Source organism: Emys orbicularis, chromosome 20, assembly GCF_028017835.1.
Source record: "Emys orbicularis isolate rEmyOrb1 chromosome 20, rEmyOrb1.hap1, whole genome shotgun sequence".
NCBI lineage: Eukaryota > Metazoa > Chordata > Testudines > Emydidae > Emys > Emys orbicularis.
The window spans coordinates 18,777,908-18,916,789 of NC_088702.1; the positions used below are offsets into that span (position 1 = coordinate 18,777,908).

The following is a 138,882-nucleotide window of genomic DNA, read 5'->3' on the forward strand; positions in this document are numbered from 1 at the left end:
GGGCAGGAGAGGAACCTGGTCTGTGGGTTTAAAGAAGGGGAAGTGAAAGGCGAGTTAGATGGTGTGGGGCACGTGAGGGGAAGGCGCTGAAAGGGCTGTGAAATGTAGCTGCCAGGCGGAGTTTCACAGCTTCTCAACCTTTTTGCTACCAGGCACCGGCTTGCTGCCTTCCTAGACTGTCAGGGAGATCTCAGGGACTGGTCATTGAGAAAGACTGGGCTACCTGGCTGTAGGAGGGGGCAGGCAGCTCCTGTTAAATACATGGCACAGGTGGTGGTGGTGGGGGTTGTGTTATGGGTGAAGGGGGCATGGCACAAAAAGGCAGCGTGAAGGTGGCACACGGGCGTGGACCCAAGTGCTGTATTTCCTGGTCTGCAGAGGTTGGTTGATCTTGGTGTTTGGGAAGGGCCCAAGATCCCCCCCGGGCAGCCTTAGCTCTGCGTCAGAAAACTGTTTTGAGGCTGAATCAGGCTAATTGCAGGTTCTCTCCATCCATGGTCTGGGTGGGATCTCGCTAGGGTCGCCCCCCCGCCCCCCCCGCTCCGGGACTGTCCCGGCATCTCCAGGAATAACGAACCTTGAATGAACTATTCAGGGCCGGCTCTAGGTTTTTTGCCGCCCCAAGCAAAGAATTTTTTGGCTGCCCCCCACCCCAGCCCTGGGCTCCCCCCGCATCCCCCTGCCGCCCCAGCCCTGGGCTCTCCCCCCCCATCCGCACCCCCTGCTGCCCCAGCGCTGGGCTCTCCCCCCCCCACCCCACCCACACCTCCTGCCGCCCCAGCCCTGGGCTTCCCCCCACCAGTGCTGACTCCGCCCGCTCCCCCCTCGCTTCCAGCCGGTCCGGCGCTGGCAGGGTCGGGGTAAGTAGGAGGGCTCCCGGGCCGCGCCTCAGCTCAGGGTCCCTCCAGCCGGGGCTCCCACCTCCAGGACCGGCCGGGACCCGGGAGGGCAGAGCCGGGGGACCGCCCAGCAGGGGGCTGAGGAGCCAGGGCAGGGCAGCCCCAGAGAGAGCGGAGCCCCGGAGTGCGGGATGCGGGCCCCACACGGCAGCGCCCCGGGCACCGGTCCCCACTATGGCCCCGCTGCTGCTGCTCCTGGCTGCCCTACCACAGTCCCTGGGTGGCTCGGGCCACTTCGCCCAGCCCCGGCTGCGGCGCTGGGGGGCAGCCGCCCTGCGACACCTGCAGGTGGCTCCGTCCACCCCGCGGGGTGCCCCCCAGCCCGAGTGTCCCGCGCTCAGAGCCCGCCCGGGCATAAGGTGCGGGCGCTGCTCCCCGACGCAAATCGCAGCGGCCCCAGGGCACCCCCCGCGCAGGACGCGCTGCTGCTGCCAGGGCCGGCTCTAGGCTTTTGCCACCCCAAGCGCAAAAAAAAAGGCTGGCTGGAATGCCGCCCCTGAAAATGTGCCGCCCCAAGCACGTGCTTGGTTTGCAGGTGCCTGGAGCCGGCCCTGGAACTATTGTGTCATGTGATGAAACCTCCAGGTACACGTCCCAGCCAAACTGGCAAGCCTAGATCTCGCTCTCTTTCCATCCCAGGTTTCCCTTCACTGCAGCCCCTTATTCGTACCTTGCCCACCCCCGCCCCGGCCAGTGTGAAGGGACAGCTGGGGTCATGGCCCCCTCCCCATCTTTCATTTCCTCCCTCTCGCTCTCGTCGGTCCCTCACCTTCTCCCCTACCTGGGACGGGGAGGCTGGTCTGTGACCATCCCTATTTCCCATCTGGCTTCCCAGCAGCTCCCTCCCCCCTGAGGATCAGGCCCCAGGGACCCCCCAGCGATGGCGCTTATCCGGATCGCAAGCGTCATCCTGGCTCTGCTCAGCCTGGTGCTGCTGGTGGAGGCCCTGGTCTCAGACAACTGGGTGAAGGTTACTGAAGCAGAGGGGAGGCATTTTGGGCTGTGGAAGAGATGTGTGTCGCAGATTTGCATCTTGCATCTAACCAGAGTACCAGGTAAGGAAGCTGTGGGTCCTGTCCCCAGCTCTGGGAGGGGAGTAGGGTCTAGTGGTTAGAGCGGGGTGGAGGCTGGGAACCAGGACTCCTGGGTTTTCTCCCCAGCTCCAGGAGGGGAGCGGGGTCTAGTGGGTAAAACCGGGGGGCGGTAGTGGTGGTGGTAACCAGGACTCCTGGGTTCTTTCCCCAGCTCGGGGGGGAGGGGAGAGACAGGGGAGTGGGGTCTAGTGGATTAGAGCAGAGGGGCTGGGAGTCAGGTTCTCTTCCCAGCTCTCGGAGAGGACAGGGGAGTGGGGTCTAGTGGCTTAGAGGGCTGGGAGTCAGGACTCCTGGGTTCTGTGCAGTTATTGATTTAACCCCTTCCCCGCTCCACAGGTTTCTTCCACACCATCAGGTTTTTCATGATCCTGGCCATGTTCGCCGGGTTTCTCTCCTTCTTCGCTCTCATCGCCTCCTTCTTTTGTTCCCACTTTCGCTCCGTGTCCCTGATCCTGGTCTCCACCGTGGGCAGCTTCAGTGCAGGTACCGCACCCACAGGGCCCCCACCTCGCCGGCCAGTCCCGGCCCACGGGTCCCACAGCATTATGGATACTGTGGATCCCCCCCCCAGCCAGCCCTGGGGAGATGCCCCTCTCCCCTGGGATCCTGCCCTGGGCTCTGGCAGCTCCCCCTGGTGGTGGGCCGGGGCAGGGACTGGGACTGAGCGTGGGCCGCACTAAGGGGTGTCCATGCTGTTCACTTTGCCCCAGGACTCTGTGCCATGATCGCGCTGGTCGTGTTCGCCAATACTGATTGCCAGCTTGTCATGCCAGGAATGCTCTCCTACAGTTGGTCCTACGGCCTGGGCTGGCTGTCCTTCTTCCTGTATCTTGGAACTGGTGAGCGTATCTAGGGCTCTGTGGGCTGAGATGCAGCCATCTCTGGGGTGGGGCAGCTGGGGAACAGCCACACATAACATCACGTGGGGATGGCTTGCCCACCACTGAGATGCAGCCACCTCTGGGGCGGGGCAGCTGGGGACCAGCGGATGATGCTTCCATTGGTTCCGTCACGGTCCTGAGCCCATTTCTCTCCTCTGCCCCAGGTGCGGTAATGCTGCTCACCCCGGGATCCTCCTACAGCCGAGTGTGAGGCCCACACTGCCCCCTAGGGATGGAGCTGGGAGGGCTGGATGGAGCTTGCAGCGTCGTGGGGACGAACCCCGAGCAGGGTGTGTGAACTTGTGTGTGTCTGTCCGTCTGTCCTACTGCCCTCTGCTGGAGGGGATGAGCCCTGCTGTGTGTATATGTCACTCTGGGCTCCCACAACCCCCCATCACAGCGATTGCCCTCCCCTCCACACAGCCCCCCTGCCCTCCTCTCTCCTTCCCAGGGCCCCCAGCTGAACCCCATTTCTTCCATGGAGATTAAAGGGCCTGTCCTCTAAACCTTCTGTCTGGTGATTTCTGGCCCCTCAACAACACCCCTATCCCTCCCACTCCCCTGGGGTGAGTGTCAAAGACAGGCAGGACGCCTAGGTTCTCTCCCCAGCTCAGGGAAGGGAGTGGGGTCTAGTGGGTCAGAGCAGGGAAGTGGGGTCAGGACTCCTGGGTTCTATTCCTAGTGCTGGGAGGAGCGGGGAGACGACCAATGAGAGCAGGGGAGTCGGTTCTGATCACATCAGCTCTGGGAGCTCACGCTCGGTTTCTGGGGGTGTTGGGGCTGCAATGTTATAAAACACTCCCTGTCCAAAGTTGCTTCGTCGCTGACCCTGACCAGGCTCCAGCGGGCTGAGGCCGTTCAGTCGCTGACATCTGCAGTGTCAGAGACGGAAGGGGTGGGCAGGGGGGTGACTCAAACAGGGGGAGGCCGGGGAAAGAGATGGGCGGGTAGCCAGGGTAAATCAGGGACTGAGTAGATGGAGGGGTTTTTCCTTTCTTAGATGCTAGTTTTTGAAATGATGTGGAAAATATCCCCCCAAATTCTTGCTTTTACATCTAGATCCATCTTTCAGTCATTCCCAAATTCACCGCAGAGATTTCACAGGGGTGGAGAAAGGTGACAGGCTGGCAAAAGAATTAATATTGGGAGATCAATAACTGCTAGCAGTTGGTAAATGTGAGCGGGAGCAGAGATTCCTCTTGAAAAACCCTGCTGTGGAGAGCAGTTTAGAGCTAAGCACGGAAGATTAGATTTTTATTGGTAAATGTCAGTAAAGTTTTATCTAATCCTTTCACGCCGCGCTGTAAGCTGCTTTCAACAACAGGGTTTTAATGCTGATTTCACAGTTTACACACAAACGGACGAGAAAGTATTTCCTCATTGGTATTAATCAAAGTTTACAGCCAGGCAAAGGAAGAAAAATGCTGACGAAGAATTTCTTTGAGTCAAAATCCAGCGATCTGGACTTTTGAACTAGGCCTGTTACAAATATATATTATATATAAATGGAACAGGTCTGATTTGTTGCTTGATGGCTGTGTCTTTTGTGTATTTTGCCACGTGATGTATGTTGACAATGGGTGTGTAAAGAGTTATAAAACTGTAGCTTCTTGAGCCCCAAGATCGACTGCCTTCAAATAAAACCACCGACTAACCGCCCCGCAACGTCACGTGACTGCACGGTAATAGAGAGACATTTTAAAAAATGCTTAAAGAAAAACATTGTAAATTGTCCGGGGAAATTTTTTAAAAAGTAAACATGGAGTTCTGCCGAACACGTCTATATCTAGGCTTGGCAGAGAGGCATTTTTATCGGTGAACGTCGATTTCAAGGGGCGGAAAAATATCTCCCTTGATAATAATCGACATTTACAGAGTAAGAAGAACGCTGCTTGAGAACGTCTCGGCGTTTGATTTCAGGATATTGACTTTGCATATGTGCACCAGCGACATTTGTGTTTTAAGGGTTAGAAAGCCTTAACTTTTAGCATCTCAACCGCGGCGGTCAGGAAGTAATTCTTGGCCGACCCCGCTGTTCTCTGCTTCCCCCCGGGAAATCGATAAAAATCAGGAAAGAATTGTGAAAATTTCCAGGGATGAGAATTGAAAAAAAAACAACGCTTGAAAATAAACATTGATCTTGTCTGTTGAAATGATCAAGAAACAAACACTGAATCCTACAGACCCTGGCTGTGATTCTATCCCTGCCCATATGGGGGGACATAGACGCAGGGCAAGAGAAGGACGGGGCCGAGGGCACTGCAGTTAGAGGTGTGATCATATAGTCCATCCCGCCACCATGCCCAGGGCGTGATCGCCCCCTACTGTCCGTGCCCCAGGTTTATTGCAGGTCTGGACTGAGATATCCTGAGCAATTAGTGACCTTTCTATTCCCCTGTGGCAGGGGTGGCACCCCCCACCCCCTGCAGCACAGCACCCCCTAGTGCCACCTGGGGCATCGGGGCCAGCCCTGACTGCCAAGGGAGAGCCCCCACCCTGCCCCCCTGCAGCACAGCGCCCCCTAGTGCCTCCCTGGGGCATTGGGACCAGCCCTGACTGCCAAGGGAGAGCCCCCACCCTGCCCCCCGGAAGCACAGCGCCCCCTAGTGCCTCCCTGGGGCATTGAGACCAGCCCTGACTGCCAAGGGAGAGCCCCCACCCTGCCCCCCGGAAGCACAGCGCCCCCTAGTGCCTCCCTGGGGCATTGGGACCAGCCCTGACTGCCATGGGAGAGCCCCCCACCCCCTCCCTTCTTGTCTCCCACCCATGCCCAGATTGTGCCTGCCCCTGCTTAGCCAGAGAGAGGAAAGTGAACGGACTCGGACGCTGCTAAACAACCCCCTGCACCTGCAGCGAAAGGGGGAAGTTTGGAGCCACCCTTTGAGGCGCTCTGGGGCCCGGCCCCCCCAGCTTGCCCCCAGGGGGACCCACAGAAATCTCACCCCCTCCTCACTCCACCCAGTGACACTTCCCCTTTCGCCCTCCAAAGCCGCCGGACTGATTGCTCAGCTCCCCCCGGGCCAGATCGGCTGCTGGAGCCGCGGCTGCAGGACGCGCTATAAGGTAATTGCACCTTCTCCTGCCGGCGGGAGTGGGGGCTAGTGGCTAGAGCAGGGGGGGCTGGGAGCCAGGACTCCTGGGTTCTATCCATGCTTTGGGAGGGAACTGGGGTCTAGTGGTAATGGTGGGGGGCTGGGAGCTGGAGCTGGTGCAGGCTGGCTCTCCAGTGCTAAGCGGGAAGAAAAGGGCCTGTGTAGTGCTTGGAGGGGAGATCTCCAGGGAAAAACGTACAGTGCTTTAAGGGGCATGGTGGAGGCACTAGGGGGTGCTGGGTTGCAGGGGGCGGGGTGGGGGCACTAGGGGGCGCTGTGCTGCAGGGGACGGGGTAGGGGCAGTCAATGCCGGTTCTCACCCCCTGAGGCCACTCTCCCACGTCCTCCCCCTCAACTTGGTTTGCTCAACACCCAGAGGAAGTGGCAGCACCTCTGTGACAAAAATACCCCGGGCCGAGGCCCAGCCAGCGGCCCTTGACGCGGGGGAAACAGCTGCTCTGGTGCCCTGCGCTGCTCGGAAATGGGGGGGGGCATTCTCAGGAGTCTTCAACCCCCATCACCCAAGTGGGGGATTAGACGTGAGGAGCAGCCGGGGCCTTTGACTCTGGACTCCACCGTGCCCGGCCTGCGGTGAGGCACACAGCCTGACAGCTGCTGCACAGCTGGGGAAACTGAGGCACGGGGGGGGTGACTTGGAGAACCTCACACACAAGTGGGCTCAGAGTTCTGGGCTCTTCTGCTGCTCTAACCACTAGATTCCGCTCCCCACCCAGAGCCACGGATAGAACCCAGGAGTCCTGGCTTCCAGCCCCCACCCCCTAACCAATTAGAGGCATCCGGTGTGAGCTCCCGGGGGGTGTGGGTGGGGTTGTACCAACCTGTAATAACAGAACCCTGCCCAGCGGGGTGTGTAACGGTCCCCATGCGTTTAGCTGCCTTCCCTATGTAAACGTGACGTCCTTTGCACCGCGCCATGTGTGACAAACCCATCCGGCAGCTAGTGAGTTAGAGCAGGGGGGTTGGCAGCCAGGATGCCTGGGTTCTCTCCCCAGCCCTGGGAGGGGAGCGGGGTCTAGTGGTTAGACCGGGTAGCAGGTTCCCTGCAGTCTCCCCTCTAGCTGGTCTCTCTCTGCTCTGGGTGGTTGATGTTGCTCTGGGTCACTGCAGGAACCAACCAGCCCTTCACTCTTTCTTCTGCTCCCCGGCGCCGCGGCTGCCCAGGGGTCACCATGAGGCGTCTCGTCTGGTTGCTGTTCCTCCCAGGTAAGGCCCCTTCCCCTCGCCCTGAAGCTCTGGCTGCTTCAGACCCACAGAGCCCTGGGGGCCGGGGAGAAGGGAGGGGATACCCAGCTGGGGGGGGGGTCACAAGCTCAGAGGAAGGTTTTCCTCTGTGAGATTCACTCCATTTGCATCAGACTAATGTGATCCAGTGATTGGCGGTGGGGGGTGGGCTGGGATTCAGGACTCCTGGGTTCTATCCCAGCTCTGGGAGGGGAGTGGGGTCTAGTGGTTTAGAGGTGGGAATCAGGAATCTTGGGTTGTTCCCAGTGTGCTGATGGGGAAACTGAGGCACAGAGCCAAAACATGAGCTGAACAGGGAGTTTAGTGCTGGGAATCAGACCCCGATCTCCTGAGTCCCAGTTCGGCACTGGAAGCGCCCGGCCAGCCTGCCCCTCACTGCCATCTCTGTCACTCTGCTGCTTCCAGGCTTCCTCTGTCAATGTGAGCCACCTGTCGAGGTCCCCGAGTCCCTGATCGCTTGGACGGGGGCCTGTCTGTCCATCCCGTGCCTCTATCAATCCTGTGTCCTGAACCCCATAAGGACAAAGAAATTGACCATCAGCTCCCTGACCTGGTACCTGAACCCTGTGTATGATGATGAGAAGAAAGAGTTCAGTGGCACCGTCCTGTATAAACACAGCGCCGCCATCAGCCCGGCCTTCGCAGGGCGCGTGAGGTTCCTGGGGGACCTGGAGAGAGATTGCAGCCTGCAGCTGTCTGACCTGCGGGCCAGCGAGAACGGCTCCTATGGGCTGAGACTGATCGTCTTGACCACCGCGCAGAAGCCGGAGGAGAAGAAGTGGATGACTAAGATCAGTGTGAACGTGACGGGTAAGAGGGAAAGTCCTGGGCTTCCTTGTAGGAACAGATTAAAGACTCATAGCCCACCCCACTCCCTGCTCTAACCACTCGACCCCACTCCCCTCCCAGAGCTGGGGAGAGAACCCAGGAGTCCTGGCTCCCAGCCCCCCCAAACACTAGACCCCGCTCTGGTAGCAGCCATCACTGGGGACGCAGCTCAATGTGCCTGGGATCACATCCAGGCCAGCTGTTCCTATTTTCTCCACCTCTGTCCCATCCCTTTAATGAGGTAACGACTCTCGCTAAAGTCTGGGGCTACAGCCAGCCTTGAACTCCCCGTCTGCACGAGAACAGCACCGACCTCTGCCAGTCGAGCTAAAGGAGATGGATCCTTACCTAGCAGAAGCAGTAGGTTGTTATCCTCCGTGCTGCTCAGCAGAGACTCTAGCAAAACGGAACAACAGTTTGGATAGAAAACTTCAAAGTTGTTTCCGTTTTACGTTTTACGTTTTACGATGTTTTTCCACATTTCTCCTGAAATATTTTACTCACAAACTTTGAATTTTTGAATTTAATTTTTCCACTTGCTTTTTGTTCCCTTTTCACCCCAAGTGCAGCACAAGGAAGGATGGCGGGGGTTGGGTTTTGTTATTTCATGTTTTCCCTTTTCCTCCGGCTGCCCCAGGGGAAGTCATTTTCGGTGCCTCAGTTTCCCCACCTGAAAATCAGGGAGAATAATCCTTTGCCTATTTCCACTGTGGTCTCTTTGGGGCAGGGACTGTCTCTCGCTGTGTCTGGGCAGCGCCCGGCACAACAGGGCCCTGATGTCACCTGGGGCAGGGACTCTACCTAATGCAGTAGGAAGAGAGCCTGAGACGTGATCCCTTGTATCAGAGGCCTGGTATGAGGCAGGCCCTGCTCACAGACTGTGGCAAGCACAGGGCTGATCTTGCAGAAATACACATTGCTAAGAAGTGCTAGGCACAGAGCACTCCCGCAAACACCGCCCGATATTAAGTGGTACCAAGGAAGGTACAAAAACCTTCCCCCAGGATAACGGGAACACACTGACCCCTTCTAACAGATAAGATCAGGCTGACAGTACGGAACTTGTTTATAGCAGGGTATAAAGATGTACCCAAGGCTTTGTCTACACTAAGCACCTTTCAGCGACACAGTTGTGCCGCTACAGCCCTGCCGCTAAGAGGCGCGCAGTGTAGCTGCTGTTTGTCGGCAGGAGAGAGCTCTCCTGCCGACAAAAAAATTCCACCCCCAGTGAGCGGCAGCAGCTTTGTCGGCGGGATAGCACTCCTGCCCACAAAGCACTGTTCACACCACCACTTTTCGTTGGTAAAACTTTTGTTGTTCAGGGCGTGTGTGTTTTTTAACATCCCTGAATGACAAAAGTTTTGCCGATGAAGTTCCAGTGTAGACACAGCCTCAGAGGGAGACTCTTTGGCCAGCCGAGGGGGCAGTGGAAAATCCCGCCACAGACTGAGCTGCGTCCATTGTCACAGGCAGACATGTCTTAGTGTCCTCGTAGAGTCCGCCGGGTGCTACTATCATGCTTTGTCGCCAATAAACCTGGTCCGGTGCCTTCGTACCTTAATGGATCTTGTGGTCATTGGGTGGTTCGCTTGAGGTGTCTATGCAGAGCTGGGGCAGCACACAGAGAACACACACACGCAGCCAAACATCTAACACCACCTAATAATAAAGTGTTCTCCTTAATAACTTTCCCCTTTGTCCCCCTGACACAGATTCACCTCCAGCTCCTCAAATCCAAGCACCCAGTGAGTTCAGGGAGTCAATCGCGGCCCAGGCAGTTTGCTCCGTAGCCTATCACTGCCCCGACTACCCCATAACCCTGACGTGGGTCGGTTTGGGGCATAGGACCCCTGAGCCCACCATGAGGACAGGGAGCAGAAGGACTGAGAGCACACTGACTTTCACGCCCACCTGGCAGGACCATGGGACAAATTTAACCTGCCGGCTCAGCACCCCGGCTGGGACACCGAGCTCGGAGAGCAGCGTGGTGCTGGACGTGAAATGTGAGTGGGGGGATTTGAACTGGGTGCCCCTGGGTCTGACAGCACCAGCCCCACCAGCAGCTCTGGCGCTGACCCATAAAGCGCTGTATGGGCTGCAGTTCTTGGAGGGCACCAGGAGGTGGACTGGGGCCCAGGTAGGTGGAAGCAGATTGGCCAATGGGGCGGGAGCTGGCAGTATTTTGAAGGAAGAGTGGGGCTGTCCCACTGGGCAGGGATGGGCACGAGGGTCAGAGCCAGCACCCCCTAGAGGGGAAAGGCCCAATGCCCCATTCCCCGTCCCCCTGAGCCAGCCAGTCCCCTGCCCTGGATGGGAGCTGGCGCCTCCTAGAGGGGAAAGGCCCAGTGTCCCATTCCCTGCCCCACGTCTGGACAGTGTCCATATCTCAGCTGTTCACCCGCGTGTTGGTTTGCTCCAGATGCCCCTAAGGGAGTCCAGTTGAACGCGACACCCGGAGAGACCATCCGAGAGGGGGACAGACTCGTGCTGATGTGCATGACCGAGGGCAGCAACCCCCCCGTCTTCACGTACAACTGGTATAAGGACACACAGTGGCTGCACCAGGGGCAGGAGCAGAGGCTGGAGTTTGAAGCCAAGGGGGATGAGCATTCCGGCTCCTATCTCTGCCAAGCCACCAATGAAATACAGACGGTCCCATCCCCAGCGCTGCGGATAGACGTCCAGTGTGAGTGTGGGGGCTGGGGCCAGACGGGAAGGCAGGGTCTGCGGAACTGCCCGAGACTAGATACCTCTGCTGAGCACAAGGAGAGGATGTTATTGGGCTTCCCTAGACACTTGTGATGTGGACATCAGAGGAGGTGAAATAGACAGGGCTTGTGGCATCAGAAAAGACAGGAACTGAAGTTAAAGGGGAATCTCCATTAGCTCTTAGCAGTACAAGGCCTCTGACACACAGCATGGCAGTTCGGGTTCCAGCCAGCAGAGGGCAATGTGCCTAATCTCACACACACAGAGGCGGATCTGACCCATTCCCTCCAGCAGGGGGAGTGCTTACACGCGCAGAGCAGGATTCAACCCCTCCAGCAGGGGGCAGCAGGAGACGTATGTACACACACACACACAGAGTTGGGAGAAAAAGACAAACAAACCCGCAAACACTGGAACAATTTATTTTATTGCACTCAAGGGCAAAAAGGAGAAAAACAGAAAATTTGTCATTTCAAAACTGACATTTTCCCCGCCCCCAAATCGGCCCATTTTGAAGCAGAAGCGACTCGGCTGTTTCAAACATTTGAAAGTTTTTTCAACCCGTCACCTCTCGGGAGAGCCAGAGAGCGTCTTGCGCCTGAATGAATTCGGCGGGTCACTCTTGGTCCATGGCACATGCAGAAAACAACGTGTGATGCAAAAGGAACATTCGCTTTTGGGGTGAAATGTCCCAGATTTTGCTAAAAAACCCACAGACCAAAAAGCACTTTCCCTCCCCCCGCCCCCGCAGCTTTTGGAGGTTTTGCCACAGACAGATAATTCGTTTCACTGGACAATTGGTTTGGTTTTGTGGGGTGGGTGCGGGGGCGCGGCCCGTTGAAAATCCAAACATATTTTTAGTTTTTTGTTTTTGATAAAAATCCCCAAAATATACTCAGGGTTTTGAACTTTTCCTGAGACCGTGTGACGGGTTCACTCACTAGAGCGGCGCCTCCTGCTGGCCGTCTGGGGGATTAGTCCCCTCCTGGTGGTGTGTCGCCGTCATCGTCACCACCTGCAGACCTGCTGCGCCTCTAACCTCTGTCTCTGCTGCTTGAGTTCCCTGGGCCACCTCCCCATGGCCCCAGCATCTCCTTCGCCCTCTTCTCAGGGCCTCCCAGCCTGCTAGGAACCCCGTCCTCTCTCCTTGGGCACCCTGCAGACACCCACTGCCTCTGCCGCTGCCCCTGCAGCTCCTTTTATGTGAGCCCTCTGGGTCCTGATTGGCTGCTCCGTTCAGCCGCTCTCCAATTGGCTGCTCCCTGCGCAGCCTCCCGAGGCTGCTTTTAACCCCTTGCTTTCCGGTGTGGGGTGAACACTCCATCACAGACCAGAAAATGATTTTTTTCATGGGAAATGTCTGGGGAGTTTTCGTTGAAAACACAAACATTTCAGGTGTAACCCTCCAGAACTTCCTGAGAGAAATAATGGCCATTTCCCCAAATCAGGCAGGGCTCTGCAGTGACACTGCCTCAGTTTCCCCACCCTACCTCTAGAGAAAGGATTGGCCCGTGTGACAGGTGTTCACCGGGGAACTAAGTTCAGTTTGTTCTCTGCCACTGGACTCCCGGAATGACCTTGGTTCATTCATTTAGGGTTTCCCATGGAATAGTCCATTTAAATCAGGGCCGTTTTATTCCCCAGATGCCCCAAAGGACGCGCGTGTTGAACTGGTGACAGGCTCTCAGATCCAGGAAGGGACCACGGTTGTGCTCAGCTGCTCCTGCAGGGCTCATCCGCCCGTCAGCAGCTACAGCTGGTACAGAAACGGGCAGCACCTCCCAGCACAAACCCAGCAGGAGCTGCGGTTTGACAAGATCCATCCCGACCAGTCCGGTTCCTACCACTGCGAGCCTCGGAACAGAGTCGGGATGTCAGAATCGCCGGCCATTACAGTCGACGTACAGTGTGAGTAGCCAGGGGACCAGCAGGGGGCGCTGCAGCTGGGTGGGGTATCCAGGATCTGCACTCCAGCTTGGCGTGGCAGAGCCTGCATGAATCCCGGAGGGGCAGGAGCCATAGCCTCCCCCTAGGACCTCCTTCCTGCCTCTGAAGAGGCATTGGTGTGAGAGGTGGGATCCCGGTATGTACCTCAGCATCCAGGGTATCTGTGCACGGGTGGGGTGCTCTCCTCCTCCTGCTTCACAGAGTCCCCGATTGGGCACAGGGCCTCAGCACAGCAGGGCTGAGAGTTAGCACCCCTTTGGGGTGGCTCCCCCCTCTCCAAGCAACAGGCTCAGGCTCTCTGCAGACTCAGTCACACTCAGGGCAGCTCCCTCCTCTCCAAGCGACAGGCTCAGACTCTCTGCAGACCCAAGAAGCGTTGCTCTGTCAGTCGCACTTGGGGTAGCTCCCTCTGTGACGGGCTCCCCCCGGGGTGCCACTTGGAACTGGGGTACCACTGAGCCCATCTGACCCACCAGCCTGGGCGCCCTGTCACACTGTGGTGCTGTGATCAGCTGCCAAGCTCCCCAAGCCTGCTCTTTCAGCAGCACACACCCAGAGAGGGACACACCCAGCTGCAGCTTCACACACAGATGCTGAGATCAGCTCTGCATGGGAAGGCTCCGCTAAGGCACCTCTCAGTTGCTAAGGCACGCACCCCCCTCTGGAGTGTAAACCCCAAATGATACCGTCTTGCACTGCACAGGGAACTGTACAGCGCAAGCTCAGACAAGTCGCCCCCTCCCTCAATGTGGAGAGAGGGATGCAACAGCTTTCTGCCCCCAGTTATAATTCCCACACACTGGTTTTAGACAAAACCAACACAAGTTTGTTAACTACAAAAGATAGATGTTAAGTGATGATAAGTGATAGCAAACAGATCAAAGCAGATTATCTAGTAAATAAACAAAACCACAAACTGAGCTGAACACACTAGCTAGGTAGGATATGAATTAGCAAATTCTCACCCTGAGTGATAAACAGGCTGGCAGATTCTTAAGGCACAAGTTGCCTTGGCTTTCCCAGGTTTTCATACACAGCTAAAAATCCTTCCAGCCTGGGACCATCACTTCCCACAGTTCAGTCCTTGCCCCTCAGGTGTTTCCAGGTGTGTTGTTGTCGGGAGAGTGAGGTACCATCATTTCCCCACTTGTATATCTTCTTCCCTCTTGCTGGAAAGCTCTTTTGCTGTGACCTGGGTCAAACGGTTCCCATTGTGCAGTGCTCTCTCTGAGAGGTTTCTATTGCACACAGTTCCTGGGGTAACCCTGGTGATTGTCTGCATTTCCTCAATGAGCCATTAACATTGTTTGGCCTGTATACTGTTGTACCTGAAAGGCTGCTTGTGGGCGTTTTCAACCTCACAACATGTTTCAGTAACACATACATAGCCAAACTTCATAACTCCACATACGACGATAGCACGTACAATCCAACGAGATATTAATGCCTAGCAGATCAAGACTTTTAACATGATACCTCACAAGGAATACTTTGTACAAAACATATCCTAATTACATGACAGTGGTGACTATTGGCGTGCCAGGGTGTCACACCCTCCTCTCCCAGCAATGAGCTCAGGCTCTCTGCAGACTCAGGCAGGCGTCGGCTACACTCAGGCAGCTCCCTCCTTTTTATTTCCTGCCTATAACCCTCCCCCCCGAACACTGAGACACACCCTGATCTCGATTATTTTCCAGACCCCCCCAAGGAGGTACAAATCACCCTTGAAAACCCCCAGCGCATCCAGGAAGGCGACGCAGTGATGCTGAACTGCTCCGTGGGCAGCAGTAACCCCCCGGTGACTAAGTACATGTGGTACAAGGATAACAGCCAGTATCAGGAGACCCAAGAGAGCGTCTTGACCTTCCCTGCCACAAAGGAGCGGTCCGGTAGCTACAGCTGTGAGGCTCAGAACGTGATCAGCTATAAACAGTCTTCGTCTGTCTCAGTGGATGTGCAGTGTAAGTCATCGCTTCCTGGCTTCTCAGGCAAAGTCGTCTTGGAATTTTCCACTGCAAAATTTTGACGAAAAAAATCGTTTTGTTCTTCCGGCTCGACATTTTTATTCCATTGGTGCTTTTCGAAGACCAAAAAAATTCAGTTTTCTCCCCTTAGAACAATAGTCTTTGTCTCTCATGATTTAGCCTTTTACATTTTGTTCATGCTTTTCTAATGAGAAAAGTGACTTAACCCCCCTCCTCCCCCCCTTTTATTTTCTAACAGAAAAGTAGGGGTGAAAAGCAATACAAATTGTGCTTTGGTTGCATTGTGCAGCCTTTTCTCATTGTTGTTATTATTATTATTATTATTATTATTATTATTAAAAAGTCTTTTTCACATTTTCCAATGGGAAAGTGACTTTTTAAAAAAAATTCTGCTTGATTATCCACTGGAAAAGGGAGAAAAAATGTTTGAAAAGCTGTGTTTTTCTCTCACCACCTAGCCTTTACAAAAACAGAAAATCATTTTTTCATGCTTTTTCCTGGCTTTTTCCATTTTATCGTGACTGAAAAAGCATGCAAAAAAGTTTTTAAAAGTGTTATTTACACTCACGATTTAAAAAATATTTTTTTCATGGCTTAATTCACTTTATTTTTCACTGGAACAGTATCAGAAAAGTTTTTAAAAATGTTATTTTGTCTCACCATATAGTGGGTTTTATTAAAAAACAACAACCCCTTTTTATACTTTCCAGGGAGGAAAGTGACTTTTTGGACTTTGTTCCACTGAAAAAATAGAGAAAAAAAGTTTTGTTTAATGTTTAGAAACGACCAGAAAGTGTTTCCCCCATAATTTCTCCCCCTCTTTTACCCCTTCGCAGCTTTTTCCAGTAAATAACAATGGTGAGAACTTCACCACAATCTCCAACCAAAATTTGTCCAAAATCATAAAAGAAATGATTTCCCCTCTCCCCCAAAAACGTTACATATTTTTTTCCAACCAATTTTTTGTGGTCAGAAATGACTGTTGTTCCCTTTGAGACAAATCTTTTGGGGGTGAGTCCCCCTGTTTTCTGGCAAAAATAGATCTGCTGAAAAAGCCCCAGGCAGGTCTGGTTGCCATCTCAGGGGCTTTGGGGGCAGCCCTAGACACGCCTGGGTCACGGAGGGGAGTCCGCTGTGGGAAGCGCTTACAAGCAGAGCGCCAGAAGGAGCCCAGCCGGATTGGACTCTCGTCCCGTCGGCCTTAGGGTCGCACAGTGCGTGGATACGAGGCCTTCCGGGGTGATGGAGACGGAGAACTGAAGGAGCAGAGCGCTGGAACTTGTCCCACCTGTGAAGCTAAGCAAGGAGAGGCTGGCCCAAGAGGTCATGTGATCTCTGGGTCACTAGGCTCCTGTTCTACCTCTGAAGCTAAGCAGGGAGAGGTGGGGCCAGTGGCTGGAAGGGAACCCAGGAGGGAAAAACCCTGCTTTCTATTGAAATAGATTAACCAGAGGAGTGGTATGGGAGGCTGTAATGGTCTGGCCTTTAAAATCTAGCTAGTGTCAGACCCCAGCCATGGGCCGTAGCTCCATTGGGGTCAATGGGCCGGCTGCCTGGGGCTCTCAGGGTGCTTTGTGTCTCTCTGCAGACGCGCCCCAGCACGTTGCCGTGGTGCGGCAGCCGTCGGGGTCCATCAAGGAGGGCGAGGCCGTGACCCTGGAGTGCTCCGTGGGCAGCGCCAACCCCTCTGCCCTGCACTACGCCTGGTACAAGGACGAGGCGCGGCAGGGTGAGAACTCCAACAGGCTGAAGCTGGCGGCCGTGGTGTCGGCTGATTCGGGCCAGTACCGGTGTGAGGCTAAGAATGACGTGGGCACCACCCATGCTGAGCCCATCCCGCTGGACGTCTGGTGTAAGTAACCAACCCCCAGAGCTGGGGAGAGAACCCAGGAGTCCTGGCTCCCAGCCCCCCACTCTAACCACTGGCACTGGCTCTCTCCCCAGATGCCCCCCGGGATGTACAGCTGTCCGTGGCCCCACAGGGGCCGATTGTGGAGGGGATGGAGGTGACGCTGCGGTGCTGGGCCGATGCCCTCCCGCCCGTGCTGGGCTACGACTGGTACCGGGACGGCCAACTGCAGGAGCGGCAGACCCAGGACATGCTGAGCATCCTGGCTGTGAAGGTTGGGGCGTCCGGGCACTACCACTGTCGGGCCAGAAACCAGATCTCCTACGGGGACTCCTCGCCCATCCGCCTCACCGTCTACTGTAAGGGGCCTGTGTGCTGGTGCCCCTCAATCCCGACCCGCAGCCCCTGCTAGCCCAGCACTGGGATCACCCTACCCCCAGCTCTGCTGGTGCCCCTCAATCCTGAGCTGCTCTAACCACTGGCCCCCACTCCTGTGCCCCCCATTCCTTGCTCTCTGTTGTTTTGCAGTCAGCTCCATGACTATAGCCAAGAACTCGGCTCTAGGGGTCGGCGTGGTCGTAGTGTTTATCCCCCTGCTGGTGGCGCTGGTCTTTGCCCTTAAGCGATGGTAAGCAGAAACCTTTCCTCACCCCCAACCCAGGCATCCCCAATCCCCAGGGATCAGCACCCACGGAGCCGGGCAGCCTGACCTCTGCAACAGGCTCGTGCAGCCGGGAAACTCCGCTCCTCCCCCACCCTAACCACTAGACCCCACTCCCCTCCCAGAGCCAGAGGTAGAACCCAGGAGTCCTGGCTCTTGACCCTGCTCCTCATTGTCATTGCAGGAGGAAGCGGCGTCTTCCCGAGCTGGTTGTGGAGCCTCTGGGCAGGCGAAGGAGATCGTTCTTTGTGAGAGATTTTTCATAGGGGGCGCTGTGCTGCAGGGGGCAGGGTGGGGGACTCTCCCCTGGCAGGCAGGGCTGGCCCCGATGCCCCAGGGCAGCGCTAGGGGGCGCTGTGCTGCAGGGGGCAGGGTGGGGGACTCTCCCCTGGCAGGCAGGGCTGGCCCCGATGCCCCAGGGCGGTGCTAGGGGGTGCTGTGCTGCAGGGCATTGCCCTATAGCAGATCAGAGTTGAATTTCTAGTCCTGAGCCCTTGGGGTCATTAAAGATTCCCTAGACCACTCCCTAAACTTCAGGACATCAAACCCAGCGTGTGGGCGAAACCCCAGCGTGGGAAATTCTGTCCTCCCTCCGCCAAGCCCTCTCAGACATTACAAGAAGAAAGAGGATTTTTCTTCACTTCCTGTCCTAAACTTGTGGCATCACTGAGCGGCTGTTCCTCAGCTGCCCCTCCCTAGAGGTGGCTGCATCTCAGTGCTGGGCGAGCCATCCCCATGCGGCGTTATGTGCAGCTGTTCCCCAGATGCCCTACCCCAGAGGTGGCTGCATCTCAGTGCTGGGCGAGCCATCCCCATGCGGCGTTATGTGCAGCTGTTCCCCAGATGCCCTACCCCAGAGGTGGCTGCATCTCAGTGCTGGGCGAGCCATCCCCATGCGGCGTTATGTGCAGCTGTTCGCCAGATGCCCTACCCCAGAGGTGGCTGCATCTCAGTGCTGGGCGAGCCATCCCCATGCGGCGTTATGTGCAGCTGTTCCCCAGATGCCCTACCCCAGAGGTGGCTGCATCTCAGTGTTGGGCGAGCCATCCCCATGCGGCGTTATGTGCAGCTGTTCCCCAGATGCCCTACCCCAGAGGTGGCTGCATCTCAGTGCTGGGCGAGCCATCCCTGTGCACTCAATGGATGTTTTGTCTCTCTCTCAGCCTAGGAGACGGGAACCTTTGAAAGCCCAGCAGCCCGCCAGCTCGGTGGGATGCCTGAATGGAGTATCCGGAGATGCTGTCAATTATGCTACACTCCAGTTCCCACCCAGCCACGCCCAGGGGCTGACTGCCCCTTCCAGGTACAAAGGAAAGGAACTGGGGGAGCAGAAATGAGTTCCCCTCCCCCCAGTATGGAGTCCTGGCTCCTCCCAGAGCTGGGGAGAGAACCCATGATTCCTGGCTTCTCTCAGGGGTGGGGAGGGAACCCAGGAGTCCTGGCTTCTCCCAGGGGTGGGGAGGGAACCCAGGAGTCCTGGCTTCTCCCAGAGCCAGGGAGGGAACCCAGGAGTCTGGGTTACGTCTCATCAGAGCTGTCGATTTCCTCCCAGGGTGCCAGGAAACTCGAGGCAGCGAGTGAAGCCAGGGGGCCTGGATGAAACCGTTATTTACAGTGTGGTGAAGAAACCCAACCTGCCGCCCAAGGTACCAGCCTGGGGTTACCCTGAGTCCCCCCAGAGCCCCGTCACGTCAGAGCCTGTGTCCTCCAGGCCCTTTAACTGTGATGCTTGGGCAATGCCCGTCTGTCACTGAGTGAGGGGCACCGGCGGGGCTGGGGGTGGGGAGGGGGAGCCCAGAGCTGGGATCGCAGGGGGCTGTGGGTTGGGAGTGAAGGGCACTGGCAGGGCTGGGGGGGGGGGAGGGGCCCAGGGCTGGGCTAGCAGGGGCTGTGGGTCGGGAGTGAGGGGCACGGCAGACCTGTGGGGGAGGGATCCCAGGGCTGGGATCACAGGGGCTGTGGGTCAGGAGTGAGGGGCACTGGCAGGGCTAGGGGGGAGGGGCCCAGGGCTGGGCTCGCAGGGGCTGTGGGTCAGGAGTGAGGGGCACCGGCAGGGCTGTGGGGGAGCCCAGGGCTGGGATAGCAGGGGCTGTGGGTCGGGAGTGAAGGGCACTGGCAGGGCTGGGGGGGAGGGAGCCCAGGGCTGGGATCGCAGGGGCTGTGGGTCGGCAGTGAGGGGCACCGGCAGGGCTGTGGGGGAGAGGCCCAGGGCTGGGCTAGCAGGGGCTGTGGGTCAGGAGTGAGGGGCACTGGCAGGGCTGTGAGGGAGCCCAGGGCTGGGCTAGCAGTGGCTGTGGGTCGGGAGTGAGGGGCACTGGCAGGGCTGTGGGGGAGCCCAGGGCTGGGCTAGCAGGGGCTGTGGGTCGGGAGTGAGGGGCACGGCAGACCTGTGGGGGAAGGAGCCCAGGGCTGGGATCGCAGGGGCTGTGGGTCGGCAGTGAGGGGCACTGGCAGGGCTGGGGAGGAGGGGCCCAGGGCTGGGCTAGCAGGGGCTGTGGGTCGGGAGTGAGGGGCACTGGCAGGGCTGGGGGGAAGCCCAAGGCTGGGATCGCAGGGGCTGTGGGTCAGGAGTGAGGGGCACCGGCAGGGCTGGGGGGGAGAGGCCCGGGGCTGGGCTAGCAGGGGCTGTGGGTCGGGAGTGAGGAGCACGGCAGACCTGTGGGGGAGGGAGCCCAGGGCTGGGATCACAGGGGCTGTGGGTCAGGAGTGAGGGGCACCGGCAGGGCTGGGGGGGAGGGGCCCAGGGCTGGGATCGCAGGGGCTGTGGGTCAGGAGTGAGGGGCACCGGCAGGGCTGTGGGGGAGCCCAGGGCTGGGATCGCAGGGGCTGTGGGTTGGGAGTGAGGGACATGGCAGACCTGTGGGGGAGGGAGCCCAGGGCTGGGATCGCAGGGGCTGTGGGTCGGGAGTGAGGGGCACCGGCAGGGCTGTGGGGGAGGGAGCCCAGGGCTGGGATCACAGGGGCTGTGGGTCGGGAGTGAGGGGCACTGGCAGGGCTGTGGGGGAGCCCAGGGCTGGGCTAGCAGGAGCTGTGGGTCAGGAGTGAGGGGCACCGGCAGGGCTGTGAGGGAGCCCAGGGCTGGGATCACAGGGGCTGTGGGTCAGGAGTGAGGGGCACCGGCAGGGCTGGGGGGGAGCCCAGGGCTGGGATCGCAGGGGTGATGGGACTGTATCATACTAGCTGTACAGCTAAGACACCCAGGCATAGCAGGCTGGGCAGGTTGTTTTTCTGCCTCTAGTTCCCCTTTTCGTGTCTCTCACGTGACTTAGGATAAACTTTTGCTCTCAAAATAAAATCATTTGTCGAGATAAGATAAAAATACGCTGCCCTTCCCCTGAGCAGCTGGAATCTAAACCAGCCATGAACACCCTGGGGAGCCTGCCACGTACCTATTATGTCTTGATGCATCTTCATTTAACATCAGACCTCTGGCAGCGCGGGTTGGGGGGCAGGGCTGGGCTGGCAGGGGGCTGTGGGTCGGGCGTGAGGGGCACTGGCAGAGCTGGGGGTTGGGAGGAGCCCAGGGCTGGGGTAGCAGGGGGCTGTGGGTCGGGAGTGAGGGGCACCAGCTGGGCTGTGGGGGAGGGAGCCCAGGGCTGGGATCACAGGGGTTGTGGGTCGGGAGTGAGGGGCACTGGCAGAGCTGGGGGTTGGGAGGAGCCCAGGGCAGGGCTGGCAGGAGTTGTGGGTCGGGAGTGAGGGGCACCGGCAGAGCTGGGGGGTGGGGAGCCCAGGGCTGGGCTGGCAGGGGGCTGTGGGCTGGGAGCTGGGGGGGTCTCAGCAGGTGGAGCTGGGGGCTGGCGTCTGTAGCTGTCTCTCTCTGATCCCCGCCTGCCTCCCCAGGGCGAAGTGAAGGGCGACTATGAGAATGTGGGGGCCCGGCCGGAGGAGGAGGAGGAGCTAAACTACTGCACCCTGGTGCTGCCCCCGCGCACCCGGGCCTTACGTGGCCGCTGGGAGTGTGAGTCGGACTCGGAGTCGGAGGCGAGCGTGCAGTACGCGGCCCTGAGGCACTGAGCCCTCCCCAGATGGGGCCGGCTCCCCGCTGGCCATGGAGCCCAGCCACGGACCCACGGAGCCCTGGAGCCCGGCCACGGACCCACGGAGCCCTGGAGCCCGGCCACGGACCCACGGAGCCCTGGAGCCCAGCCACGGAGCCCTGGAGCCCGGCCACGGACCCACGGAGCCTGGCCACAGACCCACGGACCCCCAGAGCCTGGCCATAGACCCATAGAGCCGGGCCACGGACACACGGAGCCCGGCCATGGACCCACGGAGCCTGGCCCCGAGCCACTCTGGACTCTCAGCCCCAGCTGAGCTCTGGACGTTGGGCCCCACCTAGAGACCCAGACCCTGTGGGGGGTGGGGGAGGGTCAGTGGCTCTAGCGCTGGATCTGGACAGGGGAGCAGAGCGGGGGCAGGGCGGGCAGAGTCTCTGCAGCTAGAGCTAAACACAGGAGATGTGATGCAGGGGCAAGGGATGGGGTGTTCCAGCCAGCAGGGGGCAGCAGGGACACACACACACACACACACACACACACACACACACACATGCACACATACAGGGCAAGAGATGGGGTGTTCCAGCCAGCAGGGGGCAGCAGGGACACACACACACACACACACACACACACACACACACACACACACACTTGCCCAGCTGGCTGTAGGACACACCTGTCTGCAGCAGGGGGCGCTTTCCCTGGTTACCGCCCCATCCCAGCTATCCCCGAGACTCTCCAGGTGCTGCCCCCTGAGGTTTAGCCCCCCAGCACGGCGACCCTCCTGAGGCCCACAGGCTCTGGGTGATTCCCCTACAAGCTGAGCCTGGTTTGGCGAAGTCCCCCGCCCCCGGGTGATAGGGGACCCCACAACTATCACTCAAGAGCCGGATCAACCTGCTGTAGCTTTTCTAGCGCGCTATAGGTTGGAGTGCGGGGGCTGGGAGCCAGGACTCCTGGGTTCCAGCCCCAGCTCTGGGAGGGGAGTGAGATCTAATTGCAGGGGGAGGCGGGGATTTGCAATGCTCACTGAAATGTTTATGAGTAGTGTCTGTTTAACAGCAACGCTGCACGGGGACGGCTCATCCGGTGCTGGGATGCAGCCAGCTCTGGGGTGGGACAGCCAGGGAACAGCCGCATGCAGTCACTCAGTGCTTTCCTTTCTGATTAACGAGTGCCTGGGCCAGCACGCGCCTGGCACGAGGAACCAGGGATGTAATTGGCATCTCTTCCCGCCATAGGATCAGCAATAAAAATACTTTACAGGCTATTAACTGCAGCAGGAACTGGTCAAATAGCAAGTTCTGTAAACAGCTCTCAGCTTGAAAGCACCGGAGCGTTCGGCCCCCGCTGCCAAGAGAAACCGGCGCAGCTGCCACAGCAGGAAAAGAAATAAATTGATCTATGAGCATTTGCCTGTGCGTCCTGTACGAGGGGATGCAATGCCAGAGCGTGGCACAGGGGGCGCTGTGCTGCAGGGGGTGGGATGGGGGCTCTCCCCTGGCAGTCGGGGCTGGCCCCAAAGGCCCAGGGTGGCACTAGGGGGTGCCGTGCTGCAGGGTGTGTGTGTGGGGGGCGGGGGGCGGGGGCTCTTCCCTGGCAGTCAGGGCTGGCCCCAAGGCCCCAGGGCAGCACTAGGGGGCGCTGTGCTGCAGGGGGCGGGGTGGGGGCTCTCCCCTGGCAGTCAGGGCTGGCCCTGGTGCCCCAGCACAATGCAAGCTTGCTGGGTTAAAAGCAGGGGAGGCTGGGAATCCAGACTCTTGGGTTCTCCTCCATTCTGTCCTTCTCTAACCTGTGCCTCAGTTTCCTGCTATAGTGTGGGTGTGAGTGACTTAATGCCTGTAAGGGGTGGGGCAGCTGGGAATGCCGTGACGGACTCTGAGATGCAGGTGGGGCAGTTGGGGAACAGCTGCACACAACACTGCAAGGGGAGGCCTAGCTTGGTGCTGAGATGCAGCCACTTCTGGGTCAGGGCAGCCAGGGAACAGCCACACATAACGCCACATGGGGACACCTTGACCGACTACAAGATGCAGCCACCACTGGGGTGGGGAAGTTGGGGAACAGCTGCACATAACATCGTATGGGGATGGCTCACCCAGCGCTGAGATGCAGCCACCTCTGGGGCAGGGCAGCTGGGGAACAGCTGCACACAACACTGCATGGGGACAGCCCGCCGGGCCTGAGATGCAGCCAGCTCTGTCATGAGATCAGGCTGGGAGTTTCCTGCAGCAGCACTTCAGAGGGAGCAATTCACTCTAGTGAGTTGACCTTGCCTTCCTGTGTGTCTCTAAAACCACGTTATCTCTCCCAGCGGAAATAGCACAGAATCACGGAAACAAGCAGAGCGATATGGATCTCGGGGGAGTTCGCTCATTGAGCTTTGTATCAGCCATCAAAATAACAGGCCCTGACAACTGATCGGCTGACAGCAGCGGGGCTGGGAGCCAGGACTCCTGGGTTCTAGCCTCGGCTCTGGCGATAGGAGAAACCACTACGTTGGCAGTTGGGTAGAAAGCATCTGTAGCACACATGAATGCCATGCTATGCTGCTTTTCACTAACAAGGGGGGGATCCAGTTGCTTTTAAAGGAGTCCCCAAGAAATGCGTCTAGCTCTGGGGCGGAGCAGCTGGGGAAGAGCCGCACAGCGACTCTGCACGGGGATGGATCACCCAGCACCGAGATGCAGCCACCTCTGGTGCGGGGCAGCTAGGAAACCGCCACGCAGGGATCGATGAGCGGCAGCTGCCTCTGAAGTGGGGAAAATCTCTTCCCAGGATGAGGGGGCGAGTCCCATTTATCGGGTCACATTGCGGGGCTGGGTGTCTGTCCTACTTCAGGGTCCCAGCTCCGGGTCCACACAGAGGGATCCATTCCCCGTGGGGGATAATCCAGCCGTGCCCCCGTCTCGGCGGCCGTTCTCTTCCTCTCAGTCGCTCCAGCTGGGGGGCACGAGGCAGAAGGGCCCGTGGGGCAGGGCGGCCCCCTGCGCCTCCCTGGGTTTTTATGGCTTTATGGCCCAGCCACGTAGCCGGGGGATGAAGCTGCCCTGGTTGAACAATTCCTTCTGGGCAATTTCATCCCACCTGGGAGCAGGCAGATCCACGCCCCCAGCGACTGCTGGCACAGCAGCTCGCCACGTCCCCGGAGCCAGGCCGGGCGGGAGCACAGGTGTGGGGAGCTGAGCCAGAGAGGTAGGAGCTAGGGGATGTGGCCATAGGGCAGGGATGAGGGGGTGGATTTAGGGGATGCAGTGATGGGGCAGGGATGGGGGGTGGATCTAGGGGACACGGCCGTGGGACAAAGATCATGGTGGATCGAGGGGACACAGCCGTGGGGCAGGAATCTGGGGGTGGATCTAGGAGATGCAGCCGTAGGGCAGGTATGAGGAGGTGGATCTAGGGGACGCGGCCGTGGGACAGGAATGGGAGTGGATCGAGGGGACATGGTCATGGGGCAGGGATCTGGGGGTGGATCTATGGGACGCGGCTATGGGGCGGGGATGGGAGTGGATCGAGGGGACATGGTCATGGGACAGGGATCGGGGTGGATCTAGGGGACGTGGCCATGAGGCAGAGACTGGGGGTAGATCCAGGGTGTGTGGTCATGGGGCAGGAAAGTGGAGGTGGATCTAGGGGACGCAGCCGTAGGGCGGGGATGGGGGGTGGATCTAGGAGATGTGGCCATGGGGCAGGGATGGGAGTGGATCGAAGGGACATGATCATGGGGCAGGGATGGGGGGCGTGGATCTAGGGGATGTAATGATGAGGCAGGGATGAGGAGGTGGATCTAGGGGGTGTGGTCGTGGGGCAGGGATGTGGAGATGGATCTAGGCGACGCGGTCGTGGGACAGGGATCTGGGGTGTGGCTCTAGGGAACGTGGGGCAGGGATGGGGGGTGGATCTAGGGGATGCGGCTGTGGGGCAGGGATGTGGAGGTGGATCTAGGGGATGGGCCGTGGGGCAGGGATCTGGGGTGTGGATCTAGGGGATGTGGGGCAGGGATGGGGGGCTGGATCTAGGGTACACGGTGGAGGAGGCTCATCCTTGTTATCATTCCAGCCCCAGCTGAGATGCCTCCCTCCTCCACCCCCCGCTGAGCCGGCACCATGGACCCGCTGGACACCCTGGCCCTGGCCGTCTACTCCATCACCATCCTGCTGGGCTTGCCTGCCAACGCCTTGGTGCTGTACATCTTCTACCGTCGCGCCCGCACCCGCCTCACCCCCAACCTCATCTACATGATCAACCTCTGCCTCTCGGACCTGGCCTTCGTCCTCATCCTGCCGCTCAAGATCCTGGAGGTGGTTCCGCCAGGCTGGTCCCCACCAAGCTTCCTCTGCCCCCTCTACAGCCTGGCCCACTTCGGCACGCTCTACGCCAGCACCTGCTTCCTGACGGCGGTCAGTGCCGGGCGCTACCTGGGCGCCGCCTTCCCCATCCGCTACCAGCTCTACAAGAAGCCCCTTTACTCCTGCCTGGTCTGCGTGGCCATCTGGACCCTGGTGGCCTTTCACGGCATCCTGTTGCTCATCCTGGAGACTTCGCTGGGCGCCAACGCCACCCTCTTTATAGGCAACGGCACCGCCTGCTACCAGGAATTCAGTCCAGAGCAGCTGGCCCTGCTGGCTCCTGTCCGCTTGGAGCTGTCCGTGGCCCTGTTTTTCCTGCCCTTGGTGATCACGGTCTTCTGCTATGCCGGCTGCATCCACGTCCTCGTCAAGTCCCGTCTCCACGAGCAGAAGAAGCGCCGGGCGGTGCGGCTGGCCTTGGCCACGCTCTCCGTCTTTGTGCTCTGCTTCGGGCCCTATAACCTGTCCCACGTGGTGGGCTATGCCCGCGGCGAGGACGTCTGGTGGCGCAGGGTGGCACTGCTGCCCGGTGCCTGCAACGCCTTCCTGGACCCGCTCATCTTCTACTTCCTCTCCTCGGCCAAGGACCACGGCCTGGCCTGGGTGTGGCGCTCGGTGGGGCAGCGTTGCAGCTCCTTCCGGCAGAAGATGACCATGGGTCACAGGGAGGCAGGCAAGGGGCAGCCTGAGAAGGGGGCTGCATCGCAGGGAAGTACAGGCCCCGGGGTGGGGAGCTCCAAGTGACCATGGGACAAGGAGACACCAAACGCTGTTGGGACAGGATTCGGGGAGATTGGCAATCTTGGATGGGCTGTGGGACCCGGCTGCTCATGAACCTTAAAAATTCCCCATGGGGCTGGGAGCCTCCAATCTTGGATAGGACGCAGGACCAAGGACCAGGAAATTCATGACCATTACAGATTCCCTGTGGCACCCGGAACCTCCGATCTTGGATAGGACGTAAGACAAAGGACCGGGAAATTCATGGTCTTTACAGATTCCCCATGGCACTAGTAGTCTCCGACCTTGGATGGCACGTGAGTCCAAGAACCTGGCCTATCCATGGGTCAGTACATATCCCCCTTAGGACAAGGAGGTGTCTGGTTTTGACAGGACTAGTGGGTGAGGTAGCCGTTTTCCACTGAGACATGAGTGCATGGTCATGACCTTGACCATTGGTGGTCTTGAAAGACCCCTTAGGATGGGGACATCCCTGACTGGGCTGGGACGGGGGGTGAAGAGATGCCAGGCGGGGTGTGATGGCAGGGTCCAGATTTCTTGTGCTCATTTCATACCCCCATGGGACCGATCCTGCCGTGGGAGAATTGGATATAGAGGATGATCCAGACCCCCTCACCCCCATAGGGCGAATTAGAATGTACGGCTAACTCTGCTACTGGGGGAATAGACTAAACTCCGTCCTGTTGGTCTGCATTGGGTGAGCCAGTCTATGAGGTTCACTGTGCAGTTATTCCCCAGCTGCCCTGACCCAGAGGTGGCTGCATCTCAGCACCAGGTGAGCCATCCCCGTGTGGCTGCTCCCCAACTGCCCCGCCCCAGAGGTGGCTGCATTTTGGCACTGAGGCCATGATTCCTACCCATTGTGTATGGAAGGTGCTAGAGATATGTCCGAGGTAACTGGGAGGTCTGTGTAACTTGGACGTAGAAATATTCCAAACCACAATCAGTGGGAATCCTAAATCTCCTGTCAATGAAATCCCAGCTCCTGCAAGAATGTCCCAGGACTGATCAATGAGTTAGTAGGAACAGAGGCAATGGGGCCGGATCCCAGCTGGTGTCAATGGGCTATAGCTCCATGGGAGTCAATGGGGCCAGAGCCCCCAGCTGGGGCCAATCGGGATCACCCAGGGGTCTCACCACTCCACCCTAGCGCTGACTCTTTTGCCCAGTGGCTGTAAATTGCATTCCACTAACGGATCCGTGCTGATTTAATCAATAAAGTTTTCCCAGCTCCAGTGGGGTCGTTATTATTAATATAGTTATTGTAGGTGTCATTCGACTGAGACCAGGCCCCCGCTGAAATGGGTGTGCTGCACTCACAGCACAGTGCAGGGGGTGGGAGCCAGGACTCCTGGGTTCTATTCCCAGATCTGGGAGGGGAGTGGGGTCTAGTGGTTAGAGCAGGGGGGCTGGGAGCCAGGACTCCAGGGTTCTATTTCCAGCTATAAGGGGGGAGTGGGGTCTAGTGGTTAGAGTGGGGGAGCTGGGACACCTGGGTTCTATTTCCAGCTATAAAAGGGGAGTGGGGCCTAGTGGTTAGAGCGGAGGGCCTGGGAGCCACGACTCCTGGGTCCTATTGCCAGCTGCCAGTGTGACCCTGGGCAAGTCCCTGCCTCGCTCTGTGCCTCAGGTTCCCTCTGTCTAAATGGGGAGAAGGGCCCAGCGGGAGGTGCAGCCGATGCAGCCTCTCCCTTCCTAGTTACGATTGCCCTGTTCGGTCTCTGAGCCTGACCCAGCTGCCCCTCGGCCTGGGTTCAGCGCTGCCCATCCAACACGCCCTGGCAGGCGAGAATCAATGACCAGACACCCGCCAGTCTCCCCTCTGCCCACTAGGTGGCAGCAGATGAGAACTGTATTGTCCAACCCCTTGGGCCTAGACTAAGTTTTGCAGCTTGCTGGGAGGGGACGGTGTGACGTTCCCCTGGTGTTATCTGTACCGGTGATCTGCTAGGTCACTCCAATCCTTGCCTCTGGGCGCCAGCCTTACCCTGCTCTGCTGTGAGAACCCCCACTCCTGGGCTGTTCACGCACAGCCTCTGCCATGTAAGCTGCTCCTTGGATTGTGCAACCGAATGACACTAACCAATATCTCCGGTCCCAGACACAACCCTAGGAACCTCCGTCTTGCAGTGTCCAGTTATGCCTGCTGGACGCCAATGTAACAAATAAATTGATATGTACCAGGCTTGTTATCCCCAGGGGAGTCTCTGACACGCTTCAAACCAAACGCACGGCTTCAGGTAGAACAAACAAGTAGATTTAAGTCATTATAAGTCAAAGCACAAGTCAGATTTGCTCAAATGAAATAAAAGCAAAACGCATTCTAAGCTGATCTTAACACTTTCACTGCCCTTACAAACTTAGATGCTTCTCACCACAGGCTGGCTGGTTGCTCTTCAGCCAGGCTCTCCCCTTTGATCAGCGCTTCAGTCGCTTGGTGGTGGTGGTGTCTGTAGATGGAGGTGGAAGAGAGAGGATGGCAAAATGTCTCTCCCTTTTATCATGTCCTTTCTTCCCTCTTGGCTTTGCGCCCCCCCCTTCAGAGTCAGGTGAGCATTACCCCATCGCAGTCCCAAACTGACCAAAGGAAGGGGGGTGACGCCCTCGAGGGTCTAACAAATTCTTTTGTCGCTGCCTAGGCCAGTGTCCTTTGTTCCTGTGAGGCTGGGCTGGGTTTGTCCCATGCCTGCCCTGATGAGGTGTGAACTGCCTCTCTGCTTTTGAAGAGTTTTTGCCTGGGCTTGCTTTAAGTTATGAGGATACATTTTCAGCCTCATAACTATATACATTAAATTATAACCTATAACACCACTATAACGTTACTGTAACAACTATTACTACAACATCACTATAACAACAATGCTCAGTGCGTCATGAGCCTTCCGAAGAAACCCGACATGACAAACTTTGCACTGGATATCACACAATCATTTTATAAAGATGAACATGGGGGTGTAAGGTGTTCCCACGAGCTACAGAGCGTCACAGGAGGATCTGGACCAATCCACCCCCCCTTCATCCTTCTCCCTCCCCCCCCCCTTTGGTTCCACTTTAGGGCTCTGCAAAAGCAGAAGTTGCTTGAAACCGCCAGGCGTCCCTGTGGTTTGGAGGCGCGGTTGGAAATTTCTGCAGGCCCGGGGGGGGGGGGGGGTGGTTGGGTACCTAGAAACTGTCCAGAGCAGGAACTGGGGTTCTTAGGAACTCTAGGAGGGGAAGCAGGGCTGGGTTCCTAGAAATTACGTGGTTGAGCCCTGGGCTTCCCTGAAATCACCACAGGGATGATTGGGCTCCCTCAACACAATCATGGGCGGCTCGGGACTCCCTCAAAACTATCGGTTCTAGGCTCCAGGCTCCCTACAAACATTGGTTATCTCTAGGGTCTCTAGAAACTGTCAAGGGAGCTCAGGGCTCCCTCGAAACTATTGTGGGTGGGCTCTGGGCTCCTTGAAACTGTCGCAGCTCCCCTGTAACTACCGGCTTGCCCCACCCACAATTTCCCTCTTTGCCTAAGCTTTGTAGCCAGCTGCAGTTGACAAGGGGTCAGAGTTTGGGGAGGAGGGAAGGGGGATAGGGTGTCTGGGGAGGGGAGCCCTGCACTGGGGACTCTGGGGCCAGTAACCCCAACTCTGCCCTGGTTGCTCAGGTCTTGCCTAGTGCCTCACCCGTTGCTGTCTCTCCAGTTCAGCCAGCAAGCGCGGAGGGCGGTTTCCGAGGGCCCAGCGATGCTTTGTGATCCGGGACACTGGCAGGGGGAGGGAGAGTTGGTCTCTGAGTCACTAGAGGGGAAAGGCCCCATGCGCCATTCCCTGCCCCTCCCCCTCAAAAAACCTGCCAGTTCCCGGCCCTGGGGCCAGATCGAAGCTGGCACCCCCTAAAGGGGAAAGGCCCCGTGCCCCATTGCCTGCCCCCGCAAACCTGCCAGTCCACCGGTGTGGGGCCGGATGGGAGGCAGCACCCCCTGGAAGGGAAAGGCCCTGTGCCCCATACCCAGGGCCGGCTCTGGCTTTTTTGCCGCCCCAGGCAAAAAAGCCTCCGCCGCCCCCCCCACCCCCGCGGGGGGGGCGGCACTCTCCCGCCGGGGGGAGGGAGGCCGGAGCCCCGGGGCGAGGGTGGCGAGCCCCGGTGGGGGCTCCGCTCTCCCCCCGGCGGCCGGGGGGAGGGCGCCAGAGGGGAGGGCGGCCGGAGCCCTGGGAGGAGGGCGGCGAGCCCCGGCGGGGGCTCGGCTCTCTCCCCCCCCGGCGGCCAGAGCGCCGGGGGCAGGGCGGCGAGAGGGCGGCGAGCCCCGGCTGGGGCTCGGCTCTCCCCCCGGTGGCCAGAGTGGAGGGCGGCGAGCCCCAGCAGGGGCTCGCCGCTCTCCCCCCGGCAGCCGGGGGGAGGGCACGGGGGGGAGGGCGGCCAGAGCGCCGGGGGGAGGGCGGCGAGCCCGGCTGTGGCCCCGCTCTCCCCGGCGGCCCGAGCGCCGCGCCGCCCCCCTCCAGGTGCCGCCCCAAGCACCAGCTTGGTTGCCTGGTGCCTGGAGCCGGCCCTGCCCATACCCCACCACCTCTAAGCCTTCCAAGTTTGGGGTGCTCATCTCTTAGATGCTTGCTGGGTGTCTGTGTAGTGCCTGGCAGTAGGCCCCAGTTCTGGTCCATGCAGTGCCCAGGGAGGGGGTCCATGCAGTGTCCAGAGCTTGGCTCCCAGCCGTCTGTCCTGTGCCCACTGGCTGGCCAGGCAGGGATACCGGTCTAGGGGCTGATCCAGATCAGGACAGCTGAGGGTGCGAGATACTGCTCCAGTGAATAGGAAAAGGAACCAGGAAAAGGAGACCTGACTTTGGTTCCTACAGCTCAGGGGAAGTGCCTTTTGTTAGAAAGGAGCGGGGACTGGGCGACAGGACTCCTGGGTTCTATCTCCAACTCTGGCAGGTGAGTGGGGTCTAGTGGTTAGAGCAGGGAGGCTGGGAGTCAGGACTCCTGGGTCCTATCCCTGACACTGGCAGAAGAGGGGGGTCTAGGGATTAGAGCAGTGGGGACTGCATGCCTGGTCTCCTGGGTCCTTTCCTCAGTTCTGGGAGGGGAGTGGGGTCTAGTGGTTGAACAGGCAAATTCTCCCCTCTCAGGGGGCTGGGGAGTTTCCCAGTGCAGATGTCAGTGGCAGCTACAGAAAACAGGGTGTCTATTTTGGTGCTCTGGTCACCTCTTCCTGCTTGAAGCACCCACACCTAGGTTTATTTTGGGCTCCAAAGTGTTTTCTCTATCAGCTGTCACATCAACCCTGCCCCGGACTGGAGGCTGAGTTACCCAGCCAGGGCAAGAGGAGAGATCCACTGTGCTCCGAGAACTGGTCCGGTAGAGAATCAGAGCTGGACATGGGGTAAGGGACTGCACTGAGGTTATCTATCTGTCTGTCTATACCCAAACACCCCCCTCTATCCATCCATCCATCTATTCCCATACACCCCCTCTACCTATCCATCCCCATACACCCTATCTATATATCTCTCCTGAGGAGCTGGGCCCTGGTAAATCAGGGAGAGAGCTGTGACTGCTCAGAGGAGAAATGGGTGGGAATGGGACACGGGGCCTTTCCCCCTCTAGGGGGCACCCGCTCTGATCTGGCCCCAGGGTGGGGGATGGGCTGGTTCCGGGTATGTTCTCCCCCCAGGGCTCCATTCCTCATAACCCAGGGGCCATCTCAGTGGTGTGGTTTCTCTGAGAACTCAGGAGCTTTGTTTTCTCAATCCATCTGGGTGGCCGCTCCTGGCCTTGTGGTCACATTGCATCTGTCTACCCTCGTTCCTCTGTCTGGCCTCAACCACTAAGCCCCACAGCCCCACGGGGCTCCCCGGCCACCGCCCCGGGAGCATGGTGCTCACTCGGCCCACACGCAATGCTGGGAGCCCCTGCCCATTGCTCTTTGTCTGGCAGGGCCATTACCCCGGGCACAGGTGTGGCTGCCGTGGAGTCCTGGTTCCCAGCCTCCCCTGCTCTAACCACTAAACCCCCTTCCCCTCCGCTCCCAGCACTGGGGAGAGAACCCAGGAGTCCTGGTTCCCAGCCTCCCCTGCTCTAACCACTAAACCCCCCTCCCCTCCGCTCCCAGCACTGGGGAGAGAACCCAGGAGTCCTGGCTCCCAGCCTCCCCTGCTCTAACCACTAAACCCCCCTCCCCTCCGCTCCCAGCACTGGGGAGAGAACCCAGGAGTCCTGGCTCCCAGCCTCCCCTGCTCTAACCACTAAACCCCCCTCCCCTCCGCTCCCAGCACTGGGGAGAGAACCCAGGAGTCCTGGTTCCCAGCCTCCCCTGCTCTAACCACTAGACCCCCCCCTCCGCTCCCAGCACTGGGGAGAGAACCCAGGAGTCCTGGTTCCCAGCCTCCCCTGCTCTAACCACTAAACCCCCCTCCTCTCCCAGAGCTAGGGAGAGAACCCAGGAGTCCTGGCTCCCAGCCCCTCTGCTTTAACCACTAAACCCCCCTCCTCTCCCAGAGCTAGGGAGAGAACCCAGGAGTCCTGGCTCCCAGCCCCTCTGCTTTAACCACTAAACCCCACTCCTCTCCCAGAGCTGGGGAGAGAACCCAGGAGTCCTTGTTCCCAGCCCTCTGCTTTAACCACTAAACCCCACTCTTCTCCCAGCGTTGGGAGAGAACCCAGGAGTCCTGGTTCCCAGCCTCCCCTGCTCTAACCACTAGACCCCCCTCCACTCCCAGCACTGGGGAGAGAACCCAGGAGTCCTGGTTCCCAGCCTCTTTGCTCTAACCATTAGACCCCCCTCCCCGAGCTAGGGAGAGAACCCAGGAGTCCTGGTTCCCAGCCTCCCCTGCTCTAACCACTAGACTCCATTCCCCTCAGAGAGCTGGGGCTAGACCCCAGGGGTCCTGAGTAACCAGAGCCCCCTAGAGGTGAGACGTAGGAAGGTGGAACACTCGGCGTTCCTGCCATAATGCGGTGGGGAGAGATGTCAAGCTGTTGGCCGGGAGGATTTATAGCAGTTCTTGGGGAAAACTAACAGTTTCGCTCCAGGCCGGGAAAAATGTAAACATCTTAGAGTGCTGGAGTGGAGATGAAAGGCGGGGTCACGACGGGATGAGGCGCCGTGGGGTGCTGGGCCCAGGGGCTCGCTGCCTTAGAGAGGTAGTGATCCGTGACCGATGGCCGGACCCCCAGCGTGGGGTCCTGGATCGGGCGCTGGTCAGAGTGGGACTGGATGACCGTAATGGTCCCTTTGGGCCTTGGAATCCACGAATCTGCAATTTTCTCCCCAGTGACATAAAAGTGGGCGGGGGAGTGAAAATGTTTTTATTTCCCCACTTTCACTCACTGTTGTAATTTTTCCACTCTCTTTTTTGAGGTGGGGGAATAAAAAGGAAAGGGTGGCGGCAGAGACTGAGACAAAGTGTGGGGGCGGTTTGGGGTTTTTTTTCTCCAAATTCTTGGAAAAAACTTTCAAAACAGTCACTTGGAAAACAAAGTTCTGAGTGGAAGGGGGCGGGGTCAGTGCTTTTGAAAGTTTCCTACAAATGGAATGATGAGTAATATTCTTCTCTGTACTGTGGTAGGATCGAGGGGCCGCCAGCCCTGGCCCAGGACCCCCCATGCGCCAGGCGCTGTACGTTATTAGTGCTATTTAGATGCGTTACAGTATCACCCAGGTGCCCCGGGACCCTGCTGCACCAGGAGCCGCACAGACAGAGCCAAGAGCTGCCCCCCGGCTCCAGGGAGTTTGTCTAAGGCAGGGGTTCTCAAACTGGGGGTCGGGACCCCTCAGGGGGTCACGAGGTTATTACATGGGGGGTCGTGAGCTGTCAACCTCCACCCCAAACCCCGCTTTGCCTCCAGCATTTATAATGGTGTTAAATATATAAAAGAGTGCTATTAATTTGTAAGGCGGGGGGTCACACTGAGACGCTTGCTATGTGAAAGTGATCACCAGTAAAAATGTTTGAGAACCACGGGTCTAAGGACTGATCTCGAAGGGGGCTCGCTAACCCCACCTGTCTCTCCTTTCTCTGCAGTGAATGAGCCTTGCGGGAACCCCGCCTCCAGCCCTACCCCAAGGCCTGGTGGGTCCCCCGTTGCTATTGGTAACCCATCTCCATCTCCATTCTCATTCCAAGGCCTAGTGGATCCCTGGTTGCTATTGTCCACCCAGCCCCTGCCACCCCCTTCTTCCCACCATGCCTTCCATCAGCAGCCCCCAGCTCTCCCTGGCCGTCTACATGGTGACCTTTGTGACAGGCCTGCCCCTCAACCTGCTGGCCTTCTGCGTCTTCGTGGTGAAGGCCCGCCGGCGCCTGCTGCCAGCCGACGTCCTGCTCCTCAACCTGACGGTATCCGACCTGGTGCTGCTGGCCTTCCTGCCCATCCGCATTGCCGAGGCCTCCTGGGACATGAACTGGAAGATGCCAGATTTCCTCTGCCCCCTCTCCGGCCTCCTCTTCTTCAGCAGCATCTACCTTACCACCCTCTCGCTCACTGGCGTCAGCGTTGACCGTTACCTCAGTGTGGCCTTCCCCCTCCGCTACAAGGCGGGGCGCCGGCTGTCCTACGCCATGGTGGCCGTGGCCTTGTTCTGGGTGGCTGCTTTCTCCCACTGCAGCGTGATCTACGTGGTCCAGTACCAGGCCAGGGGCAATGACACAGCGGGCAACCTCACCCGCTGCTACGCCACCTTCACCGACCACCAGCTGGCGGTCCTGCTGCCTGTCCGCCTGGAGATGTTCTTAGTCCTCTTCTGCCTTCCGCTGGGCATCACCACCTTCTGCTACACCAGATTCATCGCCATCATACGCTCCCTGCCACTGGTGAACCCCAGGAGGAAGCGCCGGGCCATCGGGCTGGTGGCAGCTACATTTCTCCTCTTCCTGGTCTGCTTCACCCCGTTCAACATCTCCCACGTGGTGGGCTACATGGAGAATAAGAGCCCAGAGTGGAGAGTCTACGTCCTGCTCCTCAGCACTTTCAATGCCAGCTTAGACCCCATCATCTTCTACTTCTCCTCCTCGTCTTTCCAGAAGATATGCCTGGAGTGTCTGCAGGCCGCCTGGGAGAAGCTTCAGCTCGGCCGGCTCTGCCCTGGGGTCTGGCTGGAGGCCACGGAGAACGTGGCCACAGAGGATTCGCAGATGGTGCAGTGAGATGGATGGGGTGGGGACCACAGTTCCACCTCCACCAGGTCTAGGACGTGTTATGGTTCCTGCCAGTCCTGAACTGAAGTCTGGGAAGGAATATTCCCAAATGAGGGTTTGTCTACACTTGCAGGTTATTTCAGGTTTGGTGTTTCCACTTTAATCAGGGATAACTCTCCCAAAGCTACGTGTGAACACCAGCTTAAGCAACTTCCCTTTTGAATCATTGCATCCACACAGCCCCGCGGGACACGCGCTTACCAAATAACCACACAGCCTTCCAGGAAAGCGTCTCTTGCTGCAACCTCCCACCACTCGCCTCTACGCATCCTGGGATTTCGCGTGTTGTGGGATGCCCCTGGAATTCTGGGACCGACGGGTCCTCTGGCTTGGCTTTGGCAAGCCAGCCCCACTTCCAAACCTCTGGCTATGGGGCAGCGTGCTGGGCACCAGTAGCCTGGTGGTCAGTAATACAAACTGGCAGATGCACGCGTATTGCCCATCACAGAGCCGGATGGCGCTGGAGTCAGCCACAATGATACGGATGGGAGAGGAAATCAAGGAGCTAGTTGTGTCCATGGATTCCCGGGAGCGACTTCACTTGGTGGGGCACCACAACTAGCGCTGACCGGTGGGACAGGGCCACCCATCCTGGGGTGAGCAGCAGTGTGGTGGCAGCACTTCAGGGCGACAGGCCAGGCCCCTAGAGATCTGTGCAGAGCTCACCCCGGAGCTGCAGGGGTAGAATAGCAACAGCAGAGCTCCCCTCAGCACGGAGAAGCGCGCGGCTGTCGCCATCTGGAAATTCGTCACCCACAATTGCTGCTGGTCAGGATCTAGCTCATTCGGGGTTGGTAGATAAACCCTGGGGTGGTTGTCATGGAGGTGTGTGCTGCTACTAGGAGGGTGACACTCAGGAGGTTGTTGGTGGAGGGGCACATTGAGGGTTCCCGAAATGGGGGCATTGATGGGACCCATCTGCCTGTTCTTTGCTCTCCACGCCAGGCCTTGGAATTCATCAACAAGACGGGGTCTCTCCATGGCCAGGGCCGGCTCCAGGCACCAGCCTGGCAAGCAGGTGCTTGGGGCGGCCACTCCGGAGAGGGGCGGCACGTCCAGCTATTTGGCGGACGGTCCCTCACTCCCGCTCGGAGCGAAGGACCTCCCGCCGAATTGCCGCCGCAGATCGCGATCGTGATCGCAGCTTTTTTTGTTTGTTTGTTTGTTTGTTTTGGGCTGCTTGGGGCGGCCAAAACCCTGGAGCCGGCCCTGTCCATGGTGCTCCAAGACCCAGCTGACCTCCACGGTTGGCTCACCCATATTGGGGTGGGCTGGAGGCAGGAGATTTAGAAACTCAGCCCAGCTTCCTGCAATGAGCAATGGACCACGGCCAGGAAGGGTGGTGTGACTTCTCCTGTCCTTCCAGGAGACCAGCTTCTCCGCTCCCCCGGCTGATGGGACCTGTCACTGGAGAGCCCTGACTGCAGAAAGGAGTCCACCCCGTGTAGCTGCAGCGCGCCAGCGGAGCGCGCACCGGGAAGGTGGAGGCATCTCGTGGCGGCTGAGCAAGATCTGCCTCGTGTCCCAGCCGCTTGGCTGTGTTTAGCACAACAGCTGAGGGCTTCGCCCGTGGAACGTTACGAGTGGCCCCAGAGACGCCCTCTGCTCAGGGGCCTTGGTCTCGGTCTCTCCCCGGGGCACAAGGTTAGTCTAGTCCAACTGGAGTCTTTGGGCTTCTCACAGGGGTGGGGCCCTTTCAAGGAAGACGGGGCCCAGCCCCACCAGTGACACAGCCTATCTGCCTCCCGAGATGGTGGAGAGAAACCTCACCCAACGGGGCCCTTTGCTCACGAGGAATTTTATGACCTTTGTGCAATGTTATGAGATTTTCCCCAGCCATCTCGTAAAGAAATAATAAACCCCGGTGTCATTAACAAAAAATCCCATTGATGGAACATAATCCCAGCCGGGCGGATGTCCAGCATGAGGTGCCAGGGGCGCCCGTGGCCGTGCCAATGAGGCCACCGCCCTGCGTGAGGTGGAACCAGTTCTCTGTGTCTTGGGGCAGGGAGGGAGGCTCTGTTTCTTGGAACTGGGCAAGGGAAGGGGGACCATGGCGAGCTCAGCATTGGGGTCCATACATGTAGCCCCCGCTATGTCCCCCAGCGGGGCTGCCTTGCCTCCGCCTCATGGCAACTAGCTGGGCACTGGGCGCCCGCCGCAGCCTCCCGGGGTCATGGCGAAGGCAGGGAGAGACATGAGAGCCCGGGAGTCAGGACTGCTGGGTTCTACTGGGAGTGGGGCCTAGCAGGTTGGAGCAGAGGGGCTGGGAGCCAGGACTCCTGGGTTCTACCCCCAGCTCCAGGAGAAGATTGAGGCCTAGTGCGTTAGAGCAGGTGGGGATGGGAGTCGGGATAGGCAAGGGGAAAGGAGGGGGCTCTCAGGGTTAGCCCCTCCCTCTGGCACCAGCTGGCTAAATGCTCCCCATTCCACCCCTCATGATTCCCCCTCCCCTTGTCCCATTCCCCACTCCCCCGAGCCAGCCAGTCCCCATCCAGGGGCAAGATAGGACCTAGCGCCCCCTAGGGGAAATCGGTGGAAATGTTGTGGGCAGAAGCTTGTTGCTCCGTGTGATTTTCCAGAAGTCTGGGTGCTGAGGGTTGTACAAAGGCCCCATATCAGGGGCCCTGCACCGGGTGCAGCACGAGCCCTGGCAGCTGCTGTGGGCAGCCATTTCCTCCTGCCTCGCCGAGGGCAGAGCCGGCCCGGCCCAACCTCCCTGCAGCTAATGGGGCAACCGACCACCACGGGACAGGCAGGATTCAGCTCCTCTGCTTGGGGTCTATTGGTTGGAGCTGCTGGGGGGTGGGGTGGACTCCTGGGTTTTCTCCCCAGCTCTGGGAAGGGAGTAGGCTCTAGTGGTTAGAGCAGGGGGCTGGGAGCCAGGACTCCTCGGCCAAGGGTTATCATGGCAAAAGAGCACAGGGTGGGTCCATAGATGCCAAGCACGAACCCTACAGTGAAAAATGCCCCCATTTGAAACCCATCTCCCCTCTGGAAGGACGGGGGAGCCAGCCTGTGGCACTCCCACATGAATGTCCGTCTGTCTGTCTGTGCACGCGCCAGGAGGATGGGTGCCTGGGACGTCACCTTTGTCTCACAGCACCGACGCTATCAGAACTATGCAAATAGTAACTGATGTGTCTCCACTGTGGGGGGCTGGAGAGAGAGAGTAGGCAGAGCCCACCTGGATGCAGAGAGACTGGGATGTGCTGGGCTGAGGGAGGCCAGGCCGGAGGCCTTGAGAGTTTCCTGTGCTGTGTTCAACTCTCAATAAATCCTCCTGTTTTATGCTGGCTGAGAATCACTCCGGTCTAGAGAACAGGGTTGCATCAACCCCTTTGGGGGTGGAGGCCCCAGGGGTCCAGAGCGAGTGGACTCCCTGAGGGGGCCCACGGAAGAGACAGACGTGCTAAGGCTCAGAGAGGTGCGGCTCCAGGAGGTGGAGGGGCCTGACCCCGAGAGAGAGTGCACCCCCGAGAAGGGCTGTCTCACTAAAAGGGGCACCCCCCATGGACCGCATGGGGCCAAGAGTGGGCACGATCTGTGAGTCTATGACAGGGAGGGACAGAACTCTGGACCCAGAGCCCTGCATGAGGCCGGGGGTGAGGATCTGCATTCTTGGGGCTCATTCATCCCTCCCCAAAGGAACGCCATGGGGATGGGGGACTGAGGTTGGGGGGTCAGGATGTGGGGTGTGCTCATTCCATCCCCCACAGAATGGGTCCCCCACTCGAAGAAAGAGACTCGAGGGGACGATTCCTCCCCGGCAGTGGCTGCATTACCAAGTATCAGGGGGTAGCCGTGTTAGTCTGTATCTACAAAAACAACAAGGAGTCTGGTGGCACCTTAAAGACTAACAGATTTATTTGGGCATAAGATTTCGTGGGTAAAAACCTCACTTCTTCAGATGCATTACCAAGGGTTTTGGGAACAGAACCATCAGGTCCGATCCGCTTGCGGTTCCATATCCTGCCACCACATCTCAGCAGCGAGACAAGCTGGGAGGGAAAGTGGGTTTCCCTCCGTTACGGAGAGTGGAGGGACTGACGGTTTCTAACTGCAGGAGGGCACGACACTTGGAGAGATGTGATGGCTGGTGCATACACCCAGCCCTGTTCCTAGAATCATAGAATCATAGAATATCAGGGTTGGAAGAGACCTCAGGAGGTCATCTAGTCTAGTCCAATCCCCTGCTCAAAGCAGGACCAATCCCCAAATAAATCATCCCAGCCAGGGCTTTGTCGAGCCGGGCCTTAAAAACCTCTAAGGAAGGAGATTCGACCACCTCCCTAGATAACCCATTCCAGTGCTTCACCACCCTCCTAGTGAAATAGTGTTTCCTAATATCCAATGTAGACCTCCCCCACTGCAACTTGAGACCATTGCACCTTGTTCTGTCATCTGCCACCACTGATCTCAGACTAGCTCCATCCTCTTTGGAACCCTTCTTTAGGTAGCTGAAGGCTGCTTTCAAATCCCCCCTCACTCTTCTGTTCTGCAGACTAAACAAGCCCAGTTCCCTCAGCCTCTCCTTGTAAGTCATGTGCCCCAGCACCCTAATAATTTTTGTTGCCCTCCGCTGGACTCTCTCCAATTTGTCCACATCCTTTCTGTAGTGGGGGGACCAAAACTGGACGCAAAACTCCAGATTGGGCCTCACCAGTGTCGAATAGAGGGGAATAATCGCTTCCCTTGATCTGCTGGTAATGCTCCTACTAATACAGCCCAATATGCTGTTGACCTTCTTGGCAACGAGATCACACTGTTGACTCATATCCAGCTTATCGTCCACTATAATCCCCGGGTCCTTTTCTGCAGAACTGCTACTTAGCCAGTCTGTCTCCAGCCTGTAGCAGTGCGTGGGATTCTTCCTTCTTAAGTGCAGGACTCTGCACTTGTCCTTGTTGAACTTCATCAGATTTCTTTTGGCCCAATCCTCCAATTTGTCTAGGTCCCTCTGGACCCTATCCCTACCCTCCAGCATATCTACCTCTGCCCCCAGATTAGTGTCATTTGCGAACATGCCGAGGGTGCAATTAATACAATCATCTAGCTCATTAATGAAGATGTTGAACAAAACCATCCCCAGGACCGACCCTTGGGGCACTCCACTTGATACCGGCTGTGAACTAGACATCGAGCTGTTGATCACTACCTGCTGAGCCCGACAATCTAGCCAGTTTTCTATCCACTTTATAGTCCATGAGAACCCAGGAACCCTGGCTCCCAGCCCCCTGCTCTGATCACTAGACCCCACTCCCCACCCAGAGCTAAGGATAGAACCCAGGAGTCCTGGCTCCCAGCCCCCTGCTCTAACCCACTAGCCCCCTCGTGATTGGTAGAGGAGTGAGGGACCGGCCGGGCTCAGACAATGGTTTACTTTATGGGAGAAGCTTATTAACTTCTCCTATTCCAAGCTCTGGGCGGGGAGTAGAGTCTAGTGATTACAGCAGGGGGCTGGGAGCCAGGGCTCCTGGGCCAAGGGCTATCATGGCAAAAGAGCACAGGGTGGGTCCATAGATGCCAAGCATGAACCCTGCAGTGAGAAACGCCCCCATCTGAAACCTGCCTCCCCTCTGGAAGGACAGGGGAGCCAGCCCGTGGCACTCCCACATGAACGTCCGTCTGTCTGTGCACGCGCCAGGAGGACGGGTGCCCGGGACGTCACTTTTGTCTCACAGCACCGACGCTATCAGCACTATGCAAATAGTAACTGATGCTGCTTCTCCGTGGGGGAGGGACAGGACACTGGACCCATTGATTCCTCCCCAAAGCAAGGCCATGGGGTGGGGGGCTGAGGCTGGGGACCCCATCCCCTCACCCAGCCCCCCTGGCCAGGATGCCTTGGGACATCTCATTGTTTTCCTGGCACTGGCTCATCAATGTCAGTGTCCCCTCCCCCGGCCACCTGGGGACCCATCGCCTCTGGTATCCTGGCTACGGCTCCGATGGAGCCGATTTTCCCCAAGGGGGATCTGGCCCCATTGACTCCAATGGAGCTACGGCGATTGACCCCAGCTGGGAACTAGCCCCATTCACACCAAGGGAGCGATGGCCGATTGACCCCAGCTGGGATCTGGCCCCATTGCCGCTCTCTTTGGCAGTCAGTCAGGATTCCCTCCCACTCAGCTGCGGCTACTGTGCGTGTCCTGGTGCTCTGGGCAGGGTTTTTATGTGCCCCGGAGCCCGAGCGAAGAAATATGAACTCGGATTTGTTTGTTTGTTTACTTAATATCGCGCTTCGGAAAGATGCTGCAGCCCGGGAGATCAAAGAACCATAAATCCAGCGCAGCCTCTCCTCTGTGCCCTGTGGTAGAACCGCTAGACCCCACTCCCCAGAGACAACCCAGAAATCCTGGCTCCCAGCCTCCCTCCTCCCCCGCTTTAATCATTAGACCCCCCTCCCCTGCTTGAGCTGAGGATACAACCCAGGAGTCCTGGCTCCCAGCCTGCACTGCTCTAACTGCTAGATTCCACTCCCCTTCCCAGGAATATAACCCAGGAGTCCTCGCCCACAGCAGGCTGCAGTAGCCAGGTGCGGGGACGGACACCACACCCTCTCAAGGAAGTGCCAAGTCACACCTCCCGCAAGGCACGAGGAAGTAACGATCGCATCTCTCATCCTTTCTGCGTGGATTCCCAAGGAGAGGGACCAGTGGAGTTTCCTGGGGCGCAGCCACAGACACAACATAACCAGCCACCTGGGCTTCAGAAAACCCACTCCCCAGCTGGGACGCAGGAGACCAGCCACCAGCTCATCCCTGACACATCGCTTGGGGTGGCTCCCAGCCTGGACACCTGGGTTCCAGCCCTTCAGCAGGCTCCCAGCGCACTGGCTGCTGGAAAGGAGGTGAGGATGGGCTCTCTAGCTGCCTGGGTTAGGGCTTGTAAGGAGGTCTAGAGGTTAGAGTAGGGGTTGTGGCTGGGATTCAGGACTCCTGGGTTCTATCACTGACCCTGGATGAAGACTGGGTTAGAGTAGAGAGACCGAGAAAGGACTGGAGAGCTGGATTCCTTTCCCAGCTCTGGGAGGTGAGTGGGGTCTATTGGTTAAAGCGAGGGGGGTGCGAATCAGGACGCCTGGGTTCTGCTCCCAGCCTCATGGGTGTGTATTTGCCTTTACCAGGCATGCCCAGGCCTCTGTGCAAAGTTTAATTTTGCTTTTGCAAAATCAAAAAACAAACAAGCAACAAAGTAAAAGGGAGATTGCTGGCTCAGCTGACCCCGGGGTTCCAGCTCCAATGTGGGAGAGGAGTGGGGTGTAGTGGTTAGAACAGTGGGGGCTGGAAGTCGGGACTCCTGGGTTCTAGCCACAGCTCTGCAGGGAATGGGGTCTAGTCATTAGAGTAGGGGACAGGGAGTTTGGACTCCTGGCTTCTTTCCCCAGTATGGCCATCTCCTCTCCCTGCTCTGACTGTCTGTTCTTCCACTGGTAAAATGGGGGTGAAGGTTTGTGACTTACTTTTTCAACACGCTCGCCCATCACTGGGCGATCAGGGCTGAGCGAAGCTGGCCAGGGGGCCGGGGAGATGGAAATTTGTCTAGCTCAGCTGAGTGAGGGCATGATGGAGACAGGGAGAGGGGAACCCCGAGACAGGAGAACACAACAGTCCACGTACGGGGGGCACCCAGCACTGGGATGGGGAGGTGCCAGTCAGGATGTGGGGCATGGTCATTCCATCCCCCACAGAATGGGTCCCCACTCGGAGAAAGAGACTAAAGGGAACGATTCCTTCCCCCACCCCACCCCGGCAGTGGCTCCATTACCAAGGGTTTTGGGAACAGAACCATCAGGTCCGATCCGCCACATCTGAGCAGCGAGACAAGCTGGGAGGGAAAGTGGGTTTCCCACCGTTAGGGAGAGCAGAGGGACTGACGGTTTCTAACTGCAGGAGGGCATGACTCTTGGAGAGATGTGCTGGCTAGCGCATACACCCAGCCCTGTTCCTAGAATCCTAGAATCATAGAATATCAGGGTTGGAAGGGACCTCAGGAGGTCATCTAGTCCAACCCCCTGCTGAAAGCAGGACCAATCCCCAACTAAATCATCCCAGCCAGGGCTTTGTCAAGCCGGGCCTTAAAAGCCTCTAAGGAAGGAGATTCCACCACCTCCCTAGGGAACCCATCCCAGTGCTTCACCACCCTCCTAGTGAAATAGTGTTTCCTAATATCCAACCTAGACCTCCCTCACTGCAACTTGAGACCATTGCTCCTTGTTCTGTCATCTGCTACCACTGAGAACAGCCGAGCTCCATCCCCTTTGGACCCCCCTTCAGATAGTTGAAGGCTGCTTTCAAATCCCCCCTCATTCTTCTCTTCTGCAGACTAAATAACCCCACTTCCCTCAGCCTCTCCTCATAAGTCATGTGTCCCAGCCCCCTGGTCATTTTCGTTGCCCTCCGCTGGACTCTCTCCAATTTGTCCACATCCTTTCTGTAGTGGGGGGACCAAAACTGGATGCAATACCCCAGATTTGGCCTCACCAGTGTCGAATAGAGGGGAATAATCCCTTCCCTTGATCTGCTGGCAATGCTCCTACTAATACAGCCCAATATGCCATTGGCCTTCTTGGCAACGAGGGCACACTGCTGACTCATATCCAGCTTATCGTCCACTGTAATCGCCAGGTCCTTTTCTGCAGAACTGCTGCTTAGCCAGTCAGTCCCCAGCCTGTAGCAGTGCGTGGGATTCTTCCGTCCTAAATGCAGGACTCTGCACTTGTTCTTGTTGAACCTCATCAGATTTCTTTTGGCCCAATTCTCCAATTTGTCTAGGTCACTCCGGACCCTATCCCTACCCTCCAGCATATCTACCTCTCCCCCAGCTTAGTGTCATCCGCAAACTTGCTGAGGGTGCAATCCATCCCATCATCCAGATCATTAATGAAGATGTTGAACAAAACCGGCCCCAGGACCGACCCTTGGGGCACTCCGCTTGATACCGGCTGCCAACTAGACATCGAGCTGTTGATCACTACCTGCTGAGCCCGACAGTCTAGCCAGCTTTCTATCCACTTTATAGTCCAGGAGAACCCAGGAACCCTGGCTCCCAGCCCCCTGCTCTGATCACTAGGCCCCACTCCCCACCCAGAGCCAAGGATAGAACTCAGGAGTTCTGGCTCCCAGCCCCCTGCTCTAACCCACTAGCCCCCCCGTGATTGGTAGAGGAGTGAGGGACTGGCCGGGCTCAGACAATGGTTTACCTTACGGGAGAGGCTTATTAAATTCTCCTATTCCAAGCTCTGGGAGGGGAGTGTGGCTAGTGATTAGAGCAGTGAGGAGCTGGGAGCCAGGATTCCTGGGTTCTCTCCCCAGCTCTGGGAGAGGAGTGGGGTCTAGTGGAGCTAAAAGGTCAAGAATCCTGGGTTGTATTTCCTAGTTCTGTGCATTGACTCCTTATTTCCTATTTTTCTCACAAAATCACTCCCTGAGAATCAGGGATTGAACCCAGGAGTCCTGGCTCCCAGTCCCCCACCCTCTAACCACTAGACCTCGTTTGATGATATTTATGAAAATTTCCCTCTGAGTAACAACCACTTCCCTGTTGTTCAGGGTGCCTGCTCGGCCCACTCCCTGCAGCCCATCCCTGTGTGTTTGCTCACAAGATCTCATGCATCCCAGGCTCTCCGTTCTCTCTCTGGCGCTGCCCCCACCCCCCCGCCCCGTCCGTGCCTGCCGTTGGCTAAACAGGAAACTGAGCTAAATAAATACAGGAGCCGGCTACATAAATTCCAGCCATATGTCTAGTGTCAGCTAATGGAATGGGAGCCCTGAGCTTGCTCACATGGCTATGGGTAAGGAGGGCTGGGAGCCAGGACTCCTGGGTTCTGTCCACACGACTGGGGGGGAGGGGCATCTAAGAGTTAGAGCGGAGGGTCTAGGAGGAGGACTCCTGGTACTCTCCCAGCTCAGGGAGGGAAGTGGGATCTAGTGGATTAGGACAGGGGGCCTGGAGCCAGGACTCCTTTGTTCTATCTGCAGGCCTGGGAGGGTGTGACAGGATCCCTGGGGTGCAACCTGGAACTCAGATACCCCTGAGTCCTCTGCCCCACCAGTCTGGACTCCCACTCACGCTGTGATGCTGTGACAAGCAACAAACGTCTGGCAGGTACTGGACTTACACAGCCATCCCCAGGCAGAGACACACCCAGCCGAGTTACATGAAATGCTGCCCTCAGCCACTCATGAACCAAAAAGCCAATTCTCCCCAACCTAGGACCCCGGAGATGTACCATCCTGCATTGGTCAGAAGCCTGAGCAGTGTAAGTTCTTTGCCCAGCCCGTCCCCCTCGCCCCGGGCCTCTCGATGTGGGGAGGACATGCACACACCTTTTGTTAACTGAGCTAAGATTTCCAAGCATTTCAAGCAAAATTCATTGTTTTAGATAAAGTATAACACAGATTTATTAACTACAGATAGAGACAGTTTAAGTGATTATAAGTGGTAGGCATAAAAGTTAGAGATAGTTACCAAAGAAAAGAAACTAAGCGTGCAGTCTAAAACTTCAACCTCTAAGACACTAGGCAGTATTTAGATCTAGCAGTTTTCTCCACTCAATGGATGTTACAATTCACAATACACAGGTTTCTCCCTTGTCTCCTCTGCTGAAGTTCTCTCTCTTCTCAGAGTCCTTGTGGCTTGCAGCGTAGGTGGGGGAGGAGAAAAGGCCAAGCCATGCAGCCTCTGTCCCTTAATACCAAGGTCTGGTCCTGGTGGGCTTTGCTGAGTCACAGTGATCAAGTAAATCCCCCATTGTGTGGTGCTTGTGCAACTGTCATTGAATTGTAAATCCCTTGATTGCAACTCCCCTGTTGATGAATGGCCGGTGAATGCCCACATGGGCGGGGGTCACCGCCCTTGTAGGAAGGACTCTCAAACTTACAACATATTTCACTGACAACCATACAGCAAAATCTTATAACTTCATACACACTAACGATACACATATTTGGACAGAACAATGGGTTTCAGCAGATCATGACCTTTCATATGATATCTCACATGCATTCTTTGTATCACACATAACATAATCATGTGACATTGGTGAATACGGGGTTCCAAGGTGTTGCTTTGGGGTACAGAGTGCCACAGAGGGGAGTGGGATCTAGTGGGTTGGAGGGAGAGGGGGCTGGAGCCAGGACTCCCGGGTTCTATCCCCAGTGCTAGGAGGGGAGTGGGATCTAGTGGGTTGGAGGGAGAGGGGGCTGGAGCCAGGACTCCCGGGTTCTATCCCCAGTGCTGGGAGGAGAGTGGGATCTAGTGGGTTGGAGGAGGAGGGGGCTGGCTACTAGGACTCCTGGGTTCCTTTGGCAGCTGATGAGCCTGTTCTCCTTTGAAGGAGCTGAGAAGATGAGTTCAAATGTTTACATCCCGCTGGTTCTCACTGTCTACATTGTCACCTTCCTGACCGGCCTCCCGTCCAACCTTCTGGCCTTCTACACCTTCCTGGTGAAGGTCCGCCAGAAACCCACCCCCGTCGACATCCTTCTCCTCAACCTCACCGTCTCCGACATCTTCCTCCTCATCTTCCTCCCCTTCAAGATGGTGGAGGCTGCCTCAGGCATGGTGTGGCCCTTGCCCGCTTTCCTCTGCCCACTCACCAACTACTTTTACTACAATAGCATCTACATCAGCTCCCTCCTTCTCATGGCCGTCAGCGTTGATCGCTACCTGGGGGTGGCCTTTCCCATCAAGTACAAGCTCCGGCGCCGTCCAGCTTATGCTGTTGCCACCTCCGTGGTCTTCTGGTTGATCACATGCGGCCACTGCAGCATCGTCTACATTGTCGAATACGAGGTCCTGAGCCCCAATGGGACCGCGACTTCCAATAACGTGTCCAACTGCTATGAACATTTCTCCCCTACGCAGCGCCAGATCCTGCTCCCTGTCCGGCTGGAGTTCTTCGTCGTCCTCTTCTGCCTCCCCTTCACCATCACCATCTTCTGCTACGTCAACCTTGTCCGCATCCTGGTGGCCTTGCCCAACATCCCGGCCCGGAGGAAGCAGCGGGCCGTGGGCCTGGCTCTGGCCACCTTGTTCAACTTCATAGTCTGCTTCGCCCCCTACAACCTGTCCCACGTGGTGGGCTTTGTCCAGAACGAGAGCCCCTCCTGGAGGGTGTACGCTCTTCTCCCCAGCACCCTCAATGCCGCCTTGGACCCCGCCATCTTCTACTTCTCCTCCACTGCTGTCCAACGGGCCTTCGCCAACTGCCTGGCCGCCCTGTGGCATAACCTCAGCACCATCATGTCCCGGTGCCATCTCCCCTGCTTGACTCGCTGCGGAGAAGGGGGCAGCGAGTTGAAGGCAGCCAGTGGGAACGTGGTTGAGGAGTCAACGACTTGACCCCCAGGATGAGACCAACTCTCTGCTTCCTCCGCAGAGCCTTCCTTGTCCTATACTCCGCAGGAGCAAGAGATCCTGCACTTGGCCAGGGACGGCATCTTCTGTCCTTCCCTGCACCTCCCGAGAGGGCTGTAGGCCTCCTTAGACAGCTGCGTGCAGCGGGGCTCGGAGTTGGTGCCCAACTTCCACAAGGCTTTGGCCTACTTGAGCTTCAGTGTGGTTGGCCAAACTTGCACAGGGGTTTGGCCGACCTCCAGTTGGGGTCAAGGTCCTTCCTTTTCCGCTGCCGGGCCATGAGCAGTACCGGGTTTACAATGGTGCCAACGGGAGCGGGCCCACACTTAGAAGGGGCCCTGGTGCTGGGACTGTGGCCCCACCCCCCTGCTGGAGCCTGAGCCCCCCCGCGCCCCACTGAGCCTGTTCCTCCAGAGCCGCTGCTCACTGTTGGCTCCTCTCCACCCCCTCCCCAGCTTCCTCCCGCTTCAGTCCTCTCCGCCCCTGACAGCCGGTGCGAATGGCGGGCGGGGCCTCAGGGGAGAAGAGGCTGAGCAGGGGCTGGGCCTTGGGGCAGAGCGAGGGGTGGGGCCACAGTCCATCCTTGGCCCTGGCCACGAGTGGTTGGCCAAGCGCCCCCCAGACTTTGGCCTACTTCAGCTTTGGAGTGAGTGGCCCAACTTCCTCAAAGATCCAGCCTCTCTCAGTGTCAGGGTCGCCATGGCGTCAAGGGCCTTCCTTTGCCACTGCTGGCACATGAGTGGTTGGCCTATGTCATCACCGTCCACCCACTCCAGGTCTTTCCTTCTCCATGGTTGGGCCCACGGGCAAACAAGCTACTATGGGCTGTAACTGCAAGGGGGGAACCAAGTGGGGGTTGCTTGAGGGAGGGCAAACAGGCTGAGCTGAGCGGGTCCCATTTCAGGGGAACTATTTAGTGGCAGATGAACAAGGACCAGGCTCCATGAAGGGCCCGTGGGCCCCGAGTTTGCCCTTGTTGAGCTATGGAGAGCTCCTCCTCCTTGGCCACTAGTATTAGTGTGTGTTGTCCTCTGTGGAAATGTAGTTACCGCCTTGGTGGGACTGGAACTCAAGAGGCTACAGCCCAGCACGCTACTGCTTGAGCTAAAGGAGCAGTGCCGTGTGTTGGCGGCAGTAGTAAGGCTGTTATCTGCCATGTGGATGGGAAGGATTTGGACTCTGGACCTTCACCATCAACGCACGGTGCAAGCAGAAGGGCCGGCGCCGCTTGGTAACAGCAGTGGGAACAGGCTGTTATTAACTAGGATTTGAATGCAGGACTTCCAGCACCACAGTGACGGGCTCACGTGATCTAAAGGCGGAGTGCCTTTTTCAGCGGTAGTAGGGCTGTTATCCTCCAGGTTGGTGGGGGATGGGCATTTAGCAGGCACACGTACAATGGACGCTGGTCCCTGCGGGTCTGTTCCAGGTCCGGACGTAGAGCTGAGATCTCCCTTGCGCAAGGTCCTGCACCTCCTCCCTTCACTGGCGGATCTGGCGCCCCCCAGGGGCAGTGGCTTTAGCTACGTATTAAATAAAATAATCTATTTATTATCCAACGGAGATTATTTTCTTATCCTTCAGGTCTGGGGTGAGGTCTAGTGAGTTAGTGTCGGGGAGTGGGGGTTGGGAGCCAGGACTTATGGGTTCTATCCCCAGTTTTGGGAAGGGAGTGGGGTCTATGGGTTAGAGTTGTTGGGGGTAGGACTCCTGGATTCTATCCATGGGAAGGGACCATGGCTAGGAAGAAGTAGGCCTCACACGTATTGTCACTGGCGACTTTCAATTAATTGCAGGGCGTGAATCTGGTACCCAGGTGAGCAAATAGTATCTCTGTAGTGCTGATATTAACCGGGGTTAATGGATAACTGGCCTGGGCAGAGCCTGGGGCAGCCAGGGGATTTCACATGAACCACCAGGTCCCAGGCCGTGGGACGCTGCCACGGACCTGACACCCCCACCCCCGGGGCTTCCCCAGAGCAGGAGCCCACCCACTAGGGTTGCCAACTTTCTAATTGCAGAAAACCGAACACCCTTGCCTTGCGCCCTGCCCTGCACCTTCTCCAAGGCCCTGACCCCGCTCACGCAATCCCCCCACCTTTGCTCACTTGCTCATTTTCACTGGGCTGTGGGAGGGGGTTGGGGTGTGGGAGTGGGTGAGGGCTCCAGCTCGGGGTGCGGGCTCTGGGGTGGGTCTGGGTATGAGGGGCTTGGGGTACAGGAGGGGGCTCCATGCTGGAGCTGAGGGGTTCAGAATGCAGGAGGGGGCTCAGGGCTGAGGCAGGGGATTGGGGTGCAGGAGGGGCTGAGGGCTCCAGCTCGGGTGGTGAGCTCTGGGGTGGGGCTGGTGATGAGGGGTTTAGGGAGCAGGAGGGGGCTCCGGGCTGGGGCTGAGGGGTTTGGAGTGCGGGGGGATGGGGGACTCAGGGCTGGAGCAGGGGGTTGGGGCATGGGAGAGGGTTCGGGGTGCGGGCTCCAGTGACCTCAGGCGGCCCCGGCATTTCCCGAGAACAAAGGAAGTCCGCGCAGCTTCTGGTAAGCAGCCGGCATATCCGGCCGGCTCCTAGGTGGAGGGGCGGCCATGGGGGCCACAGGGGCTCCGCACGTTGCCTCAACTGCAGCTCCCATTGGCTGGTGAGTGGTGCTGACCGGAGCCGCCAGGATCCCTTTTCTGCTGGGCGTTCTGATACAAAAACCAGACGCCTGGCAACCCTACCACCACACAGAGCCCCCTGTATCACACATGCAGCCCCCTCTCCTGGGCTCAGTCACCGTGGCCTGGCCAGCTCCTCGGGGGGTCGGCGGGGGGGGGGGGGGGAGCTGGGTGCAGGTCAGCTCCTCTCCGAATGGGGCTGAGACCCAGCAAACCTCATTGCACAGCGAGCTCCCCAGAGCAGCTGTTAGCAGATAAACAAACGAGCGGGGTGCAGACATGCACAGGGAGCGCCCCTCCCCCACGCTGCATTGCAAACACCCCCCCACCCACACAGGGGCTCCCAACCCCTCACGCACATGGGCAGCGGGGAGGGAATCTGTGTGTGGAGGCGGGGGGATCCCAGGGCTGGGCTAGCAGGGGGCTGCAGGTTGGGAGTGAGGGGCACCAGCAGAGCTGTGTGGGGGAGGGGGAGCCCAGGGCTGGGCTAGCAGGGGGCTGCGGCCTGTGGGTTGGCATTGAGGGGCACCGGTAGAGCTGGGGGGAGTGTCAGGCTGACCACAATGGTTTATATCAGGGGCTGTCTCTCCCTTGGACGCCTGTTCCCATCTTGGCACTCGGAGGATGTGGGGAGAGGGGGTGCGGTGCAGCTGGCTGTGTGGTTGTGTCTCTGTGTCCTGTCGGGGTGTGTGTGTGTGTAATGGGCTCCCGCACGCCCCTGGCAGGTATTGCTGGGACCAGTGGAATTTGGGGGTGGGGGTGGGAAGGGGTGTGTGGGGAGGGATGGCTGGGAGGGAGGTGTGTCTGTTTATACACACACAGTGCAGGGCTCGTCCCCTCCAGCAGGGAGCAGCAGGTACACACACACACAGCTGCACAAAATCTCACCACACAAACACTCCCATAGGACATGCACACACCACATGCTCACAACAGCCATATGGGACAGTGTGTGCGCGCTCTGTGGGGTGAACTCTCTGCAGACCCCAGGATGGCGCTAGGGGGCGCTGTGCTGCAGTGGGCGGGGTGGGGGCTCTCCCCTGGCCGTCAGTGCTGGCCCCGATGTCCCAGGTGGCGCTGGGGGGGCTGTATAGTGGGGGGGGGGGGAGTGTTGCCGAGTCTCACAAGAGGAAAAAGCGGCACTGCCTTTCAAGCCGAGCCCTGCCCCTTTCAGAGGGAGGGGACTGGGGGGGTTCATACAAATTCCCTAATTTTGTTTTATTAGTTCTAGTTTTGCTGCCTACAACATCCAGTGACAAAGTAAAAATATGACAATAGGAAATGTGTGTGTACTTGCATTATAGGCTGAGTCAAGTGGGCGGGCCAGAAAGTTCATGAATTTGCCCCCCCCCAACCCCACTGTAAGGAGCTTGGGGGAGGGGAGTGGGGCTTGCATGCAGTGTTTGCCCCCACACACACTGCAAGGAGCTGGAGGGGGAGGGGGGCTTTCCCGCACTATGTCCCTGCCAGCGCTGCAGCATCCCACGTCCAACGGAGCTCACAATGGGGTGTGTATGTGTGTGTGTGTCTGCAGCGGTTCCCCTCTCTGGGCCTGGGGCGCAAGGACTTGCACTCAGCACCTCACTCGGCCGGTAGGGTTGTCATCTTTCTAATTGCACAAAACTGAACACCCTTGCCCCACCCCCGAGGCCTGGCCCCTTCCCCACTCCTTCTCTGAGGCCTCACCCCCCGCTCACTCCAGACCCCCTCCCTTCGTCGCTCGCTCTCCCCCACCCTCATTCACTTTCACTGGGCTGGAGCAGGAGGTGGTGTGGGCTCAAGCGGGAGGTGTGGGCTCTGGGGTGGGGCCAGGGATGAGGGGTTTGGAGACTGGGTGGGGGCTCAGGGCTGGGGCAGGGGGTTGAGGGTTCGGGCTCCGGCTGGGCGGCGCTTACCTCTGGCGGTTCCCTGCCTGCCCTGGCTCCGCACTGCTCCCGGAAGTGACTGGCATGTGCGGCCCCTAAGCGGAGGCGCAGCCAGGTGGCTCTGCGCAGTGCGCGCTGCCGTGTCCACAGGCACCGCCCCCGCCGCTCCCATTGGCCGCCGCTCCCAGCCAATATGAGCTGCAGAGCTGGCGCTGGGGACGGGGGCAGCATGTGGAGCTTCCCTGATCACCCCTGTGCCTAGGGGCTGGACATGCCAGCCACTTCCAGGAGCCGCACGGAGCCTGAGCGGGCAGGAAACCTGCCTTAGCAGCAGATCCTGCCTCCCCCGGCACCGCCCGGACCCTGCACAGGGTGCAAGCAGAGCGTCGAGACCTTGGAGGGGAGGCAGCCCAGCCCAGCCGACTTTCAAGGCCAAATCAGCCACCTCCAAATCAAACAAAGCCCAAACCCCCAACGCTCCAAAAATGAAAGCAACTTTAACAAAAACAAGCCCAATTCTGCTTGCAGCCCCCTGTTCTCCCAGCCTGCCCCCCCCCCCCGCACTCTGCTGGTGCCCCTCACTCCCGTGGCAGTGTCCCATGGCCTGGAAGCCAGTTGTTCCTCCAGCTGCCCATGCGAGATCACCAAGCTGCCCCAGGCCCTCCCCGGCCCAGTTATCCATTAACCCCTGGTTAATATCGGCGCCACGGAGATGCTATTTGCTCACCTGCGGTGCTAGATTCACGCCCTGCAGTTCATTAAAAGTCGCCAGTGACAATGTGTGTGTGTCCTACTTCCTAGCCATGGTCCCCTCCCATGGATAGAACCCAGGAGTCCTGGTCCCCAGCGCCCCCGACTCTAACCCATAGACTCCACTCCACTAGCCCTGAAGAAAAATAAGAATATAATCTCAATTGGGTAATAAATCAATAAATCAATAACTTTATTTAATACATAGCTAAAGCCACTGCCCCTGGGGGGCGCCAGATCCGCCAGCGAAGGGAGGACATGCAGGACTTTGCGCGAGGGAGATCTCAGCTCTACGTCCAGACCTGCAGGGACCAGTGTCCATTGTACGTGTGCCTGCTAATCGCCCATCCCCCACCCACCTGGAGGATAACAGCCCTACTACCGCTGCAAAAGGCACTCCGCGTTTAGATCACGTGAGCCCTTCACTGTGGTGCTGGAAGTCCTGCGTTCAAATCCTAGTTAATAACAGCCTGTTCCCAGTGCTGCTACCAAGCAGCGCCGGCCCTTCCGCTTGCACCGTGCGTTGATAGTGAAGGTCCAGAGTCCAAATCCTTCCCGTCCACATGGCGGATAACAGCCTTACTACTGCCGCCAACACACGGCACTGCTCCTTTAGCTCAAGCAGTAGTGTGCTGGGCTGCAGCCTCTTGCGTTCCAGTCCCACCGAGGCGGTAACGACATTTCCACCGAGGCCAACACACACTACTACTAGTGGCCAAGGAGGAGGAGCTCTCCATAGCTCAACAAGGGCAAACTCGGGGCCCACGGAGCCTGGTCTTTGTTCATCTGCCACTAAATGGTTCCTGTCATAACTATAAAGGGAAGGGTAACAGCTCTCCTGTGTACAGTACTATAAAATCCCTCCGTGTCATAACTATAAAGGGAAGGGTAACAGCTCTCCTGTGTACAGTACTATAAAATCCCTCCTGGCCAGAGACTCCAAAATCCTTTTACCTGTAAAGGGTTAAGAAGCTCGGGTAACCTGGCTGACACCTGACCCAAAGGACCAATAAGGGGACAAGATACTTTCAAATCTTGGGGGGGGGGAGGCTTTTGTTTGTGCTCTTTGTTTTGGGGGTTGTTCGCTCTTGGGACTAAGAGGGACCAGACATCAATCCAGGCTCTCCACATCTTTCTGAACAAGTCTCTCATATTTCAAACTTGTAAGTAAACAGCCAGGCAAGGCGTGTTAGTTTACCTTTGTTTTCTCAACTTGTAAATGTACCTTTTACCAGGGTGTTTACCTCTGTTTGCTGTAACTTTGAACCTAAGGCTAGAGGGGGGTCCTCTGGGCTCTTTAAGTTTGATTACCCTGTAAAGTTATTTTCCATACTGATTTTACAGAGATGATTTTTACCTTTTTCTTTAATTAAAAGCCTTCTTTTTAAGAACCTGATTGATTTTCCTTGTTTTTAGATCCAAGGGGGTTGGATCTGGATCCACCAGGAGTTGGTGGGAGGAAGGAGGGGGGATGGTTAATTTCTCCTTGTTTTAAGATCCAAGGGGTTTGGATCTGTATTCACCAGGGAATTGGTGAAGAGTCTCTCAAGGCTACCCAGGGAAGGGAATTAGCATCGAGAGTGGTGGCAGCGGACCAGATCTAAGCTGGTAGTTAAGCTTAGAAGTTTTCATGCAAGCCCCCACATTTGTACCCTAAAGTTCAGAGTGGGGAAGCAGCCTTGACAGTTCCCCTGAAATGGAACAAGCTCAGCGCAGCCTGTTTGCCCTCCCTCAACCAACCCCCACTTGGTTCCCCCCTTGCAGTTACAGCCCATAGGTGCTTGCTTGTCCGTGGGCCCAACCATGGAGAAGAAAAGACCCAGAGTGGGTGGAGGGCGCCGGAGGGACCCTCCAGCTGAAATCGGTCTATGTTTCACTTGTGAGCCAGCAGCGGCAAAGGAAGGCCCTTGACGCCATAGCGATCCTGACACTGAGAGGGATCCTTGCAGAAGTTGGGCCACCCACAGCAAAGCTGAAGTAGGCCGAAGTCTGGGAGGCGCTTGGCCAACCGCTCATGGCCAGGGCCAGATTAATCTTTTCTAGACCCCAGCACCTGGTCTGTGGCCCCACCCCTTGTTCTGCCCCAAAGCCCCGCCCCTGCTCAGACTCTTGCCCTCGAGGCCCTGCCCGTCGCTCGCATGGGGCACAGGGGGCGGAGAGGAGCTGAAGTAGGCCGAAGTCCGGCGGGAGTTTGGCCAAACGCTCGCGGCCAGGGCCGGATTTATCTTTAGTGGGCCCCGGTGCCCAGACCATGGCCCCGCCCCTCCTTCTGCCCCAAAGCCCTGCCCCTGCTCAGCCTCTTGCCCTTGAGGCCCCGCTTGTTGTTCGCATGGGGCATAGGGGATGGAGAGGAGCGAGCAGAGAGCGAGGGGGGGAGAGGGGGTGGAGAGGAGCGAGCAGAGAGCGGGGGGGAGAGGGGGTGGAGAGGAGCGAGCAGAGAGCGGGGGGGAGAGGGGGTGGAGAGGAGCGAGCAGAGAGCGGGGGGGGAGAGGGGGTGGAGAGGAGCGAGCAGAGAGCGGGGGGGGGAGAGGGGGGGGAGAGGAGCGAGCAGAGAGTGGGGGGGAGAGGGGGTGGAGAGGAGCGAGCAGAGAGCGGGGGGGAGAGGGGGTGGAGAGGAGCGAGCAGAGAGCGGGGGGGAGAGGGGGTGGAGAGGAGCGAGCAGAGAGCGGGGGGGGAGAGGGGGTGGAGAGGAGCGAGCAGAGAGCGGGGGGGGAGAGGGGATGGAGAGGAGCGAGCAGAGAGCGGGGGGGGAGAGGGGGTGGAGAGGAGCAAACAGCGAGCAGAGGTTTGGGGGGAAGAGGCCGAGCGGGGGTGGGGCCTCGGAGCGCAGCAGGGTGGAGGGGCAGGCGCCAGGGCCCGTTCTGAGTGTGGGCCTGGCACCATTGAAACTTCAACCTCTAAGACAGTAGGTGGTATTTAGAACTAGCAGTTTTCTCCACTCAATGGATGTTTGTTTCTTTGTTTATCTGCTTTGATCTGTTTGCTATCCCTTATAATCCCTTATAATCTATCTTTTGTAGTTAATACACTTGTTTTTGCTTTATTTAAACCAGTGTCTGGGAATCATAACTCAGGAGCAAAAGGCTGTTGCATATTCCTCTCCACATTGAGGGTGGGGGCGAATTTTATGAGTTTACGCTGTACAGTTGCCTGTATAATTTTGGGTTTATACTCCGGTGGGGAGGGGTGGGGGGGAGGTGCGTGCCTGAGGAGCTGGGAGTAGCTTTCTCATGCAGGGGCTGGTCAGAGAGCTGCTTGTAACTGCCGCTGGGTGTGTTCCTACTAGTATGTATGCTCCCGAAAGTGCAGGCTGGCAGGTTTGGTAGCTTGTCACAGCAACACAGTGTGAGAGGTTGGTGGGTCAGAGGGCTCAGTGGTACCCCAGTTCCAGGCGGGGGGAACCCGTCACACCTAACTCAAGTGCAGGATCTCTTGCTTCTGCGGAGCATGGGACAAGGAAGGATCTGCGGAGGAAGCAGAGAGTCGGTCTCATCCAGGAAGTCAAGGCATCAACTCCTCAGCCTCCATCTCACTGGTCACCTCTACCTCTCTGCCCCCTTCCCCGCAGCGAGTCAAGCAGGGGAGATGGCACCAGGCCATGATGGTGATGAGTTTGTGCCACAGGCCGGCCAGGCAGTTGGCGAAGGCCCGTTGGACAGCAGTGGAGGAGAAGTAGAAGATGGCGGGGTCCAAGGCGGCATTGAGGGTGCTGAGGAGGAGAGTGTACACCCTCCAGGAGGGGCTCTCGTTCTGGACAAAGCCCACCACGTGGGACAGGTTGTAGGGAGCGAAGCAGACTATGAAGTTGAACAAGGTGGCCAGAGCCAGACCCATGGCCCGCTGCTTCCTCTGGGCCGGGATCTTGGGCAAAGCCACCAGGATGCGGACGAAGTTGATGTAGCAAAAGATGGTGATGGTAAAGGGAAGGCAGAAGAGGACGACGAAGAACTCCAGCCGGACAGGGAGCAGGATCTGGAGCTGTGTAGGGGAAAAATGTTCATAGCAGTGGGACGTGCTATTGGAGGTCGTGGTCCCATTGGGGCTCAGGGCCTCGTATTGGACAATGTAGACGAAGCTGCAGTGAGCGAAGACCACCACCCAGAAGACCACAGAGGAGGCAACAGCATAAGCCGGACGGCGCCGGAGCCTGTACTTGATGGGAAAGGCCACCCCCAGGTAGCGATCAACGCTGATGGCCATGAGGAAGAGGGAGCTGAGGTAGATGCTATTGAAGTAGAAGTAGTTGGTGAGTGGGCAGAGGAAAGCAGGCAAGAGCCACTCCATGCCTGAGGCAGCCTCCACCATCTTGAAGGGGAGCAAGATGAGGAGGAAGATGTCGGAGACGGTGAGGTTGAGGAGAAGGATGTCGACGGGGGTGGGTTTCTGGCGGACCTTCATCAGGAAGGTGTAGAAGGCCAGAAGGTTGGATGGGAGGCCGGTCAGGAAGGTGAAGATGTAGACAGCGAGAACCAGCGGGATGGAAACGTTCAAACTCATCTTCTCAGCTCCTACAGAGGAGAATGGGCTCATCAGTTGCCAAAGGAACCCAGGAGTCCTGGTAGCCAGCCCCCGTCCTCCTCCAACCCACTAGACTCCACTACTGTCCCTGGGCTGGGGATAGAACCCAGCAGTCCTGGCTCCAGCCCCCTCCCCCTCCAACCCACTAGACTCCACTCCCTAGATCCCAGAAGTCCTGGCTCCAGCCCCCTTGCTCCAACCCACTAGATCCCACTCCTCTCTGTGGCACTCTGTACCCCAAAGCAACACCTTGGAACCCCGTATTCACCAATGTCATATGATTGTTATGCGTCATACCAAGCATGCATGTAAGATATCATATTAAAGGTCACGATCTGATGAAAGACGTTGTTCTGTCCAAATATGTGTATCTTTAGTGTGCATGAAGTTAAAAGATTTTACTGTATTGTTGTCAATGAAATATGTTGTAAGTTTGAAAGTCTTTCCTACAAGGGTGGTGACCCCCTCCCAGGTGGGCGTTCACCGGCCATTCATCAACAGGGGAGTTGCAATCAAGGGATTTACAATTCAATGACAGTTGCAGAAGCACCACACAATGGGGGATTTACTTGATCACTGTGACTCAGCAAAGCCCATCAGGACAGGTCTGGGTAAGTGTCTTTTAAACACATGGGCTAAGGATATAAAATAAGGGACAGAGGCTGCATGGCTTGGCCTTTTCTCCTCCCCCACCTACAGTGCAAGCAACAAGGACTCTGAGAACAGAGAGAACTTCAGCAGAGGAGACAAGAGAGAAACCTGTGAATTGTGAACTGTAACATCCATTAAGTGGAGAAAACTGCTAGATCTAAATACTGCCTAGTGTCTTAGAGATTGAAGTTTTAGATTGCACGCTTAGTTTGTTTTCTTTGGTAAACTATTGCTGCTTTTTATACCTAACACTTATAATCACTTAAATTCTCTCTATCTGCAGTTAATAAATCTGTGTTATACTTTATCTAAAACAATGAATTTTGCTTGAAATGCTTGGAAATCTTAGCTCAGTTAACAAAAGGCGAGTGCATGTCCTCTCCAGGGGCGAGGGGGGCGGACTGGGCGAAGAACTGACACTGCTCAGGCTTCTGACCATGGCAGGACGGTACAGGTCTGGGGTCCTAGGCTGGGGAGCTGGGGGGAATTGGCTGGAGCCTCTCTGTTATTGGTTCATGAGTACCCGAAGGCAGCATTCATGTAACTAAGAGGGTTGTCCCTGCCTGGGGATGGCTGTGGCTAGGTCTACACTACGGGGGGGGGGGGGGGGGTCGACCTAAGATACGCAACTTCAGCTATGTGAATAGCGTAGCTGAAGTTGCGTATTTTAGGTCGACTTACCTGGCTGTGAGGACGGCGGCGAGTCGACCGCTGCCGCTCCGCCATCGACTCCGCTTCCGCCTCTTGCCATGGTGGATTTCCAGAGTCGACAGCAGAGTGATCAGGGATCAATTTTATCACGTCTTCACTAGACACGATAAGTCGATCCCCAATAGATCGATTGCTACCCGCCGATCCGGCGGGTAGTGAAGACGTGCCCTGTGTAACTCCAGTACTTGCCAGAGGTTTGTAGCTTGTCACAGCATCACAGTGAGAGAGGGAGCCGTGACTGGTGGGACAGAGGTCTTTGTGGTACCTGAGTTCCAGGTTGCACCCCATATTCTTCACAGTAATATTATTATGATATGATTATGGCATAATTATGATGCATTTTATTCAAGATGGGTCATGTGAGATGTCATTGGAAAAGTTATAATTTGCTGAATATGATTGTCCTATTTGTATGCATGTATCATTTTTGTATCTGAAGTTATGACTATTAATCATGTATCTGTATTTCAAATTTAGTTACACCTGGTAACACCCACTAGACAAGATGTTTTCAGTCTAGATAGTGGGTGGGGAAGGGCCTATTCAGGGCAATGAGTCATTAGGAAAAAAACAATAGGCCTTAGGAGAAGCTTATCTCCCACGTGGGGAGAACATTACAAACAGCCTCTGAGTCATGGCTGCTATGACTCTACAAGGCCATGGGATGTGATCGCATGTCTCTAGACTCCATTTTGGGAGGACACTGTTTTTCCATTGACCGGGCATGGGAACCAAGCTTTGGGAACAAAGGGTTCCCACCCTACGCAAAAGCTATACAAGGTGAGGAGTGACATTATCTGGTGTTCTTCACTCCCCACACACGAAGAATCCTGGAAACGCGTGAGGAACAAAGACTGAACTGGGGGAAGTGCTGGACCCAGGCTAAAGGGATTTCTAGCCTGTGAAGGAAATGCCTGGGGATTCCAAGCTGTAAAGCAAGTGCAGCTTGTCCATTTAGAATCTGCAGCCTGCTTGTATTATCTCTTAGAGTGAGAATCTGCTACTCATATCCAATCTATTTAGTATATTAAGCGTAGTTTGCGTTTTTTTGTTTATTTGCTAGGTAATCTGCTTTGATCTGCTTGCTATTCCTTATAATCCCTTAAAATCTATCATTTGTAGTTGTTAAACTTTTTTTTTCTTTATCTAAACCAGTGTGTGGGAATCACAATTCAGGGGCAAAACGCTGTTGCATATTCCTCTCCACATTGAGGGAGGAGGCGAATTTTATGAATTTATGATGTACAGTTTGGGTTTATACTCCAGAGAGGGTGTGTGCCTGAGCAGCTGGGTGTGTCCCTGCCATCTGTGTGCTGGTGAAAGTGCAGGCTGGAGGGCTTTGTAGCTTCTCACAGCAGTACAGTGTGAGAGGGAGCCCAGGCTGGTGGATCAGGGGGCTCAGTGGTACCCCATTTCCAGGTGGCATCCCAGGGGGGAGGAACCTGTCACATCCATCACACCCTGCCAGGCCTGGGGCTAGACCCCAGAAGTACTGGCTCCAGCCCCCCTGCCCTAACCCACTAGATCCCACTCCCCTCCCAAACATGTGGATAGAACCCAGGGGTCCTGGCTTACAACCCTCCTTACCCGTAGCCATGCGAGCAACCTCCAGGCTCCCGTTCCATTAGCTGACACTAGACATATGGCTGGAATTGATGTAGCCGGGTCCCATATTTATTTAACTCGGTTTCCTGTTTAGCCCAGGGCAGGCGCAGATGGGGGTGGGGCAGTGCCAGAGAGATTGGAGGGCCTGGGATGCATGAGATCGTGTAAGCAAACACACAGGGAATGGCTGTGGTGGGGTGGGGGCCAAGCGGGCAGCTCGGACAACATGGAAGCGGTTGTTACTCAGAGGGAAATTTTCATAAATAATATCAAAGGTGGAAGGAAATGGAGTCTAGTGGTCAGAGCGGGGGGCAGGGGGACTGGGAGCCAGCACTCCTGGGTTCTATCCCTGGTTCTCAGGGGTGATTTTTTTGGTTAAAATAAGGGCTAAGGAGTCAATGCACAGAACTAGGAAATACAACCCAGGATTCTTGACCTTTCGGCTCCACTCAACCCACTAGACCCCACTCCCCTCCCAGAGCTAGGGAGAGAACCCAGGAGTCCTGGCTCCCCCCTCTACCCACTGAGCCATTCCCAGACAGGCTCCAGTCAGGCTGTGGGTGCCCTCACACCAAGCTGTGATGGGCCCCTCCTTCCCTGGGGTACATGTAGCTCTACTCCCGCCTCCTAGCTGTGGGGATTGATCGTTAAATAGCCTCATTAAAGCGAAGTTAATCAGCCTCTTCCATAAAATAAACCAGTGTCTGAGTCCGACCAGTCCCTCGCTCCCCTACCAATTGCCGGGGGGCAGGTGTCTAGTGGGTTGGGGGTGGGGGGCTGGGAGCCAGGACTCCTGGGTTCTATCCCTGGCTCTGGGTGGGGAGTGGGATCTAGTGATCAGAGTAGGGAGCAATGAGCCAGGGCTCCTGGGTTCTAGGAACAGGGCTGGGTGTATGCGCCAGCCAGCACATCTCTCCAAGTGTCGTGCCCTCCTGCAGTTAGAAACCGTCAGTCCCTCCGCTCTCCCTAACGGTGGGAAACCCACTTTCCCTCCCAGCTTCTCTCGCTGCTCAGATGTGGTGGCAGGACATGGAACCGCGACCGGATCGGACCGGATGGTTCCGTTCCCAGAACCCTTGGTAATGGAGCTGCTGCCGGGGGAGGGAGGGGAAGGAATCGTCCTCTCGAGTCTCTTTCTCCGAGTGGGGGACCCATTCTGTGGGGGATTTAATGACCATGCCCCACATCCTGACTGGCACCTCCCCATCCCAGTGCTGGGTGCCCCCCGTACGTGGACTGTTGTGTTCTCCTGTCTCGGTGTTCCCCTCTCCCTGTCTCCATCATGCCCTCACTCAGCTGAGCTAGACAAATTTCCATCTCCCCGGCCCCCTGGCCAGCTTTGCTCAGCCCTGATTGCCCGGTGAAGGGCAAGAACGTTGCAAAAGTAGGTCATCAATCTTCACCCTCATTTTACTGGTGGAAGAACAGAGAGTCAGAGCAGGGAGAGGAGATGGCCATGCTGGGGGAAGAACCCAGGTGTCCTGGCTCCCCCCAGCCCCCTGCTCTAACCATTAGACTGCACTCCCCCCAATCTGGGATAGAACCCAGGAGCCCTGGCTCATTGCTCCCTACTCTAACGACTAGACTCCCCTCCCGGTCAGAGCTGGGGCTTGAACCCAGGTGTCCTGACTCCCAGCCCCCACTGTTCTAACCACTACACCCCACTCCTCTCCCACACTGGGGCTAGAACCCCGGGGTCCGCTGAGCCAGCAATCTCCCTTTTACTTTGTTGCTTGTTTGTTTTTTAATTTTCCAAAAACAAAATTAAATTTTGCACAGAGGCCTGGGCATGACTGGTAAAGGCAAAAATGCATAACGGTGAGGGCTAGGGGTGACCAGACGTCCCGTTTTTAAAGGGAGAGTCCCGTATTTAAGCCCTCCTGCTGGTGTCCTGATTTTTTCTTTAAAATGGGCAAACTGTCCCGTATTTTCTGTCTTCCCCCATCAGTATTGGTGGGTCCCGCTGCTGGCCGCATCCCTGCTCACCACCCACTTGCCCACCAGTGGCTTCCCCTCTCGCTGTCCTCTCCCTGCTTTGCCCCTTCATCCCCCCAACCCCGCTGCTCCTCCATATCCCCCCCGGCAGGGCACGTCACGCTCCCAGCACTGTGCGGAGAACCAGCCCCTGGTCGGAGCGCTCAGCTCACCAACAGTCTGTCTGGCAGGCTCCTTCCTTCCTCCGTTGCCTGTGGCTGGGCCGGCGCCCCGGGAAAGCCCAAGACCCGCACAGCGCTGGCACGAGGAAGCTCTCCGCACCTCAGCTAAGCTCTGGAGTGGGTGGGGGAGAAGCGATTTCTAGACTGTTCATTCCCTGAACCTGCAGGTTCCACAGCAGCCCCCGGGCTTAGCACCTTCTTTGCCCCCATCCCCACTGGGTCCTGCCCCCAGGGAGCACGGGGCTGCTTCGTCCCCTAGGCACCCTCCCCTGCTGAGCCACCTCTCTGGCCCGGTTCGCTGAAGCCCCTGCAGTCAGGTTCCCTGGGCCCTGGTGCATCCTTAGGGCTTAACCCCTTCCTGCCCGCGCTGTGGCCAGGGACCAGGAGGCGGCTGGGTTATGTCGGTGGTCAGCAGCAGCCTGGAGGTGTCAGCTGCCCTTTGACAGTGTGCGGGCAGGAAGGGACAAGCTGCTTCCAGCCACATGGGAGCGGTGGGGATCGGGGAAGAGATGAGCTCTGCAAAGACGTGGACCAGGTCATCCCTTCCCCCCCCCCCCAACCCCCTGCGCGGCTGGAAGCAGCTCCTCCTGCAGTGGTGTGAACCCTGGCAGAAATCTGGGGGGAGGCGGGAGGGGGGGGGCATGTGATGTTGCGTTGGGAAGTCGTGCCAGGTACCAGGAGAGGCAGGTCCATCCCGGGGCCCAGCCACGCATGGAGGGCAGAGAGCGCCGGGCAGTGAGGGTCGGGTCGGTCGGTCACCCCCACTGTGTGAGAGAGGTGTACGGGAGTGTGTGTGTGTGTGTCACCTCTCCCCATGTGTCAGGAGGGTGCGGGGGTGTGTGTCACCCCTCCCTGTGTGAACCCTAAAGCCTTAAAGATAAGAAGGTAAATAAAAAGAATCCAACTACGCAGTATTTCTTTTTAACAGGGGCTCAGTCAACTTGATGTTAAACTGAAAATTTGATTACCATTGAACTTGCTTGAATATGAGTAATTTTACCAGGTGTCCCATATTCAGCATAGGGAAATATGGTCACTCTAGTGAGGGCTGGAACCAGAACCCAGGAGTCCTGACCCGTAGCTTTAACCAGCAGACCCCACTCACCCCCCAGGGCTGGGAAAGGAATCCAGCTCTCCAATCCTGCTCTGCTCCCTTCCAGAGCCACTGATAGAACCCAGGAGTCCTGGCTCCCAGCCCCCCTGTCCTAACCACTAGTCCCCACTCTACTCCAGATGAGCCCTGATCCAGGCAGCTAGAGAGCCCATCCTCACCTCTTCTCCAGCAGCCAGTGCGCTGGGAGCCTGCTGAAGGGCTGGAACCCAGGTGTCCGGGGTTGGAGCCACCCCAGGCGATGTGTCAGGGAAGGTGGCTGCTCTCCTGCGTCCTGGCTGGGGAGTGAGTTTTCTGTAGCCCAGGCAGCTGGTTAAATTGTGTCTGTGGCTGCGCCTGTGACAAAGTTCCTCCTCTATCTTGGTGGGTCCTGCGCTTACTGGCGGATTTTCTTGCCTCAGAGATTCACCATGTGGGTTGGGGAACAGCCCAGAGACCTTCCCCTCTGGGAGAACCCACAGTCCAGGTCAATTGGGAGGTTTGGAGGGAACCCGAGCCCGCCCTCTACTCCGGGTTCCAGCCCAGGGCCCTGTGGACTGCAGCTGTCTATAGTGCCTCCTGGAACAGCTGCATGACAGCTACAACTCCCTGGGCTACTTCCCCATGGTCTCCTCCAAACACCTTCCTTATTCTCACCACAGGACCTTCCTCCTGGTGTCTGATAACGCTTGTGCTCCTCAGTCCTCCAGCAGCACTCACTCTCAGCTCCTTGCACCTCTTACTCCCAGCTCCTCACACTCCCACCACAAACTGAAGTGAGCTCCTTTTTAAAACCCAGGTGCCCTGATTAGCCTGCCTTAATTGAGTCTAGCAGCTTCTTCTTAATTGGCTCCAGGTGTCCTAATTAGCCTGCCTGCCTTAACTGGTTCTAGCAGGTTCCCGATTACTCTAGTGCAGCCCCTGCTCTGGTCACTCAGGGAACAGAAAACTACTCATCCAGTGACCAGTATATTTGCCCTCTACCAGACTCCTGTACCCCACTGGTCTGGGTCTGTCACAGCCCCAGGAAACCCCACCGGTCCCTCTCCTCAGAAATCCATGCAGAAAGGATGAGAGATACAATCGTTACTTCCTCGTGCGAGGTGTGAACCAGCACGTCCTCAAATCATAGAATCATAGAATATCAGGGTTGGAAGGGACCTCAGGAGGTCATCTAGTCCAACCCCCTGCTCAAAGCAGGACCAATTCCCAACTAAATCATCCCAGCCAGGGCTTTGTCAAGCCGGGCCTTAAAAACCTCCAAAGAAGGAGACTCCACCACCTCCCTAGGTAACGCATTCCAGTGCTTCACCACCCTCCTAGTGAAAAAGTTTTTCCTAATATCCAACCTAGACCTCCCGCACTGCAACCTGAGAACTCCTTGTTCTGTCATCTGCCACCACTGAGAACAGCCGAGCTCCATCCTCTTTGGAACCCCCTTTCAGGTAGTTGAAAGCAGCTATCAAATCCCCCCTCATTCTTCTCTTCTGGAGACTAAACAATCCCAGTTCCCTCAGCCTCTCCTCATAAGTCATGTGCTCCAGACCCCTAATCATTTTTGTTGCCCTCCGCTGGACTCTTTCCAATTTTTCCACATCCTTCTTGTAGTGTGGGGCCCAAAACTGGACACAGTACTCCAGATGAGGCCTCACCAATGTCGAATAGAGGGGAACGATCACGTTCCTCGATCTGCTGGCAATGCCCCTACTTATACAGCCCAAAATGCCGTTAGCCTTCTTGGCAACAAGAGCACACTGTTGACTCATATCCAGCTTCTCGTCCACTGTGACCCCTAGGTCCTTTTCAAGCGAGGGTGGTGTCCCCTGCACTCGCCTATTGCACCCAGCGGTGGGCAAGGATGCCTGGGTTCTATTCCTGCCTCAAGTAGAGGAGGAGGGTCTAGTGGATAAAGCAGGGGGGCTAGGAGCCAGCACTTCTGGGTTGTCTCCCCTATTGCGGGAGGGGAGTGGGGTCTAGTGGTTCAACCACAGGGCACTGGAAGAGAGGCTACGCTGGATTCAGGGATTTCCCTACACGCCCCCTGAATTTCCTCAACCCTCCCCGCCCCCCAGTTTTGTGAACTAGTTACATGCAGTGTTGCCAATTTAGTGATTGTTTGGAAATTTGAATTGAAATTGAAACATTAATACACACTTTAAAAGCATATAAAGTGTATGATAAAATACGTGTATCTGAAAAGGTATCATAGATTTGAAAAGTATGAACATAGACTAGCTTCCTTATACAGCTGTTGTTTTTTATGACAATGTCAGTGCATGCATGTCGGTGATGTTGGCCAACCTAATCATTTCAAATGATGCTTTGTAAGCAAAGTCTAAATGAGCTCTCCCTGACAGCTAGTGATGAGCTGGGTGCTGGGAGGAAAGGCTTCAGGACCAGATTGTATTTACATTCACACCTAATCTACCTAGGTATCCAGCAAACAGATCTGTGTTGCCCAAGTGATAGATTTTGGCTGCTGTTGGGTTATAAATCACTTGAATGTGGGGGGAGGGGGGGAGGTAATGAAATGTTTTTATTCTTATTGTAGGAGTAAAGGGCAGTAGAACTGTACGTAGCCTGTGCTGATTGAGGGCATCGAGAGAGAGAGAGAGAGAGAGAGAGAGAGAGAGAGAGAGAGGGTGGGGACAGGTGTTTTGCTTGATGGTCTGCCTGAGTCACAAGTACTATTTGATCTGCCCCTCTCCACTGTTTAAAGACAGAGCTGATTAAACTCCATAGATAGTCTTTTGTTTTGTTAAGTGACCACTACAGCTGAACTCACTGATAATCAGATCTAAGTGCTTAGTCCTGCTGTGGGGACAGTGTTTCTGTGGAAGAGAGGGCCCAGACTGCACTAGCAGCGAGGTTCCCCCACTGAGAGCTCAGCTGAAATCACTGAGAGCTGGGTGGAACCTCAAGAGACCAACTCACAGAGGTCACAGTGGCAGCAGAAGGTGACGGCGCAGGGCCATTGGCAACAGAGCGATGGAGTGAACGGTGGCACAACAAACAACAGTGGCCAGAGCGAACAGTGAGCTGGAGGAACGAGCAAGGTGCCTTCTTGCCCCCCACCTGGGAGGTGAACTCATGTGAAAGCACCTCTGAACTCTGAGTCTCCACTGACCAAGGACAACACCGGTGAGTGTTAATGAGGCTTTTAAGAATGCTGGAGACACAACACAGTTCATGCGAACAAACATGGCTGTGGCATCATACTTTCTATTTAAGCCAAAGATACCACACACTACAAACTGGAGGCCAATGTTAAGTGCATTGTCACTTGTTCATCCTGAAGTTGAACACTGGTTCCGAACAAGACCAGCAAATGCTCACTATCTTTCTGCAAGAAACTCAGCTGACTGGCTAGAAGTATGTGGTGCAACAGTGAAAGACTCAACAGTTGAAAAAGTGAAGAACTCTCTCACCGCATTCAAAACATTTGCATACATGGCTGATGAATGCACCGATGCAAATGGGAATCAAGTATTAAGTCATTGCGTATGTTATTTTGATGTCAGTGGTAGGCCAGTAGATGCATTTCTAGATGTTCAAGTTATAGAAGACAGATTGACTGCATCTGTGACAACCCACATCTTAGCCCTGGTCTACACTGGGGCGGGGATCGATCTAAGTTACACAACTTCAGCTACGTGAATAACGTAGCTGAAGTCAACGTACTTAGATCGATTTACAGTGGTGTCTTCACCGCAATGAGTCGACTGCTGCCGCTCCCCCGTCGACTCTGCTTGTGCCTCTCACGGCGATGGAGTACAGGAGTCGATGGGAGAGGGCTTGGGGGTCGATTTATCGCATCTAGTCTAGACGCGATAAATCGATCCCCGCTGGATCGATCGCTGCCCGCCGATCCAGCGGGTAGTGTAGACATACCCTTAGAAGAGTTAAATGCTTGTCAGTTGGACCCCAAACAGATGGCTGCTTGTGCATTTGATGGAGCTGCAAACTTCTCTGGAAGACATGGTGGAATACAAGCTTTGCTCAGAGAAAAGTGTAACCCGAATCTCTCCTATACACACTGCAGAGGCCATCTACTCCAACTAGCACTAGTACGAGCTGCAGACTCTTCAAAAGTCATTTAAAAAGCTATAAATTTAATGTCTTCATTATATTCTTTTTTCAGCAAGAGTCCAAAAAGACTGAATATGTTGGAAAATATAGAAGATACACTGGGACTGAAGTTCAAATTAGTCCAACCTGGAAAAACCCTCTGGCTTTCTCATGAGCGATCCTTGGCCATTGTCTTAAAATTACTCCAGCCGTCATTACTGGCTTTGGAAAGTATCTACCAAGATGGGATGGATCTAAGTACTGAGGCTGGTGGATTACTTTTGCTACTATGTTCAGAGAAGACTATTGCCATTCTCTCTCGTAAGTCTACTGTTGAAACCACTTGGGTCATTAAACAATGCCATCCAGGAATCTGCTACAACAGTAGTAGATCTTTGTCCAGCAATAGAAGCTACATTTGGATCAATCTGATAGCTATCCATTGAAAAAAATTCTGTAAGAAGCAAAGACTTCAGTCAAGAAGTTGACTAATGAAGACATTTATATTGAATCCTTAAGTGAAGAGGACAAGAAGTGTTTGTTAAGACAACTGAAAAAGTACACAGACTTGATTCTTTAAAATCTACAACAGCGGCTTCTAGATTCTACTCAACCTCTACGGAGCTTTTACAGATCCCTGTCCTATAAAACACCGACAGTTGAGTGGAGTGAGGCACTACCAGCAATGGGGCTGCCATGTGTTCAGGATAGAATAGAGAATTTGAACACAGAGTGGAATATCATACGACAAATGAATGAAGATTTGACTTCAACTTCTTTTTTACCATCGCTAGTGGCTCGACCCGATCTTTATGCTGTTTCCTGGGATGAAAAAAGTAGGAATCCATCTCTTGCTACTCCCAGTCCCAACAGCTACAGTTGAGCGTTCTTTTTCATCATTGAATAGAATTTTGTGTTCTGAAAGAAGTGGCCTTCTGCCTGATCATGTGAATGAACTAATGAGCATATCAATTGAAGGAATGGAAGTACTGGACATACGAGAAGTCACCAAAGATGAACGCATTGCATTCAAGAAGTTCATTAACAGAGATGTGCAAAATTATAACAAGAAACCAAGAAGGATGTAGATGTTGTGCTTCATAGAAGGCTTGAGAAGCCAAATTTAATTTGTGTGATGATTTTAAAACATGAGTTAAATCTAATAAAATGGTCATGAAACATTTTTCAGTTTTTACTGTAGTGCCATACAGCCGATCTTCACCCCACGGTCTCACCCCTCATCGTCCCTGACCTCCCCCCCTGTAAATTCGAACACCTCCCCCTAATTTCAATTCCTGGGGAAAACACTGGCTGGATTTATGGTTGTTTCTTCCATCTCCCAGGCTGCGGCATCTTTCCGAAGCGCGATATTACATAAACAAGCAAATCCAAGTTCATATTTCTTCGCTCGGGCTCCAGGGCACATAAAAACCCTGCCCAGAGCACCGAGACACGCACAGTAGCCACAGCTGAGTGGGAGGGAATCCTGACTGACTGCCAAAGACAGCGGCAATGGGGCCAGATCCCAGCTGGGGTCAATCGGCCGTCGCTCCATTATAGCCATAGCCAGGATACCAGAGGCGATGGGTCCCCAGGGGCCATAGGGGTAGCATTGCAGGGGAGGGGACACTGACATCGATGGGCCAGTGCTGGGAAAACGGTGAGATGTCCCAAGGCTTTACAAGCTACCCCAAGGCATCCTGGCCAGGGGGGCTGGTTGAGGGGATGGGGTCCCCAGCCTCAGCCCCCCAAACCATGGCCTGGCTTTAGGGAGGGATCAATGGGTCCAGTGTCCTCCTGGACTCCTTTCTGCAGTCAGGGCTGTCCAGTGACAGGTCCCATCAGCCCGGGGAGTGGAGAAGCTGGTCTCCTGGAAGGACAGGAGAAGTCACACCACCCTTCCTGGCCGTGGTCTGTTGCTCATTGCAAGAAGCTGGGCTGAGTTTCTAAATCTCCTGCCTCCAGCCCACCCCAATATGGGTGAGCCGGCCGTGGAGATCAGCTGGGTCTTGGAGCACCATGGACAGGGCCGGCTCCAGGGTTTTGGCCGCCCCAAGCAGCCCAAAAAAACAGAAAACAAAACAAAAAAAAAGCTGCGATCACGATCGCGATCTGCGGCGGCAATTCGGCGGGAGGTCCTTCGCTCCGAGCGGGAGTGAGGGACCGTCCGCCGAATTGCTGCCGAATAGCTGGACGTGCCGCCCCCCTCCGGAGTGGCCGCCCCAAGCACCTGCTTGCCAGGCTGGTGCCTGGAGCCGGCCCTGACCATGGAGAGACCCCGTCTTGTTGATGAATTCCAAGGCCTGGCGTGGAGAGTAAAGTACAGGCAGATGGGTCCCATCAATGCCCCCATTTCGGGAACCCTCAATGTGCCCCTCCACCAACAACCTCCTGAGTGTCACCCTCCTGGTAGCAGCACACACCTCCATGACAACCGCCCCAGGTTTATCTACCAACCCCGAATGAGCTAGATCCTGACCAGCAGCAATTGTGGGTGACAAATTTCCAGATGGCGACAGCCGCGCGCTTCTCCGTGCTGAGGGGAGCTCTGCTGTTGCTATTCCACCCCTGCAGCTCCGGGGTGAGCTCTGCGCAGATCTCTAGGGGCCTGGCCTGTCGCCCTGAAGTGCTGCCACCACACTGCTGCTCACCCCAGCTGCACAAAATCTCACCACACTAACGCACCCATGGGACGTTCACACACCATGAGCTCACAAGAGCAGTATGGAACAGAGTGTGTGCGCTCAGTGGGGTGAACTCACTGCCGACCCCAGGGAGGCACTAGGGGGTGCTGTCCTGCAGGGGCGGGGTGGGGGATCTCCTCCTGCATCCAGGGCTGGCCCCAATGACCCTGATGGTGCTATGGGGCGCTGTTCTGCAGGGGGAGGATGGGGGCTCTCCCCAGCAGTCATGGCTGGCCACGATGCTGGCTGGCCCCATGGTTAATCAGCTACAATCTGCCTGCGTCTGCAGCTGGGGATTTCTACCCTGCGCTTCGGCACATAAGCCCTGAATCTCCAGGGCCATCTGGCAGGCTAAGGGCCGATAGCAAGACTGATAGACGTTGGCTTCCGTGTCGGGGTGATTCCTGGGCTGGCCCAGAGCGAGCTTCCCATCGTTCGCTTACATGGGAGCATCGGCAGAGCTGTGGGGGGATGGGGTGAGCCCAGTGCAGCGTGTGTGTGTATCGGGGGGGGGGGCAGATGCTGCATACAAGTCCCACTCCCCTCCCCCGAGCTCCTTGCAGTGGCGGTGGAGGACAAAGTCATAGACTTTCTGACCCACCCACTTGACACAGCCTATAATGCTTGAAACAAAGAAAGAACGGCTGCATGGCAAGAGACTCTAAAAGGCAGCTGCATCTTCTCCATTTTGTCCTCAATCCTGCTTCTTACCTCTGGAGGGACTTTGCTACAAACGGAAGCTCTGAACAATGGACTGAATGACCCATCCCAGCTGGGGATGTACTCCGGAGACTTAACTTAAGCCAGCAGTTTATTCCATCACTGCTACAAGCCGGAACCAAGAACTTTGCCGTTACTTTGTACATAATTGATTCCATTTATCCGATTTTAACTCTCCTCTCTATTTCTTTCTTTTTATGAATAAACCTTTAGATTTTAGATTCTAAAGGCTTGGCAACAGCGTGATTTGTCGGTAAGATCTGACTTATATATTGACCTGGGTCTGGGGCTTGGTCCTCTGGGATCAGGAGAACCTTTTCTCTTTTACTGGGGTGTTGGTTTTCATAACCAGTCATCCCCATAAGGAGCGGCACTGGTGGTGATACTGGGAAATTGGAGTGTCTGAGGGAATTGCTTGTATGACTTCTGGTTAGCCAGTGGGGTGAAACCGAAATCCTCTCCGTTTGGCTGGTTTGGTGCCTTCGTAGTAAAGGACCCCCAGCCTTGGGCGGTGACTGCCCTGCTCTAAGCAATTTGTCCCGCCAAAGGCTGCTTTGTTACAGTTACACTTACAGTTTGTGTGTACAGGGGGCTGTGTGAGTGGGCTCCTGCGCTGCGGAAGCCCCAAGGAAGGGGTGTCCCATGGCCTGGAAGCCAGTGGTTCCTCCAGCTGTCCATGCGAGATCACCAAGCTGCCCCAGGCCCTGCCCGGCCCAGTTATCCATTAACCCCTGGTTAATATCGGCGCCACAGAGACGCTATTAGCTCACCTGCGGTGCTAGATTCATGCCCTGCAGTTCATTAAAAGTCGCCAGTGACAATGTGTGTGTGTCCTACTTCCTAGCCATGGTCCCCTCCCATGGATAGAACCCAGGAGTCCTGGTCCCCAGCGCCCCCGACTCTAACCCATAGACCCCACTCCACTAGCCCTGAAGAAAAATAAGAATATAATCTCAATTGGGTAATAAATCAATAACTTTATTTAATAAATAGCTAAAGCCACTGCCCCTGGGGGGCGCCAGATCCACCAGAGAAGGGAGGACGTGCAGGACCTTGCGCGAGGGAGATCTCAGTTCTACGTCCAGACCCGCAGGGACCAGTGTCCATTGTACGTGTGCCTGCTAATTGCCCATCCCCCACCAACCTGGAGGATAACAGCCCTATTACCGCTGCAAAAGGCACTCCGCCTTTAGATCACGTGAGCCCTTCACTGTGGTGCTGGAAGTCCTGCGTTCAAATCCTAATTAATAACAGCCTGTTCCCACTGCTGCTACCAAGCGGCGCCGGCCCTTCCACTGGCATAGAGGGCCGCGCGTTGATGGTTAAGGTCCAGAGTCCAAATCCTTCCCATCCACATGGCGGATAACAGCCTTACTACTGCCGCCAACACACGGCACTGCTCCTTTAGCTCAAGCAGTAGGGTGCTGGGCTGCAGCCTTTTGCGTTCCAGTCCCACCGAGGCGGTAACTACATTTCCACAGAGGCCAACACACACTACTACTAGTGGCCAAGGAGGAGGAGCTCTCCATAGCTCAACAAGGGCAAACTCGGGGCCCATGGGTCCCTCACGGAGCCTGGTCCTTGTTCATCTGCCACTAAATGGTTCCCCTGAAATGGGACAAGCTCAGCCCAGCCTGTTTGCCCTCCCCCAAGCAACCCCCACTTGGTTCCCCCCTTGCAGTTACAGCCCATAGGTGCTTGCTTGCCCGTGGGCCCAACCATGGGGAAGAAAAGACCCAGAGTGGGTGGAGGGCGCCGGAGGGATCCTCCAGCTGAAATCGGTCTATGTTTCACTTGTGAGCCAGCAGCGGCAGAGGAAGGCCCTTGACGCCATGGCAACCCTGACACTGAGAGGGATCCTTGCAGAAGTTGGGCCACCCACAGCAAAGCTGAAGTAGGCCAAAGTCTGGGAGGCGCTTGGCCAACCGCTCGTGGCCAGGGCCAGATTAATCTTTTCTAGACCCCAGCACCTGGTCTGTGGCCCCACCCCTTGTTCTGCCCCAAAGCCCGACCCCTGCTCAGCCTCTTGTCCTCGAGGCCCCGCCCGTCGCTCGCATGGGGCACAGAGGATGGAGAGGAGCGAGCAGGGAGCGAGGAGTGGGGGAGGGGGTGGAGAGGAGCAAACAGCGAGCAAGGGTTTGGGGGGAAGAGGCCGAGCGGCGGTGGGGCCTCGGGGTGCAGCAGGGGGGGCGCAGGCGCCAGGGCTCCTTCTGAGGGTGGGCCTGGCACCATTGATACCATTGTAAACCCAGTCCTGCTCGTGGCCCAGCAGCAGCAAAGGAAGGCCACTGCCACCATGGCGACCCCAACTGGAGGTCGGCCAAACCCCTGCGCAAGTTTGGCCAATGACTCTGAAGCTCAAGTAGGCCAAAGCCTTGTGGAAGTTGGGGACCGACTCCAAGCCCTGCTGCATGGTGGTGTCTACGGAAGGCCTACGGCCCTCTCGGGAGGTGCAGGGAAGGACAGAAGATGCCGTCCTCGGTGTGGCACTGCGGCCCATATTTCTCGCAGTGATGCTATGATATGATTACGACATAATTATAATGTATTTTATGCAAGATGAGTCATGCGAGGTGTCATTGGAAAAGTTATGATTTGCTGAATATGATAATCCTATTTGTATGCAGGTATCATTTTGTATCTGAAATTATGAATATTGAATATATATCTGTATTTCAAATGTAGTTACACCTGGGTAACGCCCACCAGACAAGATGTTTTCAGTCTAGATAGTGGGTGGGGAAGAGCCTATTCAGGGCAATGAGGATAAAACAATAGGCCTTAGGAGAAGCTTAGCTCCCACCTGGGAGCCTTCCTGAGAATGCTCCAAATAGCCTCCAAGTCATGGCTGCTGTGACTCTACAAAGACATGGGATGTGATTGCATGTCTCTAGACTCCATTTTGGGATGTCAGTGTTTTTCCACTGACCGGGCATGGGAACCAAGCTTTGGGAACAAAGGGTTATCACCATATACAAAAGCTATATAAGGCGGGGAGTGACATCATCTGGGGTTCTTCACTCCCCACACAAAAAGACTCCTGAAAACATCTGAGGAACAAAGACTGAACTGGGGGAAGTGCTGGACTCAGGCTAAAGGGATTTTTAGCCTGTGAATGAAACACCTGGGGATTCCAAGCTGTAAGCAAGTGCATCTTGCCCCTTAAGAATCTGCAGCCTGCTTGTATCATCTCTTAGGGTGAGAGTCTGCTACTCATATTAAGCTTAGTTTGTGTTTCTTTGTTTATTTGCTAGGAAATCTGCTTTGATCTGTTTGCTATCCCTTCTAATCGTGTAGAATCTATCTTTTGTAGTTAATAAACTTGTTTTTGCTTTATCTAAACCAGTGTGTGGGAATCATAACTCAGGGGCAAAAGGCTGTTGCATATTCCTCTCCACACTGAGGGAGGGGGCAAATTTTATGAGCTTACAATGTACAGTTCCCTGTGCAGCACAAGACGGTATAATTTTGGGTTTATACTTCAGTGGGGGTGCGTGCCTGAGGAGCTGGGAGTAGCTTTCCCCTGCAGGGGCTGGTCATAGAGCTGCTTGTAACTGCAGCTGGGTGTGTTCCTACTAGTATGTATGCTGGTGAAAGTACAGGCTGGAGGGCTTGGTAGCTTCTTACAGCAAAACAGTGCAACAAGGTGCCCAGGTTGGTGGGTCAGAGGGCTCAGTGGTACCCCAGTTCCAGGCGGGGGGAACCCGTCACACCTAACTCAAGTGCAGGATCTCTTGCTTCTGCAGAGCATGGGACAAGGAAGGATCTGCGGAGGAAGCAGAGAGTCGGTCTCATCCAGGAAGTCAAGTCATCAACTCCTCAGCCTCCATCCCATTGGTCACTTCCACCTCTCTATGCCCTTCCCTGCAGCGAGTCAAGCAGGGGAGATGGCACCAGGCCATGATGGTGATGAGTTTGTGCCACAGGGCGGCCAGGCAGTTGGCGAAGGCCCTTTGGACGGCAGTGGAGGAGAAGTAGAAAATGGCGGGGTCCAAGGTGGCATTGAGGGTGCTGAGGAGAAGAGCATACACCCTCCAGGAGGGGCTCTCGTTCTGGACAAAGCCCACCACGTGGGACAGGTTGTAGGGGGCGAAGCAGACTATGAAGTTGAACAAGGTGGCCAGAGCCAGACCCACGGCCCGCTGCTTCCTCCGGGCTGGGATCTTGGGCAGGGCCACCAGGATGCGGATGAAGTTGATGTAGCAAAAGATGGTGACGGTGAAGGGGAGGCAGAAGAGGATGAAGAAAAACTCTAGCCGGACAGGAAGCATGATCTGGAGCTGCATAGGGCAGAAATGTTCATAGCAGTGGGACGTGCTATTGGAGGTTGCGGTCCCATTGGGGCTCAGGACCTCGTATTGGACAATGTAGACGATGCTGCAGTGGGCAAAGACCACCACCCAGAAGACCACAGAGGAGGCAACAGCATAAGCCGGACGGCGCCGGAGCTTGTACTTGATGGGAAAGGCCACCCCCAGGTAGCGATCAACGCTGATGGCCATGAGGAAGAAGGAGCTGAGGTAGATGCTATTGAAGTAGAAGTAGTTGGTGAGTGGGCAGAGGAAAGCAGGCAAGAGCCACTCCATGCCTGAGGCAGCCTCCACCATCTTGAAGGGGAGCAAGATGAGGAGGAAGATATCGGAGACGGTGAGGTTGAGGAGAAGGATGTCGACGGGGGTGGGTTTCTGGCGGACCTTCATCAGGAAGGTGTAGAAGGCCAGAAGGTTGGATGGGAGGCCGGTCAGGAAGGTGAAGATGTAGACAGCGAGAACCAGTGGAATGGAAATGTTCAAAGTCATCCTCTAGGCTCCTACAGAGGAGAATGGGCTCATCAGTTGCCAAAGGAACCCAGGAGTCCTGGTAGCCAGCCCCCCTCCTCCTCCAACCCACTAGACTCCACTACTGTCCCTGGGCTGGGGATAGAACCCAGAAGTCCTGGCTCCAGCCCCCTTGCTCCAACCCACTAGATCTCACTCCTCTCTGTGGCACTCTGTACCCCAAAGCAACACCCTGGAATCCCATATTCACCAATGTCATATGATTGTTATGTGTCATACAAAGCATGCCATGTAAGATGATATATTAAAGCTCATGATCTGCTGAAACCTGTTGTTCTTTCCAAATATGTGTATCGTTAGTGTACATGAAGTTATAAGATTTTGCTGTATGGTTGTCAGTGAAATAAGTTGCAAGTTTGAGAGTCCTTCCTACAAGGGTGGTGACCCCCGCCCACGTGGGCGTTCACCGGCCATTCATCAACAGGGGAGTTGCAATCAAGGGATTTACAATTCAATGACAGTTGCACAAGCACCACACAATGGGGGATTTACTTGATCACTGTGACTCAGCAATGCCCATCAGGACGGGTCTTGGTATTAAGGGACAGAGGCTGCATGGCTTGGCCTTTTCTCCTCCCCCACCTACGCTGCAAGCCACAAGGACTCTGAGAAGAGAAAGAACTTCAGCAGAGGAGACAAGGGAGAAACCTGTGTATTGTGAACTGTAACATCCATTGAGTGGAGAAAACTGCTAGATCTAAATACTGCCTAGTGTCTTAGGCCTGGTCTACACTAGGAGCTTATATCGAATTTAGCGCCGTTACATCGAATTAACCCTGCACCCGTCCACACCAGGAAGCTACTTAGTTCGAAATAGAGCTCTTTTAAATTCGACTTCTGTAATCCTCGAAAACGAGAGGAGTAGCGCTAAATTCGAAATGGCAATATCGAATTAGGCTAGGTGTGGATGGAAATCGACGGTAATAGCTCCGGGAGCTATCCCACAGTGCACCACTCTGTTGACGCTCTGGACAGCACTTCGAGCTCGGATGCTCTGACCAGCCACACAGGAAAAGCCCCGGGAAAATTTGAATTCCTTTTCCTGTCTGGGCAGTTTGAATCTCATTTCCTGTTTGGACATCGTGGCGAGCTCAGCAGCACTGGCAACGATGCAGAGCTCTCCAGCAGCAGTGACCATGCAATCACAGAATAGAAAGAGGGCCCCAGCATGGACTGATCGGGAAGTCTTGGATCTCATCGCTGTGTGGGGCGATGAGTCCGTGCTTTCAGAGCTGCGCTCCAAAAGAAGGAATGCAAAGATCTACGAGAAGATCTCTAAAGCCATGGCAGAGAGAGGATACAGCCGGGATGCAACGCAGTGCCGCGTGAAAATCAAGGAGCTGAGACAAGGCTACCAAAAAATCAAAGAGGCAAACCGACGCTCCGGATCCCAGCCCCACACATCACGTTTCTACGAGGCACTGCATTCCATCCTAGGTGTGGCCGCCACCACTACCCCACCAGTGACCGTGGACTCCGAGGATGGGATATTGTCCACGGCCGGTTCCTCCTCGGAAATGTTAGGTGACGGGGAAGATGAGGAAGGAGATGAGGAGGACGAGGCAGTCGACAGCGCTTGCACCGCTGATTTCAACGACAGCCAGGAGCTCTTCATCACCCTTACCGAGATCCCCTACCAACCGTCCACAGCCCTTACCCCGGACACCGAATCAGGGGAAGGATCAAGCAGTGAGTGCTTTAAACATCTAAACATTTCATTTTAACATAAGTGGAATATTTATATTGTTAAGAATGGGCTTTTCAGTCACTCATTTAAACATAGAAACTTTTATTTATAACAAAACAGGAATATTAACTATATTAGTAATTTGTTGTTCATGATTTAGTTGGCTTAGTGAACTATTTACTCCTAACTATGTATAGAAAATCAAGTACTGTCCGGATATTCATGATTAGTCCACCACAGGACGCTCCACTCTGTAGTCCGTAATGCTGAACTTAAATGAAAAGGCGGTCAATGTGCCCGGGAATGGACAGACAGTCCTCCTGGGATAGCTCGGCATAGCTCTCCTGCAGGTACCGCTCCAGCATGCGCACGAGGTTCAACGGCAGGGCGATCTTGTTTGGTCCCCCGTGGTAACACACGTTCCCACGCCATGAGTCCATCAGGTAGTCGGGGATCAGTGCGCGGCACAGCATGGCGGCATACGGCCCAGGCCTCTGCATGCTTTCACGCAGCATCCTTCCCCTCTCGGTCTCCGAGATCCTCATGAGTGTTATGTCACACATGACGCCCTGCTTTAAATTAGGGAGGGGAATGTTAGTATTGGGACTGCTTTACAGCCACGCTGTGGAGGCGGCAGAGGGGCAGCATACAGGGATCTTTCCCGGGGACAGCCGCGAGGTGGTGGGACAGGGGTAGAGCTCATGCTTCCCTGATTGCTGCCAGCAGAGAGTGGCCTTGCATTCAGTGCGAAAGGAGCCCAGTGCTACTATTACATGTTTAAGCTGCCACTAGTCTACGGCTTACCATGTTTTCCTGCAGCAGAAGTAGAGGTGTCCTGCAACGCTTCTCTGATCGCAACTGCAGGACCCCAGACACATAAGGCGAGGGCCGAAAATTCGACCTTGTCCTGAGTGCGCATGTGAAAGGTGCAGTGCATGGTGTTGTTCACAGAGAAAGACTATGCTCTTTGTTAGCAACTTCATTTATCTGTCTCAGGAATTTACTCCCTTTTTCCCATTCCCACAGACACATCTGCGACTGTCTCCCAACCCAGCCTGGCATCACACTCCCAGAGGCTAGCGCAGATTAGAAGAAGGAAGAGAAAAACGCGGGAAGACATGTTTTATGAACTTATGGAGTGCTCACGAGAGCAGGCAGCCCAGACGACACAGTGGAGGGAGAACTTGTCACAAATGCACAGAGCAGTCATGGAACGGGAGGAGAGGTGGCGCCAGGAGGACCAGCAGGCTACTCAAACCCTGATTGGACTAATGAGGGAGCAAACGGAGACGCTCCGGCGCCTTGTGGATGTTCTGCAAGACCGGAGGCAGGAGGACAGAGCACTGCTGCTGTCTATCTCTAACCGCCCTCCCCCACCACCAAGTCCCACACCCCCCTCACCAAAAGTACAAAGAAGGAGGGGCGGCAAGGTCCGTTAAAACTGTCAGTCGGCCACTGCACACTGCTGCAGCAATGGAAGGCTCTCGTTCCAAAGTTTGAAAAGTCCTTTCCTACCCATCTCACACTAGCCCATGTCCAAGTTTCCTCCCCCCCCCCCCTTTTCATGTGCGGTTCATAATAAAACATCTGTTTCTGTTAAGTACTGTTTCCGAGAGTGTCTTTTGGAGGGGATTCTGTCTGAAGGGGGGGAAGGGGTTTGTTACTTGGACAGGACAGTCACCTGTAGCAGGCTACAGAGGCGGGGGCAGGTCCAGCATCAGGACACATACACAGCACAGTCACCAGTTACCCTGGTCAGTCTGGGAGGCGGTTTTCTTGTTCTGGGGTGCGAGGGGGTTGATCTGTGACTTTGTGTCGGGGGAGGGCAGTTAGAGATCCTATGCCACGGTCCTTATCCTGGATCACAGAGCCACGCAGCAGGGGATCTGTTACCCTCCGCCCCCTGCCAGAAAGTCACTTGGCCGACACATACATCCAGTCCCGCCCAGGACTGCTGGCAGGCTGCGTTGAAACAACCAATCCAGCACTGCGGAGCCTGTCATTCCCGGACTTTAGAAGCATCATTTGCATCAAAACACTAAGCCCGCCCCCCGCCACAGTCTGCGTCCCCGGTTTAAAACATTCCCGCGAAAACAGTAAAAAAGAGAACCTTGTTCATTAACAGAACAGAACAGATTTTATTTGTTGGGAAGGTGGGGAAGGGGGTATGTAACTTGGAAGGATAGTCAACAGTAACTGGGTAAAGAAACGGGGGCAGGTTCAGCATCTGTGTCCACAAAGTAAAAAGTCACTGGAGACCCTGTTCAGTCAGGAACCTGGCTTTCAAAGCCTCCCTGATGCACAGCGCGTCCCGCTGTGATCTTCTAATCGCCCTGCTGTCTGGCTGGACGTAATCAGAAGCCAGGCTATTTGCCTCAACCTCCCACCCCGACATATAGGTCTCCCCCTTGCTCTCACACAAATTGTGGAGCACACAGCAAGCAGCTATCACAATCGGGATATTGGTCTCGCTGAGATCACAGCGAGTGAGTAGGCTTCTCCATCTCCCCTTGAGACGGCCAAAAGCACACTCCACCACCATTCTGCACTTGCTGAGCCGGTAGTTGAATAGTTCTTTCCCTGAGTCCAGTGCGCCAGTGTAGGGCTTCATGAGCCAGGGCATTAGCGGGTATGCAGGGTCCCCGAGGATGACTGTTGGCATCTCCACATCCCCAACAGTTACTTTGTGGTCCGGGAAGTAAAGACCTTCCTGCAGCCGTCTACACAGACCAGAGTTCCTGAACACCCTAGCGTCATGAACCTTGCCAGGCCATCCAACGTAGATATTGGTAAAACGTCCCCGATGGTCCACCAGTGCTTGCAGCACCATGGAAAAGTAGCCCTTCCGGTTGATGTACTGGCTAGCCTGGTGGTCCGGTGCCAGGATAGGGATGTGAGTCCCATCTATAGCCCCACCGCAGTTTGGGAATCCCATCTCGGCAAAGCCATCTCTGATGAGCTCCACGTTTCCCAGGGTCACTACCTTAGATAGCAGTAGCTTGACGATTGCCCTGGCTACTTGCATAACAGCAACCCCCACGGTAGACTTGCCCACGCCAAACTGGTTAGCGACGGACCGGTAGCTGTCTGGCGTTGCGAGCTTCCAGAGGGCTATGGCCACTCGCTTCTGGACAGTCAGGGCTGCCCGCATCCGGGTGTCCTTTCGCTTCAGGGAAGGGGACAGCAACTCACACAGTTCGAGGAAAGTCCCCTTCCGCATGCGAAAGTTGCGCAGCCACTGGGATTCATCCCAGACCTGCAGCACTATGCGGTCCCACCATTCCGTGCTGGTTTCACGGGCCCAGAATCGCCGTTCAACAGTATCAACAAGACCCAGTGACAGCGAGATGTCCTGGGCGCTGGGTCTCATGTTCTCAGAGAGGTCGGAGCTAGTGTCCGACTTCATGCCGTCACGGTAGTGCCGTAGCCTCCTCTCATGATTGATCTGCAGCTGCCTCTGGTACAGGTGGAGGAGAAGCTGCGAGGCGTTGAGAACTGCCACAACTGCAGCGATGGTCGCAGCGGGATCCATGCTCGCACTGCTGTGGCGTCCGCGCTGTCAGTAATCAGAAAAGCGCGCGAACTGATTTCCCGCCGGCGCTTTCAGGGAGGGAGGGAGGGAGGGCTTGAGTGACGGACGGATGACGACAGGCGCCCAAAAGCACCCTCGACACATTTTTTTATCCAGAAGGCATTTGGGGCTCGACCCAGAATTCCAATGGGCAGGGGGGACTGCGGGAACTGTGGGATAGCTGCCCACAGTGCACCGCTTCCAATGTCGACGCTTGCCCCATTAGTGTGGACTCACAAAGTCTCACAAAGTCGAATTACTGTCCTTAGTGTGGACACACACGTTCGACTTAGTAATATCGATTCCACATAGTCGAATTAACTAAAATCGAAGTACTCTCGTAGTGTAGACAAGGCCTTAGAGGTTTAAGATTTAGATTGCACGCTTAGTTTGTTCTCTTTGGTAAACTATCACTGCTTTTTATACCTACCACTTATAATCACTTAAATTCTCTCTATCTGCAGTTAATAAATCTGTGTTATACTTTATCTAAAACAATGAATTTTGCTTGAAATGCTTGGAAATCTTAGCTCAGTTAACAAAAGGCGTGTGCATGTCCTCTCCAGGGGCGAGGCGGACGGGCTGGGCAAAGAACTTATACTGCTCAGGCTTCTGACCATGGCAGGACGGTACAGGTCTGGGGTCCTAGGCTGGGGAGCTGGGGGGAATTGGCTGGAGCCTCTCTGTTGTTGGTTCATGAGTACCCAAGGGCAGCATTCATGTAACTAAGAGGGGTGTGTCCCTGCCTGTGGATGGCTGTGTAAGTCCAGTACCTGCCAGAGGTTTGTAGCTTGACACAGCATCACAGTGTGCGTGGGAGCCGTGACTGGTGGACCCTAACAGGTCTTAGTGGTACCTGAGTTCCGGGTTGCACCCCAGGGATCCCGTTGTGACACTGCCGCCCATATTCTTCACAGTAATATTATTATGATATGATTATGGCATAATTATGATGCATTTTATTCCAGATGGGTCATGAGAGATTGTTACCGAAATATCAGGTCCGCCTAGCTGAGAGCCAATAACAGCCAGACAGGGATAAGGAAGAGGTTGCTTTAATCTGCAGAAGAAAGGAGAGCTTTGCACCTTAGCACAAAAACTCTAACTCATACAAAAAACCAAAGATTTTTTATACACACTTAAACACAGGCCCTGGTTGTGTTAACATTTGATTGGTGGTTAACAAACCCTGCACTTCTGCTATCTGGTCAGTGAGAACCGGTTTGGGACCAGCTCCCACTTAAGGCAGAGAAAGGAAGACAGTTAAAAAGTTTAGGCTACTGTGTACGTGAGGTGTCTGTTTTACCCTAATGGCCGCTGGCTGCCATAAAGGCTGCTAGCTGTTAGGGGAGGTGTCGCTGCTGACTGTCACAAGATGTCATTGGAAAAGTTATAATTTGCTGAATATGATTGTCCTATTTGTATGCATGTATCATTTTTGTATCTGAAGTTATGAATATTAATCATGTATCTGTTCCATGAAGGAGGAGTGCTAGGCAGAGATGGGCTCCACCTACCGAAGAGAGGGAAGAGCATCTTCGCAAGCAGGCTGGCTAAACTAGTGAGAAGGGCTTTAAACTAGGTTCACCGGGGGAAGGAGACCAAAGCCCTGAGGTAAGTGGGGAAATGGGATCCTGGGAGGAAGCACGAGCAGGAAAGCGTAAGAGGGGAGGACTCCTGTCTCATACTGAGAAAGAGGGACGATCAGCGAGTTATCTTAAGTGCCTATACAGAAATGCAAGTAGCCTGGGAAACAAGCAGGGAGAACTGGAAGTCCTGGCACAGTCGGGGAACTATGATGCGATTGGAATAACAGAGACGTGGTGGGATAACTCACATGACTGGAGTACTGTCATGGATGGATATAAACTGTTCAGGAAGGACAGGCAGGGCAGAAAAGGTGGGGGAGTTGCGTTGTATGTAAGAGAGGAGTATGACTGCTCAGAGCTCCGGTATGAAACTGCAGAAAAACCTGAGAGTCTCTGGATTAAGTTTAGAAGTGTGAGAACAAGGGTGATGTCGTGGTGGGAGTCTGCTATAGACCACCAGACCAGGCAGATGCGGTGGACGAGGCTTTCTTCCAGCAACTAGCAGAAGTTACTAGATCGCAGGCCCTAGTTCTCATGGGAGACTTTAATCACCCTGATATCTGCGGGGAGAGCAATACAGCGATGCACAGACAATCCAGGAAGTTTTTGGAAAGTGTAGGGGACAATTTCCTGGTGCAAGTGCTGGAGGAACCAACTAGGGGCAGAGCTCTTCTTGACCTGCTGCTCACAAACCAGGAAGAATTAGTAGGGGAAGCAAAAGTGGATGGGAACCTGGGAGGCAGTGGCCATGAGATGGTCGAGTTCAGGATCCTGACACAAGGAAGAAAGGAGAGCAGCAGAATACGGACCCTGGACTTCAGAATAGCAGACTTTGACTCCCTCAGGGAACTCATGGGCAGGATCCCCTGGGAGAATAACATGAGGGGCAAAGGAGTCCAGGAGAGCTAGCTGTATTTTAAAGAATCCTTATTGAGGTTGCAGGAACAAACCATCTCGATGTGTAGAAAGAATAGTAAATATGGCAGGCGACCAGCTTGGCTTAACAGTGAAATCCTTGCTGATCTTAAACACACACAAAAAGCTTACAAGAAGTGGAAGGTTGGGCAAATGACCAGGGAGGAGTATAAAAATATCGCTCAGGCATGCAGGAGTGAAATCAGGAAGGCCAAATCACACTTGGAGTTGCAGCTAGCAAGAGATGTTAAGAGTAACAAGAAGGGTTTCTTCAGGTATGTTAGCAACAAGAAGAAAGTCAAGGAAAGTGTGGGCCCCTTACTGAATGAGGGAGACAACCTAGTGACAGAAGATGTGGAAAAAGCTAATGTACTCAATGCTTTTTTTGCCTCTGTCTTCATGAACAAGGTCAGGTCCCAGACTGCTGGACTGGGCAGCACAGCATGGGGAGAAAGTGACCAGCCCTCTGTGGAGAAAGAAGTGGTTCGGGACTATTTAGAAAAGCTGGATGAGCACAAGTCCATGGAGCCGGATGCGCTGCACCCGAGGGTGCTGAGGGAGTTGGCGGATGTGATTGCAGAGCCATTGGCCATTATCTTTGAAAACTCATGGCGATCGGGGGAGGTCCCGGATGACTGGAAAAAGGCTAATGTAGTGCCCATCTTTAAAAAAGGGAAGAAGGAGGATCTGGGGAACTACAGGCCAGTCAGCCTCACCTCAGTCCCTGGAAAAATCATGGACCAGGTCCTCAAGGAATCAATTCTGAAGCACTTAGAGGAGAGGAAAGTGATCAGGAACAGTCAGCATGGATTCACCAAGGGCAAGTCATGCCTGACTAACCTAATTGCCTTCTATGATGAGATAACTGGCTCTGTGGATGAGGGGAGAGCAGTGGATGTGTTATTTCTTGACTTTAGCAAAGCCTTTGATACGGTCTCCCACAGTATTCTTGCCAGCAAGTTAAAGTAGTATGGGCTGGATGAATGGACTATAAGGTGACTGTAGAAAGCTGGCTAGATCGTCGGACTCAACGGGTAGTGATCAATGGCTCCATGTCTAGTTGGCAGCCGGTTTCAAGCAGAGTGCCCCATGGGTCAGTCCTGGGGCCGGTTTTGTTCAATATCTTCATTAATGATCTGGAGGATAGAGTGGACTGCACTCTCAGCAGGTTTGCAGATGTCACTAAACTGGGAGGAATGGTAGATACGCTGGAGGGTAGGGATAGGATACAGAGGGACCCAGACAAATTAGAGGATTGGGCCAAAAGAAACCTGATGAGGTTCAACAAGGACAAGTGCAGGGTCCTGCACTTAGGACGGAAGAATCCCATGCACTGTTACAGACTAGGGGCTGAATGGCTAGGCAGCAGTTCTTCAGAAAAGGAGCTAGGGGTTACAGTGGACGAGAAGCTGGATATGAGTCAACAGTGTGCCCTTGTTGACAAGAAGGCTAACGGCATTTTGGGCTGTATAAGTAGGGGCACTGCCAGCAGATCGAGGGACATGATCATTCCCCTCTATTCGACATTGGTGAGGCCTCATCTGGAGTACTGTGTCCAGTTTTGGGCCCCGCACTACAACAAGGATGTAGAAAAATTGGAGAGAGTCCAGCGAAGGGCAACAAAAATGATTAGGATGTTGGAGCACATGACTTATGAGGAGAAGCTGAGGGAACTGGGACTGTTTAGTCTGCAGAAGAGAAGAATGAGGGGGGATTTGATAGCTGCTTTCAACTACCTGAAAGGGGGTTCCAAAGAGGATGGATCTAGACTGTTCTCAGTGGTACCAGATGACAGAACAAGGAGTGACAGATGACAGATGACATCCAAGTTGCAGTGGGGGAGGTTTAGGTTGGATATTAGGAAAAACTTTTTCACTAGGAGGGTGGTGAAACACTGGAATGGGTTACCTAGGGAGGTGGTGGAATCTCCTTCCTTAGAGGTTTTTAAGGTGAGGCTTGACAAAGCCCTGGCTGGGATGATTTAGTTGGGAATTGGTCTTGCTTTGAGCAGGGGGTTGGACTAGATGACCTCCTGAGGTCCCTTCCAACCCTGATATTCTATGATTCTATGATCTGTATTTCAAATGTAGTTACACCTGGGTAACACCCACTAGAAAAGATGCTTTCAGTCTAGATCAGGGGTGGCCAACCTGAGCCTGTGAACGAGCCAGAACATACCAATGTACGTTGCCAAAGAGCCACAGTAATACATCATCAGCCCCCCATCAACTCCTCCCCCACACTCCAAGCGCCTCCTGCCCACCGGCAGCCCTGCTGATCAGCGCCTCCCCCTCCCTCCCCACACCTCCCAATTAGCTGTTTTGTGGCGTGCAGGAGGCTCGGGGTGGGGGGGAGAGGAGCGAGGCCATGGCAGGCTCAGGGGAGGGGGCAGGGCCTGTGGCAGAGCCAGGGGTTGAGCAGTGAGCACCCCCGTCACATTGGAAAGTTGGCGCCTGTAGCTCCAGCCCCAGAGTCGGTGCCTTAACAAGGAGCCGCATATTAACTTCTGAAGAGCCGCATGTGGCCCTGGTCTGTTCAGGGCAATGAGCCATTAGGAAAAAACAACAGGCCTTAGGAGAAGCTTAGCTCCCACCTGGTGATGAACCTTCCTGAGAACCCTCCAAACAGCCTCTGAGTCATGGCTGCTATGACTCTACAAGGTCATGTGATCAGACCACATGTCTCAAGACTCCATCTCGGGATGTCAGTATTTTTACACAGACTGGTCTGGGAACCGAGCTTTGAAACAAAGGGTTCCCGCCATATGCAAAAGCTATACAAGGCGGGGAGTGACACCATCTTCCCCACACACGAAGACTCCTGGAAACGCGTGAGGAACAAAGACTGAACTGGGGGAAGTGCTGGACCCAGGCTAAAGGGATTTGTAGGCTGTGAAGGAAACGCCTGGGGATTCCAAGCTGTAAAGCAAGTGCAGCTTGTCCATTTAGAATCTGCAGCCTGCTCGTATCATCTCTTAGGGTGAGAATCTGCTACTCATATCCAATCTATTTAGTCTATTAAGCTTAGTTTGCGTTTTTTTGTTTATTTGCTAGGTCATCTCCTTTGATCTGTTTGCTATTCCTTATAATCACTTCAAATCTATCTTTTGTAGTCAACAAACTTATTTTTGCTTTATCTAAACTAATGTGTGGGAATCATGGCTCAGGGGCAAAGGTTGTTGAATATTCCTCTCCACATTGAGGGAGGGGGCGAATTTGATGAGCTTACGCTGTACAGTTCCCTGTGCACCGCAAGACTGTATAATTTTGGGTTTATACTCCAGAGAGGGTGCGTGCCCGAGCAGCTGGCTGTGTCCCTACCTGTATACATGCTGGTGAAAGTGCAGGCTGGAGGGCTTTGTAGCTTGTCACAGCAGTACAGTGTGAGAGGGAGCCCACGCTGGTGGGTCAGGGGGCTCAGTGGTACCCCATTTCCAGGTGGCATCCTGGGGGGGGAGAACCCGTTGCATCCATCACACCCTGCCCGGCCTGGAGATAGACCCCAGAAGTACTGGCTCCAGCCCCCCTGCCCTAACCCACTAGATCCCAGTCCCCTCCCAGTCATGTGGATAGAACCCAGGGGTCCTGGCTTACAACCCTCCTTACCCATAGCCATGCGAGCAACCTCCAGGCTCCCGTTCCATTAGCTGACACTAGACATATGGCTGGAATTGATGTAGCCGACTCCTGTATTTATTTAGCTCAGTTTCCTGTTTAGCCAGGGGCAGGAGCAGATGGGGCAGGGGGCAGCGCCAGAGAGATCGGAGGACCTAGGATGCATGAGATCGTGTAAGCAAACAGACAGGAAATGGCTGTGGTGGGGTGGTGGCCAAGTGGGCAGCTTGGACAACATGGAAGCGGTTGTTAGGGAAATCTTCATAAATATTATCAAAGGTGGAGTGGAGTGGAGTCTAGTGGTCAGAGCGGGGGCAGGGGGAGGGTTCTGGGACCGAAGACTCCTGGGTTCTATCCCCACCTCTGGGAGGGGAGTGAGGTCTAGTGGATTAGAGTGGGGGGTGCTGGGAGCCAGGACTCCTGGGTTCTATCCCTGATTCTCAGGGGTGATTTTGTGGTTGAAATAAGGGATAAGGAGTCAATGCACAGAACTAGGAAATACAACCCAGGATTCTTGATCTTTCAGCTCCACTCAACCCACTAGATCCCGCACCCCTCCCAGAGCTAAGGAGAGAACCCAGGAGTCCTGGCTCCCCCATCTACCCACTGAGCCATCCCGGTGATTCTGAAGACCAGCCCACCAGCTTTCCCAGGGCCAGGGCATCCTGCACCCGTGCTCCAGACAGGCTGTGGGTGCCCTCACGCCAAACTGCAATGGGCTCCTTGCTTCCCCAGGGTACATGTAGCTCTACTCCCGCCTCCTAGCTGTGGGGATCGATTGTTAAATAGCCTCATTAACGCGAAGTTAATCAGCCTCTTCCATAAAATAAACCAGTGTCTGAGCCCGACCAGTGCCTCGCTCCCCTACTAATTGCAGGGGGGTGGTCTAGTGGGCTAGAGCAGGGGGCTATGAGTCAGAACTCCTGGGTTCTATCCCTGATTCTGGGTGGGGAGTGGGGGTCTAGTGATCAGAGCAGGGGGCTGGGAGCCAGGGTTCCTGGGTTCTAGGAACAGGGCTGGGTGTATGCACCAGCCAGCACATCTCTCCAAGAGTCGTGCCCTCCTGCAGTTAGAAACCGTCAGTTCCTCCGCTCTCCTTAACGGAGGGAAACCCACTTTCTCTCGCTGCTGAGATGTGGTGGCAAGACATGGAACCACGAGCCGATCAGACCCGATGGTTCCGTTCCCAGAACCCTTGGTAATGGAGCTGCTGCCGGGAGGACCCATTCTGTGGGGGATTTAATGACTACGCCCCACATCCTGACTGGCACCTCCCCATCCCAGTGCTGGGGCCCCCCCGTATGTGGATTGTTGTGTTCTCACATCTCGGAGTTCCCTTCTCCCTGTCCCCACCATGTGGTTACTCAGCTGAGCTAGACAAATTTCCACTCCCCCGGTCAGCTTCACTCAGCCCTGATTGCCTGGTGATGAGTGAGCACGTTGCAAAAATAGGTCATAAATCTTCACCCTCATTTTACCGGTGGAAGAACAGAGAGTCAGAGCAGGGAGAGGAGATGGCCATGGTGGGGGAAGAACCCAGGTGTCCTGAATCCCCCCCAGCCCCCTGCCGTAACCATTACGGTCTCCCACAGTATTCTTGCCGGCAAGTTAAAGAAGTATGGGCTGGTTGAATGAACTATAACGTGGATAGAAAGCTGGCTAGATTGTCGGGCTCAATGGGTAATGATCAATGGCTCCGTGTCTAGCTGGCAGCCAGTATCAAGCGGAGTGCCCCAAGGGTCGGTCCTGGGGCCGGTTTTGTTCAATATCTTCATTAATGATCTGGAGGATGGTTTGGATTGCACCCTCGGCAAATTTGCAGATGACACTAAACTGGGAGGAGTGGTAGATACGCTGAAAGGTAGGGATAGCATACAGAGGGACCTAGACAAATTAGAGGATTGGGCCAAAAGAAATGTGATGAGGTTCAACAAGGACAAGTGCAGAGTCCTGCACTTAGGACGGAAGAATCCCATGCACTGTTACAGACTAGGGACCAAATGGCTAGGAAGCAGTTCTGCAGAAAAGGACCTAGGGGTTACAGTGGACGAGAATCTAGATACGAGTCAATGGTTTGCCCTTGTTGCCAAGAATCCTAACAGCATTTTGGGCTGTATAAGTTGGTGGCATTGCCAGCAGATCGAGGGACGTGATCATTTCCATCTGTTCGACATTGGTGAGGCCTCATCTGGAGTACTGTGTCCAGTTTTGGGCCCCACACTACAACAAGGATGTGGAAAAATTGGAGAGAGTCCAGCGAAGGGCAACAAAAATGATTAGGGGACTGGAGCACATGACTTACGAGGAGTGGCTGAGGGAACTGGGATTGTTTAGTCTGCAGAAGAGAAGAATGAGGGGGGATTTGATAGCTGCTTTCAACTACCTAAAAGGGGGTTCCAAAGAGGATGGATCTAGACTGTTCTCAGTGGTGGCAGATGACAGAACAAGGAGTAATGGTTTCAAGTTGCTGTGGGGGAGGTCTAGGTTGGGTATTAGGAAACACTATTTCACTAGGAGGGTGGTGAAGCACTGGAATGCGTTACCTAGGGAGGTGGTGGAATCTCCTTCCTTAGAGGTTTTTAAGGTCAGGCTTGACAAAGCCCTGGCTAGGATGATTTAGTTGGGGATTGGTCCTGCTTTGAGCAGGGGGTTGGACTAGATGACCTCCTGAGGTCCCTTCCAACCCTAATCTTCTATGATTAGACTGCACTCCCCCCAATCTGGGACTGAAACCCAGGAGCCCTGACTCACTGCCCCCACTGCTCTAACCACTCCACTCCACTCCTCTCCTCTCCCACACTGGGACTAGAATCCCGTGGTCAGCTGAGCCAGCAATCTCCCTTTTACTTTGTTGGTTGTTTGTTTTTTAATTTTGCAAAAACAAAATTAAATTTTGCACAGAGGCCTGGGCATGACTGGTAAAGGCAAATGCTTACTGGTCAGGGCTGGGGACAGAACCCAGAAGTCCTGGCCCGTAGCTTTAACCAGTAGACCCCACTCACCTCCCAGGGCGGGTCCTGCTTTCTCTAACCAAGTCCTCTTCCAGGGTCAGTGATAGAACCCAGAAGTCCTGGCTCCCAACCCCCTCCTGTCCTAACCACTAGTCCCCACTCCCCTCTGGATGAGCCCTGACCCAGGCAGCTAGAGAGCCCATCCTCACCTCTTCTCCAGCAGCCAGTGCGCTGGGATCCTGCAGAAGGGCTGGAACCCAGGTGTCCGGGCGGGGAACGACCGCAGGCGATGTGTCAGGGAAGAGCTGGTGGCTGGTCTCCTGCGTCCCAGCTGGGGAGTGAGTGTTCTGTAGCCCAAGCAGCTGGTTAAATTGTGTCTGCGGCTGCGCCCCAGGAAACCCCACCAGTCCCTCTCCTCGGAAATCCACACAGAAAGGATGAGAGATACAATCGTTACTTCCTCATGCCTCATAGGAGGTATGAACCAGTACGTCCTTGAGCGGGTGTGGTGTCCCCCCACTAGCCTACTGCAGCCTGCCATAGCGAGGATTCCTGGGTTCTATTCCTGGCTCAGGTAGGGGAGGCGGGTGTAGTGGATAGAGCAGGAGGGCTAGGCGCTAGCACCTGTGAGTTGTCTCCCCTATTCCAGGAGGGCAGTGGGGTCGACTGGTTCTATCACGGGGAACTGGAGAAGAGGCTGCGCTGGATTTATGGTTGTTTCTTTGATCTCCCGGGCTGCAGCATCTTTCCGAAGCGCGATATTAAAAGAAACAAACAAATCTGAGTTCATATTTTTTCGCTTGGGCTCCGGGGTGCAAAAAAAACCCTGCCCGGAGCACCGGGACACGCACAGTAGCCACAGCTGAGTGGGAGGGAACCCTGACTGCCTGCCAAAGACAGAGGCAATGGGGCCAGATCCCAGCTGGGGTCAATCGGTCGTCGCTCCATTGTAGCCATAGCCGGGATACCAGAGGCGATGGGTCCCCAGGGGCCATCGGGGTATCGTTGTGGGGGCCAGTGCTGGGAAAACGGTGAGACGTCCCAAGACTTTACAAGCTACCCCAAGGCATCCTGGCCAGGGGGGCGGGGTGAGGGGATGGGGTCCCCAGCCTCAGCCCCCCAAACCATGGCCTGGCTTTGGGGAGGGATGAATGAGCCCCAAGAATTCAGACCCTCACCCCCGGCCTCATGCAGGGCTCTGGGTCCAGTGTCCTGTCCCTCCTTCCCTGGTGGAGACACATCAGTTACTATTTGCATAGTTCTGATAGCGTCGGTGCTGTGAGACAAAGGTGACGTCCCGGGCGCCCGTCCTCCTGGCGCGTGCACAGACAGACAGACGGACGTTCATGTGGGAGTGCCATGGGCTGGCCCCCCCGTCCTTCCAGAGGGGAGGCGGGTTTCAGATGGGGGCGTTTCTCACTGCAGGGTTCGCGCTTGGCATCTATGGACCCACCCTGTGCTCTTTTGCCATGATAGCCCTTGGCCCAGAAGTCCTGGCTCCCAGCCCCCTGCTCTAACCACTAGACCCTACTCCCCGCCCAGAGCTGGGGAGAAAACCCAGGAGTCCTGGCTCCCAGCTTCTGCTGCTCCCCACCTCACTAGGCCCCACTCCCAGTAGAACCCAGGAGTCCTGACTCCCGGGTTCTCAGGTCTCACCCCACCTTTGCTATGTCCCTGGGGGGCTGCGGTGTGTGCCCAGCGCCCAGCTGGTGTCTGTGATGGGAGGCAAGGCAGCCCCGCTGGGGGACATAGTGGAGGCTAGACGCAAGGACCCCAATGCTGAGCTTGCAATGGCCCCCCCTTCCCTTGCCAAGCTCTGAGAAACAGACCCCCCTCCCCGCCCCAAGACACAGAGAACTGGTTCCACTTCACGCAGGGCAGTGGCCTCATTGGCACGGCCATGGGCGCCCCGGCACCTCACGCTGGACGTCCTCCCGGCCAGGGTTATGTTCTGCCAATGGGATTTTTTTTATTATTGACACCTGGGTTTATTATTTCTTTACGAGCCAGCTGGGGAAAATCTCAGAACGTTGCACAAAGGTCATAAAATTCCTCATGAGCAAAGGGCCCTGGTGGGTGAGGTTTCTCTCCACCATCTCGGGAGGCAGATTGGGCGTGTCACTGGTGGGGCTGGGCCCCGTCTCCCATGAAAGGGCCCCACCCCTGTGAGAAGCGCAAAGATTCCAGTTGGACTAGACTAACCTTGTGCCCCAGGGAGAGACGGGGAGAGACCGAGACCAAGGCCCCTGAGCAGAGGCCGTCTCTGGGGCCACTCGTAACGTTCCACGGGCGAAGCCCTCAGCTGTTGTGGTAAACACAGCCAAGTGGCTGGGACACAAGGCAGATCTTGCTCAGCAGCCTCGAGATGCCTCCACCTTCCCGGTGCGCGCTGCAGCTACACGGGGTGGACTCCTTTCTGCAGTCAGGGCTCTCCAGTGACAGGTCCCATCAGCCAGGGGAGCGGAGAAGCTGGTCTCCTGGAAGGACAGGAGAAGTCACACCACCCTTCCTGGCCGTGGTCCATTGCTCATTGCAGGAAGCTGGGCTGAGTTTCTAAATCTCCTGCCTCCAGCCCACCCCAATATGGGTGAGCCGGCCGTGGAGGTCAGCCGGGTCTTGGAGCACCATGGGGAGACCCCGTCTCGTTGATGAACTCTCAGGCCTGGTGTGGGGAGCAAAGAACAGGCAGATGGGTCCCATCAATGCCCCCAATTCGGGAACCCTCAGCCTGCCCCTCCACCAACAACCTCCTGAGTGTCACCCTCCTGGTAGCAGCACACACCTCCATGACAACCGCCCCACGGTTTATCTACCAACCCTGAACGGGCTAGGTCCTGACCAGCAGCAATTGTGGGTGACGAATTTCCAGATGGCGACAGCCGCGCGCTTCTCCGTGCTGAGGGGAGCTCTGCTGTTGCTATTCCACTCCTGCAGCTCCGGGGTGAGCTCTGCGCAGATCTCTAGGGGCCTGGCCTGTCGCCCTGAAGTGCTGCCACCACACTGCTGCTCACCCCAGCTGCACAAAATATCACCACACTAACGCACCCATAGGACGTTCACACACCATGAGCTCACAAGAGCAGTATGGAACAGAGTGTGTGCGCTCAGTGGGGTGAACTCATTGCCGACCCCAGGGAGGCACTAGGGGGTGCTGTCCTGCAGGGGCGGGGTGGTGGGGGGATCTCCTCTGGCACCCAGGGCTGGCCCCGATGACCCTGATGGTGCTATGGGGCGCTGTTCTGCAGGGGGAGGATGGGGGCTCTCCCCAGCAGTCATGGCTGGCCACGATGCTGGCTGGCCCCATGGTTAATTAGCTACAATCTGCCTGCATCTGCAGCTGGGGATTTCTACCCTGCGCTTCGGCACATAAGCCCTGAATCTCCAGGGCCATCTGGCGGGCTAAGGGCCGATAGCAAGACTGATAGACGCTCGCTTCTGTGTCGGGGGTGATGCCTGGGCTGGCCCAGAGCGAGCTTCCCATCGTTCGCTTACATGGGAGCATCGGCAGAGCTGTGGGGGGATGGGGTGAGCCCAGTGCAGTGTGTGTGGGGGGGTGGGGGGGGGGCGGGGGTGGTGGTGTAGATGCTGCATACAAGTCCCGCTCCCCTCCCCCGAGCTCCCTCCCATACCCAATCTCCCTCCCAGAGCCCGCACTCCGAACCCCAATCCCCTGGCCCAGGTCGGAACCCCCTCTGCACCCTAACCCCCTCTCAGAGCCCACACCCCAACGGGCTGTCCCAGCCCTGATTCCCCTCCTGGGGGAGAGCGAGCGAGAGAGGGGGGATGGAGTGAGTGGGGGGGCACAGAGAAGGGGCGGGACAGGGGGCGTTCGGTTTTGTGCGATTAGAAAGTTGGCAACCCTATGTGCTCTTCGCAGGCCGCCAGGGCCCAGCGGCACCAGCACTTGTATGACCGCTGCAGAGCCCCGCCCGGATCTCCGTGAGCAGCAGCAGATCCTGCCTCCCCCCACACTGCCCGTGGCCCTGCATGGCACGTAAGCAGAGTGTCCAGGCCGTAGGCCTTGGAGGGGAGGCAGCCCAGCCCGGCAGGCCTTGAAGGCCAAATCAGCCACCTCCAAAGCAAACAAACCCCAAACCCGCAAGGCTCCAAAAATGAAAGCAACTTAACCCCCCCCCCCCCAGCCCAATTCCGCTTGCAGCCCCCTCTTCTCCCAGCCTGGGGCTCCCCCCGCTCTGCTGGTGCCCCTCACTCCCAACCCACAGCCTCCTGCTAGCCCAGCCCTGGGCTCCCCCCCATGCCCCCACAGCTCTGCAGATGCTCCAATGTAAGCAAATGGTGACAAAGTTCCTCCTCTATCTTGGTGGGTCCTGCGCTTATTGGCGGATTTTCCTGCCTCAGAGATTCACCATGTGGGTTGGGGAACAGCCCAGAGACCTTCCCCTCTGGAAGAACCCACAGTCCAGGTCAATTGGGAGGTTTGGGGGGAACCCGGGCCCGCCCTCTACTCCGGGTTCCAGCCCAGGGCCCTGTGGACTGCAGCTGTCTATAGTGCCTCCTGTAACAGCTACAACTCCCTGGGCTACTTCCCCATGGCCTCCTCCAAACACCTTCCTTATTCTCACCACAGGACCTTCCTCCTGGTGTCTGATAACGCTTGTGCTCCTCAGTCCTCCAGCAGCACTCACTCTCAGCTCCTTGCACCTCTTACTCCCAGCTCCTCACACTCGCACCACAAACTGAAGTGAGCTCCTTTTAAAACCCAGGTGCCCTGATTGACAGAACAAGGAGCAATGGTCTCAAGTTGCAGTGAGGGAGGTCTAGGTTGGATATTAGGAAACACTATTTCACTAGGAGGGTGGTGAAGCACTGGAATGCGTTACCTAGGGAGGTGGTAGAGTCTCCTTCCTTGGAGGTTTTTAAGGCCCGGCTTGACAAAGCCCTGGCTGGGATGATTTAGTTGGGAACTGGTCCTGCTTTGAGCAGGGGGTTGGACTAGATGACCTCCTGAGGTCCCTTCTAACCCTGATATTCTATGATTCTATGATTAGCCTGCCTTAATTGATTCTAGCAGCTTCTTCTTAATTGGCTCCAGGTGTCCTAATTAGCCTGCCTGCCTTAACTGGTTCTAGCCGGTTCCTGATTACTCTAGTGCAGCCCCTGCTCTGGTCACTCAGGGAACAGAAAACTACTCATCCAGTGACCAGTATATTTGCCCTCTACCAGACTCCTGTACCCCACTGGTCTGGGTCTGTCACAGAATGATGAGAAGTTCATTCTGGGCCTGGCTTGTGGCGGAATCACCCTGACACGGAAGCGAGCCTCTATCAGTCTTGCTATCGGCCCTTAGCCCGCCAGATGGCCCTGGAGATTCAGGGCTATGCACAGAAGCGCAGGGTAGAAATCCCCAGCTGCAGACACAGGCAGATTGTAGCCGATAAACCATGGGAGCAGCCCGCCCAGGCTGCTGGGGAGAGCCCCCATCCTGCGCCCTGCAGCACAGCGCCCCCTATTGGTGGGCAGTGAGTTCACCCCGCTGAGCGCGCACACTCTGGTCCATGCGGCGCCTCTGAAGGGTGAATTGTACAAAAGAACCAGTGTCAGAAACACTGAGCCTTGATGTGGCTCTAAGTAATCAGCCTGTCAGAGTGTTAAACCTCAGCATAAATGCTAGGGCGTAACCCTGTAACAATGGATAATGTGTATGACGCTAAACCCAGGGTTGTGAGTTCAATCCTTGAGGGGGCCATTTAGAGATCTGGGGCAAAAATCTGTCTGGGGATTGGTCCTGCTTTGAGCAGGGGGTTGGACTAGATGACCTCCTGAGGTCCCTTCCAACCCTGAGATTCTAAGTTTTTTGGGGGGAAATGTTTAAGTATGCCAAAAATGGTAATTGAAAGCAAATCGCATGTCAAAGGTCTCATGGTAACGCTGCCTCTCAGCTATTACCTGTGAATGACCTTAAAGCTTGTCACGGCAGAAAAACCATTACAAACCCAGTCTGTTGTGCACAAAGGGAAACTGAGGCACACCACCTCAAGAATTTCAACAAAACAAGGAAAGCATGGCGGCAATTCTTCTGTTTTTCCTGCAGTCAGCAGGGAGATTGGTAAAAGGAAGGGGCATTTTTAAGCAATAATCTGTCCCCACCAGGGGGCCGGGAAAGGTTTCTTTTGTTTTTCAGACACTCTACAGGCAAGCTGGCGCCAGCGGAAGAACAACCCAGAACACCATGTTCAAATCAGTGAACGACTGGCAACTGTCTGCAATCACAGAGGGGTGAAAGACGGTGGCAGAGGTGAGCCTGCGGTTAACTCAGGGGACAGGAAACCTCGTGACGTGGGTGGGGGATGGCTTCAGAAGGCCTCACTGGGGGAAACTGTGTCTGGGGATGCAGAATGCTCAACTCGGGGGCTAGCACCTGTGTAATAGTTACCGTGGTACCTTGGAACGGGACGGCAGCTAAGGTGGGTCCCCATGAGCCCTATGGGAGTAATGAGGAAGGAAGAGGCTCGCTGGGACCCACTGGGGGATAGATGGGGAAAGTGGAATGGGGTAAATTGGACAATAATTCAGTTGAACAATTGTTTGTCCATAAAAATAGTTGGATGTGTCCTTCCCCAGTGGCCACGGAGGAGCAGAACCAATGGCCTGTTGCAAATGGGGACCATTAGGGGTGATGTATACGGGGGATGGGGTGTTTTGCTGGGAATGTACACAATACTAGGGGCCACAACTGCACCAGCACATGACCAAGTTACTCACACCTATGCGCTGCTATCTGGACTTTGGTGCCTGAATGGATCTGTGGAACTCATTGCTGTGAATAAGTGAACCAGCGCATAGTACCCGATCCCGTGCCAAGTGGTCAAACTGGTTTGGACAATACCCCATGTCTCTGTGAATATCCAGTGGACTCATAATATGGACAAAAGCACGTGAAGACTGCAGGAGCTGCTCGATGCAACTGCCAACAACTGGACACATTTAAAATATACACTCCAGAATGGTGTTACAAGATCTTAACCCAGTCAATGGAGGAGAAGCAGTGTTTCTGTGGTGGCCTGGATGCTGGACTACATTACAATGGTCAGGGCTCTCAGTGTTACTGTGAATCGTTATGGTTGTCGGCCCATTGTTAAGTATGCTAATCCTGCAATGTATAGCGCGGTGGTTTGGGGGGCACAGACCCACAAAGCACAACCACTGATTGTCACATATAAGTAATATAATAGGCCCTGCACCAAAATGTAACAGATAACCCGGCCCCAATCTACTCGGCCCATCGCTATGCAGTCTGACACACACATTGGAATAGGTACGAGGGAAGGTGCAGGGCACTATACTGCCCAGGGAGAAGTGAGGCAAACGAGACACATTCCATCTTGATACTTGGCCCTATGAGGAAATGTGCCCCCATATGTCTGATGCTTTTCCCGAGACACCTGGGCAGGCGGATTCCAGAAGAAAAGGGGAAAAAAGGGGTGGAGTGTTAGTATCTAGGCTTGTTTGTTAGCCTGAGATAGAATTTTGGATTTTTTTGCTACTCTTATATCTTATACTAATATATGTGTGAACAAAGAACAAAGACACCGTGTGTGTTGCTTCTGCCTAGCCTGATGAGTTTGTTAGTACAATGAGAACAGATAAGAGCAGTTAAAGCGGGTATACTGGGGATTGCTAAGAAGGAGGAGGTGGGAATGGGGAACGGGGACACAGGTGGGGCTCTGCAGCATCAGAGCTGGGAAGGGGGACAGACTCTGTCGGCGTGTAGAACTAACTTGGAACTAACCCCAAGAACCGTCGCATTGCCTGCACTTCGGACTTCTGGGCTTCTGCTTTCTGTCTGCATGACAAGAACCGGGGAGAGGGTGAAGGGAAAACCCCCTAACAGTCTAGTCCAACTGGAGTCTTTGGGCTTTTCACGTGTGGTAGGTGGGAGGGGGCCCTTTCAAGGGAGACGGGGCCCAGGCCCACTGGCGACACGCCCAATCTGCCTCCCTAGATGATGGAGAGGCCCCGGCAGCAAGACGTGGGGGAGACAGAGATTTCAGCAGAGGCCTGGAGAAGGCTCCTGTAGGAGGCCCTCAGAATCCAGGCGGGAAAAGACTCTAGCTAGGGTGGGCAGAGAGTCACCCGCAAAAGCAGGTCAAGTAGGGGGCTGGCTGGAGAGCCAGGAAGAACAAACATCAGGATGTATCAAGCGGAGTGCCCCAGGGGTCGGTCCTGGGGACGGTTTTATTCAACATCTTTATTAATGATCTGGATGATGGGATGGGTTGCACCCTCAGCAAGTTCGCAGATGACACTAAGCTGGGGGCAGAGGTAGATATGCTGGAGGGTAGGGATAGGGTCCAGAGTGACCTAGGCAAATTGGAGGATTGGGCCAAAAGAAATCTGATGGGGTTCAACAAGGACAAGTGCAGAGTCCTGCACTTAGGATGGAAGAATCCCGCTACAGGCTGGGGACCGACTGGCTAAGCAGCAGTTCTGCAGAAAAGGACCTGGGGATTTGTGACACAGTAGGGAACGGGGTGGATTGTCCTGGGAATGTCGTCTAGTTTTACTGGGACTGTCTGCATGGGGGATGGGAGAGCAGGTGATGACTTTAGGTGAGGGACGGTACCTGAGCCTGTAACCTGAGCCAGGAAGGGGGTGGGGTTTTTGGTGTCAGTTTTGGGCTGGCTGGGAAGAGGCAGGGAACCCCAAGTCTGGGGTCTAAGATCCTTGCCCCCCAAAGGGACCTGGCTGAGGGGTCCTGGTTGTACCTACAAGCCTTGCTTGGGACTGTGTTCCTGTCATCTAATAAACCTTCTGTTTTACTGGCTGGCTAAGAGTCACGGTGAATCGCAGGAAGTGGGGGGTTCAGGGCCCTGACTCCCCCACACCCCATAACAGGATTACAGTGGATGAGAAGCTGGATATGAGTCAGCTGTGTGCCCTTGTGATACCAGTCAGCTCTGTGTTCTTGGGGAACCAAGGCGCAGTATCCAGCCTGTCTGACTCATGAAAGACACACTCCCCCCCTCCCCCCCAGCCTCTGCTTGAACCAAAACCTATCAGAGAAAAGACTTGCAGAGAGCAGTGAAGGGCAGTGGGAGACACATCTAGACCCCTCCTGACAAGGGTGACACGACCAAAAGCAACTCCCCTTACCTCATCTGCATGAAAGATGGGACAGGGAGACATCTCCATTAGCATACAGAATGGAGAACAGAGAACCGCACTGAACTCTGGGACCAGAGAAGCAGGGAAGCACTGCCTCCTGGGGGATCTCTGCTCCAGATGCTAATGAACCTACGCCTGCACACACCCAGCTCAGCAGTTATCAGACCAATTCTAGGAATGAATCCTTGATTGATATCCAAAATACCGAAGCAGCCGAATTGCATGGTGAGCTCCCTGGAAGGAACATCACCCGTAGCCAGGAGTGATCAGCTCCTATTGTCTAGCCTAAAGAAAACCCTGGAGTCATCAGTTTACCCATAAACAAATCTAGTGTTCTCCCTTGGACCATTGTTGTTTCCCTACAAAACCCTGACCCACGCTCAAGGAAGTGTTCTGATGCCTGGATCCAACATCTGCTTCAGTTCCACTGGGACTTCATCTTCTCCTGACTGACTGTGCTGGGGGCTCTGCCTGTCTCCAGCACTCCGGACCCTGAGCTACCACCATCACCTGGGAACCCTGACCGGTTCAAGCCTCACGGAGTGGGTGAGATCCCTCCCTCCCTCTCTCTCTCTCTGTTTTCTTTTCTACCTCAGGTATTAACCTTTAATAATGTAACTGTTATGTTGGTTTAGGCCAGGGGTCGGCAACCTTTCAGAAGTGCTGTGCCGAGTCTTCATTTATTCACTCTAATTTAAGGTTTCGCGGGCCAGTAATAAATTTTACCGTTTTTAGAAGGTCTCTTTCTATAAGTCTATAATATATAACTAAACCGTTGTTGTATGTAAAGTAAATAAGGTTTTTAAAATGTTTAAGAAGCTTCATTTAAAATTAAATTAAAATGCAGAGCCCCCCGGACCGGTGGCCAGGACCCAGGCAGTGTGAGTGCCACTGAAAATCAGCTCGCGTGCCGCCTTCGGCACGCGTGCTATAGGTTGCCTACTCCTGGTTTAAGCTCTCCTTGTGTGGTATCACTATTATTCTATAAATAACTTTTATGGTTAAACTGGTTGCTTCTCTCGCTCTCTCTGAACTTTACTCTTTTGAGTTTTTAGCTTCCCCATTTACTCTGCAGCAACGCTTCTTTTACCTAAGCTAAAGCTCCCTGTAGTGCCCCAAAATCCTGTGGAGTTTGCTCATCAAGTGGGTTACCACCAGAACAATTGTAACGTGACAGTGGGGATAGGGACGTGCTGAACCTGGGACATACGAGGGTGGCAGCTTGGAAGTGCTGCTCGACCCAGACTACTGAGTCCAGGGGCATATAAGGGGGTCAGGTTGAGGGTGCTGATTTACCCGGTCCACTCAGACTTGCTCTGTGTGTGTGCGTGTGTGCGTACGTGTGTGTGTGTTCATCTGATTCTGGGGCTGGAGGAACCCAGCCCTGGGGAACCTAGGTCCTGCAGGATAGCTCCATTGGGAGGGGGCTGGAGCACATGAGTTATGAGGAGAGGCTGAGGGAACTGGGCTTGTTTAGTCTGCAGAAGAGAAGAGTGAGGCGGGATTTGATAGCAGCCTTCAACTACCTGAAGGGGGGTTCCAAAGAGGATGGAGCTTGGCTGCTCTCAGTGGTGGCAAATGACAAAACAAGGAGTAATGGTCTCAAGTTGCAGTAGGGGAGGTCTACGTTGGATATTAGGAAACACTATTTTACTCGGAGGGTGGTGAAGCACTGGAATGGGTTACCTAGGGAGGTGGTAGAATCTCCTTCCTTAGAGGTTTTTAAGGCCCGGCTTGACAAAGCCCTGGCTGGGATGATTTAGTTGGTGTTGGTCCTGCTTTGAGCAGGGGGTTGGACTAGATGACCTCCTGAGGTCCCTTCCAACCCTGAAATTCTATGATTCTATGTGGAGGACTTTATCTTCAATGCTTTGTGGGAACAAACCAGGGGGTTATGGGCCAAGACAAAAGCCTGGGTGGAGTTTATTGACAAGCCCTGAAAAGAAGGAAACTGAGGCAGGGCTGCGGCAGGGCCACCCTGCCACAAGGGGTGCCCTGAAGGCGGTGACCCCATCACAGGGCTTAATACAGGGGTATCTGACTGGTGGGAGGGGGTCCCTTCTGGCCTTAAATTCTATCCCTGCCAGCTGCCACTCGGATGCTGAGGGCTGGTGGAGAAAAACCTCACCCAAAGAGCCCTTTGCTCACGAGGAATTTTATGACCCTTTGAGCAATATTCTGAGGAGATTCTTCCCAGCCGGCTCATAAAGAAATAATAAACCCAGGTGTCAATAATAAAAAAATCCCATTGACGGAACGTAACCCCGGCCGGGCGGACGTCCAACGTGAGGTGCCAGGGGCGCCCGTGGCCCTGCCGATGAGGCCACCGCCCTGCGTGAGGTGGAACCGGTTCTCTGTGTCTTGGGGCAGGGAGGGGGGCTCTGTTTCTCAGAGTTGGGCAAGGGAAGGGGGGCCAGGGCAAGTCCGGCATTGGGGACTATGTCCCCCAGCGGGGCTGCCTTGCCTCCGCCTCACGGCCACCCGCCGCAGCCCTCCGGGGTCATGGCGAAGGCGGCGTGCAATGTGAGAGCCCGGGAGTCAGGACTGCTGGGTTCTACTGGGAGTGGGGCCTAGCAGGTTGGAGCAGAGGGGCTGGGAGCCAGGACTCCTGGGTTCTACCCGCAGCTCTGGGAGAAGATTGAGGCCTAGTGCGTTAGAGCAGGTGGGGCTGGGAGCTGGGGTAGGCAAGGGGAAAGGAGGGGGCTCTCAGGGTTAGCCCCTCCCTCTGGCACCAGCTGGCTAAATGCTCCCCATTCCACCCCTCATGATTCCCCATGTCCCACTCCCCCAGAGCCAGCCAGTCCTTGCCCTGGGGCCGGATTGGGCCCAGCGCCCCCTAGGGGAAATCGGTGGAAATGTTGTGGGTAGAAGCTTGTTGCTCCGTGTGATTTTCCAGAAGTCTGGGTGCTGAGGGTTGTACAAAGGCCCCATATCAGGGGCCCTGCACCGGGTGCAGCACGAGCCCTGGCAGCTGCTGTGGGCAGCCATTTCCTCCTGCCTCGCCGAGGGCAGAGCCGGCCCGGCCCAACCTCCCTGCAGCTAATGGGGCAACCGACCACCATGGGGCAGGCAGGATTCGGCTCCTCTGCTTGGGGTCTATTGGTTGGAGCTGCTGGGGGGTGGGGGGGGGTGTGTGTGGCTGGGAGCCAGGACTCCTGCGTTCTCTTCTCATCTGCGGGAGGAGAGTAGGGTCTAGTGGTCATAGCAGGGATGCTGGGAACCAGGACTCCTGGGTTCTCTCCCCAGCTCTGGGCGGGGAGCAGGGAAGATGTAATGTGGAGATTCTTCAGATTCATTGCACCACAACCTCCTTCTGACAACAAAAATAGCTACATGACCCCAGTACCCTGTGTTACTCAGGAGTTAACAAACGCCCTCAGTGCCCCGTGTTACTCAATAGTTAAGCCAGGGCACTGCAGTCATGTCCTCCTTTTTTGTTGTCAGAAGTGGGTTGCCAGGGCTCTGGCCAGGGATCAGGCTTTACCCCGTGGGCTCCAGTGAGTCTAACACCGGCCCTGGCAATCTCATTAAAATGAACTGAGAACTGCTGGTCTAGTGGTTAGAGCGGGGGTGGGAGCCAGGACTCCTGGGTTCTCTCCCTGGGTCTGGGCGGGGAGTAGGGTCTAGTGGTTAGAGCAGGGGGCTGGGAGCCAGGACTTCTGGGCCAAGGGCTATCATGGCAAAAGAGCACAGGGTGGGTCCATAGATGCCAAGCGCGAACCCTGCAGTGAGAAACGCCCCCATCTGAAACCCGTCTCCCCTCTGGAAGGACGGGGGAGCCAGTCCGTGGCACTCCCACATGAACGTCCGTCTGTCCGTCTGTGCACGCGCCAAGAGGACGGGCGCCCGGGAGGTCACCTTTGTCTCACAGCACCGACGCTATCAGAACTATGCAAATAGTAACTGATGCGGCTCCACCGTGGGGGAGGGACACGACAATGGACCCAGAGCCTTGCACGAGGCTGGGGGTTGAGAATCTGCGTCCATGGGGCTCATTCATCCCTCCCCAAAGCCAGACCATGGGGGAGGGTGGGGAACCCACCCTCTCACCCAGCCCCCTTGGCCAGGATGCCTTGGGGTAGCTTGTAAAGCCGTGGGACGTCTCATTGTTCCCAGCACTGGCCCGTGGATGTCAGTGTCCCCTCCCCTGCAATGATACCCCGATGGCCCCTGGGGACCCATCGCCTCTGGTATCCCGGCTATGGCTACAATGGAGCGACGGACGACTCACCCCCAGCTGGGATCTGGCCCCATTGCCTCTGTCTTTGGCAGTCAGTCAGGATTCCCTCCCACTCAGCTGTGGCTACTGTGCGTGTCCTGGTGCTCTGGGCAGGGTTTTTATGTGCCCCGGAGCCCGAGCGAAGAAATATGAACTTGGATTTGTTTGTTTATTTAATATCGTGCTTCTGAAAGTTGCTGCAGCCCGGGAGATCAAAGAACCATAAATCCAGCGCAGCCTCTCCTCCGTGCCCTGTGGTAGAACCGCTAGACCCCACTCCTCTTCCAGAGCCCGGGAGTCCTGGCTTCCAGCCCTTCACGGCTCTAACCACCAGACCCCACTCCCCTGCCTGAGCTGGGGATAGAACCCATGGGGCCTCGCCCCCAGCAGGGTGCAGTAGCTGACCCGTGGGAGGGGAGGTTCAGACTCCCTTGAGGACGTGCTGGTTCACACCTCGCACGAGGAAGTAACGATTGCATCTCTCATCCTTTCTGCGTGGATTTCCGAGGAGAGGGACCGGTGGGGTTTCCTGGGGCTCAACCACAGACACAATTTAACCAGTCGCCTGGGCTACAGAAAACTCACTCCCCAGCCAGGACGCAGGAGACCAGCCACCAGGTCTTCCCTGACACATCGCCTGGGGTGGCTCCCAGCCTGGACACCTGGGTTCCAGCCCTTCAGCAGGCTCCCAGCGCACTGGCTGCTGGAAAGGAGGTGAGGATGGGCTCTCTAGCTGCCTGGGTCAGGGCTTGTAAGGAGGGGAGTGGGGTCTAGTGGTTAGAGCAGGGGGAATGGGGAGTTGGGACGCCTGGGTTCTATCACTGGCTCTGGACAGGGAGTGGGGTCTAGTGGTTAAAGCCAGGGGCAGGGCTCCTGGGTTCTGTCCCCAGCCCTGACCAGTGTGTATTTCCCTTTACCAGTCATGCCCAGGGGTCTGTGCAAAGTTTAGTTTTGCTTTTGTGAAATTAAAAAGAAACAAACAAGCAACAAAGTAAAAGGGAAGTGGCTGCCTCAGCTGGCCCCTGGGTTCTAGCCCCAGCTCTGGGAGGGGAGTGGGGTCTAGTGGTTAGAGCCAGGGGCTGGGGGGAGCCAGGACTCCTGGGCTCTTTCCCCAGCGTGGCCAGCTTCTTTCCCTGCTCTGACTCTGTTCTTCAACCTGTAAAATGGGGGTGAAGGTTTGTGACCTAATTTGGCCACGCGCTCGCCCACCACCGAGCGATCAGGGCTGAGCGACGTGGGCAGCGGGGCATGGAAATGTGTCTAGCTCAGCTGAGTAAGCGCAAGGTGGGGACAGGGAGAGGGGAGAACACAACAGTCCATGTACGGGGGGCACCCAGCACTGGCATGGGGAGGTGCCAGTCAGGATATAGGGCGTGGTCATTCCATCCCCCAAAGAATGGGTCCCCCACTCGGAGAAAGAGACTGGAGGGGACAATTCCTTCCCCTCCCTCCCCCCCAGGCAGTGGCTCCATTACCAAGGGCTCTGGGATCCTGATGATGGGTCTGATCTCGCCGCGGTTCCATGTCGTGCCACCACATCTGAGCAGCGAGACAGGCCAGGAGGGGAAGTGGGTTTCTCTCTGAGAACAGAGAGCGGAAGGACAGACGGGAACTGCAGGAGGGCATGACAAGGAGAGATCTGCTGGCTGGCTCATAGACCGCACTCCCGTCCCAGATCTGGGGATAGAACCCAGGCGTCCTGGCTCCGCAGGATTACCCCAGGGAGCGAAAATAATCTGGCCAACCTGTGTAGCAGGATTGCTGCAGGTCAGACCAGCCCAGCCCAGCGCCTGATTTTACGAGCTGGCTGAAATGACAGCAGCAGGAGGAGTATTTCTATTTGAAGCGGGGGACAGCCGAGCCCCAAGTGATTTATCCCTCTCGGGCATCCCTGGGTGAATGACCAGCAATCCCACCCTGCCACGACTGAGATCCAACTCGGGCAAAGAGCAAGGAGCCGCCGGGTTGTGGGAACCGGCCGATCCGGGATTCAAACCCGTGGCTCAGCCTGAAGCCTCTTGCATAGAGCCGGGGCGAGCGAGTGCAGTACAGGGCTGTGGACACTAGGGGGAGAAGGGGGCAGGAGAAAAGCAGGGGGTTGGCTGGACAGACAACTGTTAAGAGACATGGACAGGGCTCTATGAGACTGGATAGCTAGATACGGGGTGCGTATGGAGAAAGATGGATATAGAGGGGCATGGAGGGGATAGCTCTGCTATCTTTCCATCCATACCCATGTGCCCTCTCCATCCAGAACCCAGGAGTCCTGGCTCCCAGCCCACTAGACACGCCCCCTCCCACTCCACCAGTGGTAAGGGATCTAGGAGCAGTGATTACAGACGGCAGAAGGACTGGCTGGGCCCAGGCAATGGTTTACTTTACAGGAGGTTTATTAGCTTCTCCTTAATGAGGCTTTTTAACGATCGATCCCCACAGCTAGGAGGCGGGTAGAGCTACATGTACCCTGGGGAAGGGAGGGGCCCATCGCAGCTTGGCGTGAGGGCACCCACAGCCTGTCTGGAGCACGGGCGCAGGACACCCTGGCCCTGGGAAAGCTGGCGGGCTGCTCTTCAGAGTCACTGGGATGGCTCAGTGGCTGGAGGGGGGAGCCAGGACTCCTGGGTTCTCTCCCTGGTTCTGGGAGGGGAGTGGGGTCTAGTGGGTTGAGTGGAGCTGAAAGATCAAGAATCCTGGGTTGTGTTTCTTAGTTCTACTGTGCATTGACTCCTTATCCCCTATTTTAACCACAAAATCACTCCTCAGAGCCAGGGAGAGAACCCAGGAGTCCTGGCTCCCGCAAACCGCCCCCCCCCCCCGCCCTGACCACTAGACCCCACATTTGATGATGATATTTATGAAAATTTCCCTTTGAGTAACAGCCACTTCCCTGTACTCCGAGCTGCCCGCTTGCCCCCCCCCTCCACCATCCCATCCCTGTGTGTGTGCTCACGCAATCTCGTGCATCCCAGGCCCGCCGATCTCTCCGGCGCTGGCCCCCCCGCGCCTGCCACTAGCTAAACAGGAAACTGAGCTAAATAAATACGGGAGCCGGCTACATAAATTCCAGCCTTATGTCTAGTGTCAGCTAATGCACCAGGAGCCCTGAGCTTGCTCGCATGGCTACGGGTAAGGAGGGGCTGGGAGCCAGGACCCCTGGGTTCAATCCCCAGGCCTGGCAGGGGAGTGGGATCTAGTGGGTTGGAGCAGCGGGGGCTGGGAGCCAGGACTCCTGGGTTCCTTCAGCAGCTGACAATCCTTTTCTCCTTTGTAGAAGCCAAGATGATGAGTGCGACCATTTGCACCCCAGTGGTTCTCACTGTCTACATCTTCACCTTCCTGATCGGCCTCCCGTCCAACCTCCTGGCCTTCTACACCTTCCTGGTGAAGGTCCGCCAGAAACCCACCCCCGTTGACATCCTTCTCCTCAACCTCACCATATCCGACATCTCCCTCCTCATCTTCCTCCCCTTCAAGATGGTGGAGGCCATCTCAGACGGGGCATGGCCCTTGCCCGCTTTCCTCTGCACACTCACCAGCTTCGTCTTCTACAGTAGCATCTACATCAGCTCCCTATTCCTCATGGCCGTCAGCGTTGAGCGCTACTTGGGCGTGGCCTTTCCCATCAAGTACAAGCTCCGACGCCGGCCAGCCTATGCCACCGCTGCCTCCGTGGTCTTCTGGGTGGTCGGCTGTGCCCACTGCAGCATTGTCTACATTGTCCAATACCAAGACTTGAACAGGACCGCACTCGCCAACAACGGGTCCCACTGCTATGAAGATTTCTCCGATAAGCAGCTCCTGGTCCTCCTCCCTGTCCGGCTGGAGCTCTTCCTGGTCCTCTTCTGCCTCCCCTTCACCGTCACCATCTTCTGCTATGTCAACTTTGTCCGCATCCTGGTGGCCTTGCCCAACATCCCGGTCCGGAGGAAGCAGCGGGCCGTGGGCCTGGCCGTGGCCACCTTGTTCAACTTCATAGTCTGCTTCGCTCCCTACAACCTGTCCCACGTGGTGGGCTTTGTCCAGAACAAGAGCCCCACCTGGAGGGTGTACGCTCTTCTCCTCAGCACCCTCAACGCCGCCTTGGACCCCGCCATCTTCTACTTCTCCTCCACTGCTGTCCAACGGGCCTTCACCAAGTGCCTGGCCGGCCTGTGGCACAAACTCAGAACCTTTGTGGTCCGGTGCCATCTCCCCTGCTTGACTTGCTGTGGGGAAGGGGGCAGAGAGGTGGAGGCAGCCAGTGGGGACGAGGCTGAGGGGTCAACGACTTGACTCCCAGGGTGAGACCAACTCTCTGTTTCCTCCGCAGAGCCTTTCTTGTCCCATGCGCCGCAGAAGAAAGAGATCCTGCACTTGAGCCAGGGACGGCATCTTCTGTCCTTCCCTGCACCTCCCGAGAGGGCTGTAGGCCTCCTTAGACAGCAGCGTGCGGCGGGGCTTGGAGTTGGTGCCCAACTTCGACAAGGCTTTGGCCTACTTGAGCTTCAGTGTGGTTGGCCAAACTTGGCTCCAGAGGGCTTTGGCTGACCTGAAGTCGGGGTCGCCATGGTGTCAAGGACCTTCCTATGCCGCTTCCGGGCCACAACCGAGCAGTTGACCAAGCGCCCACCGGACTTTGGCTTACTTCAGCTTTGGAGTGAGTGTCCCAACTTCCTCAAGGATCCGGCCTCTCTCAGTGTCAGGGTCGCCATGGCGTCAAAGGCCTTCCTTTGCCGCTGCTGGCTCACAAGTGAAACATAGACCGATTTCAGCTGGAGGGTCCCCCCGGCGCCCTCCACTCACTCCTGGTCTTTCCTTCTCCATGGTTGGGCCCACGGGCAAGCAAGTGACTATGGGCTGTAACTGCAACTAGGGGTTGCTTGAGGGAGGGCAAACAGGCTGGGCTGAGCTTGTCCCGTTTCAGGGGAACCATTTAGTGGCAGATGAACAAGGACCAGGCTCCATGAGGGGCCCATGGGCCCCGAGTTTGCCCTTGTTGAGCTATGGAGAGCTTCTCCCCCTTGGCCACTAGTATTAGTCTTTGTTGGCCTCTGTGGAAATGTAGTTACCGCCTCGGTGGGACTGGAACGCAAGGGGCTGCAGCCCAGCACGCTACTGCTTGAGCTAAAGGAGAAATGCCGTGTGTTGGCAGCAGTAGTAAGGCTGTTATCTGCCATGTGGACGGGAAGGATTTGGACTCTGGACCTTCACTATCAATGCACGGCGCTCTATGCAAGCAGTGGTGGGAAGGCTCTTATTGAGCAGGATTTGAAAGCAGGACTTCTAGCACCACAGTGAAGGGCTCACGTGATCTAAAGGTGGAGTGCCTTTTGCAGCGGTAGTAGGGCTGTTATCCTCCAGGTGGGTGGGGGATGGGCGATTAGCAGGCACACGTACAATGGACGCTGGTCCCTGCGGGTCTGTTCCAGGTCTGGACATAGAGCTGAGATCTCCCTCGAGCAAGGTCCTGCACCTCCTCCCTTCGCTGGCGGATCTGGCGCCCTCCAGGGGCAGTGGCTTTAGCTACGTATTAAGTAAAGTTATTGATTTATTATCCAATAGTGATTATCTTCTTATTTTTCTTCTGGTCTAGTGGGTTAGAGTCAGGGGGGCTGGGAGCCAGGACTCATAAGAACATAAGAACGGCCAGACTGCGTGAGACCAAAGGTCCATCTAGCCTAGTGTCTTGTCTTCCGACAGCGGCCTGTGCCAGGCGCCCCAGAGGGAACGAACAGAACAGGGAATCAGCAAGTGATCCATCCCCTGTCGCCCATTCCCAGCTGCTGGCAAACAGAGGCTAAGGACACTTGGTTCTATCACCAGTTCTGGGAGGGGAGTGGGGTCTATGGGTTAGAGTTGGGGGGGGTGCTGGGGGCCAGGACTCCTGGGTTCTATCCATGGGAGGGGACCAGGGCTAGGAAGTAGGACACAAGCACATTGTGTCTGTCGACTTTTAATTAACTGCAGGGCGTGAATCCGGCACTGCATGTAAACAAACAGTGTCTCGCTGGCGCTGATATTAACCGGGGTTAATGGATAACTGGGCTGGGCAGGGCCTGGGGCAGTCAGGGGATCTCGCGTGGGCAGCTGGAGGAACCACCAGGTCCCAGGCCATGGGACGCTGCCACGGAGCTCACCCTCCCTCCCGGGACTTCCCCAGAGCAGGAGCCCCCCGATACAGCCCCCTGTAAACAGATGTGCAGCCCCCTCTCCTGGGCTCAGTCACCGTGGCCTGGCCAGCTCCTCGGGGGGTCGGCGGGGGCGGGGGGAGGGAGCTGGGTGCAGGTCAGCTCCTCTCCGAATGGGGCTGAGACCCAGCAAACCTCATTGCACAGCAAGCTCCCCAGAGCAGCTGTTAGCAGATAAACAAACGAGCGGGGTGCAGACACGCACTGGGAGCGCCCCTCCCCCCCACTGCATTGCAAACACCCCCCCACCCACACAGGGGCTCCCAACCCCTCACGCACATGGGCAGCAGGGAGGGGAGCTGTGGGGGAGGGGGAGGGAGGTGTGTCTGCTCATACACACCCACGCAGGGCTCGTCCCCTCCAGCAGGGGCAGCAGGAACGCCCCCTTACCCCCCACCCCCACCCCACCCACACAGCTGCACAAAAACTCAGCACACTAACACACCCATAAGACATTCACACACCACAACAGCCGTATGGAACAGAGTGTGTGCGCTTAGCAGGGTGAACTCACTGCCCACCCCAGGGCGGCACTAGGGGGCGCTGTGCTGCAGGGGGCAGGGTGGGGAGCTCTCCCCTGGCAGTCCGGGCTGGCCCCAATGCCCCAGGCTGGCACTAGGGGGCGCTGTGCTGCAGGGGGCAGGGTGGGGAGCTCTCCCCTGGCAGTCCGGGCTAGCCCCGATGCCCCAGGCTGTGCTACAATCTGCCTGTGTCTGCAGCTGGGGATTTCTACCCTGCGCTTCTGTGCATAGCCCTGAATCTCCAGGGCCATCTGGCGGGCTAAGGGCCGATAGCAAGACTGATAGACGCTCGCTTCCGTGTCAGGGTGATTCTGCCACAAGCCACAGGCCTGGCCAAGAGCGAGCGTCTCATCCTTCGCCTACATCGGCCGTAGCAGCAGAGCTGTGGGGGATGGGGGGGCTGTAGGTCTGGAGTGAGGAGCACCGGCAGAGCTTGTGTGTGGAGGGGGCGGGGGGGAGGGGAGCCCAGGGCTGGGCTAGCAGGGGGCCGTGGGTCAGGAGTGAGGGGCACTGGCAGAGCTGTGGGGAGCCCAGACCTGGGCTAGCAGGGGGCCGTGGGTCAGGAGTGAGCTTTGTGTCTGGACTAGGCCGTGGCAGCTGAGGCAGGATCTGGGAGCCTGGGAAAGGGGCCTGCAGGGCATGGGGGCAGAGGGGGGAGAGGACGGGAGCTCCTTGGAAGGCATCACTCAGCTCTGGCACCGTCTGCTTGTCCCAGCAAGTCCGGGAGCCGCCCCCTAAGCACGGCCCAAGGACGGGCCCTGTGAAGGCGCTCCCTGGCCTAGCTACGCAGCGCCTGCAGTCCATGGGCAGACCCCAGTCTGCCAGAGACCCCCCCACCCCGTGTCCCCTCCTGCCCCTGACTGTCCCCCCCTTTGGAGTGCCAACCCCCCCCTCCATTCCCCCAGATTTCCTACAGTCCTGGAAAAAGCCAGGTGCAGTATTTGCTGTGTCCACCAGAGGGCACCAGCACCTCACACCTGAGCCCCAGGGGAATGTGGGGGACCAGAGATGGGAGCGGACAGTCGCATCCTGACTATTCAGAGGCTGCAGTGGCGGAAGGTGGCCACTGGGGGGTGGTTAGTGGGGACACACGTGCACTGGAGCTAACACCCAGTTACAGGGTACTTGGCACTGGGCGGGGTAACCAGGTAATGGCCCAGCCATGCTGGGGGCACCAAGTATCCCCGAGCGACGGGGCACCAGGAGGAAACCAAAAGCCAGAGGTGGGCGGGCCGGCGGCGGCGGGGATCCACCGAAATTCTCAAGACCCTACAGCCTGGTGTGTCTCTTTTTGCGGGGGAGGGGGGGTAGACGATATTCACCACCTGGATGAGTCCGGCCATTACGGAGCAGCCAGGCCAAAGGCAGCCAAGGTCAGCGAGGGCATCGCAGCTGCAATCCCCTGACATGGTTTTCCCCGGGGCCGTTTGCTTTTCAGCTATTGCTCCACCGCTGCAAGGGGCCCCGACGCCCCCGCGGCCTTTCGATTTGCCGTTTTTAGAATAAATTCCACAGATAATCTCCACGTGTCGGCTTCAGCGTTTCCCCCACCCCCAGTTTTCATCCGTTTCAATGTTCAGAGCTGCAGGAAATGACGATGGGATCAGACAATGGCGGGGGGGCGGGGCGGGTGTCTGACTAATTAGAGGATTGGGCCAAAAGAAATCTGATGAGGTTCAACAAGAACAAGTGCAGAGTCCTGCACTTAGGATGGAAGAATCCCATGCACTGCTACAGGCTGGGGACCAACTGGCTAAGCAGCAGTTCTGCAGAAAAGGACCTGGGGATTACAGTGGATGAGAAGCTGGATATGAGTCAGCAGTGTGATCTCGTTGCCAAGAAGGCTAATGGCATATTGGGCTGCATTAGTAGGAGCATTGCCAGCAGATCGTGATTATTCCCCTCTCTTCGGCACTGGTGAGGCCACATCTGGAGTACTGTGTCCAGTTTTGGGCCCCCCACTACAGAAGGGATGTGGACAAATTGGAAAGAGTCCAGCGGAGGGCAACGAAAATGATTAGGGGGCTGGAGCACATCACTTATGAGGAGAGGCTGAGGGAACTGGGCTTGTTTAGTCTGCAGAAGAGAAGAGTGAGGGGGGATTTGATAGCAGCCTTCAGCTACCTGAAGGGGGGTTCCAAAGAGGATGGAGCTCGGCTGTTCTCAGTGGTGGCAGATGACAGAACAAGGAATAATGGTCTCAAGTTGCAGTGGTGAGGTCTAGGTTGGATATTAGGAAACACTATTTCACTAGGAGGTTGGTGAAGCACTGGAATGGGTTACCGAGGGAGATGGCTGGGATGATTTAGTTGGGGTTGGTCCTGCTTTGAGCAGGGGATTGGACTAGGTGATCTCCTGAGGTCTCTTCCAACCCTAATCTTCTCTGAGTCTATGACTAAATTTTAATGACCCAGCTGTTCCAAAAGTTGACGCTAATCGTTAAACCTTCGACCGTCAGTGTCACCTGTCAATACAGACAGCGTCAAAAGCCTTAAAGGGAGCGTGGCTCGGTCTCAAGCCGTTTCTCTGGGGTCGATTGGCTGTCGATTCTGGTTGTTATCAATGGAAAGATCTGTGTATTTTTATCTTTAGGGAGCTCGGATTTTGTGGCTGAAATGGAAAGACGTGGGCTTCGCTCGCTCATCGGCTAGAGGGTGAGCGCTGGTAAAAAGTCTTTTTGTGAGCAAAGAAAGAAAGAGGCCAACCAGGCTTAGCTAGTGTCCTCAGCCCTAGATTGGCTCAGAGGCTGCTGGGACGGGGGCGGACCGCGCGAGCATGACACACGCTGCTCGGACAAGGCGTGCAAGGATCAGGCTTCACATTCTGCTGCTCCCACAGCTGCTGCCAAAGACGCTTGAAAAAAATGACCCTGTTATGGCCGATCCATGTGTAAAACCTGCCGCCTGAGACACAGGCACCGGCGGTACAATCGGGGCTGGCGCTCGTGGGGCGGACGCGCACCGGCGACACGGGGACCCGAGCGTAGACACGCACAAGTGATGTCATCGCCGAGGCAGCCGTGTGCCGACGTTGGGTCGCCTTGATTGTGTAGTATAGACATCTGTCCTGGCGAGAGTCATTAATCACTGGAAGAATTTCCCGAGGGGCCTGGGGCCTTCTCCGTCACCGCAGGGTTTAGATCAGGGTTGGCTGGGTTTCTCCCAGGTCGGCTCCGGGGTTATTGGGGGCAGTTCTCTGGCCTGTGCCATGCAGGAGGGCTGGAGTGTGGCTGGCTCTGTTCAGGCCCCGGTCCCGCCAAACAAGCCCCACTGGAAGGGTTTATTTTGCCTGTGACACAAAAAAAGTGCTGTGGCAACGATAATCGTTCCCCCTCCCCCATATTTAAACAATGGGTAAGGGAGGCGCTTACCCACTGATCCTGCAAGTGGGCGTGAGGGGGATAAACTGGCCGGCACGCTGCACGTGGCAGGACGCAGAGCCGGACCCGGCCGGCACGTGGCACGTGGCAGGATGCAGAGCGGGACCAGGCCGGCACGCTGCACGTGGCAGGATGCAGAGCGGGACCAGGCCGGCATGCTGCCCGTGGCAGGACGCAGAGTCGGACCCGGCCGGCACATGGCACGTGGCAGGATGCAGAGCTGGACCAGGCCGGCACATGGCACGTGGTAGGATGCAGAGCCAGACCAAGCCGGCACACGGCACGTGGCAGGATGCAGAGCAGGACCAGGCCGGCTCGCTGCACGTGGCAGGACGCAGAGCGGGACCCGGCCGGCACACGGCACGTGGCAGGATGCAGAGCAGGACCAGGCCGGCACGCTGCACGTGGCAGGATGCAGAGCGGGACCAGGCCGGCACGCTGCACATGGCAGGACGCAGAGCGGGCCCAGGCCGGCACACGGCACGTGGCAGCATGCAGAGCAGGACCAGGCCGGCACGCTGCACGTGGCAGGATGCAGAGCAGGACCAGGCCGGCTTGCTGCACGTGGCAGGACGCAGAGCGGGACCCGGCCGGCACACGGCACGTGGCAGGATGCAGAGCAGGACCAGGCCGGCACGCTGCACGTGGCAGGATGCAGAGCGGGACCAGGCCGGCACGCTGCACATGGCAGGACGCAGAGCGGGCCCAGGCCGGCACACGGCACGTGGCAGCATGCAGAGCAGGACCAGGCCGGCACACGGCACGTGGCAGGATGCAGAGCAGGACCAGGCCGGCACGCTGCACGTGGCAGGATGCAGAGCGGGACCAGGCCGGCACGCTGCACGTGGCAGGACGCAGAGCGGGACCAGGCCGGCACATGACACATGGCAGGATGCAGAGCCGGACCAGGCCGGCACATGGCACGTGGCAGGACTCAGAGCGGGACCAGGCCGGCACACGGCACGTGGCAGGATGCAGAGCAGGACCAGGCCGGCACGCTGCACGTGGCAGGATGCAGAGCGGGACCAGGCCGGCACACGGCAGGTGGCAGGATGCAGAGCGGGACCAGGCCGGCACATGGCACATGGCAGGATGCAGAGCCGGACCAGGCCGGCACATGGCACGTGGCAGGACGCAGAGCGGGACCAGGTCGGCACACGGCACGTGGCAGGACGCAGAGCTGGACCAGGCCGGCACATGGCACATGGCAGGACGCAGAGCCGGACCAGGCCGGCACGCTGCACGTGTCAGGACGCAGAGCCAAACCAGGCCGGCACGCTGCACGTGTCAGGACGCAGAGCAGGACCAGGCCGGCACGCTGCACGTGTCAGGACGCAGAGCGGAACCAGGCCGGCACGCTGCACGTGGCAGGATGCAGAGCGGGACCAGGCCGGCACACGGCAGGTGGCAGGATGCAGAGCGGGACCAGGCCGGCACATGGCACATGGCAGGATGCAGAGCCGGACCAGGCCGGCACATGGCACGTGGCAGGACGCAGAGTGGGACCAGGCCGGCACACGGCACGTGGCAGGACGCAGAGCTGGACCAGGCCGGCACATGGCACATGGCAGGACGCAGAGCCGGACCAGGCCGGCACGCTGCACGTGTCAGGACGCAGAGCGGAACCAGGCCGGCACGCTGCACGTGGCAGGACGCAGAGCAGGACCAGGCCAGCATGCTGCACGTGTCAGGATGCAGAGCGGAACCAGGCCGGCACGCTGCACGTGGCAGGATGCAGAGCGGGACCAGGCCGGCACACGGCACGTGGCAGCATGCAGAGCCGGACCAGGTGGCAGGATGCAGAGCTGGACCAGGCCGGCACATGGCACGTGGTAGGATGCAGAGCCAGACCAGGCCGGCACACGGCACGTGGCAGGATGCAGAGCCGGACCAGGCCGGCACACGGCACATGGCAGGATGCAGAGCCGGACCAGGCCGGCACACGGCAGGTGGCAGGACGCAGAGCTGGACCAGGCCGGCACACGGCACGTGGTAGGATGCAGAGCCAGACCAGGCCGGCACACGGCACGTGGCAGCCTCACATTCTGTTACTCCGACAGCTGCAGCTAAAAAAGCCAGAAAAAAATGACCGGTGCATAAAACCTGCCTCCCATTTGTCCTCTCTGAGACACAAGCACCTTTGGGGGGGGGGCATTTCCTGTTCTGAAATTATTTGACAAACGTTTCCCTGCATTCAAACTCTGGGTGATTAACAGCAGGAAAATCCCAACCACAGGGGCTGGGAGTAACTGCCTGGCCTGGCCCCGCGAGGCTGACCTTTGCCTCGGCCCGATCCGGCCACGTGGGACCCAGCGAGTCTCCTCTCCTCCCCAGGCCTCGGCGCTGTGGTGAAGGCTGTGGGAGCGGAGAGCTCTGATCTGCGATGTCTAGACGCAGATGGTGACGGATGGAGATTGTAACAGGCTTTGGCAGGACTGATCCCCATCTCTAGGTACCTATGTGGCGATCAAGTATCTAACGATCGGCTCATCAGCCTAGCAGAGGAGGGTCTGACCAGATCCGGTGCCTGGGAGGTGACGCTAGATACAGTCAGACTGGAAACAAGGCGTGGCCCTGGTCTCCACCGCGGACGCAGTAAGGCAGCTGATGTCGCCCCAACGCTAAAATTTCACTCCCCCCGATGTTACCTACCTGCTCCCCCGACTTCATAACACCCCCTCCCCGAGCAGCGGAGCATCCATCCTGGTGTAGGTAGGTCGACACGGTGTCAGTGCAGACGCTGCGTTGCTCACGTGGCCTGTTGCTGGCTTTCAGGGGCCGGCCCACGGTGCCCCACGCTGGCAGTACAATCGGTGCAGGCGCTCGTGGTGCGGACGCACACCGGCGACACGGGAACCCAAGCGTAGACACCCACAGCGATATCATTCCCACAGCGGCCGTGTGCCGACGCTGGGTCGCCTTGATTGTGTAGCGTAGATGTTTGTCCCGGCGAGAGTCATTAATCACTGGAAGAATTTCCCGAGGGGCCTGGGGCCTTCTCCATCAGTGCAGGGTTTAGATCAGGGTTGGCTGGGTTTCTCCCAGGTCGGCTCCGGGGTTCTTGGGGGCAGTTCTCTGACCTGTGCCAGGCTGGAGTGTGGCTGGCTCTGTTCAGGCCCCCCCCCCCACACACACACACTCGAACAAGCCCCACTGGAAGGGTTTATTTTGTCCTGTGACACAAAAAAAGTGCTGTGACAATGGTAACAGTTTCCCCTTCTCCAATATTTAAACAAAGGGAAAGGGTGGCACTTGCCCACAGATCCTGCAAGTGGGCACGAGGGGGATGAATCGGCCGGTATGCTGTACGTGGCAGGACGCAGAGCGGGACCAGGCCGGCACATGGTATGTGGCAGGACGCAGAGCGTGACCAGGCTGGCACACGGCAGGTGGCAGGACGCAGAGCGGGACCAGGTCGGCACACGGCAGGTGGCAGGATGCAGAGCAGGACCAGGCTGGCACACGGCAGGTGGCAGGACGCAGAGCGTGACCAGGCCGGCACATGGCACGTGGCAGGATGCAGAGCAGGACCAGGCCGGCATACAGCACGTGGCAGGATGCAGAGCACGACCCGGCTGGCACGCTGCACGTGGCAGGACGCAGAGCCAGACCAGGCCGGCATACAGCACGTGGCAGGATGCAGAGCACGACCCGGCTGGCACGCTGCACGTGGCAGGACGCAGAGCCAGACCAGGCCGGCACACGGCACGTGGCAGGACGCAGAGCCAGACCTGGCTGGCACACGGCACGTGGCAGGACGCAGAGCAGGACAAGGCCGGCACACAGCACGTGGCAGGATGCAGAGCAGGACAAGGCCGGCACACGGCACGTGGCAGGATGCAGAGCAGGACCAGGCCGGCATACAGCACGTGGCAGGATGCAGAGCACGACCCGGCTGGCACGCTGCACGTGGCAGGACGCAGAGCCAGACCTGGCTGGCACGCTGCACGTGGCAGGATGCAGAGCCAGACCAGGCCGGCACACGGCACGTGGCAGGACGCAGAGCAGGACCAGGCCGGCATACAGCACGTGGCAGGATGCAGAGCACGACCCGGCTGGCACGCTGCACGTGGCAGGACGCAGAGCCAGACCTGGCTGGCACGCTGCACGTGGCAGGATGCAGAGCCAGACCAGGCCGGCACACGGCACGTGGCAGGACGCAGAGCAGGACCAGGCCGGCACACAGCACGTGGCAGGATGCAGAGCCAGACCAGGCCGGCACACAGCACGTGGCAGGACGCAGAGCAGGACCAGGCCGGCACATGGCAGCCTCACATTCTGCTGCTCCGACGGCTGCAGCCAAAAAAGCCAGTAAAAATGACCCTGTGATGGCTGATCCGTGTATAGAACCTGCCCCCTATTTGTCCTCTGAGACACAAGTACCTTTGGGGGGGGCATTTCCTGTTCTGAAAATATTTGACAAACGTTTCCCTGCATTCAAACTCCGGGTGACTAACAGCAGGAAAATCCCAACCACAGCGGCTGGGAGTAACTGCCTGGCCTGGCCCCGCGAGGCTGACCTTTGCCTCGGCCCGATCCGGCCACGTGGGACCCAGCGAGTCTCCTCTCCTCCCCGGGCCTCGGCGCTGTGGTGAAGGCTGCGGGAGCGGAGAGCTCTGACCTGCGATGTCTAGACGCAGACGGTGATGGATGGAGATTGTAACAGGCTGTGGCGGTCGTTCGGACGGCAGGGGAACGGAGGGCAGGCTCGGATGTGTGAAGCAATTATGAGGCACCAGACGGAGCCCCGGGGGAGAGATTTTGAAGGCTGGTTTCGATAACAAAGAGCAGATGAGCGGTCGACGCGGTGTCAGTGCTGATGCTGCGTTGCTCACGTTGCCTGTTGCTGGCTTTCAGGGGCCGTGGTGACGGTACAATCGGGGCTGGCGCTCGTGGTGCGGACGCACACCGGCGACACGGGAACCCACGCGTAGACACGCACAAGCGATGTCATTCCTGCAGCGGCCGGGTGCTGACGCTGGGTCGCTTTGATTGTGTAGTGTAGACGTTTGTCCCGGCGAGTGTCATTAATCACTGGAACAGTTTCCTGAGGGGCCTGGGGCCTTCTCTGTCAGCGCAGGGTTTAGATCAGGGTTGGCTGGGTTTTTATGGATTGGCGCTGGCGTTACTGGGGGCAGTTCTCTGGCCTGTCCCATGCAGGAGGGCTGGAGTGTGGCTGGCTCCGTGACAATGCTAACAGTCCCCCCCCCTATTTAATCAAAGGGTGAGGGTGGCGCTTACCAAAGGATCGTGCAAGTGGGCATGAGGGGGACAAACCGGCCAGCAGGCTGCACGTGGCAAGACACAGAGCGGGACCCGGCCACTGGGCGTGGTTGGTGAGGACACGTGTCCTAGACCCCTCGATGCAGGGCAGGTGTCTGGAGTTGCCAGGGTCCCTGGCCCGGGGGGTAACCAGCTTACATCCCGGCCGAGCCAGCCGCCGGCCCAGCGCAAATCAAACCCACACTGAGCCGCCCCCAGCACCGCCCGCCCCTGGGAGAACCTGCCAGCGTCTGAGCTGTGTCTCAGTACGGTGCCAGCCTGGCACCAGACTCACCAGCGGATCGGCCCCGCAGGGCCCCTTAGATCAGCCGGGGCAACGTCCTGCAGCGCCTGGCCAGACGGTGGCGCTTGCTCCAGGCAGAGAACAGCAGACGCCTGCAAGACCAGTGCCCCCAGCCACTGCAGGGGGTTGGTTACGGGAGATGTGTGCAGGTGAGCTCAGCAGGCGAGCTGCGCCCCATGCTACAGAGGAAGGCTGGCACAGGGCTACCGTGCTGGGGGCATAGTTGGGGGTGTCGTTATGAGGCTGACATGCGACCCCGAGCTGGTCGCATCTCAGCACCAGGCGAGCCATCCCCGTGCGGTTGCTCCCTCGCTGCCCTGCCCCGGAGGTGGCCGAGTCTCGGTGCTGAGATCGTTAAGGAAGGAAAGCATTAGGGAAACTGGAAATTGGAAATGTACAGTCTGACCACCCACTTTGCCTATGCAAACGATGACTCTGAGTCGTATTGGGGGCAGGGTACGGCGGGGTTCGGTTGGGTCCGGGCCAGCTGCCATTAACTCAATTGTGTGTTATTGTTGTGTGGTTAATCCTCCAGGGAGACCAGGGAAAAGGGGAAGCGCCGAGCTGGGCAGAGATGAAAGGTTAGATCCATCGTCGGGGCAGAGGTTTATTGGGGAAGTCGTTGAACGTAATAGAAAGGGTATTAAAATGGTAAACACGGAGAGAGGCCTGCAGCGGGCAGGGATGCGGAATTAATAACAATAGCTAGGGAGAAATCCCGACCTGCAGCCCCAGCCCTGGGGTCCCCCCTGCAACCTGCCCCTCAGTCCCAACCCAACCGCTGCCATCCCAGCCCTGGGATCCCCTCAACTCCGGCTCTGCCAGTGCCCCTCAATCCTGACCCGCAGCCCCTGCTCTCCCCGACCCGGGCTCCCCCACCCCCATGCTAGCTCTGCTGGTGCCCCTCAGTCCCGACCCACAGACCGCTGCCATGCCAGCTCTGGAATACTGGGCGCTGTTTTGTGGCCCGAGAAGGGGATCTTGGAGCCAGGACTCCTGGGTTCTCTCCCTGGCTCGGGGAGGGAGGGTCTAGTGGTTAGAGCAGGGGGCTGGGAGCCAGGACTCCTGGGTTCTCTCCCCAGCTCTGGAAGGAGAGTGGGGTCTAGTGGTTAGGAGGGAGAAGCCAGGACTCCTGGGTTCTATCCCTGGCTCGGGGAGGGGGGGGTCTAGTGGTTAGAGCAGGGGGGCTGGGAGCCAGGACTCCTGGGTTCTGCTCTCAGCGGCTCCCCACTGCCTGGTCTTTGTCCAATGTTAGCCTTCAGCAGCCTGAGCGCTCTGGCTCCTGCCCCCTCCCTGGGGGGGGGGGGGGGGGCGATTCCTCCTTTCCCAGCCCCCTCGGCGCTGGAGGGTGGCCGGGATCTCTGCCCCCCAGCTCCGCTGCACCAGGGTTCAGTCCCCCCAGCGCGAGCTCCCAGTCCGCCCCCCCCCCCCATCCCGGTGCAGCTCCCAGTCCTTGCCCACTTTAGCCCAGCCCCGCAGCTCCCGGCCCCGCCCCCGGGCGGCGCCAGCTGGTGCGGGCGGGGTGCGGGGACTGCAGCCGGCGCAGCGAAGCAGACGGGACGGGGCGGGACTCAGGAGGCAGCACTCCAGCCGAGGGACCCAGGAGTCCGGCCACTCTCCAGCGCGGTAGGTGCCCGGCTGGGGATTAGGAAGGGGGGGGGACGTGTCGCCCTGGCCTTAAATCTGTGCGTGCCCCATAGATCCATCCCCCATGGCCCCCACCCCCTGCGGCCCCAGCCCCCCGCATAGCCCCCATCCACCCCCATGACCCCTGTCCCTCCATCCACACCATATCCCCCATCCCCCTCCATCCATCCATCCATCCATATCTGCCCCCATCCTCTCTTCCCTTCCTCTGTCCCCCCATGTACCCCAGATCCATCCATCCCCCACAGATCATCCATCCTTCCATGCACCCCATCCATCGATCCCTCAAATCCACCCCCATGTGCCCCAACCCCTTCTCCCTTCACCCATCCTCCCATATCCCCCAATCCAGCTCCCATGCACCCCACAGCCCCAATGCACCCTCCATCCATCCACCCCCCCAGCACCTCCAATTAATCCGTCCTTTGTAGAGTGTGTGTGAGATCCCCCCAATCCACCTTCATCCCCCCTCCCACAGTCCTCCAACCAGCCCCCCATGTACCCCCATAGCCCTAACCCTTCCTCCATCCATCCCCACCTCACCTTCTGTCCATCCCACCCTCCCCCATAGCTCCCATCCCTCCCTTCCTTGATCTAGTCCCCTAGCCACCCCTCTGTCCATCCCCCCATATCCATTCACCGTTATAGCACCCACCCTTCCACCCATCACCAACCCCTTCATCTATCTCCCCCCCGGCATCCACCTATCCGTGTCCTCTTACACCCTCCATCCTCCCCCCAAGTCCCATACAGCCTTGCACCGCCCTCGGTCCCCCCCCATCCAACCCTCCACCTGCACCCCCTTCCCCTGTACCCGGCTAAGTCCCCATCCTTCCATCCCCCCCAACCTCCATCCATCCATCCATCCCCCCCACATCCCTTCATCTCTCCCTCCCATCCCTCTACACCCCTCCATCTCCCCCACACGCCTCCATCTCCCCGCTTCCCCATCCCTCCCTCCCTCCCTCTACACCCCTCCATCTCCTCATCCCTTCATTCCCCCACATGCCTCCATCTCCCCACTTCCCCATGCATCCATCCATCCCCCCCACATCCCTTCATCTCTCCCTCCCATCCCTCTACACCCCTCCATCTCCCCCACACGCCTCCATCTCCCCGCTTCCCCATCCATCCCTCCCTCCCTCTACACCCCTCCATCTCCTCATCCCTTCATTCCCCCACATGCCTCCATCTCCCCACTTCCCCATGCATCCATCCATCCCCCCCACATCCCTTCATCTCTCCCTCCCATCCCTCTACACCCCTCCATCTCCCCCACATGCCTCCATCTCCCCGCTTCCCCATCCATCCCTCCCTCTACACCCCTCCATCTCCTCATCCCTTCATTCCCCCACATGCCTCCATCTCCCCACTTCCCCATGCATCCATCCATCCCCCCCACATCCCTTCATCTCTCCCTCCCATCCCTCTACACCCCTCCATCTCCCCCACACGCCTCCATCTCCCCGCTTCCCCATCCCTCCCTCCCTCCCTCTACACCCCTCCATCTCCTCATCCCTTCATTCCCCCACATGCCTCCATCTCCCCACTTCCCCATGCATCCATCCATCCCCCCCACGCCCCTCCATCTCTCCATCCATCCATCCCTCTACCTCCCCATCCCTTCAATCCTCTACATCCCCACATGCCTCCATCTCCCCACCTATCTATCCATCCTCTCCATAAACTATCTATCCCCATACACCCCCTATCTATCCATTCCCAGACACCCCCCATCTATCTATCTATCCCCAGACATCCCCTATCTATCTCCAGACACCCACTCTATCTAATCAACGGCTGAGATTTGACTTGCCCTGGTGAGTTCAATGTGATGCCCCGTCCCAGCCTGAGGCCTGTGAGCAAACAGCAGAGGGCAGAGAGAGGAAAGGTGGTGCATAGAAAGGGCTAAAGGAACTCGCTGGGGGACAGAGTGAAGGATGGCCAGATATGTTTACCTGGGGGGTGTGCATGGCTGGATGGATAGACAGGCAGATGTTCCAGTCTCAGATGAGCTCCATGGTTCCAGGTGTAAAGCAATTCATTGTCCAGATGGCAGTGCCCAGAATAGAACCCAGGAGTCCTGGCTCCCAGCCCCTCGCTCTAACCCACTAGACCCCACCCTCCTCACGGAACTGGGGATCCAACCCAGGAAGGTGCATGTTTCAAGTCAATCTTTCTTTCAGACTCCTGGTTTCCATTCCCAGCTGGGTATTGGGAGTGTGGTCTAGAGGCGGAAGGCCCCATATCCCATGCCCTGTCCCCAGAGCCAGCCAGTCCCCAGCTCTGGGGCCGGATGGGAGCCGACGCCCCCTAGAGGTGGAAGGTGGCCTGTCCCCTGCTCCAGCTCGCCAGGGCTGGAACATTGTCTGTTTACCTACTGCAGAAAACTTTCTGGCTTCCCAGCAACACGGGGCTGCACCTGTTTACTGCTGTCCATGCCAGCGACCCCGGGGCCCCGTGCTGAGGAACCATTAATGGGATCGATTTGTTCCCTCTGCGTCACACAAACACCTCCCTGTAGGCAAGCGATGCATGTCAGCATGGCCCTGGGTTGGGGAGAGCAGTGGGATCCAGTGGTTAGAGCAGGGGGGCTGGGAGCCAGGACTCCTAGGTTCTACCCCAACTCTGGGAGGGGAGTGGGGTCTAGTGGTTAGAGCGGGGGGGACAGAGCCAGGATTCCTGGGGTCTATACCTGGCTCTGGGAGGGGAGTGGTGACTAGTGGTTAGAGCAGGGGGGCTGGGTGCCAGGACTCCTGGGTTCTGTCCCCAGCTCTGGGAGGGCTGTGAGATCTAGTGGTGAGAACAGGGGGTTTCAGGCAATCCTTATAGCTCTGGGGGATGTGAGATCTGCCCCGCCCCCAGCCAGGATGTACAGAAGCAGGAGTGGACGAAGCCACAAGTCTTGCTCTGGTTCGTGCCAATGAACCTGCACGCGACCCCATCTCCCGGCATCCCACGGGGACCCGTCTCTGTCAGGGAGACAGGTTTGCTTTAGTGACGAGCTGGCTGCGCTCCCGGCCCTGGGACAAGCGTCCCTCATGGCCGAGGGCTCCAGATGCTGAAGGGCCTGTCAGCCGCCCTCCTGGAGAACGACCTTGAAACAGATCAGGGTGTGCCGTGCCGTGTGTGTGTGTGTGATCCTGGGACCCCTGAGATCGCTGCTCGGGGGGGATCTCTGCTGCCCCCTGCAGGAGGAGCTGAGCCCTGTTCTGGGTCTGTGTGTGCGTGCACCGATCCTTTGGTGTGACCATGATGTGTGTGTGTGTGTGTGTGCACACCTGCCTTTCAGAGAGCAGCACTTCACACTCCTGGCAGGAGTTTGCTTCACTAAGGACTGTCTCTGGCCGTGTGCCTGGGCATTGCCTGGCCTAGCGGGGCCCTGATCTCCCCCGGGTCAGGGACTGTCTCTCATAGCAGGGCCTGGATCCTTAACCCTCCTAGCACCCAGTGGCGGGGAGTCCCATGGGTTAATGATGTGCTGTGTGGCAAATCTGTTTCTTTCTTTCAGCCTTTAGCATGTTGTGTAAAACCGGCTGCTTTTCTGCCCCAGACTCCCGCTCTCCAAAGCGCTTAGGGAAGGAGGTTTATTGTGATTTTCTTATTTTTCTGCACATTGGCCCCTAGCAGCCTTTAGATCCATTCCTGGAAATTGGGAAGTGCTGTTTGGCTTTAACGTCACACAACCAGCAGATTGGCCATCCCCGCACCATTAGCGCCGACGCCGGGCGGAGTCGCTGGGTGACTGGGGAGGGACAAAGGGCTGAGAGATTAGACACCCCTGGATGTTAGAGACGCCTGAGTACAATGAAGATCCAGCCCAAACCCACAGAGAGATATGCGGCGCCAGGACCCCGGGGTTCTGTCCCCAGCTCTGGGAGTGCAGGGGGGGTCTAATGGCTGGGACTGGCAGAGAGAAGCCCGGCTTCCACTTGTACTGGTGGCTTTATTTGGATATTTGGCAACTACGGCTGTGTCCAATACAATAGAGCTGGGGATAGAACCCAGGAGTACTGACTCCCAGCCCCCCTGCTCTAACCACTAGACCCCACTCCCCCCCCCCCCCCGAGCCAGGGAGAGAACCCAGGAGTCCTGGCTCCCAGCCCCCCCTGCTCTAACCACTAGCTCCCACTCCCTTCCCAGAGCCAGGGAGAGAACCCAGGAGTCTTGACTCCCAGCCCCCCGCTGCTCTAACCACTAAACTCCACACCCGCGGATAGAACCCAGGAGTCCTGGCTCCTAGTACCCCCCTGTTCTAGCCACTAGACCCCACTCCCCTCCTAGAGCTGGGCACAGAGCCCAGGTATCAATGTTGATCCAATTGAGCCGTACCCGTGTGGCATTGCTGTGTGGCTGTTCCCCGGTTGCCCCACCCCAGAAGTGGCTGCATCTCAGTGTCTTGTCACCAAATCTGATCAGCTGCTGCCTCAGTAGTACCCGAAAGCTTTTCCCCGTCACCGCAGGGCAGGTTGGGGCAGAGCAGATCTGGGTTTGGTGGTTTGTGGGGGGCTGTAACCCCCATTTTACCAGGGTCCCCTCACCAGGTGAGGGGCATTGGGCCAGGTCCACATGGGGGGTAGGGGCGAAGGGCAGTGCAGGTACATTTAGGCTCTGAGGTGCTGAGCTGAGCAGAGGGTCTGGCCGGTGTGACTGCGGCCCAGAACCCTGGGCACTAGCCGGCATTTCTTCCTGGTAGTTTAAAGCCAGTGGGGCCTAGTGGTTAGAGCAGTGGTGGGGGGCTGGGAGCCAGGACTCCTGGCTTCTCTCTCCAGCTCTGGGAGGGGAGTGGGGATCTAGGGGGTCAGAACGGGGGGGGGGGGGGGGCTGGGAGCTCTGCTTCAGGAGGGTGGGAAGTGAAGTTCCCCTGTGTGGTCCGTACCAGACGCCAGCGTCCGTGAAGCCTGTTCCACCGACCAGCCACTCCCCCAGGCTGTCAGAGCCCCCAGCGCTTCACCCCTCACCCATTCGGGGGAAGGGAAATTGGGTTTCCTACTTAGATTCCCCAGATCAGGATGATGAGAAAAGCCCTCCCACGCCAGCAGCTAATCTCCCCTCATTAGATCCATCCATCAGCCTGTCCAGCTGCTGTTTTCGCTAGCTAGCTCTGCATGCACCCCAGCTCTGCCGGTGCCCCTCAATCCCGACCTGCAGCCTCCTGGCAACCCAGCCCTGGGCTCCCCACACCCCCTCAGCCGTGCCCAGATCCCCTGCACGCTGCCCCTCACTGGCCTGCCAGGGCTGGGCGTGTACCTCCCATCCTGAGCCGAGCATCTCGTCACCTTCCTAATGGCTGCGACTCAGAGTGTGTCTACGCTGCGATTGCACACCGGGTGTAGACATGCCCTAAATCGTCCTCTAAGCAGGTGCCCGCCATTAGCGGCTGGGCTGGGGCCGCCAGTTCCTGGATCTACAGTGCAACCTCCTCTAGGGCTGGAAGACGTAAGGGGATACTAGCCTACTATATCTGCCAGGTAACGGAGCGACTCTCTTAGCTCACGTGGGCTGTGCTGTTGATCTAGAGGCCCAGGGTTCGAGCTCTGCTGACGGCCTGTGGCCAGGGAGTTGTTGCATGAGGCTATGTGGGTACAGTGTGGAGTTGGTGCCCTCTAGAGGGGAAAGGCCCAGTGTTCCATTCCCTGCCCCACCCCGAGCCAGCCAGTCCCCTGCCCTGGGGCCAGATGGGAGCTGGTGCCCCCTAGAGGGGAAAGGTCCCATTCCCCACCCTCCTGAGCTAGCCAGTCCCCTGCCCTGGGTCTGGATCGGAACCAGCGCCCCCTAGGGGGGAAAGGCCCCATGCCCCATTTCTGGAGCCAGGGTAAAGCAAATGTATTATTTGATCCCCGCTGATTTCCGAGGGAAATGCCAGCTCAGAACGGAGCCGTTCTGGAGTAGCAGCAGGTGGGCTTGGCATTGGGGGGCCAGGAGCAGAGATTGGGGGCTGGGATGAAAAGAGGGAAGATTTATTTCCCCTGATAAGAGCAAAGAGAGAGAGAACCACGGAGCAGCAGGTCCTTTATTCCATGAGGGCGCCACCCGGCCGCCTGACCCCAGATTGGCACCACTGACCCGCGGGTTTTAGGGCATTTTGGAGGCCCCGTTGCTAAAACAGGAGTTTTGTTCAACCTTAATGATGCAGTTACAAGCTGATCTTGGTACTTGGCCTGCCGCTCAGGCAGAGAGGAAGGGAGGGCCTGGGGGAAACTGAGGCACAAAGTGACTTGCTCAAGGTTACACAGGGAGTATAGGGCAGAGCTGGGAATAGAACTCAGGAGTCCTGACTCCACCTGCCCACCCCCCAACACTTTAACCACTAGACCTCACTCCCCTCCCAGAACTGGGATATAACCCAGGAGTCCTGGCTCCCAAGGGCCGGGTTAGCCTGTTTATTCTCCTAGCTAGAGAGGCGCCCGCGGGGGCCCCGCGTCCTCTCCCCCAGCCCTTCGGGAGGGAGGCGTGGGGCGTTCCGATGGGCAGAGCTCCGTTCAGCTGCCGTGTCGTCTCCTAGCGGAGGAAGGGCCGTGGGAAAGTGTGGGGTTGTTGGCCCGCAGTTTGCAGGCAGGGTTGGGGGGATCTTGCATTGCCGCGGTTCCCACGTTCTCACCCGCTGCGCTCGACTGTCTGACAGATAAGGGAGAGGAGAGCTGGCCAGGCCAATCTGGGGCATGCAAATGCGCCGGCTTCAAAGAACACAGATAAGCAATGTACACACATGACCTGGGCTGCCCTGCCTCACAGCGCCCCCTAGCGCCGCTCTGGGGCATTGGGGCAGCCCTGACTGCCAGGGGAGAGCCCCACCCTGCCCCCTGCAGCACAGCGCCCCCTAGCGCCACGTTGGGGCCAGCCCTGACTGCCAGCAGAGAGCTAGTGTAGTTAATGCAGCGGGAGAGCGACCACGGGATGAGAATTAAGCCCCCAGGCCAGTCACGGGAACTGAGTGACTCAGGCACTATTCCGGAAAGATGAGCCAAGCCCCTGGATTGAGTTAGGCCGTTATTACGCGGGGGAAGAGACACCTTGTAACTGACCCGCTGTCTGTCTCTTGGGAGACAATTTGTTCCCTAAACCTGCAACGAGACACTCAAGAGCTCCTGATGTATCAATGCAGACAGCGGCCTGCCAGTGCTGTCCCCAGCTCTAACCTGTATTCTCTCACCATCAGGGACAGAACCCAGGAGTCCTGGCTCCTAGCTCCCTGCTCTAACCACTAGACCCCGCTCCCCTCCCAGAGCTGGGGATAGAACCCAGGAGTCCTGGCTCCCAGCGCCCCCTGCTCTAAACACTAGACCCCACTCCCCTCCCACAGCTGGGGATAGAACCCAGGAGTCCTGACTCCCAGCCCCCCTGCTCTAACCACTAGACCCCACTCCCCTCCCACAGCTGGGGATAGAACCCAGGAGTACTGGCTCCCAGCCCCCCTGCTCTAACCACTAGACCCCACTCCCCTCCCACAGCTGGGGATAGAACCCAGGAGTCCTGGCTCCCAGCCCCCCCTGCTCTAACCACTAGACCCCACTCCCCTTCCAGAGCTGGGGATAGAACCCAGGAGTCCTGGCTCCCAGCCCCCCTGCTCTAACCACTAGACCCCACTCCCCTCCCACAGCTGGGGATAGAACCCAGGAGTCCTGGCTCACAGCCCCCCCTGCTCTAACCACTAGACCCCACTCCCCTTCCAGAGCTGGGGATAGAACCCAGGAGTCCTGGCTCCCAGCCCCCCTGCTCTAACCACTAGACCCCACTCCCCTCCCACAGCTGGGGATAGAACCCAGGAGTCCTGGCTCCCAGCCCCCCCTGCTCTAACCACTAGACCCCACTCCCGGAGACAGAACCCAGGAATCGGCGCTGATCCAGTTCCCCAGCATCAGGCGAGCTGTCCCTGTGCAGCTTCGCATCCTGGGGCACTGGGCACAGTCTCAGCCCCCCCCACCCCTTGCAGTGGGGTGGGAGGAGGGGGCTACATTGGCAGGGGGTCAAAAAAGGTACTTGGGGTGTCCTGGTTGTGTGTGTCTGCTGGGCTCTGCTCTGTGTGTGTGTGTGTGTGTGTGTCTCTGTCCCTGCTGCCCCCTGCTGAAGGGGCTTGTTCCTGCTCTGTGTGTGTGTGTGTTGCCTCCTGCTGGAGGGGCTGGGCCCAGCTGTGTGTGTGTGTGTGTGTGTGTGTGTGTCCCTGCTGCCCCTTGCTGGAGGGACTGGGCTCAGCTCTGTGTGTGTATGTGTGTTTGTGTCCCTGCTGCCCCCTGCTGGAGGGGATGAGTCCTGCTCTGTGTGTTAGCCCTGCCCCCTGCTGGATATGCTGCATCAGACACTGCTCGGTGTGTGCACACACGGATGCATCCCTGGCAATGCACGACCCTTTCTGTGCATTCCCGGCTAGGAGGGGCTGCCTGGTGACGCCGCCGGTTTGGGGCGGGGGCAACGGAAGTGCATGGGGGGTGCATGTCAAGGGGGGGAGGGGGAATGAGCTCCCCCCATGGCCAAGAGAGAGCGATGGGGCTGGGGAGAGCAGGGGCAGACACATCTGGGCTAGGGCTGTTCGGTTCCCCCAGGGTTGTCATGCCCCAGCCGTGCTCCAGTGGGGAAGGAGGGAGGGGTGCGAGCGGCTGCCAAGGCTGGGCCACTAAAGCAGGTTTGATAGCCAAGCAAAATACTTCGCTGGCCACTCAGATCTCAGCCCCTGAGCCAGCCAGTCCCTGTCCTGGGGCTGGATCGGAGCCGGCGCCCCCTAGAGGGGAAAGGCCCCATGTCCCGTTCCCTGCCCCCACTGAGCTAGCGCCCCCTAGAGGGGAAAGGCCCCATGTCCCACGCTGACCCTGTCGCCGCTCTCTCCCCAGCATGGCCCCGCAGCCCGAGGAGCGCGCCCTGTACCTCTCCATCTACCTGCTGACCATCCTGACCGGCTTCCCCACCAACCTGCTGGCCCTGCACGCCCTCATCCGCAAGCTGCGGTGCAAGGCCACCCCCAACTGCATCCTCCTGCTCAACCTCACCCTCTCTGACCTCTGCTTCCTGGCCTTCCTGCCCTTCAAGGTGGCCGAGGCCCGGGCTGGGCGCTGGCCACTGCCCGCCTTCCTCTGCCCCCTCAGCGGCCTCTTCTACTTCAGCACCATCTACTCCAGCACCCTCTTCCTGACGGCCGTCAGCGTGGAGCGCTACCTGGCCGCGGCCTACCCCATCCGCTACAAGCTGCGCCGCCGGCCCGCCTACGCCGCCCTGGCCAGCCTGGGCCTGTGGCTCTGCTCCTTGGCCCACTGCAGCATCGTCTACGTGACCGAGCTGCAGCCAGGCGGCGGGCCGGCCAACGCCACCAGCGCCTCCTCCAAGGACCTCTGCTACGATGACTTCACCCCCAGCCAGCTGCGGGTGCTGCTCCCCATGCGCCTGGAGCTGGGCATTGTCCTCTTCCTGGTTCCCTCCTTGCTCACCTCCTTCTGCTACTGCGGCTTCGTGTGGGTGGTGGTCTCCTCGCCCCACATCCGCCGGGGGAAGAAGCAGCGGGCCGTGGGCTTGGTGGCAGCCACCCTGGCCGTCTTCATCGTCTGCTTCACGCCCTACAACGTCTCCCACGTGGTGGGCTTTGTCCAGCGGGCCAGCCCGTCCTGGCGGGACAAGGCTCTGCTCTTGAGCACCTTCAACGCCAGCCTGGATCCCGTCATCTTCTACTTCTCCTCCTCCGCCGTCCAGCACTCCTGCCGCAGGTTCCTGGCCCGGCTCTGGGGCGTCTGCTCCCTGCCCCCCTTGGCCAGGAAGGTCTTCTACCGCCGAACAGAGAAACTGACACTGGGACCACCCCAGGAGCAATGCAGAGGCCTTGGGGGCGACCAGGTTTGCTGCTCCAAGCTGTGATGCCAGCAGTCACCCACCCTCGGCCCCCAGAGACTGACTCGACTGTGGGGCAGGACTCCTGGGTTCTATCCCTGGTGCTGGGGTCCAGTGGGTTGGAGCATGGGGCTGGGAGTCAGGACTCCTGGGTCCTCTTCCCAAATCCACATCTTCTCAGCGCTGCCCTCCCTCCCCCACTGCTCAGGATCCCCTCTCTGGGGCCAGGACCAAGCTGGAAAGCCCCAACCTCATGACACGCTCAGGTCAGAACTGGAACCCGCCGCTGAGCCATTTCTAGGCCCCATACCCCAGTCCCTTCTGCATCAAAGGCCTCTGCCGTTCACTGTGTCGAAGGAATCCCTGCCCTGCGAGGCTGAGCAGACAGAGCCCAGATCTCGTGGCCTGCTGCGTGACCCCATGCAAGTCACTTCCTCACTCTGTGCCTCAGTTTCCCCCGCTGTACAGTGGGGATAATGCCACTGACCTGTAAAGCATTGTGGGATTTAGGGACGAAGAGCTGGCTACTGGGACATCATCATCCTGGGACAAATCGGGTGCCTTCCTGTTGCGATTATTAGCAACACGGCCTTCCTCTCACGGATCCTCTGCTGGGACTCAAACCCTCCACCTCAGTACCAAAACACACACCTCTGCCTCCTGCCGCAAGGCAGCGCTGTGGTGGGTGGCCGCCCGCAGTGCACCTCCATAGCAAGAGGGGGCGACAGAGAGCGCTGGCTCTCATGGATCGCGGCGGTGGGAGGCGTCCTGCTGGCAGTGCGTGGCATGGGTTTGTGCAGTGTGAGACTGCAACGCCTCCCTCTGGCGGAGTCGCTGGGTACTGCAACGCCTCAGGCACCTCCACCCCCCCCTGGTGGACTCTCGTGGAAATGCATCCCACTGGTGGCCTCATCTCAAACTTTGATCATCCATTTTGCTGCTACCCCCGGATTTGTCCCCATCTGTGAGTAGGTGTCCAGCGAAAGGTGCCTCATTAGTCTCTGTAATCATGGCAAGGAGAAGTTAATTAAAGTGGCCGACGCAGGGCATTGAAGCAAGAGGCTTGGAGTCAATCAGGGGCCACTGGTTTCTATCCTGGAGAATGTGACATGGTCTGGTTATTGAGGAGATAATGGAGTGTGTGAATGGGGCAGAGAGAGATAATGGTCCACCTACAAACAGGACCGGTTAGCATGAGGAGGGGCTGGGAATCAGGACTCCTGGGTTCTATCCCAGCTCTGGGAGAGGTGCAGAGTCTAGTGGTTAGAACGGGGGCTGGGAGTCAGGTCACCTGGGTTCTCTTCCTAGCTCTGCCCTTGCTCGCCTGTATCTTATCCCATATCTATGCCTCATTTTTCTCCCCCCTGTACAACGTGGAGAATTGTATTGATCCAGCCCCCGGAACAATAATAACATTTAATTAGCTAATGTTTGCAAAGCACTCCATGTACCTGGCTGGGAGACAGGAATAAACCCTCCACCCTGAGTGCGAAAGGACTTTGAAACAAGCGATGACTGGCAGCTTCGCAATATACGGGAAATCTTGTTAGTATACAGAGGGGAAACTGAGGCACAGAGCATGTACAGGACTTGCCCACATTGACACAGGAATGGAACCCAGGAGTCCTGGCTGCCAGCCCCCTCTCCACTAATCACTAGATCACACCATTTCCATGCAATGTGTAAAGTGGACTCAACTCCTATAGCTTGAGGGACAGACCCCCAGCTGGGGTCAATGGGCCTGTCACAGACTCCGAGGTTGTGCCCATTCTTGGCCCCGTACGGTCCCTGGGGGGGAACCCCCTTCACTGCGACAGCCCTTCTCAGGGGTGCACTCTCTCTCGGGGGTTAAGCCCCTCCGCCGCCTGGAACTGCACCTCTCTGAGCCTTAGCACGTCTGTCTCTCGCCGTGGGCCCCCTCAGGGAGTCCCCTCGCTCTGGACCCCCGGGGCCTCCACTCCCAGAGGGAATAATGCCACCCTGTTCTCTAGACCAGAGCGACTCTCAGCCAGTGTAACACAGGAGGGTTTATTGAGCGTCTGAACACAGCACAGGAAACTCTCCGTTCCTCAGGCCTGGCCTCCATCAGCACCGTACATCTAAGTGTCTCCTGCATCCAGGTGGGCTCTGCCTGCTCTCTCCATCCAACCCAGAGACCCCTGTCCTTTGTCCTCCGTCCCAGGTAAACAGGTCGCTGAGGCCCTCTCTCTTCAGTCCTTTGTTCCCCTCTGGCTGGAACTGGTTGGTCATCACCGGGGTCCTCTCTCAGCCCTTTGTCCTCCCACTGGGGTGGGTCTCTTAGTCTCCAGGTCACCATTTGTTAGGGTTCCCCATCTCTAGGCCATTGTCCGGGGGTCCCGGCCGCTAGGCGAGGTCACACCTGGTCCTCTGCAACAACAAACCCTCTCCCACCACCTTGCCAAACATGCAGCACACCGGGAAACTGAGGCGCGCACACGCTATTCATGTAAAACACTACAAAAATCCCCAACTTCGTCACAGGGCCGTAGTTCCATTGGGGTCAATGGGGACAGATCTCTGGTGCCAATCAGCCACATCGACGCTGATTTGTCACCAGCTGGGGATCTGGTCATTTATGTCTCCTCCCAGCTGAGGAAGTGGCACAACCTCTGATTTCCGCGCTAAGGGCTGTTTGGAAATTAATTTATCTGGAGAACCAGGCAACCTCGAGGGTTTAGATAAGAGCGTGGCACTGAAACCTGACTGCTGGGAGGGCACAAGGGAAGCAGGGCTATGTTCGGCTTGTTTCATCTGATAAGGGCTTTATTAACAGCCGCCACCATCTCCACTGGAGCAGAAGAGGGCGGAACAGTTTAGACATCAGTACAGGCCCCACAGCGCTCTGCTGCGTGAGCCACTGGAGGAAGGCTGCAGTAGTAGGCTGTTATCCCATTATGGAGGGCTAAAGGACTCACCTCATCAGCTGGCAGGAGTAGTAGGCTGTTATCCCCTTATATCAGCCAACACAACAGAGAGGGTGTGCCCGGCGCCAAGATGCAGCCACCTCTGGGGCGGGGCAGCTGGGGAAGAGCCGCACAGCCATGCTGCAGGGGGTTGTGAGATGGCATTTGGCCAGGACGCCAGGGTTCACGTCCTGATTCCTGCAGACCGTGCCAGGGAAGCATTGCGCACTGGGATTCCCGGGGCTGTCAGGCGGTGGGATGCTAAGCAGCACACAGGCAAGGGACAGCTGGCTGGCCGCAGTGCGGAAGGAGGAGCCCTGGCTGCAGCGGGAATGCGAAGGCTGCCAGGAATGTGCCAGCCACAGCGCGGACACTGATCAGGGGTGGGCACAGCTCAGCCTGGGCGTGCCAGAGCAGGGGCAGTGGGGGTGAGGGCAGGAGGAACTGAACCTCTAGGGGACACCCTCATCCACTCTGCCTGAGACATCACTCTCCCCCTGACCCCCCAGCCCCCGCCTGCCACCCCCCAGACGTTCACCCTCAGCCTCTCACCCTGGACTCCCTGTGAGTCACAGGGAGGCTGGAAGCCAGGACTCCAGGGTCCTCTCTCAGCTTAGGGCGGGGAGTGGGGTCTAGTGGTTAGAGCGGGCATGGAGTGGCTGGGAGCCAGGACTCCTGGGTTCTCTCTCAGCTCTGGGAGGGGAGTGGGGTCTAGTTGTTAGAGCTGGGGGAGGGCTGGGAGCCCGGACTCCTGGGTTCTCTCTCAGCTCTGGGAGGGGAGTGGGGTCTGGTGGTTAGAGCGGGGGAGAGGAGGGGAGTCAGGACTCCTGGGTTCTCGCTCAGCTCTGGGAGGGGAGTGGGGTCTGGTGATTAGAGCGGGGGAGGGGAGGGGAGCCAGGACTCCTGGGTTCTCTCCCCATCTGCATGACCCAGGCCAAGTCCTTTCCCCCTCTCCGAGTCTCAGTTCCTTCTATTGCCCGAGCCCCCCTGAATCCAAGCAGCTGGTGCAGCTCCTGGCGATGGGGAGCCCATGGAAGGGCGCCCTCTGGTGGTGAATCCCAGCACTGACCGGACCGGTTCCTTCTGTGACAGGGCCTCACCCCCCTGGAGCGGGCGGCGTCGCCCTAGGCCGGGCCTCAGCCAGGCTAGAAGGAAGGACCACGAAGAAAGGGGGCGTGAGCGTGGCTAGGAGTCCAGCAGGTCTGCAGCGGACCCTCCCATCTCTGTGTCTGGCCCCTGGCATCTAACCCCCTGGGAGGGGCTCCTGCCTCAGTCGCCCCAGAGACCCACCGCAGGGAGCCTTGCTTTGGGTGCATGTGAGAGACAGCGACGGCACCCCCTAGAGGGGAAAGGCCCCGTGTCCCAGTCCCCCGCCCTAGGGCCGGATCAGAGCCAGCGCCCCCTAGAGGGGAAAGGCCCCATGTCCCAGTCCCCCGCCCTAGGGCCGGATCAGAGCCAGCGCCTCCTAGAGGGGAAAGACCCCGTGTCCCAGTCCCCCGCCCTAGGGCTGGATCAGAGCCAGCGCCTCCTAGAGGGGAAAGACCCCGTGTCCCAGTCCCTCGCCCTAGGGCTGGATCAGAGCCAGCGCCCCCTAGAGGGGAAAGACCCCGTGTCCCAGTCCCCCGCCCTAAGGCTGGATCAGAGCCAGCGCCCCCTAGAGGGGAAAGGCCCCGTGTCCCAGTCCCCCGCCCTAGGGCCGGATCAGAGCCAGCGCCTCCTAGAGGGGAAAGACCCCGTGTCCCAGTCCCCCGCCCTAGGGCCGGATCAGAGCCAGCGCCCCCTAGAGGGGAAAGACCCCGTGTCCCAGTCCCTCGCCCTAGGGCTGGATCAGAGCCAGCGCCTCCTAGAGGGGAAAGACCCCGTGTCCCAGTCCCCCGCCCTAGGACTGGATCAGAGCCAGCGCCCCTTAGAGGGGAAAGACCCCGTGTCCCAGTCCCTGCCCAACTAGGGTCTCCCTCCCCTTCCCTGTCTTTGGGATCCGATGCCCTTTGGCATTTACCCTACAGAGTTTGAAGGGGCCCGGAGGGCCGGGGGGGGGGGGGGCAGGAGTCTCTTACCAGCCAGCCCCATGCCCAGGCTGAGCACCCCCAGGAGGGCTATTTTCAGGAGGTTGAGGCCAGCGATCAGGGAGGGGGGGTCCTGGCGCTGCGGGTCTGGAAGGGGAAAGCCCCAGAGTTAAGGATGCAGGGGACACCCGGATCCCTGCGGAGTCCAGGGCCTGCAGGTCTCTCCCCAGGCAGATGAGCTGTACCGAGCACATGGGGCTGATGCCCCGCGCCTTCCCCTCTCCTGCTGGTACCCACCAGCCCTGCAGCCTCTCCTGAGGCAAACGCCCCGGCCTGTCACTCTGTGAGACGCTTTGCATCTAGCCAGCAGCCTCGAATCCTCCCAAAACCTTTTCCCATCACCACCATTGTTCCCTTGCCCTGCGGGACTCCCCGCTACTGGACATGAGCGGAGCCAGCCCGCGGGACTCCCTGGCACTGGACGCAAGCAGAGGGAACCTATGGGACTCCCCTCCACTGGACACAAGCAGGGGGAACCCATGGGACTCCCCACTACTGGATATGAGAGGGGCCAGCCCGCAGGACTCCCCGCTACATGAGAGGTTTTGGTCTCCCCCTACTCACCATAGGTGTAGTCAGTGCTGAGAGGATTCTGCAGGGACGGGTGCACCACCTGACAGGTGTAGGTGGCTCTGGGCCCCGATGAGGGTAAGTCCAGGGTGATGGAAGCCTGGAGGGGTCCGGTCGGGTCCCCACACTCCTGCAGTGGCTGGGTTGGGGGCAGACGGACACTCCCTTGGTACCAGGCGAGCCGGGCAGGTGGGGGGTAGAAACCAGCGGTTCTGCAAACCAGGGTCCATTTCGACTCCGGCTTCGGGTGGAACTGGAGGAAAACAACTGGGTGGGAGGGTCGGGCTGGGGTGGAATGGGACAGACAGATGGGGGAGGGGGAGACAGACAGACCAACAGAGCGGGAGAAAAATAATCAAACTGACACATCTTGGGAAAGAGTCATAAAGACATTGCAAGAGTGAAATGGGACACGGGCCCTTTCCCCAGTAGGGGGTGCCAGCTCCAACCTGGCCCCAGGGCAGGGGACTGGCTGGTTCTAATAATAATATAATAATAAATGGAGATATCCTATCTCCTAGAACTGGAAGGGACCTTGAAAGGTCATCGAGTCCAGCCCCCTGCCTTCACTAGCAGGACCAAGTACTGATTTTGCCCCAGATCCCTAAGTGGCCCCCTCAAGGCTTGAACTCACAACCCTGGCTTTAGCAGGCCAATGCTCAAACCACTGAGCTATCCCTCTCACATGCCTGGAGCAGCTCTCATCCCCCCAGCAGGGGGCAGCACAGACACACAAACCAGTTCTCATCCCTCCAGCAGGGGGCAGCACAGACACACAGAGCAGTTCTCATCCCCTCCAGCAGGGGCCAGCACACACACAGAGCAGTTCTCATCCCCTCCAGCAGGGGGCAGCACACACACAGAGCAGTTCTCATCCCTTCCAGCAGGGGGCAACACACACACACACACACACACACACACAGAGCAGTTCTCATCCCTGCAGCCTTCCCCGAAGGACTCAGGCAGGGGCCCTTACCATAAACACGCAGCTGGGTCCCGTTGCCTCGTGCCTCCCCGGTGCCCCACAGCAGCACCCGGCAGACATATTTCCCAGCATCCTCCAGGCTGACGTTGGTGATGGCCAGGGTCCCTTCCCCTCTGTGCAGGAAGGTGTCGGGATAGGCCAGCCTGAAACGGGCTCTCAGGGGCACAGCGGCCTCTCCTCCCGGCCCGCCTCGGGACCAGGAGACGGCGCCCTTGTCCGGGGACAGGCCCCGGGAGAAGGTGCAGTTCAGGGTGGCATTGTCTCCCCGGATGACGCCCACCTCGGACGGAGACTGCACCACGGTGAAGTTGGCATCTGTGCAGAGACACAAGCATGGGGAGGGGCTACAGCAGGGTCCTATGGAACTCCCCGCCACTAGATGTTAGTGGGGTGTTTCTGTGGGACTCACTGCAGCATATTAGTGCATTTTCCTCATGGGACTCCTGGGTTCTATCCTTGGCTCTGGGAAGGGACTGGGGTCTAGACCCCTCAGGGGGTCACAAGGTTATGTGTGTGGGGGGTTAATTTATAAGGGAGGATTGCACTCATAGGTCGCACTCATAGATTTGCTATGTGAAAGGGGTCACCGGTACAAAAGCTTGAGAACCAGTGGGTTAGAGCAAAGGGGAGGGGCTAGGAATCAGGACTCCTGGGTTCTAGCCCTGTCTCCGTGTGACCTTGGGCGAGTCACTTAACCACATCATGCCTCAGTTTCCCCATTGTGTCACTTCCCTAGCTGCATACTTGAGCTGGGAGCAGGGATTTCTGTGCCAAGGGCTCTCAGCTGCCTGCTGGGCTCTTACGCAGAAAGAACAGAAACACCCCCCCCCCCCCCCCGCCACACACATTAAATGTTTGTGCTCATGTCTCACTCTCATCCGGTTTAGTTCAAGGGAAGCTGGCGTCAGGCCAAGCCAGGTAACGAGGCCATTGGGAGCAGGCAAAGCGAGACTCAAACCCGAACGGCGCAGATCTCACTAATGGGCTAATTGCCACGCTGGCTACACGCCAGTGGATTACACAGCTCCGGCGGTGATTTGGGGGGGGGAATTGCAAACACAGAAGGGGGGAAACTAGGGACACACACAGCCCCCCCCTCCCCCGCATCTGGCTTCTGGCACTGACTGCAGAGTGGCCAGCCAGCCTACCCTCACCCCCAGCTCAGCTGTGCCCAGCGTCCCCCCATGGGTCACAAACATCGAGGGATGGAAAAGTGCGGGGAGAAGAGGGCATAGAGAAAGCCCCTGGCATGGAGGGAGAATCAAGGATCCTGCTTTGGGGGAGGGCAGGGGGGAATGGGGGTCACACGGAGCCCCTGGCATGGAGGGAAGGAAAACGGGGGGACGACAAACAGAGCCCCTCACATGGGGGAGAGGGAAATGGGGGGCACAGAGCCCCTGGCATGAGGGGAGGGGGAACCCAAACGTGGCAG

The 138,882-nt window shown here is 57.1% G+C and overlaps 7 protein-coding genes and 2 pseudogenes across 8 annotated transcripts; 7 read left to right on the forward strand and 2 right to left on the reverse strand.

The window, feature by feature from the left end:
- Nucleotides 1-1,779: 1,779 nt before the first annotated feature.
- Nucleotides 1,780-3,085, forward strand: LOC135892129 (protein NKG7-like). Its single transcript, XM_065419823.1, has 4 exons — nucleotides 1,780-1,954; nucleotides 2,330-2,476; nucleotides 2,704-2,832; nucleotides 3,039-3,085. Exons 1-4 carry the CDS (start codon nucleotides 1,780-1,782, stop codon nucleotides 3,083-3,085), a joined length of 498 nt encoding a protein of 165 aa, XP_065275895.1.
- A 3,987-nt stretch (nucleotides 3,086-7,072) lies between these two features.
- LOC135892793 (B-cell receptor CD22-like) lies at nucleotides 7,073-21,225 on the forward strand. Its single transcript, XM_065420589.1, has 13 exons — nucleotides 7,073-7,190; nucleotides 7,635-8,039; nucleotides 9,770-10,060; nucleotides 10,477-10,743; nucleotides 12,411-12,674; nucleotides 14,411-14,674; nucleotides 16,287-16,550; nucleotides 16,643-16,906; nucleotides 17,076-17,175; nucleotides 17,393-17,456; nucleotides 18,372-18,511; nucleotides 18,761-18,854; nucleotides 21,052-21,225. Exons 1-13 carry the CDS (start codon nucleotides 7,073-7,075, stop codon nucleotides 21,223-21,225), a joined length of 2,709 nt encoding a protein of 902 aa, XP_065276661.1.
- Nucleotides 21,226-25,318: 4,093 nt separating this feature from the next.
- On the forward strand, nucleotides 25,319-26,305 carry LOC135892842 (free fatty acid receptor 1-like). Its single transcript, XM_065420636.1, has one exon. It carries the CDS (start codon nucleotides 25,319-25,321, stop codon nucleotides 26,303-26,305), a length of 987 nt encoding a protein of 328 aa, XP_065276708.1.
- Nucleotides 26,306-34,460: 8,155 nt separating this feature from the next.
- On the forward strand, nucleotides 34,461-35,420 carry LOC135892220 (free fatty acid receptor 3-like). The gene has a single exon (XM_065419927.1). It carries the CDS (start codon nucleotides 34,461-34,463, stop codon nucleotides 35,418-35,420), a length of 960 nt encoding a protein of 319 aa, XP_065275999.1.
- A 6,876-nt stretch (nucleotides 35,421-42,296) lies between these two features.
- LOC135892504 (free fatty acid receptor 2-like) lies at nucleotides 42,297-47,819 on the forward strand. 2 transcript variants are annotated; one of them, XM_065420295.1, is made up of 2 exons: nucleotides 42,297-42,324; nucleotides 46,813-47,819. In XM_065420295.1, the coding sequence occupies exon 2, from the start codon at nucleotides 46,824-46,826 to the stop codon at nucleotides 47,817-47,819; it is 996 nt and encodes a 331-aa protein (XP_065276367.1). In that variant the 5' UTR covers nucleotides 42,297-42,324; nucleotides 46,813-46,823. The 2 variants fall into 2 exon arrangements, with proteins under 2 accessions (XP_065276367.1, XP_065276368.1); XM_065420296.1 differs by lacking the exon at nucleotides 42,297-42,324 and adding an exon at nucleotides 46,193-46,214.
- An 8,784-nt stretch (nucleotides 47,820-56,603) lies between these two features.
- Nucleotides 56,604-58,217, reverse strand: LOC135892221 (free fatty acid receptor 2-like; annotated as a pseudogene).
- Nucleotides 58,218-75,108: 16,891 nt separating this feature from the next.
- LOC135892501 (free fatty acid receptor 2-like) lies at nucleotides 75,109-76,663 on the reverse strand (annotated as a pseudogene).
- A 30,413-nt stretch (nucleotides 76,664-107,076) lies between these two features.
- On the forward strand, nucleotides 107,077-108,087 carry LOC135892505 (free fatty acid receptor 2-like). The gene has a single exon (XM_065420297.1). It carries the CDS (start codon nucleotides 107,095-107,097, stop codon nucleotides 108,085-108,087), a length of 993 nt encoding a protein of 330 aa, XP_065276369.1. The 5' UTR covers nucleotides 107,077-107,094.
- Nucleotides 108,088-129,921: 21,834 nt separating this feature from the next.
- On the forward strand, nucleotides 129,922-130,932 carry LOC135892685 (free fatty acid receptor 3-like). The gene has a single exon (XM_065420476.1). The coding sequence runs from the start codon at nucleotides 129,922-129,924 to the stop codon at nucleotides 130,930-130,932; it is 1,011 nt and encodes a 336-aa protein (XP_065276548.1).
- Nucleotides 130,933-138,882: the final 7,950 nt, after the last annotated feature.

What these genes read in the sequence shown, in the direction of transcription:
- LOC135892685 (XM_065420476.1), top strand. Translation starts at nt 129,922, where the DNA reads ATGGCCCCGCAGCCCGAGGAGCGCGCCCTGTACCTCTCCATCTACCTG.
- LOC135892504 (XM_065420295.1), top strand. Translation starts at nt 46,824, where the DNA reads ATGAGTTCAAATGTTTACATCCCGCTGGTTCTCACTGTCTACATTGTC.
- LOC135892793 (XM_065420589.1), top strand. Translation starts at nt 7,073, where the DNA reads ATGTTGCTCTGGGTCACTGCAGGAACCAACCAGCCCTTCACTCTTTCT. An exon ending in CTGGTTGCTGTTCCTCCCAG is followed by an intron (nt 7,191 to 7,634) that starts GTAAGGCCCCTT and finishes TGCTGCTTCCAG; the next exon opens with GCTTCCTCTGTCAATGTGAG. An exon ending in GCTGCGGATAGACGTCCAGT is followed by an intron (nt 10,744 to 12,410) that starts GTGAGTGTGGGG and finishes TTTATTCCCCAG; the next exon opens with ATGCCCCAAAGGACGCGCGT.
- LOC135892842 (XM_065420636.1), top strand. Translation starts at nt 25,319, where the DNA reads ATGGACCCGCTGGACACCCTGGCCCTGGCCGTCTACTCCATCACCATC.
- LOC135892505 (XM_065420297.1), top strand. Translation starts at nt 107,095, where the DNA reads ATGATGAGTGCGACCATTTGCACCCCAGTGGTTCTCACTGTCTACATC.
- LOC135892129 (XM_065419823.1), top strand. Translation starts at nt 1,780, where the DNA reads ATGGCGCTTATCCGGATCGCAAGCGTCATCCTGGCTCTGCTCAGCCTG. An exon ending in CGTGGGCAGCTTCAGTGCAG is followed by an intron (nt 2,477 to 2,703) that starts GTACCGCACCCA and finishes ACTTTGCCCCAG; the next exon opens with GACTCTGTGCCATGATCGCG. An exon ending in CTTCCTGTATCTTGGAACTG is followed by an intron (nt 2,833 to 3,038) that starts GTGAGCGTATCT and finishes CCTCTGCCCCAG; the next exon opens with GTGCGGTAATGCTGCTCACC.
- LOC135892220 (XM_065419927.1), top strand. Translation starts at nt 34,461, where the DNA reads ATGCCTTCCATCAGCAGCCCCCAGCTCTCCCTGGCCGTCTACATGGTG.